At 39.3% G+C, this 124,024-nt stretch overlaps 1 protein-coding gene and 1 pseudogene across 4 annotated transcripts; one reads left to right on the forward strand and one right to left on the reverse strand.

The window, feature by feature from the left end:
- The first annotated feature begins 11,448 nt into the window (after positions 1-11,448).
- Positions 11,449-11,887, forward strand: LOC104671110 (annotated as a pseudogene).
- A 56,911-nt stretch (positions 11,888-68,798) lies between these two features.
- Positions 68,799-120,961, reverse strand: AKAP11 (A-kinase anchoring protein 11). Of its 4 annotated transcripts, none has more exons than XM_030922137.1 (13): positions 120,832-120,924; positions 106,813-107,263; positions 106,108-106,207; positions 99,636-99,752; positions 96,427-96,474; positions 94,364-94,498; positions 92,752-93,016; positions 87,229-91,726; positions 82,544-82,699; positions 78,774-78,857; positions 77,944-77,990; positions 74,236-74,396; positions 68,799-72,861 (listed from the first exon to the last, which is right to left on the reverse strand). In XM_030922137.1, exons 3-13 carry the CDS (start codon positions 106,156-106,158, stop codon positions 72,721-72,723), a joined length of 5,703 nt encoding a protein of 1,900 aa, XP_030777997.1. In that variant the 5' UTR covers positions 106,159-106,207; positions 106,813-107,263; positions 120,832-120,924; the 3' UTR covers positions 68,799-72,720. The 4 variants fall into 4 exon arrangements, with proteins under 4 accessions (XP_030777997.1, XP_030777998.1, XP_010372795.1 ...); XM_030922138.1 differs by having other exon boundaries at positions 106,813-106,965; positions 120,832-120,910; XM_010374493.2 differs by lacking the exon at positions 106,813-107,263 and having other exon boundaries at positions 120,832-120,961.
- Positions 120,962-124,024: the final 3,063 nt, after the last annotated feature.

Genomic DNA, 124,024 nt, shown 5'->3' on the forward strand with positions numbered 1-124,024 from the left:
TGTTGATTTTTACATTTTTACAGAGTGCTGATTGGAGCGTTTTACATTCCTAGCTACAGACTGCTGAGTGGTGCATTTTACAATCCTCTTGTAAGACAGAAAAGTTCTCCAAGTTCCACTCCACACAGGAATTCCCCTGGCTTCACCTCTCACGAGGGGGCGTGGACTCCAGTTGCCTGAGGCCATAAGCAGAATGGAGCTGCTTCCCCAGGGCAGCTGAATCAACTCGCTCTCTTTCTAGGGACCTTGTTCATCTCTCATCCCTGAAACAGAATGAGTAAATTGAGGTAGGACTGTCCGGCTCTGAGTTGGCCCAGTCATTTTGCTCTCTGCCCTCTCCCCTCCACGCACGCTGCGCTCATGGGCAGGTGAGTAGGAGCAAGTAGCACCTTCTCTAAAGCTGTGACCTTGCGCCCACAGTAGGCTCAGCCTCCGCTGTGAGCCTCAGCCTCCGCTGAGCAGAGAACCCCCGCCGGTTCTCAGGGCGATTTAAGATGACGCGAAGTTAGGTTAAAACCTAAACAGTACTAAAGTGAAAATCGTAAAGAGTGGGAAATGCCCTTAAAAATATCTTAAACTGTTCCTAGAATACTGCCTGGAATAAAAGGCTATACGTATACAATTCTGTGTCTGCTCTCCCAATTCTTTGTTGGTCATTGTTTCTCTATGACTTTCAATTAATTCTTCAGTTGATTCCTCCACTCTGCCACTAGCCTCGGCCAGGTCTCCTAAACAAAGTGCTTCTCTTCTCTGTTGGAGGCTGGAAAATCATTAAAATCATTTACAAGAGGGAGGAAGAGAAACCCGGGCTGGCAGTGAGTGGGACAAGGGAACCTCTGGCGTTATGATGAAGTTCTGTTTCTTGACCTTGGCTGTGGTTAATACAGGTGTGTTTACTGTGTCATAATTCATCAAGCTGAACACTGGTGACTGTGCACTTTTCTTTATGATCATAATACTTCAATTTTTTAAGGTTTATTTTAAACACATAATTCTTCCCCTAAATTTTCCAGCAAGGCTGGACTGTTTCAGGCTTAATGGTCCAGAACCCATGATATCTGCTCCCAGCCCTCTCTGTTTGTTTTCTTTTACCCAGTAGTTGAATTCCAGTAAATTAATTGAGGGTAGGATGAAAGTAAATTATAAAGTAACTCCATTACTAACTTGCTGTGACTTTTGCAGTCACCATGTTGTACAACAGATCTCTTAAGCATATTCCTTCTTTGGGTTTTAGAAAAATTTAAGTATTTCTCTTAGTGTGACAGCTCTTACATAACACTCTAAAATGAATTTCTGTGCTGCTTCTTATCTTTCTACCATTGGCTACCAAGTTATAACCCAAGAGTACTGTTCTGGGCTACATTGCATCTTCCCCAAATTTATATGTTGAAGTCCTAACCCCCAGTACCTTGGAATGTGATTGCATTTGGAGACAGGGTATTTAAAAAGGTCATTGCATTAAAATAAGGGCACATGGAGTGGGCCCTAATCCAAAATAACTGGTATCCTTATAAGAAGAGATAAGGGCACAGACAAAGACAGAAGGAAGACCATGTGAAATCACAGAGAGAAGACAGCCACCTACAAGCTAAGGAGGGAGGCCTCAACAGAAATAACTCAGCTGATACCTTGATCTTGGACTTATAGCCTCCAAAATTGAAAGAAAATAAATTTCTGTTATTTAACCCAACTTTATTATGGCAGCCCTAGCAAACCAATGTAAGTATCAATCTCCCTTGCAAGTGAACTAATGCTGTAATAAATAACACAAAGTTTCATTGTATATGTACCATCTCCAAGTAAACTGGAAACTTTTTGATGTTAGTGAATGTGACTTTTATTCCTTAGACCATCTGACAAAAAAATCACCATTTATATACATGATAGATGCTCAGTAAATATTTAAAACCCATTTCTTAAACTGCAGGATATATGAAGACCTCTTTGTCTTCATCTATTTCAGGGTTTCAGCCTTACTGACATTTTGGACTGAACAGTTCTTTGTTGTAGAGGACTGTCCTGCATGTTGTAAGACATTTAGCAGCTTCCGGGGACCCTTCCCACTAGACGCCAGTAGTACAAACCCCCTTCCCATTGTCTTGAAAACTAAAAATGTCTCCAGACAGTGTCAAACCTCCCCTGAGATTCAAGCTACTCCTGGTGGAGGGCTGGTCTATTGTAGCCATATCTTTTTCTCCTCTTCTTGGATATTTTGTTTCAAGTATTATACAAATCTGGAGATTCCTTAGAGATGTGTATGATGAATCCTGAGCATCATCAGGGTAACAAGAAATAAGGCCAAATGTATTGGTGGAGGCTGGCTGATGCATCTCTGAATATGATTTGGTTGGGCTATTTTGTCAAATTTGGTCTGTAGGAAGAACAGTCTCTGTAGTAGGACAAGACCAATGAAAAGACTAAAAATGTCAAGACGGTGGTTTCTGCTGAGTCAGAAGCCCAGGCCTCTCTTCCCAAGATTTCACCTCCTGGACACTGGTCACTGCTAGGATCAACACAGGCAATGAGTTATTTCTATCTCCAGTAGGATTGACTATTTTAAATGATTTGCGGATTCAGCCATTTCATAGCGAACAAATCCCACATCACAAAAACCACCAGGGAAATTGCCACTAATGAGTATGCTTGTTAACGACCTTCCTTAGTAAAGAAGGCAGTGGCTGAAACGGCTGGGCCCCAGAACTGTGGTCTCCCCTCTGAAGCTGGCCTCGCACCCTGAGGCTGAGGCTGGTGTGAGGAGGACAGTGTGACCTCTCACTTTCTACCCACCTCCCTCCTAGAGAACCATCTCAGGACCTCAGGATTGGCCTCTGGATCTCACCAACTAGTACCCACGACTTTCATGGGTGTAAAAATAAAATTATGGTGGTGAGGCTCATGGGGTCCTCCTATGTACTAAGAATCTGAAAGAGTGACGGGTCATGCTTTGTGGCCCAAAAACCACAATCTAGTCTGATGGTTCCAATGCCTCTACCATCTGATATGGTATCACACGGAGGGAATAGGCAGAGACTAGGAATAAGGCAGCCTGGAGCCAGATTATGGAGGGAGTCCATGCCAAAAATAATAAATATAGATTATTTCTGGATTCATAAACTTCCCATGCCAAGAAGTCGTTCTCTGATGTTTGTGGGGGAAGCATGGACATGGTATTGAAGACACCAGTGATTTAGTTAAATCACAGGAAACTCCTATAATCCATGTGCTACTAGAATTCCCAGCAACACATTTATGTAAGTAACTATAACATGAGATAATAAAGAGCTACCTAGAGAGAAGAGGAAGAAGCCTGATACTCTTCAAGTCTCTTGAGAAGCAAAGGAAGTACTTTTCTGAAGCAAAGCTTAGTAGCAGAGATAGTAACACTTTCCGTTTCCACTTTCTGAATTACTCATCGCACTATTTACCGTCCCAGAGGTACCAAGGGTAATACTGAGACAAAAATGTACTCCCACTGGGACTAAAAAGGAAGTCTGGGTTGTAGTTCACACCTGCTCCCTCTCCTTCAGCTCTGCATTGGGTGACAGATGCAAAACTCCTTTGGATTTGACTAAAGGTAACCCACACTCCCGGAGTTTGAGTGAATACCCACAAGCCACAGGCTAAATATGTCAGAGGGAGTTTTATAGGGGTTCCCACAGCTTCCCCATTTCCTTCCAGCTAAGCAACATGATGCACAGGGTTCTTTTGGTGCAGTGCAGCTTGGAGATTTGATATACACAAAGGGGTGCATCTCTTTCCAGAAGGGCATAGTTAGCTGCCATTGACCATCATGCTCAGCACAAACTACTCCATGTCCACATCATCACAATTTACTTTATCTTCTATATCATTTTCTGTGACACATTAAATTTCCCATGCAAAAGCCATTTTCCTATCTCTTTTCTTTGCTAGAAAAAGAAGTCAATAATGACCACACTGCTTAGTGGTTACAATAGTTTTATTGCTTTTGTACTAGGTTATGATAGCCACTGAATAGACATTTTAATTCCATTTAACAAAAATAAAACAGAAATAAAATTTCCTGGCTTGAGTACTGGCCGGGCACAGTGACTCTCGTGTGTAATCCCAACACTTTGGGAGGTCAAGAGCAGGGAGTTCAAAACCAGCTTGGGCAGCATAGTAAGACCCCATTCCTACAAAAATAGAAAATTAGCTTGGCATGGTGGCATGCACCTATAGTCCTAGCTATTCAGGAGACTGAGGCAGGAGGATTGATTGAGCACAGATGTTCAAGGCTGCAGTGAGCAAGGATGGACGTACTGTATTCCAGCCCGGGTAACAGAGCTAGACCCTGCCTCAAGAAAGAAAGACAAAGGAGGCGGGAGAAGGAAGGAGGGAAGGAAGAAAGGGAGGGAGGGAGGGAGGGAGAGAGGGAACCAAGTACCAGTGCTGAGGACATGTAATATACTAAAAGAGCCTATAATGTGAATTTGAGCTTTGTCTGCCACCTTGAAAAAGAGTAACAGAGAAGTCTTTTTTTTGTCTTTTTTTTTTTTTTTAAACATATGCTGGGTCTCACAAGCCCTTCACCCAATGGGAAAACAGCTAGTGTGGAAAATTTAGAGCACATCTAGTATTAGGGCATAGCCCAAGTTGCTATAGCAAAGTTACACAAAACACAGTGCCTCAAGCAGAATGGAAGCACATTTCTTTTTAACAGAGGAGCACATAGGTTGTGGGTAGGGCAGGGCCAAGAAGCTGACTCTGCTCCATGAGGTCCTCCAGGGACCCAGGATCATCTTCTTCTTTTTTTAAAAAAATTAAATCTAATTTCTATAGAGCCAAATACACACTTTTCCAAGTGTTTCCACTTGTTGCCCTAGCAACATTCCCTAGAACATTGCTCTCATCTGCAGCACCGCCTCTTTATTCTGCCCCAAAGGAAGGGTAAAAGAGAGTACAGAGCAATCAGTTTCTTTTTAAGGGGTGTTAGTAAGAAGTTGCAACTCACAGCCCATTGGCCAGAATTTAATCACATATCTAGCTTAAGTTACGACAGGAAATGGAGTTTGTATGCCCAACTAGAACCTGGAAGATTATAATACAAAAAGGATAAAGGGGGAAATGAATGTAATTACGATATTATGCCACAACATCAAAATCTTTACACAGCTTGGGGACTGGATTCTTTTCTAATATCTTTCAACAAATGAGAATATAGTACTAGAACACAATTTGCAAACAATCAACACAGCAAAAGTTTCATGCAATGATAGTCAATTTTGGCATCTTTGTTGTTAATTTTTGTCTATTACTTACTTCCACTTTTTTGCAAAGATTGGAATCAATTAAAAGCATGAAATTTTCTGTCAAATCTGAGACTGATGCTAGATAGTATCTTTGTTACTTCCGTTTAGCACAATCCAAAATTTATTTTCAATGACTCTGGCAATCATAAAATGAAGAAATCTGTGAAGCAAGAACTCTTCAGCCCAAAGCATTTCTGCAGTCTGGCAATGGTCTATAGTTCAGAGTTATCTGGTGACCACATCAAATACCTTGTGCTGTTTTTGAACCATGTATTTCCTATGCTATACGCTATGACTCTGATCTGATCTTAATTTCCCACGACAACTACAAAAATGCAAGAAGGACAAAGTTCTGTGGAATGTCAATACTCCTTTAGGTAGTCATTGCTTTTGATGAAAGCATGACTAATTGTTGGCAGAAAAAAAACCTCTGATTGAGTGAAGGAAAATAAAAGATGCTATCAGTGTGTCAATGAAGAGATTTTTATGGTGTGCCTACAAACAAACATATGATGATGTCAGTTCCAAATTATCAAAACAGCAGTTGATACAATGTTTTATCTGTTTAGAAAATGTCAATGCCTTAGAGCAATAACTGCTATAATCCATTGTCATGATGTATTGTACTGATGGCATAGCAGAAGTAGATATTCTTCCAGCCTCAGTAGTGATAATAATAGTAACAACAACATCAATAATAGTAGTAGTTATATTTTCCTTAATTCTACTCTTTGTTGGACACTATGCAAATTACTTTTATGCAAACTTTCTTATAATTTTCACAATAATATCACAAGCTAAATAAAATAGGCATCACTCTCAGGAAGGCTCAGTGAATAGGTTGACTAAGCTCATCTGGTAGTTGTGGCAGTGGTGATAGCGAAGATACATGAAGTGCATTCTCTGTTCCAGACCATGTACTAAGCACAGTGAAGCTGGGATTCAGAGCCATGGCATCTTTGCTATGGTGCCTCATAGACACAGGCAGAAGCCAGGTTTGTCACAAGCCACAAGATTCATCCTGCTGTAGGAAGCCACTCAAGTTGCCTCAGAAACATGAGTTCTGAGCATGCCAACAAGTCTTGAAGTCATGTGACATTCTATTAATCCAATCCATATGGATGGTTAATACCCATTCCATCACATGTGTAGGAAGCACCTACTTCCTCCTACAATGTATTACATCTGGTCTAAGGGGGATGGATGATGGCCAGGCTATAGCAAAGAAATGCTGGAATGGAATTTGGGGCTATCAATAGCTGTGCTTTAAGTCAAATCCTCCAAATTTGTCTGAAGCAGATAAATACAATGGTGATCAGAATACCATACTCCACTGCTATAGGTTGAACATGTCCCCTCCAAAATTTAAAGTAATATTAGAAGGTGGGGCCTTTAAGAAGTGATTAGGCCATGAGAGCACCTCTCAAGAATGGGATCAGGCACCCTTAGAAAATAACTTGACAACGGGAGTTTGTCCCTCTTTGCCTTCTGCCTTCCTCCACATGAGGACACGGTGTTCCTCCCTCTGAAGGATGCAGTATTCAAGGAGCTATCTTGGAAGCAGACAGCAGCCCTCAGATGCCCGAATCTGTAGTCACCTTGATCTTGAAACTCCCAACCTCCAGAACTGTGAGAAATAAACTTCTATTCTATATAAATTACCCAGTCTCAGGTATTTTCTTACAGCAACACGAAATGGACTAAGATACCTCAAATACTTTAAAGTGGAGAAAAAAAATTAAAGGAAGCATGAACCAAGTACTACAGGAAGGGATTCCATGTCATTTTATAATTCTTTCCAGTATCTAGCTCAGTGCCTTTCCAATTGTCAGTGCTCAATAAATAATTGTGATTGTATTTTAAGGGGGAAAAACTGAATTAACTATGCAGGTCACTTTATCTGTTTTCCGAATTTTAAATAATTGGGTTGATGACAAGTAAATTGAACAAAGAGATTTTGGTTAACTGATTAAATTGAGGTGATGCTACCTTGCATGATTAAATGGCAGATTTCTATTTTGATTTTCTTCCATTAAATGGATAGAAATAAGGACCCTCTTGTTGACAAATTGGGTTTTTTGTTTTTTGTTTTTTGTTTTTTTTGCAAGCACCTGCATCCACTCATCTAAAATGTAAACTTCCATTTGTAAAACATGTTTTAGTAGCTTTTAGAAAGTCATGACAAATGGCTGTAGGAAGGCATAATGGAAGTCACAAATTATTATTAATTACTTTGGATATAAGTGAGTTTAAAATAAACTTCCTGGGTTTTATTACTGTCATTATTACTATTAGCAGTTGTATTAGTATTTACTTGAATCTTATGTCTTCAATAAAACAATTTTTAAACCCTGAGAAGTTGTTAGTGTTGCAATGGCTATTAGAATTTTGTCTCCCTTCTACAAAAGCTCACAATGGCACGCTCACTCAAATAATAGAGATTCTAACAGTTTCTAACTCTAAGCCTGTATGTCTCAGCATATGTCTGTCATCATACTTGCCTGGCCACCCACTCGAGGGGACACAGGGTAGGGTCTGTCTTAGGATTCGCTATATTTAACCCACTTTACCACAGCCCCTGTAAATTCCCACAAGTTTTTCTAAAAAGAATAATCACCTTAATTTGTAAATTCCTTAGGGGGAAGGATTTTGTATCCTTTTTTCCTTAGTGACTATGAAGTTTCTTCTCTAGGTTTGAGGAGTGATCATTAACTTTGATGAAAAGAAACAGGGACCGAAGTGAACCTGTCAGTCATCACATCAGGTGATAAGCAAACTGAAGATGATTTAAAGTGATAAATACTGAGGTAAATAGGTAGATGCTTCACATTTTCAGTCACACACAGTTTCCAAATCACATCTAGAATTGGTGAGCAATGCCTATACACACAGGGTCCATTGTTGCCAAAAAAGCCACAACCGTAGTGATGAAGCTCATAACAACCGCAGTGATGAAGCTCATAAACTTGGTGAAGACATTCACATCAATTCTGTCTATATTTATTGAGTGCATACAAGGCCCAGCACTATCGTGGGCACTGTGAGAAATATTAAAAACTCAGCCAGGCGCAGTGGCTCATGCCTGTAATCCCAGCACTTTGAGAGGCCAAGGCTAGTGGATCACTGAGGTCAGGAGTTCAAGACCAGCCTGGCCAACATGGTGAAACCCTATCTCTACTAAAAATACAAAAGATTAGCCGGTGTGGTGGCATGTGCCTGTAATCCCAGCTACTCAGGAGGCTGAGGCAGAAGAATTACTTGAACCCAGGAGTCGGAGGTTGCAGTGAGCCGAGATCCCACCACTGCACTCCAGCCTGGGTGAGAGAGCAAGACTCCATCTCAAAAAAAAAAAAAAAAAAAAAAAAAAAAAAAAAATTCAATGAGACTCTATGAAGAAGACATTACTAACAATTTAAGAGAGTTAACCCAAAAGATAATGGTGTCTATGGACTTGTTTCTTGTGGTTTTCCAACTTTCTAGTCTTAGGACCATTTTAAACTCTTAAAGCTACTGAGAACTCCAAAGATCTCTATTTATGTGGTTACATCTATCAATATTTAGCAGTTAGAAATTAAAACTAAAAGATTCTTTAATATGTAGTAATTTATTTTAAAATAAGAATAGACCAGGTGTGGTGGCTCACACCTGCAATCCCAGCACTTTGGGAGGCCGAGGCAAGTGGATCACTTGAGGTCAGGAGTTTGAGACCAGCCTGGCCAACTTGGCGAAATGCCATGTCTACTAAAAACACACAAAAAATTAGCCAGGTATAATCGCAGCTACTCAGGAGGCTGAGGCAGGAGGATCGCTTGAACCCAGGAGTTGGAGGTTGCAGTGAGCCAAGATGGCACCACTGAACTCCAGCCTGGGCAACAGAGCAAGATTCCATCTCAAAAAAATAAAATAAAATAAGAATAAACCCATTGCATGTTAACATATATAACATATTCTTGTAAAAAAAGAACTATATCTTTCAAAACCAAAAAAAGTAGTGAGACTCATGTGGAAGTTCAGTAAGTTGCTCTCATAGAAGTAGAGGATAGAACAGAGGGATGGAGAAGTGGGGAGGAAGGAGGGAGAGATGAGAGATTGGTTAGCAGATACGGGATTACGGCTGGATAGGAGAAATAAACTCTAGTGTTCTTTAGCGCTGTAAGGTGACTAGTTAATAATAATTTATTCTATGTGTTCAAATAGCTAGAAGGTTTCAGCACAAAGAAATGATCAATGTTTGAGGCGATGGATATGCTAATTACTTTGATTTGATCATTACACATGGCATAAAGATATTGAAATATCACACTGTACCCCACAGAGATGTACAATTATTATGTGTCAATTAAAAATTAAAAAGAGATTAACATCAACTAATAATAAAATGGAACAATCATAAACAGAAAAAACAACATATCATAAAGAGAAGGATTGGGAGGAGGGAAGTGCATATGGCCATGAAAGGACAACAGGAAGGACCTTTGTAGAGAGGCAACTTCTCAACATCTTTACTGTGGCAGAAGAAACATGAAACAACACACGCATTAAAATTGCACAGAACTAAATATACACACGCATACAAAAAGATAGAGTCACTCTCTCCCCGGGCTAGAATGCAGTGGTGCAATCATAACTCACTACAGCCTCGAACTCCTGGGCTCAACTGATCTTCCTGCCACAGCCTCCTGAATAGCTGGAATTACAGGCATGAGCCACAGTGCTCAACACACTGCATTATTTTCTACAATTTTCTGCAAATCGACATGTGTCACAAATTTAAAATTTTAATTTAAAAAATCAGTGAGAAAAGTGGCATTGTTTTATATTTTTGCAAATTTCCTTAATATCTGGCTTAATAGATAGAGGACAGCTGAACTCTCAAATCCACTTGTGCATTCAATCTGTTACAAGGTATGCTTTTGGTTGAAGTATATGAAGAAAATTCAGCCTCACAGATATGCAACTGAAAGGAGGAGAAGTAGTAAAATAGCCATTTCAGATCATTGGGATATTCTTCTCTGATACTGCACCAAACCTGAACAAGTGGTAGTTTCTTAAAGATGGGATGCAACGTCAAATCTAAAACCATCACATTAAAATCCATTAGTCTTCCTTACATTTTGAATTTTGTTTGTGTATTAGCCCATTTTCATACTGCTGATAAAGACAGACCCGAGACTGGGCAATTTACAAAAGAAAGAAGTTTATTGAATTTACAGTTCAATGTGACTGAGGAGGCCTCACAATCATGGTGGAAGGTGAAAGGCATGTCTCACATGGTGGCAGACAAGAGAAGAAAGCTTATGCAGAGAAATTCCCATTTTTAAAACCATCAGATCTCGCGAGACTCATTTACTATCACAAGAACAGTGCAGGAAAGACCCGCCCCCACATGTAATTGAATCACCTCCCACTGGGTTCCTCCCACGGCACACGAGAATTGTGGGAGTTACAATTCAAGATGAGATGTGGGTGAGGACACAGCCAAACCATGTCACTTTGCAACATCATGCATTGGTCTTTGGGAAAATATCAGCAGATCCTTGAAAGAGTAACACTTGTAGTATAAATTTCAACACATTACATCCATTCATATCACCACTGTTCTCATCAGAAAAGCCTTTAAGTATTGCAAAGTTGCCAAGCTCATGGTGGCATATGCAAGTATCCCAAAATTCTAATTTTCACTTAAGAGCTCAAATTTTATCATTGGCTATAAATACTGTCATTTGTTTTCCTTATAAAGTCAGACTCAGATTTCTCGTTTTTGACAAAATGTCTGCCAAATATACAAGTGTGAATAGCCACAGCGTGTCTACCAGTTGGCCTTTCAAACAAATATGGTGTTCCATGGAAAAGCAGATAGTTGAGCTCATAGCTCAAACAATCACGAAGGTGCCTTTCCTCAGGAGCTTGCCTTTATTCATCTAAAATGTGAGTTACCACTTGTAAAACATGTTTTAATCACTGTGAGAAAATCAGGACAGATGGGTTGAGGCAAGACGATACTCACAAATTATATTGCCACTGTCTGGTAGGGAAAAATACAATGATCTTTAGTACAGTTTAGTGCCCCTGTCTCAACTGGTCGTAAGGTACCAAAAATTGCATCCAATATCAGCAGTCCAAGTCCTTGCACACCTATTCTCTCACAGCTTCTTTCTCAGTCTAGGCCAGCATCACCATGGTAGATGCCTTCCTGTGCACCTGGAAACTCTCAGATAGCAAGAATTTTGATGATTACATGAAGTTAATCGGTGTGAGTTTTGCTACCAGGCAGGTGGCTAGCATGACAAAGCCTACCACAATCATCAAGAAGAATGGGGACATTATCACCTTGAAAACACAGAGCACGTTCAAGAACACAGAGGTCAGCTTTAAGCTGGGGATGGAGTTTGATGAGACAACAGCAGATGACAAACAGGTCAAGTCCATTGTGACACTGAGTGGAGGCAAACTTGTTCACCTGCAGAAGTGGGCAAGAGAGGACACTGGTGCCAGAGCTAAGTGATGGGAAACTCATCCTGGCACTCACCCAGGGCACTGCGGTTTACACTCGCACTTACGAGAAAGAGGTATCACCTGCCTGTGCTGTCACTGACTGCTCCTCTGCTACCCTTTGACTCAGCACCACATTGCCTCATTTATTTCCTCTGCATTTTGTATAAATCCCCCTTGTTGAAGAATTCTGAGGTCACGTGCCTCAGAAGAACTCAGATGCAGTTCCAGTTCCTGTCGTGTACGTGGTTTTGTTGTTGTTGTTGTTGTTGTTTTAATGGCATTCAATGTGTGCTCTGAGGTCAACAAAGCAGAGCCAAGGTCAAAAAAAAAAGGAAAAATTGTCCAGTATCAGTGCAAAGTCAACCTCACGAAATGGGCAAATCATGTCTTTAAATTATTATGAAAACAGCAAAAGCTCTTTTCAGGTCCAACTGAAAAGGTTTCAGGATCCCACTTTGAAAACTGCTGAGGCAGAACCTACCGCACTAATTTAAGGATTTAATGTAATCATAATTTAAGGATTTAGGGTTCTTAGTGTCCCTTAACTTCATTAGCGGCACCAGTGACTATTAACTCAAGGATAGACTAATGTATTTAACGTCATCTGATTGTAGATTAATGCTTCTGTACCATTAAAATCACAGTAGTTTGCAATTGGCCACTGCAGATATTGTTAGGTACCAGAATAAAATAAAAACCTCATTCCCAATTCTCTCTTATTCTTAAAGGCAAAAGTATTTTCTGGCCTTCTTCTTATAAATTACCCCTAATGGATGACTAGCAAGACAAGTTAGCTTTTCAGATTTCAGCAAGCTCTGCAGTGGTGATCAAAAAAAGAGAAGAGGCTTAAATGTCCCCAACCCCACTTAATAAGGTCAGAAAGACCACAGCCCCAGCAGTCAGGACTCTTTTAAAGCCTTTTATCAAGTATGCCTGTGTGCTTGACTTAGACTAATTTAAAAGCAAGGGTGTCAGAAAGTGAATCAGCGATTTACACAAAAAATATCAGAAAGCGATTCTGACTTGGTTTTTAGCCCTATAGCCTTTTTTCTTATATTGCAAATATACCCAGTACAGTAAGTGTTTTTAGGCGTAGTGCATGGGGGAAAAAAGTGCAATCTACTGCTAAATGTTTTATTGCATAGGAACAAAAGAGCTTGAGTGTTTTCATTATAAAGACAAACTTCTGACAAATAAATATATATAGGCTAAGACGTTGATATGGTAGGTTGTGAAAGGGGCCAAGATCTCTTCAGGGTAAAGGAGTTCATTAGGCTTGGTGCTTATTCATTCCAGTTTGCATCTTCCTGCACCTTGTGAAAGCTATAGAAAAGCAACATTGCATCATAAAAGAGTGAGCCCCTTTAAAAAAATTAGTGCACTTCCTTTTTTAAAACAGTTTATGATTTAAGCAGATAGCTTAGAGAGTTTACACATACCCCCCGCCCCGCACATACCCATGCAGTTTCTCCTATTATGAACATCTTGCACTAATGTGGTACCTTTGTTACGATTAATGATTCAATATTGATATATTAACTAAAGTTCATGGTTTACATTAAGATTTACTCCTTATGTCATACAGTTCCATGGGTTTTGATAGATGCAGAATGTCCTGTGTCTACTCCTATAATATTGTATAAAACAGTTTCACCACTCTCAAAATCCCCTGTGTTTCACCTGCATTCATCCTTCTTCCCCCCACCCTCCCACCCTTGGCAACCACTAATCTTTTTACTGTCTCTTTAGCCTCTTGATGTGATGGATTACATTAACTGTATTTCAAATGCTAAACCAACCTCACATGCCTGGAATAAATTTCACTTGGTTGTGACATATACTAATTTTTATATATTGTTGGATTCAATGCTAATATTTTGTTGAGGATTTTTTATCTATTATCTATTTTCATGAGAGATATTGATCTATAGTTTCTTTTCTCGTTGTGTCTTTCTCTGGTTTTGGTATTAGGGTGATTTTGCACTCAAGAATAAGTCAGAAGGTGCTCCATTTGCTTCTATTATCTACAAGAGATTATAGAAAATTGCTATTATTTCTTTGTTAAATGTTTGGTAGATGTACCAGGACAACCATCTAGGGCTGGTGCTTTCTTTTTTTGGGAAGGTTATTAATTATTGACTTAATTTCTGTAATAGATACTGCCTATTCACAATATCTATTTCCCTTTGTGTGAGTTTCCCATATATTTTCCCTTGTACTGTGTGTCTTTCAAGAAATTGGTCCATTACATTTAAGTGTCAAATTTGGGGAGGGGCATAGAATTATCATATTCCTTTGTCACCATTTGAATGTCCATGGGATAGGTAGTAATGACACTTTTTTCATTTTTGATATAGGGACTTTGTATCTGCTCTCTTTTTCTTCACTTGTCTGACTAGAAATTTTATCAACTTTATTAACTCTTTCAAGAAACCACACAATTCCCTTGTGACAAATGTACCAAACCAACAAAAGATGTTGATCATAGTGCAAACTAGGTAAGGATACTAACAAGCTTTCTGTAAATCTAAAACTATTCTAAAGTAAAAGGATTGTTTAAATAAATAAAAATAGATATAAGCAAAATTCATATATGTGATGTATACAGTTCATAAGACACATGTGAAATATATCAACATTGACAAGAAAGTTTGAAATTGAGGTATACTTATACTTCAGGAAAAGGCATGGGTAGAAATACAAATATCAGTAGCATAAACAAGATATTGATAAAACATACATCAAACCAAATAATATACCTTATGTTCACAGTCCAGTGAGATACTTATTAATTTTCTGACCACAACACAATAAAACTAGAAACTGACAACAAAATAAAATGTAAAAAGTATCTTCCTGGAAATAAAAATTTGATCTATAAATAATTCTTTCATCAAAAATAAAGTAAAACTTGAATTATACTTTCTTTAAGAATTAATGGCCGGGCGCGGTGGCTCAAGCCTGTAATCCCAGCACTTTGGGAGGCCGAGGCAGGCGGATCACGAGGTCAGGAGATCGAGACCATCCTGGCTAATCTGCTGAACCCCCATCTCTACTAAAAAATACAAAAAACTAGCTGGGCGAGGTGGCGGGCGCCTGTAGTCCCAGCTACTCGGGAGGCTGGGGCAGGAGAATGGCATAAACCCGGGAGGCAGAGCTTGCAGTGAGCTGAGATCTGGCCACTGCACTCCAGCCTGGGCAACAGAGCGAGACTCCGTCTCAAAAAAAAAAAAAAAAAGAATTAATGGCAGTAAGAATGCTCCACAGAAAACTCCAAAAATATAGCCAATGTCACTTTCAATAGAAAATCCATGATTTTTAACATTGTTATTAAATAAGAAAAATTACAATTAAATCAAAAAAGCATTCAACTTAAGAAACTAAAAAAAATTAAAAAGGAGTAAAAATAATCAGAAATAAATTATTTAGAAAAAAAACAGCATCAGAATGAATAAGACGTATCATTGAATAGATGCTAAAATAAACTAACCTGTGAGAATAGAAAGCACAGCTGCATAATATTGGGAATTTTTTTAAGAGTTTATAACCCTACATAGAGATCAGATTTTTTTGTAAAGGAATGCTGTGTAAAAATACTTATGACTATAATAATTGTAGGAAATTAAAATTAATATAATTTATCCAAGAAGACATAGAAAAACTTTTTTTTTTTTTTTTTTTGAGACGGAGTTTCGCTCTGTCACCCAAGCTGGAGTGCACTGGCCAGATCTCAGCTCACTGCCAGCTCCGCCCCCCGGGTTCACGCCATTCTCCTGCCTCAGCCTCCTGAGTAGCTGGGACTACAGGCACCCGACACCTCGCCCAGCTAGTTTTTTGTATTTTTTAGTAGAGACGGGGTTTCACCGTGTTAGCCAGGATGGTCTCGATCTCCTGACCTTGTGATCCGCCCGCCTCGGCCTCCCAAAGTGCTGGGATTACAGGCTTGAGCCACCGCGCCCGGCCAGAAAAATTATTTTTTAATTGAAAACTTAGGTAAAGATTTACACCCTGAAAGTGGATAAGGCCTGATTAATTTTATAGAAAAGTTACAACAAACATTCAAGAAATAGATAATTCCTGTGATATTTATTGGTTTTAGAGACAAAGAAAAAATCTGAAACATTCCCTTTTTTTTTAAGACTTACATAACTCTGATCCCAAAATTTGACCATGACAACAAACAGAAATAACTGCCTTATAATTTTGTTCCTGAATATTTATCCAAGAGAAAAATTTAATATGGCAAATATTTTACTAGCCAAAAATAAAAAAGCAAATATTCGTGGTACAATAAAAGGATAATGCATATAATTGAAAGGGTTTATTTTAAGAATGCCAAGATGGTTCAAATTGAGAAAATCTATTTATAAAAGTTACCATGTAAATTGGTCAAGAGAAAAAAAAATTGGCATCTCTGTAAATTCCAAAAATACTTTTGATAAATATTCCTATTGATCAAAATATTCAGTAAAATAAGAATGGATGGATACCTCCTTATCAGATATGATACTTATTTCTTTCTCTCTCGATCTCTCTCTCTCTCTGTGTGTGTGTGTGTGTGTGTGTGTGTGCACACGTATGTGCCTGTAATCAAGAGTCAAACATGCTTCAAATTAATCAAGAACCAGAACGTTTTCCTCAATCACCATTTACATTTAACATTGAACAATCTAATCAATGCAATTGCACAGAAGCCCACAATGAGTCCATATTGGAAAGAAAATGGGAGAATTATATTTACAGTTGAAATATTCAGAACTTGGTAAAGTGGAAACTTACTAAACCAATATGTGGAAAATCAATTGCTTTCCTATAGACAAATAACAGTTAAAAATTTTAGTATGAGTTGCATATGCCTGTGTCCAATAGCAACAAAATCATGGAATAGCTATTTGGGAAGAAGAGCCAGTTAGCTCCTAGATGCCTTCAGCTGCCCTCCCTCAGGGAGTCAGCAACTCTGGCTCAGCAGAAAGCTCTAAGCCCCTATAGGCAACTTCCCAAGTAATTAGCGAGTGGCCACTAATCTCACACTATCAAAGCTGTGATTTCACTTTGCAAAACTTAGGTCCTGCTAACTTGATTTTGACTCTGCCCCTTCCAACTCCTCTGTACGCACAGAAGACAGTAGAATTATCAGGGTTCCTCTCCTGGATTCAAACACGGTGCATCCTGTTCTTGAGTGAATGATGCCGTGCCTCCTGCTGGCCCTGAGTCTGAAGCCTTCTTCACAGTTCTGCATCAGCCTGTCCTGTGTGTCACCTTCTCCACCCTTTGTGAATCAGTTAGAATTTGATCAGGGAAGCAGAACTACTATAGATATTAAGGAATGAGACATTTATTATCAGAAATGGGCCTTAGAAAATTGCGAGAGAAACTAGGAAAGTGAAGATCTGAAAGGGATCAGAGAAAAGTCACTCCCTATCCATGAGGTGGGTACATGAATCAGAGCTTGCAGGAAGTGAGGCACATGCAGCTGCTGCAGAGAAACCCAAGAGGGGACTGGTGTGGAAGCCCGTGGAAGGCTGGTACCTCCTCATGGCTGCCACTGTGTGAGCTTCAGGGAAGCATCTGTGGGTGAACCTGGAGTGGGTGCCAGTAGGGTGACCTGGAGGCACCTGGAGTCACTGCTTGTCAGTGGGGTCAGCAGAGGAAGGAGCTCTGCATCTGGCCTTCACCACCTCGGACTGACAACTACTGATTCATTTCTGACTCCCAAAGTTCATACAAGTTTCTCTTGTAGCCAACCCTAACCTGGATCAACAGGGGAAAAAAATCTGGAAAAAGTGGTTCCTGATTAGCTGTCTTGACATGGTACAAAACATTACACTTTACTGAATAACTAAAAATAAACATCAGCAATGCACGGGACTTATATGAAAAAAACATATACAACATAAAACATTACTGATAGACATAAAAAGAATATGAATAAAGAAGAAAGGTATTGATGGATAAAAAAATCAATATTTTGGAGATCTCAGTTCTTCTAATTAATCTATACATTTGGTATGATCCAAGAGTCAATCAGAAATGCTTCTGAAAGATTGCTGGCAGAAAACCATGAAAAAATATCCATCTTAGAAATAAGAAAAATTGGAGGTGGGGTTGGCAATAGGGAACTTACCATCATATATTTTAAAATACATAACAATAATAATTTTATAAATGAGTCACTAGTGCAGGAATGGGTCAAGTGATAAACTAAATAGAAACAATAAACAATCTCGTAATAAGTCCAAACATGTAGAAAATAAAGATCAATTTTAATATCGATGGGGAAAATATGATACATTTAATGAAAGATGGTGTTGGAAAATTAGGTAGCTATTTGGAGTGGGGTGAGAAATACAAAAAGATCCATACCCCTTTCTCTATATTAAAATAAATTCCAGATATCTCAAGGATTTGAAGACTTGAAAAATAAATTTAAGTAAGTACCATAAAATGATATGGTAGAATATTTCCATAGCTGAGGGAATAAAAGTAAGCATCTCTTTCTCTTTCTCTCTCTCTCTCTCTGTCTCTCTCTCTCTCTCTCTCTCTCTCACACACACACACACCACCACCACCACCACCAAACCAGAAATTAAGACTGATAAATTTAAGTTTAAATCATTACCACATCATTAGAAAGAATTGAAATAAAATTAACCTAAAGGAAAATATTTGCAGTATATACAAAAGACAAGGAATTTATAACCCCTATTAGGGTGTGAGGCACAGGCATTCATGTTACCACTTGTGGAAGTATAATTTATATAATATGTATCGAAGCATAAATTTATATAATGTATATCAAAATGTTAAATGACCCAACAAACTAACTTTTTAGAAACGTACCTAAAGTGATTATCACCCAAATGGAGAAGCACACGCCTAAGAATGCTCATTACAGCATTGCTTATCATAGCCAATCAAAGGACACTCGTTTAACAATAATGGGGCTATTAACAATAACGACAAAAACCTTTATCATCTGACCACAGAAATCTGTCTAAGATATGTTGTTGAGTAAAAATGCAAGTTGGATAATCCCATTTACATAAAATTATATACACCTATTTTAAATAAATGCACAGAAAGATGTCTGGAAGGACATTTATCAATTTGTTAAGAGTCGTTACTCCTAAAGGTTTGGATATCAAGTTCCCCTCTATCCTGAATTAAATTTTTACCTTAAGCAGTATAACATAAAAATTTTTAAGCTTGGAATTTTTTTTTTAAACAAAGCATTTCTTTAACCTCCACAATCGACCATCTCCAGGCCTGCCTCCTCAGTCTCTTGGAGATCCCTCTTAGCCATCGCACTCAAACTTGTTTCTCTCTAGAGGTGCAGGGTACTTCTCCTTTCAACTCCTTCTCAGATGAGGCCTTTGTTAGGATCACTTAAGAAAGTGTGATTCTGGCTGGGCGCGGTGGCTTATGTCTGTAATCCCAGCACTTTGGGAGGCCGAGGTGGGCAGATCATGAGGTCAGGAGTTCGAGACCAGCCTAGCCTACATAGTGAAACCCCATCTCTACTAAAAATACAAAAATTAACTAGGTGTGGTGGCATGTGCCTGTAGTCCCAACTACTCAGGTGGCTGAAGCGCGATAATCGCTTGAACCTAGGAGGTGGAGGATGCATTGAGCTGAAATTGCACCATTTGTACTCCAGCCTGGGTGACAGAGTGAGACTCTGTCTCAAAAAAAAAAAAAAAAAACAATGTGATTCTACTCCTAATACATGTTAATTGGAGAAAAAATTTAAATACAGAAAATCGCCAGAAATACAAGAATCACCTGAATTCAGTGACTTAACTCCTTATTGCCATGTTTCCACTTTCCATTCCCCATCATTTCTTGCCATGTTTTTTTTTTTTTTAATAGTATGTAATTTGAGGAATATATCCAGGAAGTCAGGGCGTGCAGTTGAGCAGCCCCTTTCTGAAAGGCTCTGGCTTTTGTTTATGCAGCAGGAGCCTCTGAACAGCTGCCTTGTCAGACAGACCAATGGCTGGAAAATCTACAGAAATAAATTAGTTGTTACATACTCTAACTTCCTTTTTCAGAACTCTATCTCGGGTCTAGATCTCATCTCATATGTAGGAGGTGGTGCCTATAGTCAAAGTGCTTCATTAGGGGCACACTCGTTCCACTCATACAATAGCCATCTTCTATTTGGAGGCTGCAACAACCTACCACTTACACGTTTCTTTCCATTCCTGTAACCATTTGCATTAAGAACAATGAGATGGGCCGGGCGCGGTAGCTCACGCCTGTAATCCCAGCACTTTGGGAGGCCGAGGCGGGCAGATCACGAGGTCAGGAGATCGAGACCATCCTGGCTAACACGGTGAAACCCCATCTCTAGTAAAAATACAAAAAAAAAAGCCGGGCCTGGTGGCGGGGGCCTGTAGTCCCAGCTACTCAGGAGGCTGGGCAGGAGAATGGCGTGAACCTGGGAGGCGGAGCTTGCAGGCCACTGCACTCTAACCTGGGTGACAGAGCGAGACTCCGTCTCAAAAAAAAAAAAAAAAAAAAAAAAAAGAAATGCAACTGAGGGAGAAGTGTTAATCAGGATTAAGCTACTTCCCTGGAAATTAAATAGTAACTCCCTAGATAATCTAAATGTCCAAGGCAAGGATAATTTGCTATCCTTGAAAGGAAGAAAGAAAGGTAAGGGAAAAGGTGAAATAGCAGTAGGGAGCAAAATATTTGGAGTGTTTGCTGTATGCTAGATGTTTTACTGGTGCATTCAGACACTCAGAAATACATATACATTTGGGAAGCTGAGATGGACGGATCACTAAAGGTTAGGAGTTCGAGACCAGCCTGGCCAACATGGTGAAACCCTGTCCCTACTAAAAATACAAAAATTAGCCAGCATGGTGGCTTGCATCTGTAGTCCCAGCTACTCAGGAGGCTGAGGTAGGAGAATCGCTTGAACCCGGGAAACAGAAGTTGCAGTGAGCTGAGATCACACCACTGCACTCCAGCCTGGGTGACAGAGCAAGACTCCATCTCAAAAAAAAAAAGAAAAAAGAAAAAAAAATACATATACAACCCTTTTGTGCTACCAATTTTGTTACCCTTGTTTCAAAGAGGAGAAATATGAGGCTTCCAGAGTTAAACAAACAAACAAACAAACAAACAAACACGGGCTAAGGTCACGCAGCTAGGGATGGCCTGGAAGTTTGCCAAAAACCGGAGAAAAGCAAAATGCACACCTACCCCCAGTTGTTTCATTAAATTTAATACTAATGAAATCAACTGACTTGTACAGATACATTTGAGTGAAAGGGACATTGAGAGAAACTATCTAGTTCTTTGATTTTTTTATGGGGCTGGATCACAGCTCTGCAGTGCAATTGAATTCAATTCAACATATCACTTATTGCCTGCTTCTATGTATGAGGCAATGTGCTTTATAATCTTGCAAAGAATACAGCTGAACACAGTTCATTAAAATATACATCAACATATTATGATGAACTAAATTACCACAATTGAGGGCATCTGGAAATACTGTTTCTGAAGTCCACTGTTTGTGAAGAATTTAAGCCTACTTACCAGGCTAGAGGGAAAAAAAAAAAGTCCTCTTGGCTTATGTCACTCTGAAGAGAATACCAGCCTTCCATGGTTTTGTGTTTGCATTCCCACACTCACGTGCTAATCTATGTATGTTTTCCTGATTCACTGACTTATACTTTCTACTAAACCGCTCTGTTCTCCTCTTCCCACATGATCGATTTGCATTCTGGTCAACACTAACCAACTCAAGGCAGCTGGGAGAGGGGCGATGTCATTGATCATAACCAGAGGAGGAGCAGGCCTGACAGAAGGGAATGTATTGGATTGTATAATAATCACAGTTCATTATGATGGCGGCAGCAGGCTGTGATGGGCCCAGCACTGACACGGGTCCTGATTTTGGCACAAGTGGTCCTGCAACTTTAGAGAAGCCACTTCAATTTTCCTTCATTTATAAATAAGGAAAAACAGAGATCTGAAGAGTCAAGATGTCTAAGACTGCATTCAGCACTAATGTGCAAGCTGATAAAATCATGTAATTTTTTAAAACCACTACTTAACATGAATATGTATTTATTCAGTGTTTCATTTACCAACCTATATATTTGGAAAAATACAAAAACTTTTCCAACAAATCTTCCAGAGGCTGCCCAGCTTCTCCTCCATATTTCTGCATCTTACCTAGCTGGAGCTATTTTCACTCTCTATCAGTCTGCTAATGCTCATCTCTGGACAAAAGTCAGATGGGCTACCAACTTTTATTGCACTAAGACCTTCTGATAAAGCAGGAAGTTACCGGCCTAAAATCACCCCCATCTTATCTTCCAATTTTCTTCCCACATTGATTATAATTTTTAATTCAGCTCCTCAGCCTTTTACTAAATGCCAGCCCATGAGCCAGGCAAGGTGCTAGGCCTTAGAATTCAAAGAATTAACAAGCCAGTTTCTGCTCTGAACACTTTTGGTAACAGCAAATAGTAGTTCATATGTATTGAATATTTACCAGGCATTGTTCTAAGGGATTTCCATGTATTACTAATTTAATCCTCACCACATTTAAGACATGTTATTATTCTCATTTTATAGACAATGTGAAAAAAACTAGAGATGACTCAGCAGCCAGATAGCAGAGCCAGAATTCAAATTCAAGCAGTCTTGCTCCAGAATCCTTGCTCTTCACCACTGTTGAAAGAAATCAACACATAGAAAAGAAATTCCATGTCAGAGGACTTTCTACTCCGCAAACCCCTGAACTTAATCCCTAGTGATAGGGTCCAGGGATCATTAAATGTTAAAAGCTGCACAGACGATGTTGATGCTTAGGTCTAGTTGAAAAGCACCATCATACAGAGACTATGACAGATGTGAGATTCAAGGCATGTGGAGGCACCCAGAATGGTTCAGTAAGGGGAGGTGCGAAAGACTGCCAGAGGAATGAATGTGAGCTGACTCCTGGTGAGTGAATAGGAATCTGCTGGGAGAACCAGAAGAAGCAGCACAAAGGGAGGCAGGTATACAAAGGGGCAGAGGTATACAGTGTTAAAAGATTATAGGTATACAGTGTTAAAAGGGGAGCTGAGTGAGGGCAGAGAGGTGATAGGATCCAGATCACAGGAGGCTTGGAGAGCCCTGGTAAAAGGGTTGACTTTATCCTATTAGGAAAGAGGATTTTAAGCAAGAACCAGTTAGGATCTGATTTGTATTTTTAGAAAAATGCCTTTGACTGCTGCAATTGAAGAAGGATTCAGTGAAGGGAGATAGGGGGCGGGGTGATCAGAGTCTATCAGAAGCCCAAGTGAGGCGATGAGGATGACCCCGGGGCAGGGCATTAGGTGGTTCTTGCATTGCTAAAAAGAAATACCTGACAGTGGGTAATTTACAAAGAAAAGAAATTTAATCATCTCATGGTTCTACAGGATGTACAAACATGGCACCAGCATCTGCTCAGCTTCTGGGGAGGCCTCAGGGAGCTTTTTACTCATGGTGGAGGGAGGGGGGAGTGGGAGCAGGCCTGTCACATGGCAAAGGCAGGAAAGAGAGTGTAGGGGGAGGGTCCACACACTTTCAAATGATCAGATCTCATGTGAACTCAGAGCAAGAGCTCACTTATCACCAAGGGGATGGCCCAAGCCATTCATGGGATCTGTCCCATGATCCAAACACCTTCTACCAGGCCCCACCTCCAATACTGGGGATTACAATTCACCATGCGATTTGGGCAGAAGCAATTATCCAAACCATATCAGGCAGTCACACTGAGGACTGGGGAGGAAGGGATGATTCAAAAGCAGCGTTAGGATCCATACAACTTAGAGATGGGTTGGAGGTGAGAGAGAAGGGGACTAGTCTAAGAGGACCCTACAGCTTCCAGCTTTGGTAAGCAGCTGGTTGGTGGTGCCATTACCCGGACAAGAAGAGAGAAGTGCTGGGGCTTGAGAGAGTCTCTGAAGAGCTCAGTTTTGTACACGTCAAATTTCAAGCAACTATGCAGTTAACCCGGCAGAAATACGCACTAGGCAGCTGGATATAAGCTGGACATAGAAGCTGGACACACAGGAAAGGAAAGGCTACATTCTCAGTGCCCATCATCTAATGTGATGGTGTGTGGATGATCTCTCCAGCAGACTCAGAGATATCTGAGGGATACCTGTGTCCAAATTTCAGCAAGCTTCCTCATCCGCTCACCATTTAGGAGGTTTCAGGCATGTTGCCTCCACATATTGGGAGAACTGATGCTAACAACGACCCTCAGTTCAAAGTGAAAAGCTAACCTTCAGTAACTCCCCATTGCTCATGGAATAAACTTGAACCTAATTTCCCAGCCTCAACTCCTTTTACTCAAAGGCCTTAAAGATTCTCTTTTTTTCTCCTTCCTCCAAACCAACCATGTTACTTCCTGCTTCTCTATCTTTGGACTTACTGCTCCTTCTGCCTAAAATGTTCTCTCCCTCTGATCTGAGAGCCAATTCAATGCCCAGATCACACAATAGTCCTTTCTGAGGTTCTGCTTGCCAGCAGCTTCCCTCCATGTGCGTGTTTTATAGCACTGGCCATCTGCTACCACAAGCGCACTTAGCTGTCTCTTCTAATAGGTGATGACTGCTTAGTGGCAGTAATAGCATCTCTGTATTCCTAGCACCTAAAACAGTCACAAAGCAGGGGCCCCCAAAATGTGTGATGAATGAATGAATGAGTCAGTGAATGAGTGAATGAATGAATGGCTAACCTTCCTGGAGAGGCACAGAAAGGAAAGCTCATTCCAGGGAAACCAAAAGGGAGAGGTTTGAACAAAGTTATGAAGAAGATTCCAGGGCTTTTGGATGCAATGTGGTCTGATAAATTATTGCATGCCGAGTTCAAGATACAGCAGGCAGAAACCTGTGCCCAACTCGGCAGCCAGAGTCATCCTGTTAGAACATAAATCAAATCTTACCATGCCTTTGCTAAAATCTTCCATTTGCTGTGTTTTGCTCAGTGTCAAAGCCAAGTCCTTAGGAGGCAGAAAGCCCTATAGTGTGGCTCCCTGTCCCTCTCTGACTTCATCTCCCTCCATTCCCTTCCTCTTCCTACTCTCCCCTTCATTTTCTCTACTCCCACCACACTGGACTCCTTGCTTTTCCTTTGAGTTCACTGCACATGCCCCCACCCCAGGGCCTTTGCACTGGCCGTTTCTTCTGCCTGGAACCCTCTTCCTCCAGACAGCCCCCAAAGTCACTCCTCTGCTCAAAACTCTCCAGCTATTCTTCCTTCTAACTGACATGTTCCCTTACTATCCTGTCCAAAATTACAACCTTCTCCCACCCTCCTCAACATCCCCATTCCCCTTCCATGCTTTATTTCTCTCCATAGCACTCATCGTCATATTTTGTATGTTTTAACTAGTCATCTCATTTATTGTCTCTCTCTCTCTCCCATGAGGTCAGGAATTCTTGCCTTTCGTGTTCACTGCTGTATTGCTAATGCCAATGAGTGCCTGCCTCGTCGGAGGTGCTCAATAACTCTTTATCGAGCAAGAGTTGGCAAGTCTGCATGCGACGCTTCATATCCCAACAGACACAGGGTTGTCCAACCTGACACAAGACAAGAGTGGAAGGAAGTAGTGAAGGAGGCTCAAGGGGTCTCCTCCCTCTGGGACATGGCAAACTGATTGGTTTTATTTTTTTTACAACAGGCTGGCTCTTGAAGTTGCTGTAGTGGATAGCAGCTGATACATTTGAGGTTCTCTGTGTATTCTAAAGTACTCAGCATTGCAAAGTAATCACAAGCCATTAAGAGATGACAGCATCCCTGACCAGCTGCATGCTTTGCACCAAAGCCTGTTTCCTTCACCCATGATACCTCCAAAGTTAATGGCACAGCTAAAACTACAACAGTCAGCTCCAGACTCTGAGTTCAGCACTCCAATGGCCTCTCTGCAAAGCTATCTATCTAATGCAGGAAGAAGGGATGTACATTTAAAATGTTTGCAATAATTATAAAGCAATATACATTCATGAATTCATAGAAATTTAGAAAGTTCTAGTCTATGCCAGTGATCTATGTACTTATTTTTTTGTTTGTTTGTTTGTTTTGTTTTGTTTTTGGAGATGGATGTTTGCTCTTTCATCCAAGCTGGAGCACAATGGCACAATCTCGGCTCACTGCAATCTCTGCCTCCCAGATTCAAGTGATTCTTCTGCCTCAGCCTCCCAAGTAGCTGGATTACAGGCGCCGCCACCACGTCTGGCTAATTTTTTGTATTTTTAGTAAAGACAGGGTTTTACCATGTTGGCCAGGCTGGTCTCAAACTCCTGACCTCAGGTGATCCACCCACCTCAGCCTCCCAAAGTACTGGGATTACAGGCGTGAGCCACTTGTCCCGCCACATTCTTAAACTTAGCAATTGTTCTGAAGGCTACCCTGAAATAGCCAGGATATAGCTCCTAGGAATTCACATGTGTACAGTCCTGCCTGAGGGCCAGTGGGACAGGACCCAAATGGGTCATTTGCTTGAGGGCCAGGGAACCTCCTGGGAATGACAAGGAGACCCAATGGGGATGAGGACTGCCTTCCCCTGAAGAAAGATCTCTATTGACTTCTCCAGCTTCCTGCATAATTACTTGCAGTTCCTCCACCAGTGCACACCACCTCAATTCTTTTTTACACACATACACACACACACATCACTTTTTACATAGCTAACTCCTACTCCTACTTCAAAATTTAACTAAAGTTTATCCCCTTTGTCTGGATTAGGTTTGCCTGCTGGGTACTCATTATACCACATCATAATTCCTCAACCACAGCATCTGAATCTTTGAGGGCTGGTACTTTATCTTTTCTCTCTGTATCTTCTGTTTTTAACACAATAAATGGGTACCTAATAAATGATAAATGGATGGATGGATGGACAGATCAAGGGAAAGAAATCATACATAAGGAATGAAAGTGAGAAGGTATTACTCTTATACCAAAGATAATGGCTAAGAATAGGAGGTAGTATAAGTCGCTTGGGCTGCGAAACGGACTGCTTCAATACTCAGTAACTTACAACAATTACTTATTTAGCCTGTGGCTCTACAGGTCACAATTTGAGCTGAACTGATTTGGGTCATTTTTTCTGGTCTAAGATGGATTCAGCTGACCTTAGCTGGGCTTATTTAGACATCTACTGAGAGCTGTGTGTGGACTAAGGCCAGCTGGTTTATGATAGCCTGGACAGGCCTGTGGGGACACAGAGGGCCTCTCTCCACATGGCTTTTCTTTAAAAAAAATAAAATTATTTTAGGTTCGGGTATATATGTGAAGGTTTGTTACATAGGTGAACTCGTGTCACAGGGGTCTGTTGTACAGCTCATTTTGTCACCTATGTATTAAACCCAGTACCCAATAGTTACCTTTTCTGCTCCTCTTCCTCCTCCCAGCCTTCACCTTCAAGTAGACCCAGGGTCTGTTGTTCCTTTCTTTGTATTCATGAGTTCTCATCATTTAACTCCCACTTATAAGTGAAAACATGCTGTATTTGGTTTTCTGTTCCTGTGTTAGTTTGCTAAGGATAATAGCCTCCAGCTCCATCAATGCTTCCACAGAAGACATGATCTCCTTTTTTATGTCTGCGTAGTATTCCATGGTGTATATGTACCACATTTGCTTTATCCAATCTGTCGTTGATGGGTATTTAGGTGGATTCCATGTCTTTGCTATTGCAGATAATGTTGCAATGAACATTCATGTGCATGTGTCTTTGTGGTAGAATGATTTGTATTCCTCTGGGTCTATACATTGCTGGGCCAAACGGTAGTTCTGCTTTTAGCTCTTTAAGGAATCACCATACTTCTTGCCACAGTGGTTGAACTATTTGACACTACCACCAACAGTGTACAAATGTTCCATTTTCTCCGCAACCTTGCCAGCATCTGTTTTTTTTTGACTTTTAAATTCTGAGTGGTGTGAGATTTGTGGTTGATTTGTATTTTCTCTAATGATCAGTGATAGTAAGGTTTTTATATATGTTTGTGGCTGCATGTGTATTCTTTTGAAAATTGTCTGTTCATGTCCTTTGGCCATGACTTTTTAATGGGGTTGGTTTTCTCTTGTAAATTTGTTTATGGCCCCTATAGATGCTGGATATTAGACCTTTGTCAGATGCAAATATTTTTTTCCTATTCTATAGATTTTCTGTTTCTCTGTTGATAGTTTATCTTGCTGTGCAGAAGCTCTTAAGTTTAATTAGATTCCATTTGTCAATTTTTTTTTTATTTATTTTTATTTTTATTTTTTTTTGCAATAGCTTTTGATGTCTTTGTGATGAAATATTTGCCTGCTCTTATGCCAGGGATCATATTGCCTAGGTTGTCTTCCAGGGTTTTTATAGTTTCAGGTCTTACATTTAAGTCTTTAATCCATCTTGAGTTAGTTTTTGTGTATGGCATAAAGGAGAGGTCCAGCTTCAATCTTCTGCATATGGCTAGCCAGTTATCCCAGCATCATTTATTGTTTAGGAAGTATTTTCTTCATTGCATCTTTTTGTCAGCTTTGTCAAAAAGCAGATGATCATAGGTGTATGGCCTTATTTCTGAGCTCTCTATTCTTTTCCATTGGTTTATGTGCCTGTTTTTGTGCCAGTGCCATGCTGTTTTGTTTACTGTAGCCCTGTAGTATAGTTTCAGGTCATGTAATGTGATGCCTCCAGCTTTGTTCTTTTTGCTTAGGATTGCCTTGTCTATTCAGGCTCTTTTTTGTTTCCATACAAAGTTCTAAATAGTTTTTTTAAGTTCTGTGAAGAATGTTGTTGGTAGTTTGATAGGAATAGAATGACATTGATTCTTCCTATCCATTAGCATGGGAATTTTTCCATTTGTTTGTGCCTCCTCTGATTTACATGAGCAGTGTTTTGTAATTCTGACTGTAGAGCTCTTTTGCCTCCCTGGTTATCTGGTTAGCTGTATTCCTAGGTATTTTAATCTTTTTGTGGCAATTGCAAATAAGACAGCCTTTCTGATTTGGCCCTCAACTTGGCTGTTGTTGAAGTCTAGAAATGCTAGTGATTTTAAGCATTCCTATACACCAAGAATAGACAAGCTGAGAGCCAGATCATGAATGAACTCCTCCTCACAATTGCTACAAAGAGAATAAAATACTTAGGAATACAGTTAACAAGGGATGTGAAGTAGCTCTTCAAGGGGAACTACAAATCAATGCTCAAGGAAATAGGAGAGGACACAAACAAATGAAAAACATTCCATGCTCATGGATAGAAAGAAGCAATATAATAAAAATGGCCATACTGCCTAAAGTAACTTATAGATTCCATGCTATTCCCATTAAACTACTATTGAAATTCTTCACAGAATTAGGAAAAACTATTTTAAAATTCCTATGGAAACAGAAAAGAGCCCTTATAGCCAAGACAATCCTAAGCAAAAAGAACAAAGCTGGAGGCACCATGCTATCCAACTTCAAACTATACTACAAAACTACAGTAACTAAAACAGCATGGTGCTGGTACCAAAACAGACACATAGACTAATGGGACAGCATAGAGATCTCAGAAATAAAACCACACATCTACAACCATCTGATCTTTGACAAACCAGACAAAAACAAGCAATAGGGAAATAATTCTCTATTTAATAAGTGGTGCTGGAAAAACAGGCTAGTCATATGCAGAAAACTGAAATTGGACCCCTTCCTTACACCTTATACAAAAATTAACTCAAGATAGATTAAAGACTTAAATGTAAGACCCAAAAACCATAAAAACCCTAGAAGAAAACCTAGGCAATACCATTCAAGATATAGGCATGGGCAAAGACTTTATGATGAAAATGTCAAAAGCAATTGCAACAAAAGTCAAAATTGATAGATGGGATCTAATTAAACTAAAGAGCTTCTGCACAGCAAAAGAAACTATCATCAGAGTGAACAGGCAACCTACAAAATGGGAGAAAATTTTTGCAATCTACCCATCTGACAAAGGTCTAATATCCAGAATCTGTAAGGAACTTAAACAAATGTACAAGAAAAAAAGAAACAACCCCATCAAAAAGTGGGCAAAGGATACGAATAGACACTTCTCAAAAGAAGACATTTACATGGCCAACAAAGATATGAAAAAAAGCTCAACATCACTGATCATTAGAGAAATGCAAATCAAACCCACAATGAGATACCATCTCACGCCAATCAAAATGGCAATTATTAAAAAGCCAAGAAACAATAATAGATGCTGGTGAGACTGTGGAGAAATAAGAATGCTTTTACACTGTTGATGGGAATGTAAATTAGTTCAACCATTGTGGAAGACAGTGTGGTGATTCCTCAAGGATCTAGAACCAGAAATACCATTTGACCCAGCAATCCCATTACTGCATATATACCCAAAGGAATATAAATCATTCTACTGTAAAGACACATGCACATGTATATTTATTGCAGCACTATTTACAATAGCAAAGATATGGAACCAACCCAAATGCCCATAAATGATAGCCTGAATAAAGAAAATGTGATATGTATATACCATGGAATACTATGCAGCCATAAAAAGGCATGATATCATGTCCTTTGCAGGAACATGCATGAAGCAGGAAGCTTTCATCCTCAGCAAACTAACACAGGAACAGAAAACCAAACACCACACATTCTCACTTATAAATGGGAGTTAACAATGAGAACACATGGACACAGGGAGGGGAAAAACATAAACCAGGGCCATTCGGGGGCTAGTGGGTGAGGAGAGGGAGCGCATTAGGGCAAATAGCTAATGTATGCAGGGCTTAAAACTTATATGACAGGTTGATAGGTGCAGCAAACAACCACAGCACACATATACCTATGTAACAAACCTATACGTTCTGCACTTGTATCCTGGAACTTAAAGTAAAATGTAAAAAATTAAAATTAAAAAAAAGAAATGCTAATGATTTTTTCAAATTGACTTTGTATCCTGCAACTTTGCTGGAGTTGTTTATCAGTTGAAGGAGCTTGTGGGCCAGGACTATGGGATTTTCTATGTATAGAATCATGTCATCTGCAAACAAGGATAGTTTGACTTCCTCTCTTCCTATTTGGATGCCCTTTATTTTTGTCTCGTGCCTGATCACTCTGGCTAGGACTTCCAGTACTATGTTGAATAGGAGTGGTGAGAGAGGGTATCCTTGTTTTGTGCCAGTTTTCAAGGGGAATGCTTCTAGCTTTTGCCCATTCAGTTGGTTGTGTGTTTGTCATAGACGGCTCTTACTATTTTGAGTTATGTTCCTTCAATACTTATTTTATTGAAAAGTTTTCAATATGAAGGGGTGCTGAATTTTATAGAAAGTCTTTTTTGCATCTTTTGAGGTAGTCATGTGGTTTTTGTCTTTAGTTCTGTTTATGTGATGGATCACATTTATTGATTTGCATATGTTGAACCCACCTTGCATCCCAGGGATGAAGCCTCCTTGATTGTGATAGATTAGCTTCTTGATATGCTGCTGGATTTGATTTGTTGAGGATTTTTCCATCAATGTTCATCAAGTATATTGGCCTGAAGTTTTCTTTTTTTGTTTTGACTCTGCCAAGTTTTGGTATCAGGATGATACAGGTCTCATAGAATAAGTTGAGGAGGAGTACCTCCTCCTCAATTTTTTGGAATAGCTTCTGTAGAAATGATACCAACTCTTCTTTGTACATCTGGTAGAAGTTGGCTGCAAATCCATCAAGTCCTGGGCTTTTTTTGGTTGGTAGGCTATTTATTACTAATTCAATTTCAGAGCTCATTAATGGTCTGTTCAAAGAACCAATTTCTTCCTGTTTCAGTCTTAGGAGTGTGTATATGTCCAGAAATTTATCCATTGTTTCTAGGTTTTCTAGTTTGTGTGCATAGAGATGTTCGTAGTAGTTTCTGATGGTTATTTTTATTTTTGTGGGGTCTGTGGTAACATTATCTTCATCATTTCTAAGTGTGTTTATTTAGATCTTCTTTCTTTTCTTCGTTAGTCTAACTAGCAGCCTATCTATCTTATTATTTTTTTCAAGAAGTCAACTGGATTTGTTGATCTTTTGAATGGTTCTTCGTGTCTCTATTTCCATCAGTTTGGCTCTGATTTTGGTTATTTCTTTTCTTCTGCTAGCTTTGGGGTTGATTTGCCCTTATTTCTCTAATTCTTTCAGTTATGACATTAGGGTGTTAATTTGAGATACTTCTAACTTTTTGATGTAGACATTTAATGCTATGAATTTCCCTCTTAATACTGCCTTAGCTGTGTCCCAGGGATTCTGGTATGTTGTATCTTTGTTCTCACTGGCTTCAAATAACTTCTTGATTTCTGCCTTAATTTCATTATTTACCCAAAAGTCATTCAGGAGTATGTTGTTTAATTCCCATGTAATTGCATGGTTTTGAGCGATTTTCTTATTCTTGACTCCTATTTTTATTGTGCTGTGGTCTCAGAGTGTGTTTGGTATAATGTCAGTTCTGTTGCATTTGCTGGGAATTGTTTCATGTATGATCATCCACATAGTTATTCAACATCTAAAAGGCTGCTCAAGCATGATTATCTGATGGCTTCAGAGTTCCCAGCAGTAATAGCAGAAGCCATGTGGCCTCTTGAGACTTAGTATCAGAACTTCCACAAGGAAAACTGATCAAAGACAGTCACAGGGTGAAATATAAAAAAATCGGAAAGTAGACCCCATCTCTTAAAAAGAGGAATTGCAAAGTACCGTGGCCATGTAGGAAATGTATCTTAGGAGAGGATAGGAGGAATAACTGAGTTTCAATATTCCATGCTGCACTCAGATTGTCCTTTCAATCTTTTTCATATCCTTTTATCCCCAGTCCCTACTTCTATTTCTATCATCCTATGCCTAGGCAACCATTCTGACTTGTTCATTGTGCATCTTTTTGTTTCTATAAGTTCCTGCAAAAGTTATATTGATGTTTCGTGTGCATGTGCTTTTGACTTATGTAAAATGTATTTTGTGAATATCTCACCTATTTATTACTTTATCCAGTTTTATACCTTTAAAATCTGTTCTTAATGCTATGATCCATTTAATGTTGTTATGCATTTATCAATCTACTCCTATGTGACCATGATGGGTTTATAAAAACATTGTTGGATTTAGTTAGCTAAGGTTTTAAGGGTTATGCATCTACATCCAACAGTGAAGTAGGCCTATATTATTTTATAGTTGTAAAACATAGTCTATACTATGTTCTACATACTCATCCTTTGGTCTTTATGGTGACTTCCTTTATGGCTTAATAAACAGTCTATTGTCTTTATCTTTGATGTTCTCATAATCCACTGTAATCTATCTAGGTTTCTCATTATCTTGCTATGCATCTTTTAATATGTTTTTCCACCTGTAATTGCATCTGTTAATCTCCATTATTTAATCTCCATTATTTCTCCAAATATTTCTTCTTTTCTTTTTTTATATTTTTCTTTCTGGGACTCCTATTAGATGAATAATAGATATTTCCACTACTTCTATCTGTGTCCTTAATTTTGGCTTTTCTTCTCAATTTTCTATCTCTTAATCCTTTCCTGCAGACTTTTAGGAGAGTCCCTCAATCTGATATTCTTTTCTTTTCTTTCTTTCTTTCTTTCTGCATTTTTTTAGACATAGTTTTACTCGGTCACTTAGGTATGAACATGGCTCACTGTAGCCTCACCCTTCTGGGCTCAATGATCCTCCCAACTTAGCCTCCCCAGTTGCTGGGACCACAGGCTCACACCAGCACACCTAATTTTTTAATGTTTTTGTAAGGCCAAGGTCTCACTATATTGCCCAGGATGGTCTCTAACTCCTGGGCTCAAGCGATCCTGCCACCTTGCCCTCCCAAAGTGCCAGGATTACAGGCATAAGCCACCATGCCTTGCCTCAATCTGATATTCTAACTCACAAGCTTAGTTTCAGCTGTATTCTTCTAAGCATTAATCACTTCACTGCACTATTTATTTCAACTATTAAATTTCTCATACATATTTCCATTTTGTTTTTTTTTTGTTGTTTTTTGTTTTTTTTTGCTTCTCAACTTGTTTCACATCACTAATATTGTCCCTTATCCCTCTGGGGATATTAATCGCGCTGTAACGTTCAGTGACTGTTTTGAAGACTAAAGGTGTCCAGTTTATTGTTTTTAAGGTAGTTATGATCTGGAAGTTCATTTTCCCAAGGAGTATTAGTTCCTGTTTTCTGGAAATATGTTTTGGGGAAGAACCAAAAGCTAGACCCTGATCTATGTCACAGCGGGCAATTTTAAGGAAGAGGGGGATGAGCCCCAAGGTAGGGAGCCCCAGGCACCAGGAAGTATTGTTGGCTACTCCCAGCAACTGCATCTCACCAAGGAACTACTCCAGCCAGAGTGGTTCATTTAAGTCCTAGAGAGGCACAAAGCTGGAAGGCCACAGTATCCCTCGTCCTAAGAGCTAGAAGAAGGCTGCAAGTCAGCAGATCCATCTGTACCTGTTTCCTTCATTCCTCAGTTCAGCATGACTTTCATACCACCCTGAAGTTGCCCTAGAGCACTGGTATGACTTCCTATTGCTGCTGTAACAAATTAACCACAAACTTTGTGGCTTAAAACATTTATTCTCTTACAGGTCTGGAGGTCAGAAATCCAAAATCAGTCTCACTGGGCTCAAGTCAATTTGTTGGCAGGGCCAGTTCCTTCTGGGCTCCAGAGGAGAATCTATTTGCTTGCCTTTTTCAGCTACTAGGGGCCACCTATATTCTTTGGCTTGTGGCCTCTTCCTCCATATTCATCACTCCAACCTAGGTGTCTATGGTCACGTCACCTTCCCCTCTGACTCACTCCTCTTATAAGAACTGTTGGGATTACCTCAGGCCCACTCAGATCATCCAAGATAATCTCCCCATCTCAAGATCCTTAGAAAGATGATGTTTACAGGAAGTGAACATATCTGGGAGCCATTATTCAGCCTATCACAGCCACACCAGCTCATGTAGGCTGAGAAAACTTCGATTATACAGACATGTTAGATGCACCTACTATGTGCAGAGTATTGGGCTGTGGGAGAGGAGTGGATGTCAGGAAGCACAAATGGAGCTTGTGAATATAAATGAGACTGTAGCTTCACCTATAAAGAGATGTATAGTACAGAAGCTGTACAAAAGACAGACATGGAGATGAAGAGGATGTGGGATAAAGATAAAATTGACCAGATTCACAGTTGTCATGTTCCAACTCTGCCCTGCAGCATGGCTATGCTAGGAGGACCTTCCATTTCTGGAGCATAGGTGCTCTCTTGGGCTTGACATGGGGGTGTTCCTCTTGCACCATCAATCTCCCTTCTTAGGCAGATTCTGTGCTTGGCACTTGGGACTCAGAATTGGCGGAGGTGGTGTAAAGATGGATAAATCCCAGCTCTCTCCTATCCTTAGAGAGTTCAGCCTAGTGGGATAGTCAGACACACAACGAATGGTGCAGGATGGCACTGTGTGCTACAGTGGGGTACTCACCAAGGCCAAGATGCCTGACTCCCCACCAGGCCGATACCAGTGAGAGCTTTGCCAGTCCCCAGGTGAAGAAGGAGACAAGGGCAGCCCTCACTCAGAGGACCACAACTGCGCAAGGGCTTGAAGGAGCATTAGACATCCTGGAAGCAGCCAGCATTTGGCAGCTTTAACGCCTCTCTCCTCAGGAGGAGATGTCATCAAAGTCCTCCCCTTCTCTCCCCCTCAAACCTTTCTTCTTTCTCTCCTTTCTTCTTTCCCATTTCCCCAGTGGGGGAATGAGGAAGGAGACCTTATAGGCCATTACAGCACCACGTTCCCCCCTCAACTTAAGTCCTTATCTGGCAACAAACCGAAAGCCAAGGGCTTGGTGAGAGAGAGGGGAAAATCAGCGGCGGTGATGGCGGCCCTCCAGAGGCCTCCTGATCACTGTTTCATCTCCGGAAACTTTTATCTCACACTCTTACAGCACCTGCCTTCAAAGGCCTAAAAGCCTCACAGATACTCTCCCACCCCTTGAACGTAGGCAGGGCTCAGCTCTCAGATCTTCACTTCACAGATAAGAAAGGGAAGCCAGCAGGATCTCAGCACTCCTGTGCAGGTCCCTCGGAGAGCTGCAGAGTGCCCAGGCTCAGAAACACCCCTAACTCTGGACACTGGGTCCTTGGGGAAGACAGAGCACACAAAGCCACAGCTCTGTTGTTACAAGACAGACTTTGAAAACAATGATTCTCCAAATTGCCTTGGTCCACGACCTTTTTTACACCCTCATCCTGTTGCTAGAAAGGAAAAAAGACTAAAAAAGCACCACCTCTTGAATCTTCCTCTATAGTATTTATTTCCACTGCCTTACAGAGGAGAATGCGTTAAAATACCACAGCAATGGAAAATGAAAAATGACTATTGTTTGATACAAATTGGACCAGATATCTTAGACCATGACTAGTGTGTCTCCTTCGTAAACACTGAGTCAGGAAATCCACAAAGACCAGACTGACATCATAGTTCCTTTCTGGCTAATAGTGACTCCTTAACTAGACAGAAGTGAACAGCACCCAACTGTGGTGCTAAGCCTGTGTGGGTATTTCTCCGTAGGAGGAAACTGGGAGACTGCCCACGTGGGCTCATCTATAGAGCCTCGGTCCTGCGATTGCTACTATGTGTACTGCAGAAGGTTGGAGCAAACATCTGCTGCTCCCTGCACTGATCTTACGAGCAGTACTCACTGCAGAGGGTGTGCTGATGCTGAGAAGGCTGCCCTCGGTCTGTGCATGCATGTAGTGCATCAGACAACCAGGTTTCAGGGTCCACGTGGATTACCATAAACAACGCAGTCAAGTTAGAGCAGTGGCAGTAGGTTGGCTTTGATTCAAGCCCAGTTCAGAAGCACAGATAGAAAGGAGAGGCCTCTGGCAGATGAGTCTCCCAAGGCGGACTGACTGGTGGCCTTCAGAAAACCATCATCACCAAGTCATTATGGTAATTGTATTCACAATTTCCATGGCTTGCTTGAATGAGTTACATTTGCTCCATGAGTAACACAGAATACACTGCCATGTTTTCACCCCAGATGTGTAATTAAATCATCCTATTCTCTCAGTCATGTACTTCCTATGCTTAAAAACAAAAAGGTGGTTGTACTTTATAACATCAACTTGGGGCTTTCCAAGGAGTCTATAATTTTAAAGCATTTGGTCTTTACAAATTCGCAATATCCAAGGAAATCCCTGAACCAGATAATGTGAGAATCTCTAAGAACACCAATGCTCTTGGAAGCATTTTTCCAAATATGAAAGAACAAATTCAATGATTTTCAGTCTATCAGTCTTTAATAGATTTAAAAATAAAGGATTTGAATAAAAACTAATCCGTACTTTGAGGACCCAGGAACCATTCCTAGCTTCTTCAATTCCCTTGCATGTGTTAACATACTTAACACAACAGGTGCAAATAAGTGTTGCTGCTATGCATTAATTCTTTCATTCAAAAATGTTTTTTGAGAGCTTATTATAAGCCAAGCACTTTTAGGCACTAGAGACATAACAGGGAGCAAAACAGATAAAAAAAGAATCCCCACCTTATAGGTTTCCTATTTTAAAACTTTCCAAATGATCATCAGCAGGACAAAGATAAAAAACAATAAAGTCACTGAGATCCGTGAATAGACTTTTCTCAAAAGAAGACATACAAGTGGCCAAAAGGTATATGAAAAAATGCTCAATATTACTACTTACAAGGGAAATCCAATGGCTAGTACTCAAAAGACAAAACATAACAGAGGCTGGCAAGAATGTGGAGAAAACAGAATCCTTACACACTGTTGGTGGGAGTGTAAATTAGGACAGCCACTGTGAAAAACAATGTGGAGATCCCTTTAAAAATTGAAAATAGAACTACCATATTATCCAGCAATCCCCTTTCTGGGTATATTGCCAAAAGAAATAAAATCAGTGTGTCAAAGAGTTATCTATACTCCCAAGTTCACTGCAGCATTATTCACAATAGCCAAGACATGGAATCAACCTTCATCAATGAATAAATAGATAAAGAAAACATGCTATATACAAAAGTCTAAACGCATAGACCTTGAACTCTGAAAGAAGCTTAGAAGCCTTGGGGAAAGGGGTTATTTTTACTTTTCACTTTATTTCCTCCTATGTTGTTTGGGTATTTTTTTTTCAATGAGTATATTTTACTATTGTAATATAAAAAGATATTTTAAATGTATATACCTCAAAAAAAGGAAATGTGCTATATATACACAACAAAATACTATGCAGCTTAAAGAAAGAAGGAAATCCTGTCGTCCACAACAACATGGCTGAACCTGGAGGACACTATGTTAAGTGAAATAAGCCAGGTACAGGAAGACAAATACTATATGAGTTCACTTATGTGTGAAATTTAAAAAGGTTGAACCCATAGAAGTAGAGAGTAGAACGCTAGTTACCAGAGACTGGAGAGGTTGGGGTAGGGGTAGATGGTGGTCAAAGGATACAACATGTAAGTAGACAAGAGGGATAAGTTCAATAGTCTATTGTACAACACGGAGACTATAGTTAAAGTATTGTATTTTAGAAAATTGCTAAGAGTAGATTTTAAGTATTCTCATCACAAAATTAAGTATGTGAGATAATGTTTATATTAATTACCTGGATTGAGCCATTCCACAATGTATACATATTTCAAAACATCATGTTGTGGCTGGGCGCGGTGGCTCACACCTGTAATCCCAACAGTTTGGGAGGCCAAGGTGGGCGGATCACCTGAGGTCAGGAGTTCAAGATCAGCCTGGCCAACATGGTGAAACTCCGTCTTTACTAAAAATACAAAAAAATTAGCCAGACATGGTGGCAGGGGCCTGTAATCCCAGCTACTCAGGAGGGTGAGGCAGGAGAACAGCTTGAAGCTGGGAGGCAGAGGCTGCAGTGAGCTGAGATTTTACCACTGCACCGCAGCCTGGGCGACAAGAGCAAGACGCCATCTAAAAAAAAAAAAAAAAAATCTGTGTTCACAATACAATTTTTATTTGTCAATTAAATAATAATGGAGAAAAAGTCACTGAGATCACAGACCCTGTGCCTTCTTTGTCACCACAACTGAACCCTAGGAATGGGAGGGTGGGGAGGACGGATGAAATGGAACTTAACAGGAGGCAATTGATTTTCTGGGGCCTGGATTTATTGCAGCAATTAACAGGGCTTCTGCAAAATAGGTTATTTATCCTACTGCCTAATCAAGAATCTCTGAATAATTTCTTTTTCTCTTCCTAGTGCAAATGTAAATTTTTAAAAATCTTATTTCAAATAATGCACAGTAGCTTTGCTAGTTGTATGAATAAAATTCAACTGATCCAGTGAAAAAGCCAAACTCAAAATATGTAAGAAAAAAGGGAGACCTTATTTGCTCACATGATTGGGACAGCAAAGAGGTCAGGCTAGCCTCAGGCACATTGGATCCTGGAATTTTGAAAGCCGCCTTCAGGATGTCAGCTCTTTCTCCCAGTCTCCCAGCCTCACCTTACTCTGCATGCTCCATTCCCAGCAAGCTCATTCCACGTGGTGGCTAAAGTGGCTCCTACAACTCCAGGTCTTGTGATCCTTTACCCTTGTGATCTTGGAGGTAAATCTGGCCTTAGGGACACCAGCAACTCCCAAAATGTAATCAGGGCAGTGTCTCCCCCTATACCCATGCCTGCCAGTCTCAGTCTTATCGCTGTGTGTCAGCCTTACTCTCCCTGCTGTAGCACACATCCCCTATGCAGAGGGAAAGGGAGCACAAGGTCACAGAGGGTTCCAGTCTTTCTAATCCCCAGCTCAGCAACTCTGGGGGAAAGAGTGGTAGCCCGCCATCCCAGCGGTCATATCAAATCTCTGGAGAGGACCCTGATTGGTCTGGCTCAGGACTAGACCATCAGGCCAATTGCTGTGGCCCTAAGGATAGGATAACATGATTGGCCAGACTTGGATCATGCATCCATGACTGAAGCTGGGGCAAGGGAGGGCCCACCAAATGCAAATGCATTGCTCTCCCCTAGCCCCAATGGATTTACATGATTCATTTCTAAATCACCCAAATTTCTTACAGCTTCACCCCAGTTGCCCTAGTTAAAGTGCAGCTTTCAAGTGCTCAGCACTCCCCTGTGGCCAATGGCCAAGGGCAGTACTGTTCTAGACCCTTGGCTGGGGCTCTCCTCTTTTACTCTGGGGAGTGCAAAGCATTTGCTCAAACGTGAAGTCACGGTATTAGCTTCCTCTGGGGGCAATAACAAATTACCACAAACTTTGTGGGTTAAAACAACAGAAACCTGCTCTCTTACTGGAGGCCAGAAGTCCAAAATGGGTTTCACTGGGCAGAAACCAAGACATAGGCAGGGCGACATCCATTCAGAAGTTCCTGAGGGAAATTTGTTCCTTTACCTTTTCCAGCTTCTAGAGAGCATTCCTTGCCCACAGCCCCTTCCTCCGTCTTCAAAGCCAATGTCATGGCATTCTCAAGTCTCTCTGCTTCCACTGTCACATTTCCTTCTGCCTTCCGCCTTCTGAGTCAGACCCCCTCTGCTTCCCTCTTATAAGGTGATTACACTCAGGGCCTACCCAGATAATCCAGCACAGTCTCCCCATTTCAGGAGAGTCCCTTGATCCATATCTGCAAAATCCCTTTAAGGTATCATTTAAGGTAACATTCATAGGTCTCAGAGATTAGGACCTGGATATCTTTGGGGACCATAATTCGGCCTACCACAGAGGCGTTGGGGTGGAATGAGCATTCCAAACAGACGGAACAGCCTGTTACAGCTCAACTGCCTGTTGGAGAAGGCACACCTGAGAGCTGCAAGGCCACTGAGACTGAAGCATAGAGACCTCAGAGGGGCAGATGAGACGGGGCCAGAGGAATGAATGAGAACCCGAGCATTCGGCCAACGCCATGTGAGAGATTTGGATCTTTTCCTGAAGAGAAATGCAAATCTATTGGGAAGGGGAAAAGGGATGCGTTTGCATTTTTAAAAGGTCGCTCTGCAGAGTGAAAAAGAAACAGAAGGAGGAGAGCCACTGAGGATAGAGGAAGACCAGATTAGGCTGCTAATGCAGGCATCTCAGTGAGAGGTTGTGGTGGCTTGAACTATAGTGGTGGCAGTGGAAATAGAAGGAGACAGATATGAGAACTCATTATTGGTAGCACTGATAGGGGTTGGTAATGAATTTGCTTCTGGAGAAAAGTGAAGGAGAAGGCAGTCCAAAGGATAGCTCCTGGGTTCTGGCTTACATAAATGATGGGGCATTTAGAAAAACTGGAAGAAAACCAGAAGCGGGCATTGGAAAGAGGATGGACAGCAAGAATTTAGTTGGACCTCACTTTTCAGTGCCCTAGAGACATTCAAGTGGAGATGTCTAGCAGGCATACTCGTCTGGAGCTCAGAGACATGACTAAGGAATCATCAGTACAGAGGCAGTCACCAAAGCCCTTGCCTCAGATGTTGACACTTGGGAGGGAGAAGGAATGAACACAGCAGAGAGTCTAGGGCCAGGCTTTAAGAAACATCAATATTTAATGGCTTTGAAGGAAGAATCTTCAAAAGAGACTAAAAAGGAGTAGCCACAAAAAGAAGGATGTGACACAAAAGCCAAGATAAAAATGTGTTTCAAGGAGGAAGTGGCCAATAGGATCAAACAGTGGAAACAGATTAAATAGCATAAGGGCTAAAAACTACACATTGGGTACGAATGTAGCATCTAAGTATTGTTTTTTACAACTTCCTCTCTACCACCAAGCACATACACTGCACACTGTACATATTATGAATTCATTAAGTACTGACATATCAATCTAGTGATATACACTGCGTAATAGGAGGCAGTGTGGTGTAGTAAGAAGAGCATAAGCTTTGAATGCCAGCCCATCCACTTGTTAACCGGCATGCCTTGAACAAGTCATCTAATACTCTCTGGGACTTGATTTCCTCATCAGTGGTAATGGGGATGGTAATGATAGGCTTAATGTGGGTTCAAGAAATTGTGACAATTAATGACTCTATTCTTCAAAGTGATTTTGGCAAACTACAGGTTAAGTGAGCTCTCCAATGGCCCATCAGGTGCCAAACCAGTGTCTCTTGCCTGCCAGTCCAGTGCTCTGATAAGGAAAAAGTCCCTTTCAGGATCTCAGGTTGTTGCTTTTTACCTCTACTGTTCTAGTTTTATTGTTCAACAGTCATTCTTGGATAACTGTGATGTGAGAGGTCCTGGGTGTGGGACTGGAGATGGGAAGAGGAGTGAGATACAGTTCCTGCCTTCTAGCAGGTCTTAGTCCCATAAAGGAACAGATAATATAAACAGATAATTATAATATCACATGATAAACTCTTGGACCGAGTCTTCAAGGGCAAACCACAGTGGGAATCCAGTGGAAGGAATGATGAACCCCAGAGCATGGGGGAGGGAAAAGAGAGAAAGTCTTGGTAAGTGAGAACAATACCTCCTGATTTAAGCTGTAGCTAGGAACGTGTGATTGCTTTTTCTTTTCCTTTCGTTAGAATCAAGAATTTCAGATCCAGAAATGACTTTCTAAAATTTTCACACTCCTATATCAAAGATGGTGGAATTGAAGACCAGAGAGGTGAAGTATTTCCTAAGGTCAAGAGTTGGCAAAAAATCCAGGAGTCCCAGCCTCCAGTCTATGGCTCATTAAGCTCAGCTGTGTCTCAGTGAGGAACGTAGTCATCCAGCACAGAGGGCTCAACTGGCTGCTCAGCTGGGCTGGCCCATCAACTCAGGCAAGAATCACCTGCCCTGATGTCAGGCAAGAATCACCTGACCTGGAAGGGATCACTTGAATCACAAGAATCAGAGCCTCAAGGAGTTGTTTGGCATTCACTGGCAGATTGTAAGAAATGTATTTCTATGAGAGACAACAGTGGTTTTCTTTCCTTGAGTAGCTTATGTATCTGGTTTTAGGAAAATGGGGACAAATGGTAGGGCAGGGGAAGGCTAATAGAACCTTCATTAAGACTGGGGATAAAAACAAATTGGGAACAAGGAGAAAAAGATAACATTCTCCTTTTAGATCAAAGTAGAAATCATTGTGACAAAATCTCCACATTAAAAAAAAGTCCAGCCACTGCGGACAGCAGTTGGGAGACTTCTCAAAGAACCAGGAGTTGAGCTCCCATTTGACCCAGCAATCTCATTACTGGGTATGCACCCAGTTGAAAATACATTGTTCCACCAAAAGACACATGTACCCATATCTTCATCATAGTGCTACTCACAACAGCAACAACATGGAATCAATCAAGGTGCCCATCAACTGTAGAATGGAAAAAGAAAATGTAGTACCTGTATACCATGGAATACTACACAGCCCTCAAAAAGAATGAAATCTTGTCATTTGCTGCAACATGGCTGCAGCTGGAGGCCATTATCCTAAGCAAACCAACACAGAAACGAAACAAAATACCACATGTTCTCACTTATAAGTGTGAGCTAAACATTAGGTACTCATGGACATAAAGATGGGAACAGTAGATACTGGAGACTACTAGATGAGGGGAGAGGAAGAAGGGCAAGGGCTGAAAAGCTACCTTTGGGGTACATGCTCACCAGCTGGGTAATGGATTCACTTGTACTTCAAATCTCAGCATGATGCAATATGTCCATGGAACAAATTTATACAGGTTCCCCCTAATTCTAAAATAAAAGTTGAAAAAAATGGAAATTCAAGGCCCATCATTTCAAGAATATTCAATACAATAAATTTACAAAATAGGTTAGTAAAATGAGATATTAACCTCATAATTCAAAGCCATTTAAGGAATGACAGAGGGCTAGGGAGGGAAATCTGACTCAAAAAAACCCAAAATGAAACGTATCATTGTTACAAGTAGATTCATAGATTGCTGTCGAGTAAATCTCTTGGAAGTTAAATTTTAAAATGAGGTTGATCAGGAATGTCATATACCACACACCATTTGTTTGTGAACAGACATCTGCAACAAAACCTGATGATACTTAAAGAGTTTGTTTCCTGAAAGTTAAACATGTTAGCTGCTTTGTAAACCCTGTCTTTAGAGACGGTTGAAGTATAAGCTTCTATCAGCTCCTTTCTGAACTGCAAATTCCATGTAGACTCCAAATGAATGTATCTGGAAAGTCCCTTGAATTCTTTGGAATGGAATTAGACCTGTGGGTCATTTTTCCGAGTCATGCCACGGCCACTTTCAATATTTTATAGTGACACTTTCTTAAACAACTTGAACAAGGAGGGACTAGTATAATCAAAGATAGCTAACCAAATAATCGGCAAACAGATTTGTCTGAAGATAACATTTTTAAAAGTAACAGTCTACTTTTAAGAAAACGAAATACGGTAAAGGCCTCATTTATCCAGCGTTGTTAAGCAATGAGGTTGTCCGTATAAGTGCATTGTCCAGATAGCAGGTGATTTACCCTTTAAATGACGACACTTCAAAATTATCTTGATGGAGATTAAGATGTATTACACACATCTTATGTATATATTATATATATCTTATATATCTGCACACATACATTATACATGTACATGTATAGTTTCATACCTCGTATTTTCCTATCTTTACATATCATAGTGATTATTTCATATCTGCAATATAGATCTATATAATTCTTTGAACACACAGATTGACATACACACATTTCAGATTCAGAGACAGGAAGGCATACACATATATACACACCCCGGAAACTCAAAGTGATTCTGGCAGGATACTCAAGAAACCTTACACTCAGCCTGAGGAGGCCTTGGGAGGCCATGGGTGGGAGTTTCATTTGCGATTCACCCTTAGCTATACACATCTATACATATATATGTATATGTGTGTAATATGTAAGTAGCTATTGGCTAGCTTACTTGAGCCAATATGTTTTTGCTAAGCCTTTATTTCAATGACTCAAGATCCCCAAATATTAATATCTATCATGGTAGCTGTAGTACAGTTTTATCCAAGAGTTGCCTGGAGTCCCTAGGATTTTAGCTGTAGACCCCACTATCAGGGTTTCTTGATTCTTATATGTCCCTTTCCACTTTTTGTCCCTTTTTCTTAGAATTGTCCCCAGGTCTTCCTCCAGCACTCATTTCCCTCTTTTAATTTGATATTCTTAAAAGTGTCTTCTTCCTTTTTATTTTCAATTATGAAAACAACACATGCCCATTCCCTAAGACTTGAAAAATATGGAAAGTTTAAGAATATTCACCTACTCATACACAGATATTCCACCTTTGTCTTTTTTTAACTTATGAATTTTAAAAAATATACTGAGGAAAGCAATAGCTGCAGTAATAAATAGTGATGTGTATTCTGCTTTTTGTGCCTAAGGTGGTAAATGTTTTTTTTCTTCAAAAGAGACATCTTAAGGGCAATGTAGTATTCCCACAGAGGAATTTTCTTCACTTAAATAGTTCTTATTATAACTCACATGTAAGTAACCTCTGATTTTTTGATACCATCTTGAAGCAGCATACACATCTTATAGTAAATCCACTTCATAAAGCATGAGGGAAAAATGTAGATTGCACTGATTTTATGGAAAGACAGGGAAGAATTCACTTCATAATTTACAACTGAGTAATACCCATCGAAATGAAAATGTACTGAAAGGATCATTGTGACATCGTTTGTAAGGCAAAGGCTAGAAGCATCTTAATAGCCCGTTTATAAGGGACTGGTTTTACATATCTATGAAATGAGATACTATGCTGCCATTTAAAAGAATTATATAGATCTATATTGCAGATATGAAATAATCACTATGATATGTTAAGATAGGAAAATACGAGGTGTGAATCTATACATATACATGTATATATGTATATGTGTGCAGATATATACATATACACACACACAGATTGACACACAATTTCAGATTCAGAGACAGGAAGGCATACACATATATACACCCTAGAAACTCAAAGTGATTCTGGCAGGATACTCAAGAAATCTAACAGTGACTACCTCAGCCTGAGGAGGCCTTGGGAGGCTACGGGTGGGAGTTTCATTTACGATTCACCCTTGGCTATTAATAGAGGGCTGTAACTGTGATTGTCACATCTCCATGTGCACGTATCACCCTCTTTCAACACTGACATGAATTCATTTAATTTTTAAAAGCATAATAACAATAGTGAACACTCACTGTTTACTCCATGCGAGGCAGTGAGAGCTTGTAACATATAATTCCACTTCATCCTCACAGATTATTTTCTGTGAAAGTTACATACAAATAGGCCGGGCGCGGTGGCTCAAGCCTGTAATCCCAGCACTTTGGGAGGCCGAGACGGGCGGATCACGAGGTCAGGAGATCGAGACCATCCTGGCTAACACGGCGAAACCCCGTCTCTACTAAAAATACAAAAAATTAGCCGGGCGAGGTGGCGGGCGCCTGTGGTCCCAGCTACTCAGGAGGCTGAGGCAGGAGAATGGCATGAACCCGGGAGGCGGAGGTTGCAGTGAGCTGAGATCCGGCCACTGCACTCCAGCCTGGGCGACAGAGCAAGACTCCGTCTCAAAAAAAAAAAAAAAAGAAAGTTACATACAAATATTATCTCCATTCTATGGATAAAGAAACTGAAAAACAGGCGAGTTAAGTAATTTCCCCAAATTGCACTTCTGGGAAGCGACAGAGCTGAGATTTAAACCTAGGTGGATTGGCCCCAGAGTTTGTTTTTAAAGTTCCAAAACATATAAGCTACAAGCACAAAACAAAAATAAAGGGCATAAAGCCATTTACAAAGGCAAAGTTGACTTTAAAAATGAAAGAAATTACTGATTTTAGGAAGGAACAAAAAATCCACACAGGTACTAGGATACTATTTTTTTCTCACATCATCTTTAAAGCTTAAAATTGAAAGAGCAGTATAGTGGTGAGTGACCGCTGTACTGGAAAAAGAACTATGCTGGGTATGTTTAATGTATATAGACGAAGTAATTTTTATATAGTTAACACTGTAATAACTGGAAAAACACTTCCCTACTGCAGAAGCCTCCAACAGCATCACCCCTAGGTCCCTTCCCATTCCTATTTCCACACCTCCCCACGGGTGCCACAGCTCTCCAGTGGAACTACTCAGGGACCCCGAGGTCTGGCCCTGACAGGTCCCACTCCTGTGCTCTGTTGTGTTAGAACTGTTCTTTCCAGCGTGCATTCCTGCCAATCGCCATCTTAGATGTCCTTCAAGGTCATGACCAAATTCCACCTTCCACAAGAACAATCTCCTGGTCATCTACGTCAAACCTCTTCTCTCCCTCCTCCTGGGCTTCTTTAACAGTCCACTCGATAGAAAGGTAAACACAAATAAAGAATGCGAAGAAAATGAAGATTGTGAAAATGCCGACCTAATCTCTCCCTCAAAATGTAGGTCCCAGGGGAACAAGAACAATATCTCTCCATTATTTGCCCCACCACCTTCACACTGTCTAGCACAATATTTGAATAACTGATCAAAAAAGATTGCAAGAAATGGAATATAGGGAATGGTGTGAGTTCTGAAGAAAACTGGGGCAGATGGAAGAGCAGGAAGAAGTGCGAGCAGGAAGAAGTGCGAGCAGGAAGAAGAAGTGCGAGCAGGAAGAAGAAGTGCGAGCAGGAAGAAGAAGTGCGAGCAGGAAGAAGTGCGAGCAGGAAGAAGTGCGAGCAGGAAGAAGTGAGAGCAGCCACCGCTCTGCTCTGGGATGGGAGTCACCTTTGCTCGCTCCAAGGTGTGAGATGAAGATGCCTCTCACACAAGAAGCAGGAGTTTGCTGCCAAAGGAAGCATGTGTTTTGCAAGAAGCAAAGACAGTTGGGTAAAATATTTCCTTCCATGGTGGGAACTGCGTGATGCAGCCAGCCTCCAAAACTCAATGGACCTGGGAGCTCCCAGGGCTACTAGAGAATTGGTAATGGCAAAAGATGAGCTTGTCTTCACCTTATCCTCCCAACCTTGCCCCTGGTCTGTGTTGTGTGTGTGTGTGTTTAGGGTGGGAAGGTTTGGCATATTAGACATTGAAGTTTTATATTAGCAAGAGAGTTTTTTTGTTTTGTTTCATTTTATTTTGTTGGACAGGGTTTGATCTTGCGGGTCATGGCTCTGAAGAACATGAAGGATCCAGAGTTAACAGAGTTGGTCCACACTTCAACAGGAAGAAAAACTGTCCTTGCTGAATTAAGTGGAACCCTGAAGGAGAGAGAAAAGGAAAGCAGGAGAAAGACCAAACGGGGAGTCTGGGCGCCTGTGCCAGGTAGGTGTCCTGTCCAGAGGAAACACTAGAGGATTCCCCCCTCCCAGAAAAAAATACCTGCACCACACTCTGGCCTCTGGGTGTGTTCCAACTGGAATAAGGAAGAAGGGGCCTTTTGATGATGGACCAAGCCAGCCAATTGGGCCTCTGCAGCGATTACAGGGCAGGACCCAAGAGCCAGTTTGCAGCATTTGAACGCTCAAAGCCAGGCTTCTCCCAAAACCGGAGTGTGCTTTCATCATTGGGTAGCGTTCTAGATGCTCTCTGACAGTTTGGAAGGAAGAAATGGGTGAGGGGTTAGGTTGGAATCCCACTGAGACCTTCCAAAGGAAGAAAATGAAGGAGGTGACTGCAAGGTCAGAGCTGGGTGGCTTGAAGCCCAGAGGAGCATCCTTGGGGAAGGCAGAGGAAAGTACCCCTCAGTGTGAGGCAGCCCTGGAGAGGAAGTGGCCAGGGAAAACACAGCAGTGTAGCCAGAGAGAGGACCCAGGGGTGACAAGCAGGGAGGCAGACACTGGGCAGAAACCCTGGGTCACCATCCTACAAGGCCACCAGCTCCGCCTAGCGCTTTGTTCATATCTGCGAAGATGCACAAAGCTCTTTCTTCCTTGTGTCTCCATCCATTTTACACTAACTCTCTTGTAAGTCAGTTGCTTGGTTCTATTTACCTAGCTTTTCCAGTCAAATGATCAATCTATACCTCTAGGAGCTTTGGGAATATGAAGAAGAAAAAAATGCTTTGAGTGGAAACTCAAAAGGGTTACTTGGAAGTCTTCCCATTGAGAGATCCTGAACAGACATAGATAATGACACAAATTGCTGGAATTACTCTCCCACAGTTGTTGGAGTTGTTTAGCATAGACTTGTGTTAGATTATATCAGATGTGTTTCTTTTTCGTCTTTAGGAATGAAATGACAAATTCTTCCCAGGTGGCAGCAAGAAAATTAAAAGCACAGCCCATCTGCACTTTTGCCTCAAATGGAAAAAAAAAAAAAAAAGACAAAAAATCTCATTTCAAATGAATCTCTGCCATAAACTTAAGCACAGCAACAGATGTGAGAAAGTCCTGGGAGACAAAACACAACACACTCAATCCCCAATAAAAAATAATCAATACTGGCTAAAGTGCTAAAAAACACAAGTGCTTCCAGAATGCTTCAGGGTATGCCACGAATCCTACCTGGAGGACAGCTGCTGTTGACAATGCAGCCTGCCAGGGGAAGATTACCTGGAGGAAGTTCTTACATTTCCTCTGCAGAACCGTGGGAGAATATCTGAGGACGGCAGGGGGAATGGCACAGCATGTGGTAGAGAGGAGGAAAAACAATCAAAATGGATGCATGAGCATATACATCATAATCACTGACGAATGATTCCTGGCATGCATGAGACCAGACACTCAGCAGGGTTTTTTGGGGTTTTCTGTTTTTGTCTTATTTTGTTTTGTTTTCTTTGTGAGACAGTGTCTTGCTCAGTCACCCAGGCTGGAGTGCAGTGGCGCGATCTCGGCTCACTGCAACCTCTGTCTCCCAGGTTCAAGTGATTCTCCTGCCTCAGCCTCCCGAGTAGCTGGGATTACAGGTGCCCATCACCACACCTGGCTAATTTTTGTATTTTTAGTAGAAACAGCGTTTCACCATGTTGGCCAGGCTGGTCTCAAACTCCTGACCTCAAGTTACCTGCCTGCCTTGGCCTCCCGAAGTGCTGGGATTATAGGCGTGAGCTGCTACACTCAGCTACATTCACCAGTTTTTAAATGTCCTAATGCCAAGGATTATATGTAATTCGCTGGTATTACTTAATAGAAACACCACCAGACGTATTCTGGAAAGGTGAGCTGATGTTCCGTGATGGCAGAAAAGCCAAGACAAATGTGGAAGCCAAGGAAGAGCCAAGAAAAGAAAAAGCCAGTTGCCTTCATGCTGGGATGGTTTTGTGTACTGTGACTGTATTGTCATCATCACCGTAGAGCGTTCAACAAGGATCTGAAATGGGTCCCAAGGCATCTCCGTGATTTGTTGTGTCAACATAGCACTCATACCCTGCTGCAGCTGACTCTCAATCAAATCCAATTACAAAAGGTAGATGGTAGTTATCAAGGTGGGTTAAATGAATTTTTACCCATGTGCAAGTCTGCGTGGATGCACATGCAGAGACACGCACTCAGTACCCTATGCCAAACAGAGTTCCATCCCTGCAGCACAGGCTCACCCAAGCCCTGGCCTTCCCCTCAATGACCTCATCCCCACTCCAGAGCCAGCCCTCGGTGTTACTGCCCGTGGGTCTTTCTGACTCTGCCTCTCTGGGAAGTCACCAGAAAATCCTAAGTGGTTGATATGGCTTTAGATCCTCTTTGATAGGGGCTGGGCTAACTCAACAATTGTTATCCACACCCAGTGAGGTGCCTATGGCCCAAAAGCCTTGTGGTTTCCAGGAAAATGTTTCTTGGATGATTCTCCTCAATGTTTAGTCTCTTTTTAAAAAACAAATCACTAGTTTTTTAAATTGACAAAAAGTATATGTATCTATGGTGTATAACCTGATGTTTTAAAATATATATACATGTGAATGGCTAGATCGGACTAATTAACTTATGTATTACCTCACATACTTCTCATTATCATTTTTGTGACGAGAACACCTAAAATCTGCTCTTTTAACAATTTTCAAGTATACAATACATTGTTATTAATGATAGCTACCAGTTATACGATAGATCTCTTGAATTTCTTAGTCTCTTGATTGGATTTAAATAGCCTCTCTGTACATGCCTCAGCTATAGATGTAACCAAATAAACAGAGAGGTTTTGAAGATACATACACATTCTTTGGTGGGATTTTTCTTTTTACAGCTTTGTTCCACATCCAACAATAAGTGGGACATTTAAAATTTCTGGTTTTGATGGCTGAAAATGATCAATCTTGGGTTTTTTCAGTATGATAAAGCTTGTCAAAAATGTTAATTCCTGGAGCATCTTGTAGTGACAGAAAGTGCCAGAAGGGCTCCCAAAAACACCACAAGAAAGGGGATACATCAAAGAGACATGGGATCCCACTGAAAGATTTCCCAGTGGACAAAGCTGAAACAATTTGATTAACAGAGTAGTATTGGAGTATAACTTGATATTCTTGAGTCCATACTGACATAAATAAATGATCAAATAAATAAACAAGTGGGGGAGAACAGACAAATCTCTAGACAAAAGAATTCCATCATCTATGCAGCTACTCCCCCTCAGGGAGGTGGAGTACAACTCCCACTCCTTAAGTGCGGGCTACCCACAGTGACTCCCTTCCAAAAAGTAAAGTATGAAAAGGTGGAAAAAAGAATCACTTTACAGTAGAAAAACCTGTCAAGACTATCTCAGCCAGGTCATCCAGGTGAACATCAACTGTGAGTTGTGTTGATGGTACCACTGATGTAACATGACGAGAAGGGAACTTTACCTCTGTGATCTTTCTTCCAGAAACCCATAACCTCAGCTGAACCCTGAGAAAAATATCAAACAATTCAACTAAGGAACATTCTACAACATACTCTCCAGGACCCTTCAAAACTATCAAAGGTCACTGAAAAAAAAGAAAGGCTGAGAAACTGTCTCAGCCAAAAGGAGCCTATGGAGACATAACAATTAAATGTAACGTGGCATCCCGGATGGAATCTTGCAGAAAAAGGACATCAGGTCATAGAGTATGGACTTTAGTTAATCATGAGATTGTGACAAATGCACCTAATGTACATTCGTACATTCAGATTTGCAAAAAAAATTTTTAAATGAGTACAAAGCATTCCCATATACCTCACACCCAGTTTTCCTTATTAATATCTTACATTGGGATACAGATAGTGTACATTTGCAATGTGGTGCTGAAGTATTACTTGGTATTCATGAGTCCATACTGACATAAATAAATGACCAAATAAAGAAACAAGTGGGGGAGATGTAGATTATCTGTATCCTAATGTAAGATATTATTTGTACATTACAAAGGTACATTATCTGTATCCTTCATTAGGATTTACATTGTACATTACATTAGGATACAGATAATGTATGTTGTACAAATGTACATTGTATATTACTTACAGTGCACATTTGTACAAATGTACATTATCTGTATCCTAATGTAAGATACTAATAAGGAAAACTGGGTATGAGGTATATGGGAACTCTTGGTACTATTTTTACTTTTTTGCAAATCTGAAACTATTCTAAAATGTAAAGTTTATTTGAAGAAATTTGGATTCCTGAGTGCCCCATCCCCAGAGGCTGTGCTTCAGCATCTCTGATCTAAGACTCGTCAGCTGGTAGGGGAGTAAGCTAACCAGGTGATTCTGTTGCAGGTTGCGTCTGCAGTCTTCTAAAAAGCTACAATCCAGGATCTATTTGTTTAAATACAAAAGCAACTGGCCACTGAAATGTCTACCTCCTCTACGCTTGAGTGCCAGCACCTCCAGAGACGAAAATGACTGCCTGCTACTTGCCTGGCCCAAGGGTACCATTCCCAGTGTTGGACTGCTCCAGAAACATTGTCATATTATGCCATGGCCAGTCACCAAAGGCCACATTTCCACAGGTTTTGACAACCCTCAAGTACAATCACATTCACAAAAATAAGCTTTTAAAGCAGTGATGATGTAACAAACAGTCCTATGGCCTCTAGCTCTGTGAGCTAGTGAAGTAAAGAAAATGAAAAGAGGATAAAAGATAGTGCTTCTAGCAGCCCTGAAACTGAACAGATTAGTGCAGAGACCAAAGCTACTCATTCACCATGAAGAGCACAGGCGGGAGGCACCATGCACGTCTTCAAGGTTCCATCCAACTGTGCTTGGTTGTGCATGGTCTAATGGTATTCTCCAAAACCCTCAGATATTTATATATGGTCAATTAAAGCATAATTTTAGCTAAGGAAATGCTCTTCAATATTAAACAGGAGACTTGTGGGATTATTAAAATAGTTTGGTTGGAGAAGGTAAACCTATATGGCCATTACAAATCTTAATCATATCATTAGAATAGGTTGCTATCAACTAGTATAAAACAGTTGGATTGTGTCTCTGTTATTTTCTCCATGGGTATTTAATCCCTTGATCCCTTCACTTAGGCGACCTGATTTTTGGCAGGCATGTTATTCATTTCCCATGAATATGACGTTTTTATAGTGACAAGATGGTCAGTTACTCCCAGATAGTATCATTTGTCTTAATTTGCAGACTTCCCTGAGGCATCAGGAAAAACATAACTGATGGTGTGTGTGTGCGTGTGCGTGTGCGTGTGTGTTTTCACATTGGCCACCCATACCATGGCGCAGCATGGGAGCCAGACAAATGAGTTCAGGCTGTGTACCAGGCAACAGTCTCCACCAACAATGTTTTCATTACTAATTCTTTCTTGCTTCCAGGATGAAATTGTAACACTCTCTGTTTTTAACCAAAATACAATGAATTCTCAGCTTGACCAACCTCAGAGGGAGACTTACTGCAATTTTCGACAGGCTTGCACTCTTTCAGAGAGCTCATGAGCAGGTTTGCTTTTGGAAAACAGCCTAGGGTTGGAGATTTTTGGTCTGAAGTAGGGAAACGTAGAAAAAAATTCATTGAAGAACTTTAGCCCAAATCCATGTTGCCAACCTCAAATGATTAGTTTCCATATAGAAAACAAAAATAAAGATGAGGACAAGATAAAGTTTATTCCTCAGACTGCTCTGCTACATGAATCATCCAAACCCAGTAACCAGGATATTTCCGTCCGCAATACCTCAAAACAGACTCAAATGGCATTGAAATAAATTGTTTCCCCGTTTTTAATGGCACGAAGTTCATTTGAGTTAAGCAAATGACATCATACAGGGGGAAAACTGTAACCTTTAGTTACCTACAACCATAGTGGACACTCTGAAATATGATACTTGAACTTATAATACCTGTTAAACCACAACAGATTCTGCAAATGTCAGTGTTGGGTTGTTAGTGAAGCAACTGATCAGAATCCCAAATCCTGTCCCAGAATCCCAAGCCAGAATAATTTGTTACGGAAGCAAATTATTCCTGATATTTTTAAAATAATTCTAAGTAGGGTCACTAATTAATCCTCACCATGCAGTGCTCAGTCCTGATAAATATAAACATTTGCCTCTTAGCAGGCATGATGAAGGGGACTCCAGGAAAGCTAACTTGCTTGTGGAGCAAATCAGAGGAGAACCCGCATTTCAAATGGAAAGTTCATCTCCTAATTCTGAGCTCAAGTCATTTTTCTCTGCATTGCTGAGAAACTGGCACCGAGATAAGAAAGAGGCAAACTGAAATCATTACATGAATACTTCTTGGTATTTGGGCTCTGATACCCAAGGCTGCCTTTTGGTTTCTAATTCTTTTTGAGATCTTTCTTTCCTGGAAATGGTAAATGCCCGTGTCCAGGAGGTATAAGGTGGGGCAACAAATACTGGGCCAACGGGAAAAGACCCAGTTGCTGCATCCTGTTTTCTGTTAGACCACAGTTTCAAGTTCCTTCAGGGTAATTGTTCAAGACTAATTTTCCACCCTTTGGTGTCTTGTCAAAGAACTTGTTAGGGTCAGCAACATCAAATGGATGTTCTGCAAACAATTTCAGAGTATGTGCCAGGCCCTGAGGATATAAAGACACATACAATACCTTCTCTTAGGGTCCAGTACAGGAAGATGTAAGAAAGCCTGACCTCTCCTCCTGGAATTCTGTGCCTGGACTTTTTCATCACTCACCACTTGGTTGGAGAACTGCCTACTGTTGAAATGACCACCTCCTACCTTTAGGGATTCTCTAGAGCAGCCCTGCCCAATAGAAGTATAACACAGACCACAAATGATTTAAATTTTCTAGTAGTCACATTAAAAACAAAAGTTCAAAAAACATGTGAAATAAATGTTAATAGTATATTTCACTTAAACCAACATATCCAAAGTAATGTCATTTCCACATGTAATCAACACGAATCAATTATTAAATTAATGAGATATTTTCCTTTTCACACTAAATCTTTGTGAAATCTGGTGGCCACATGCAGCCGGCAGCTACCAAATTGAAGGGCACAACTCTAGACCCTAGACTGGCTTCTTTTTACACTGGTGAGCTCAAAGCCTCTGCTCAAATAAGAAGGTAACGTATTCCTATTGCTGCTGTAACAAATTCCACAAACTTAGTGCCTTACCATACACATTTTATTATCGTACAGTTCTGGAGTTCTATCTGACATAGGTCTCACTGGGCTAAAATGAAAGTGTCATCAGGACAATCTTTCCTTCTGGAGGCTCTGAGGAAGAATCTATGTCCTGCCTTTTCCAGCTTCTAGAAGCCATCTGTACTCATTGGCCCTTGACCCCCTTCCTCCTTCTTCAAAGTCAGCAACGATGCATCTCAGACTCTCCCTCTGATCGCATTGTCCTCTGACCATAGCTGGGAAAAGTTTGCTCAGTTTAAGGAGATTAGATTGGATCCACCTGGATAATCCAAGATAATCTCCCCATCTCAAGATCCCTCCTTTTATCCCATTTGCAAAGTCCCTTTTGCCATGTAAAGCAACACATGCGCAGTTTCCAGGGAAAGGGACCTGCACATATTTGGGAGATCATGAGTATGCCCACTACAAGTTTGGTTTTGTTTTCATTATAAAGACAAAATAATAAATATTTGAACTTGAGGACTTGGAGAATCTATCAGGTTACACTGGAAAAACATTGATTGCCTTTTTCCCTCAAGCTCATTCAGAAAGAACAAAAATTTCTTCCCTTGGATAAGAAAGACAATCACTTTCATGAAGTTCTACCCATATCCCAGGATACGAATTTTTTCCTCCCACGTGCCACTGACTCTTCATTAAAAATATTTTAATATCTTCTTGATGCCAGACATATACCAATCCTAAAAATTAACCACAACCAAATAGCAAGAGGAAGATTATGGCATAAGGTGATGGTTCTTTTCAAAGGTAAGAGGGTTTTTTTAAATTGCTATTGTTTTATTTTGAAATATTTTTTCATGTTGGATGCACACTAAGAGCATGACATCTTTCCCCAAATAATGTTACTAATGAGAGGAAATAACCTAGGAAGAACCCAAATAAGCAATAGCAATTTTTAAAACCTTTTATTTGTCAGAAAAATATCAGAGTCATTAACACATGGAGCCAGAGATCAAAACAGAAGCATAAGGCCAATAGATTAGAGACTTTCTTAGGGACATAATTTTTAAAGACTTAGAGATTGTGAAGTATGTTTATCTACATATATCAATGCATCTTTTGATGCTAGCTTATTACAAGTGTCCTGCCGATAATGCAAATTGTCTGTCACCTGGCTTATGGCTTTAGCCCCTTTTGGAGGATAATCATAAAACCAAAAACCGTTGGGGAAGGAAGGAATCGTAGACTATGCAGTCCAGTCCACTCATTGTGCAGGTTTGGAAATGGGCCATCGGGGACGCCAAGTGACTTGCTCAAAGTCTTATAAGTAACCAGTGGCTCAGCCAAAGCCAGACCCTAGACTACAAACTGTCAGGACATTGCTTTTGAACTGTTGGGAAGGGGTGAAATTCTCCCTAGTTACTCATCCATCCATTCATCCATCCATCCAACCAGCATTTGCTGAGTGCCCACCACATGCAGACGCTGTTCCAGGGCTAGGGATGCAGCAGAGAACAAAACTGGGAGCCTTCTGCCCTTGGGGGTGAAGAGATAACAATTATATACTTATGCCAGGTGGTGAAAGGGCTAAGAAGGAACATAAAGCAACATAAGGGGTTCACCAGTGATGGAAGGTCGCTGCTGTTCACAGGTGGTCAGGGAATACCGTATGGATAAGGTGACATTTGAGCAGAGAGTAAATTTGGAGTAAAATTTAGAGTATGCTTAGAATAGAAGCTAATTCTAAACAGCACGGATATCATGAAATGTTAATAGAAAATTCCAAAAAGGATAGTGAGGATGTATATGAAGGGGAGGCCAGTGGGAATCAGTGAAATAAGGAAGGAGGTGATTTAAGCAGAGAAGGGACGCTGATGGTGGCAGTCCGCAGTCTGCTCACCTGAGCCTCCATGCACCTAAGCAGGTGTGACCTCCGAGGAACCCCCTGGAACTCACCTCTGCTGTCTGCCTGGCACAGGTCCAGGTGGCGTCTATGAGGACAGGCCCCAAGACCACAGGGGAGCAGTTTCAGCCTGAATCTGAGGACGCAACCTGGGCAGAAAAGGATTTCCTTTTCAGTAACCAAAGAACTAAGAAAAGCCTCCCGATTCTGAGTGAGGATGGAGGTGGATGAGCCAGCAAGAAAGGACCTCAAAGGTCAGACCAGATTAGGAGCCAGCCTATTTGAAACAAGGAATGCAAGCAGCTGAGAAACAGTTCAAATCGTCAAGCTATTGTGCCCAAGGAAGCTTTAGACAAAATGTAATTCAGGCTTTTTGTAAGCCATAGACTGTGCTGCTGTACCACCTTGAGGCTCCAAGTAACACTGCAGCTTTAAGAAAGCAGTTGGTCATCAATGCTGCTGGACTTCTGTGGTCTCTGCCAAAGCCTCCTTCTCACTGTGATAAAATTCTATGTACCCCTGGATTGGTGGCAAACACTGCCCTGTAGTGAACCCCACGGGAGAGGCTGCAGAGCTGTTTTCAGGACAGCAGTGCACTCAACGGCTGCCACTCAGCCCTGTGACGCTAAGACCAGCCCAGCCTGGCTGGGAGGTGCATGGGCACCACTGTCTAGGGCAAACTGCCAAGATGGCCATCTTAGCCTACCCCGAGCTCAAGCACCTCAGATCCTGTCCCTTCACACTCAATCACAAGGCAGCTTCTGAGGCCGCCAGACGTCCCTACTCATGGCTGAGGACCACAGTGGCCATTCGGCAGCTTTGCTTTCCTCTGCGTACCCTGGCCAATGGTGTCCTTCCCTGTGCCGGTATTTGCTCCTGCTAGAAACTCTGGCTTAAAGCCCCCTCCTCCATCTCTTCCCTCATCCCACCCCTGCACTCTCCTCCTCCAATCCAGTCCCTTGGCAGGACAACAGGCACTTCCTAGTTACAGCCTCGCGTTGGGATTTGGATAGCCAAGCCTCTGTGTCAGGAGACGGGGCAGGGTTCCAGACGTGGGAATAGGGGTGCAAGACCGAGGCAGAGATAAGACAGGCAACTGCAGCTTCTCTCTGCCTGCCTTGGTGGAGAGCAGTCTTCCCCTCACCCCAACCCACCCCAATTTTAAGAGGCGAAAAATAAAACCCAAGTAATGTGTGCTTTTCAGGAGGCATTTCGGGACACAGAAAAGTTTTCTGGCTTTTTTTTTTCTTTTTAATAAACTACTTTCACTTGTGCCTAAACATATTAACATACGTACTTTTTTTTTTTTGAGACAGTCTCTCTGTTGCTCAGGCTGGAGTGCAGTGGCATGATCTCGGCTCACTGCAACCTCTGCCTCCCGGGTTCAAGTGATTCTCATGCCTCTCAGCCTCCCGAATAGCTGGAACTACAGGCATGTGCCACCAAGCCCAGATAATTTTTATATATTTTTTTTTAGTACAGACAAGGTTTCACCATGTTGACCAGGCTGGTCTTGAACTCCTGGTCTCAAGTGATCCATCCATCTTTGGACCACTCAGCCTCCCAAAGTGCTGGGATTATAGGTGAGCCACCACACCCAGCCTAAACATTATTTATCTTCAAAGTTTTCTCTCATTTTTGCAAAAATTCCAGAAGCCGCCTTATTAATACACCCACAACGTCTTTGACCAAATCTTGTTGAATAATATATTTTAAATTAATTTTCCACCATGAAATACAATATACATTTAAAATAGTATATAAAGGATGTGTGCAATCAGAAGAAAGGTCATAAATTTAAAATCCAGGGGCACAGAACTCATAAATAGAATATTACTAGTACCTTAGAAGCCTGTGTCACAGCCTCCTCTCTTCCTCCACCTTTCAAGGTCACTGTCACTATCCGAAAATCACTATCCTGAATTTTATATACAATTTATTTCTACTCTTTTACCATAGAATTTTAGCTTGTTTATTGAATAGTCCAGAAAAATAGACAAATACATGTATAGCCCTCCCTAAAAAATTAAATATGTATTCTGTTTTTGCTTGGAAATTGTTAGGTATATTTGAATCTGTGGATTATCATCTTTCATTTCTGGAAATTTTCCAGCCATTGTCTTTTCAAATATTAGTTCTGCCCTGATTTCCTCCTTCTTCTCCTTCTATACTTTTTTTCTTTTTTCTTTTTTTTTTTTTTTTTTTGAGGCGGAGTCTTGCTCTGTCGCCCAGGCTGGAGTGCAGTGGCCGGATCTCAGCTCACTGCAAGCTCCGCCTCCCGGGTTCCCGCCATTCTCCTGCCTCAGCCTCCCAAGTAGCTGGGACTACAGGTGCTCGCCACCTCGCCCGGCTAGTTTTTTGTATTTTTAGTAGAGATGGGGTTTCACTGTGTTTGCCAGGATGGTCTCGATCTCCTGACCTTGTGATCCGCCCGTCTCGGCCTCCCAAAGTGTTGGGATTACAGGCTTGAGCCACCGCGCCCGGCCTCTCCTTCTATACTTTTTAGGTATGAGTTAAATCTCCTTTCCCTCAAGGTCACTTAAACGTTTTTTTCATATATTGCATTTTTGTCTTTCTGTGCCGCATTCTGGGTAAGTTTTTCTAATTCACTAATTCTCTCTCAGCTATGTCTAATCTGCTGGTAAACCCAATTGTTGAGTGTTTTATTTCAATTATCTTAGTTTTGATTTTTGAAAGTTTGGGCCAGGTGCAGTGGCTCACGCCTATAATCCCAGCACTTTGGGAGGTCAAGGCGGGGGGGATCACTTGAGGTCAGGAGTTCGAGACCAGCCTGACCAACATGTTGCAACCCCATCTCTACTAAAAATACAAAAATTAGCCGGGCATGATGGTGCACATCTGTAATCCCAGTTACTAGGGAGGCTGAGGCAGGAGAATCACTTGAACCCCAAGGCGGAGGTTGCAGTGAGACAAGATCAGGCTATTGCACTCCAGCCTGTATGACAAGAAGGAAAATCCATCTCAAAAAAAAAAAAAAAAAAAAAAAGGAGAGAGAGAGAGAGGTTATTGTTTAAATCAGTACACCTTCAGTAAGTAGATGACCCTCCATGATGTGGGTGAGCCTCATTCAATCAGTTGAAGGCTTTAAGGAAAACAGACTGAGGTCCTGCAAGGAAGATGAAATTCTACCTCCAGACTGTCTTCAGACTCAAGGTGCAACATCAGCTCTTCTCTGGGTCTCCAACTTTCCTGCCTGCCCTGCGGATTTTGAACTTGCCAGCCTTTGCAATTGCATGAGCTAATTCCTTAAATAAGTCAATCTCTCCCTCTCTCTATATACATATATCTATAAATCTATAGACAAAGATACACACACACACACACACAAAATATCCTATTGTTTCTTTTTCTCTGGAGAACCTGACTAATACATGCAGCTTCTCTCGCCCATGCCGTATCAGTCAACCAAACCTGAAGCTCAAGTTCATTGGACTCAGCAAATGTCTTCAAAGCCAAAGTTGGTTTTACCGCCTGCTTACAGTTGCATATTTCTACCTTCATTGGGTTTTTGGCCTGCATAAATCTTGCCTTCATGCCAGCCCAACAATACATTTAGGAATATTTTTTATATTTTATCCAAAATGTTTAATTGTTTCCCATGAGCGGGTTGGTCAGAGTGGCTCTTTCTGCCATATGAGTACAGATGAAGTCAGTAAACAAGCTGGTTTATTGCGCTTTTCCTTAACTTACCTTGCAAACCATTTAATCATGAAATGTGGCTCATCCCTTGGTGACTTCTATCATCTGGACATTGCTGAGCCATCTTCTTTTTGCAATATTCAACTTACTGCATCAAATAAATAATAATAGTAATGATTATAACTATATAAATCTGATTCAAAATCACCAAGAAGCAAGGTAAATCCTTGCTAAAGTCCTCTGATGGCTATGGAGTACGGCGTTACATCACATCACAGTAACGAACATCTTCTAACATTTCACATTCTCTCCCATCACCCCTGGATGGAGGACTGTTTGCTCCCCAACACCTGCCATCTCTCCTTCCTCTCATGTTATCACCCTGCTTTCTCTCGTCTCTTGGAGAGAGGAGGCGAGATGGAGAAGAAGAGATAGGTAATACTCAGAGATCACTGGAAGGTGTTACACCTGAAGGCCAGGATAATGTAGGTAGAACACCTGGAAGAGGTGCTGGGGCAAGATGAGCTTGATTTTAGACACACTGGACTCTAAAGACAGAAGGCAAAGGGAAAATACTACCCAACAACTGAAAAAAGGGACCAAGAGCTTGAAAAGGACATTTGCTCTTTCTGTAACTTTTTCTTCAGGCCATGTTTTGAGAGACATGGAAACCATGCATGAAATGGCCTCTATTGATTTCAGCTCTGACAGGCAGCAAACGAATTAAGGCAAAGAAAGAAGAAAACCACATAGTTAAGCTGAGATAATAAAAACTTGTGCCTGGTTTCTGGCAGACACCCAGAGATCCTTTTTACATGTTGTCCTTCTCAAAATTTATCTACTTAAAATCCTTACTTTGTAAAGATTGTCAGCTGTATCAATCTGAAGCTCAAAGCAACACCACATAAGAAGACAAACAGAATCCAACTATGTAACAGTCAGAACAAAGAGCCCCAGCCAAGATATTTCCAGCCATGACAATGGCCAGATTCATCAATTGCCAAACTTGAAAAGGCCAAAGGTCAGTGTGGGGGTCTTAAAATGTTTTTGACAAATATTTATGAAATAAGAGAAATTTCACTTGTTTAAAATACATATGTGGGAGTAAAAACCAGGAAAGAAATATACTATTACATAAAAATTATTTATCTTTGTGATATGGTTTGGCTGTGTCCCCACCTAAATCTCATCTTGAATTCTAGTTCCCATAATCCCCACGTGTCATGGGAGGGACCTGGGGGGAGGTAATTGAATCATGGGGGTGGTTGCCCTCATGCTGTTCTCGTGATAGTGAGTTCCCACAGGATCTGATGGTTTTATAAGGGGCTTTTCCTCTACTTCGCTCTGCACGTCTCCTTGAGGCCACCATGAGAAGAAGGACGTATTTGCTTCCCCTCCCACCATGATTTTAAGTTTCCTGAGGCCTCCCCAGCCATGCTGAGCTGTGAGTCAATTAAACGTCTTTCCTTCATAAATTACCCAGTCTCGGGTATGTCTTTATTAGCAGTGTTAGAACAGACTAGTACACTGTGTGTTATTACAAGTGATTTTAATTGTCATCTTTTTCTATTTCTGTTTCTAAACATGGTGATAGCCTGTAGTGCAATGGACAGAACTTGGGCATTGGAACCTGTCAGGCCTGGGCATTCATCACCACTATGCCCATTGGGTAAGAAATGTAACCCCTCTGAGTCTGAGCTTCTCACACGAAAAACAGAAATAATAATGACAGGGTTGATACTGGATTCAATGATAGGAAATGCTTGCCATAGAGAGTAAACAGGAATTATTATATGAACCTGCATTGCATTTAGGTGCTCACTCTTTCTCTTTCATTTTCTATTTTAATTATTTTAAACAGTGCTTCTTCACTATTTCCTTATGAGCTCAATTTCCTTCTTACAAAACTAATATGTCCTTCAGCAGTTTTTTTCGGCACAGTTCATTGTAAACTCTTTCAACCTATTAGAAATTACTTTAAATTTACATTCACTCTTGAAAAATAGTTTTGAAGGATATGAAATTCTAGATTGACTTTTTAAAAATCAGCACTTTGAAGACATTATTTCCTTTTGGCTTCTATCGTAATATTTGAGCACACCACTGGGAATCAGTTTTGTTTTGCAGGTAACCCATTCGTTCTCTCTGGTTGTCTTTAAGACGATCAGTGTTGCAGATTTTTTTTGCACACACATGCATGATGTGAAATATATTCACAGAATTGCTTAGAATCTATATGGGCAGTTTAACCACCACCCGAAGTCAAGAAAACAGAATATTGTTGGCAACATGGGAGGCTCCTGTACCTCCTTCTCCCCTAGAAGTAACCACTATCCTTACTAAATGATTTGGTCATTTCCTGTTTTTTGAAACTTTCAGATTTGTATCCATCTACAAGTTACAAAATCCAATCTAAGTTTTGAAAGGTCACCTATAGAACAGTGTTGATGGAACAGAAACTGGTAACAGTGGTTATCTCTGGGGGTGGTGGGGGTGCTCGGTGGCTAGAGAGTGGTGAGAGGGATACTTGTCACTACATTCTTATACCTTTTGGAATTTAATACCATATGCACATATAACCCTTTCAAGAAGATAAATTAAAAATGTAAAAGAAAACTAAAAGGATATTAACAGTTAATCACATGGAGCTAAGCAAAAAAATTAAAAGTCCTTCATGTAAATTAAAATAGTAAAAGTAATTAAGTTGGATAAAATATGAAACATCTGGAGGCGCAGTGGCTCACACCTGTAATCCCAGCACTTTGGGAGGCCAAGGCGGGTGGATCACCTGAGGTCAGGAGTTTGAGACCAGCATGGCCAAGATGGTGAAACCCCGTCTCTACTAAAAATACAAAAAATTAGCCGGGCGTAGTGAATGGGCACCCGTAATCCCAATTACTCTGGGGGCTGAGGCAGGAGAATTGCTTGAACCTGGGAGGCGGAGGGTGCAGTGAACGCAGGTCGCACCACTGCACTCCAGCCTGGGTGATGGGGAAAAAAAAAAAAAAAGAACTCCTTGAAAGCATTTAAACAGCTAGTAAGCTGTTTGGATAAAGCCTAAACATTATTTATCTTCAAAGTTTTCTCTCGTTTTTGCAAAAACTCCAGAAGCCGCCTTATTAATACACCCACAACCTCTTGAGGTGTATTATTCAGGATGCAATGGGTCAAATATCTAGCAAAAGCAAAGCACCCCAAAAAGTAAACCACTGAGCATTCAAAGCCCCTGTTTCACCCTAAGAATATCTGTCAAATCTGAAGGAAAAAAAAAAAAAAAAAGCTGTGATACAGGATAGTATTTTGGCAGACTCACAAGGCCAGAAAGGCAAAAAGTCAGTTCTCCCCACCCGCTCCGACAAAGGGATTCTCATAAACTATCCCCTCTCTACTGGTAACCCCAGTTACCAGTTACACCTTCCAGACACAGGCCCTGGCCTGGACATGCAGCACATCAAGCCACCAGAGGGATCCAAAACCCTCAAAGCTTGAATTTAAATTAAGGAGCTCCAAGACTAGGTGTGCCCCCAGGCACCTGCCAGAAGCAAATGAAAATCCTCCAAGATACCATCATCCTTGGTTTTTGCTCTGGGATTTTAAATCAAGTTCTTTTGACCCCAGAGCCCAGGTTCTTACAGCTTTACTAAATGACTGGAAAAAATTAAGTAGTGTGTGGGAAAGGACGTGTTGGAACACAAAGGTCACATAATCCAAAGTTATAAGCTGTTTGGATTTCTTATCAAAACTTGCAGGAGTGATCAGCCAGCACTGCGGAAACCTCTCCAAGAGCCAGAAACGCTCCTTTTCACTAAGGGGGTCTCGCCCATATTGCAAAGCTCCAATTTTTAGAGCACGAGCTGAAATCCACTGCTAATTTCTCCCCATGGGATCTTATCCCCTCCACTAGGGTCACAAGTTTCAATCTGTCTCCACTAAAAGCTCTTCATATATTTAAAGGCAGTTTTGAGGTTACTCCTACATCTCTCCTTCTTTAGGCCAAATAGCCTTTTTTTCTTTCACTGAAAACTCATTTAACACATTTTTAGCTCCTTAGTCTCATTAGACAGTCATGGATGTGGATGGTTCCATGTATCTCTGTCCTTTGTAAAATGGTATCTGGAACTAAACACAATACTCTAGGCATGGTCTGGAAAGCAGTGTCAAGCGAAGATGACCATCAGCCATGTCTTGGACTTAAAACCAATGACTGTGGTGTAACAAACTACAAACACATTCTTGGACCACCTGGCTGACAGCCAGCTAGATGTGTGTTTCTCAAGATGTGTCACTTCTCTCCATGTTCCAGCCAAACTGGTCTTTGGTTTCCAAAGAAGTCCCATACTCCCAGGCATTTGTGCATGGCTTTTATCTAGTGGAAACCTCTTCTCCCCACCTGCCCTTCTCACCTCCACCCTCCCACTCCCCTTGTCTGGTTGGTTCCTACTCAGCTCAAACCTAGCTTAAGCCTCAGAATGGCTTTAGGGAAGCATTGACTAGATGCCTCTGTCTTTAGCTTCCAACACCTTTAAACAACACTAATTAAGTATTTACCTCACTTCATTATAAGGTTGATGAGAAAATAATGATTTCATTATATGGCATTTTGCTTAAAGTTGCAGTTTCTAAGATTCTCTCAATGACATAAGCGAGGACTTAACTGTACACAATCACTCATTTAATGACTCTGCCTCACTAAACAAGAAGCTCCATAAAGGCAGGGACTATTTTCATCTCCAACCACTCTGTACTTATGCAAGACCTAGTATCTACCCCACCTTATTAGAGCACTTAGCCATTTGGGTCTATGAAGGCCTAATTGGATCTGTCTTCCCACATACTACATCTCACCAGTTCTGTATCACTGCAGACTTTGTCACTCAACCAAGGGCCCCATCCTTCTGGAAGCCATGGCTTCTTAGGGTTCAAGGACACTGAAGTCCATTGAGTTTCAGATTAAGCAGCTTAATTGACCTCCCAGCGTTTGTCACAAGCCATCTAAAATTGACTCAAAGAAGATTTATAGGTTGGAAAAGCTATTGTAACATCACGATCTCCTGGAATCCACATTCACCTGCCACAGCCACCTACATCCCATTATAAACAGAAAAGAGGTTGAGGTTAATTGTAGATATTAGTGGTTCTGATGGCCTTTTTTTTTTCCTGATAGCCTTGTGACCCTTCAAAGTCCACAGCATTTTAAGCTCTTACTGGATTTAAGCTTACAGGATTCCTTAGCATCAGTTCCCATATATTTAGAAGTCCTGGGTTCATATAATTTACTAAGTAACAGGGAAATAACTAAGTTTATATCAAGAGAGCCATAAAAATATAGTATTTGGAGGAAAATATTTAAGCCCTAGTTATAAAAAGGCAATATGTAAACACAGAACCTCCCCACCTTTGGAGGAGAATGTCAAATCCATCGTTTGGTCAAAGGACAAAAGGAAGAAATAGACTCAAAAGTCTCTTATCTGCTCTCTCAGTTTATTTCAACTGTTTGAATATTATCCCTCAGTATGGTTACTATATAATACTCGAATGCTTTTTGACATCCTTGATGAGCTTACTCCAACCAAATCTTCACAGCTGGATAAAAAGGCCATACATGAAATGGCCTTTGACACTGATATGATCTGGATGTGTCCTCACCCAAATCTCATGTTGAATTGTAATCCTCAATGTTGAAGGTAGGGCCTGGTAGGAGTTGATTGGATCGTAGGGACAGTTTCTCATGGTTTAGTATCATCCTCTTGGTATTGTCCTCACAGTAGTGAGTTCTCACAAGATCTGATCATTTAAAGGTGTGTAGCACCTCTCCCATCCTTCTCTCTTGCTCCTGCTCCCACCATGTGATGTGCCAGTTCCCCCTTTGCCTTCTACCATTACTGGAAGCTTCCTGAGGCCTCCCCAGAAGCAGATGCTACCATGCTTCCTGTAGAGCCTGCAGAACCGTGAGCCAATTAGATTTCTTTTCTTATAAACCACTCAGTCTCACGTATTTACAGCAATGCAAGAACTAATCCAGACACACAGCACTGACCTCCAGGTAGACAATGATCTATTAACCACAAGCCTTTGGGAACACATTTCTCAAAACGTTAGGAAGCCACAGTTATTCATTCCTTCTCTCCATATAAAAATGCCTCATTAAAATCTAGATACTGTATCTCTGATCCTCTAATATGTCAAAATAACCCTACTGAAAATGAAATGTAAATCTGACAGACTCTGCTCTTGGTAAACCTATGCTGGCTCTCCCTTATCCACATACTTAAAAAAAAAAAAACAAAAAACAAAAAAACTATGCTTTTAACAATTACTATTTGTTTTCTACTCAGGAGCAATAGACTCAGCAAGTTTGTAATTTCTAGAATGTTCCTCCCCTTTGAGCAACCCTAGAGAATGAGTCACTAGAATGTTGTTCAAATTTTCTAAGCACATTATCTTATCTGCTTTAAGTCAGTGGGTGCATCTCAACTGTCTATAAGGCCCCAGCAGGCAACAGAAATGAGGGAATTGGAGTAAGTCATGCCAGAGGCAAAAAGAGAACTTACTCTGGGATTAAAGGGGCAATCACTATTCAGCTCCTGCTAAATTGTTGCCAACATAAGAGCCCAATCACTGCTTCAGGGCTTTCAATTGTTTCAAGATGAAAATACAAAACTTATTTAAATGTTAAATCTTATTTTTAAGTTTGGTAACTATTTTTGAAAGATTCTACACCAAACCAAAACATACAGATGGGCAGAATTCAGTACACAGAAGTCTGGGTTTAATCCCTTGCTTTAACAAATTCATTTATGTTTAGAAGGGGGTAGGGGTGCAGAGGAATGAGTTAAAAGTCAAAATTGGGGCTTCAACCCCCTCTTGAAACTGTTTTTCACTCTCTCCAGTCTAAAATATTAACCCCCTTGACCAAAAGTTAGAGGCGATTATAAAATTACAAAGGATAAAGAAGTGCAAAATATACTCTTTATTGTTCTTGCTGTAAACTCGATGCAAAAACACTGATTTTTATCAACTTTTTGTATTATAGGAACAACAGTACATTCATCCTTAGATAAATGACCTCTCCATCACACTTGACAAATCTGAGGTAATTCAAGCCCTGTCCCTCACCTTCCTCTGTCCTAAGATACAAATCACATATGATCCCTCTGCGTAAACTGTCAAAAGTCCTTTGCCACATTTCCCATTCCTTTTGAGCCATATTTCCTTTTTGGCATTATAATCTACGGAATCTTGCTTACTTCTTGTCAGCACTTTTGGTTTTCTTAGTGACCGGGTGCACTTACACCCAAACATTCTTATTGTTTGCTATTATTTCCTAGCATTTTAAAACATTCGTGAAAAACATTTTAAAACGATTTCCTAATTTCTGGGCTTAAATTACATTAAGATAGGGCACAGTAAAACTATTTGTATGATATTACAGTGTTAGGTACATATAATTATGCATTTGTCCAAACCCACAAATGCTTAACAGTGAACTCTAATGTCAACTATGGACTCTGGATGATAATGGTGTGTGTGTCAACGTAGGTCCACAGATTGTAACAAATGTCCCACTCTGTTGCGGGGTGCTGACACTGAAGGAGGCTGGGGAAAGAGGGTATATGGGAGCTCTGTATTTTCTGCTCAATTTTGCTGTGCCTAAAAGTGCTCTAAAAATAGTCTATTTAAAAGGAAAAAAAAATTCTTAGGACAAAGTCAAATCCATTAGTAATTAAAAAAAAAAAAAAAAAAACCGGCAGCTAACTTTTAAGTATCCTGTGTACACGGTTTAACAGAGGTATGGTCTTACTATGGAAAGAGTGTTCAAACCAGGCTAGAAGAATTTCATAGCCATGTTCATATTCAAGGCAACCATAATATTCTACTTTGCATTAAATCCAAGCAGGTTGGGCAACCAGCCTTTTAAGTCACTGTGTCCGCATTCAGGGCATCTATAAGTAGGTAGAATCTAGTGTCCAGTTGAAAATATTTCTAACTTCTCTTGTTCTCAAAACCATGATCTAGCACTTCGGTCCTCTTGTGTAGTCTTCTGTCACAGTGGTCCCACTCATTACAGAGCAGTTAATGAGATACTATAGAATGAAAACCAAGACCAAGTATTTCTTAAATTTATTGAAGAACTCTTAGTTGGGAGAAGAAAGATCACAGGCTTAAACAATTGTAAGATAAAAGAACAATTAATTGCAAATAATTACAAAAGTAATTTCTGAAATTTTTTGAGCCACTGCTAAAACAAAATTTTAGTGCATCTCAAAGTTCATGTTTTGTTAAGTGAACATATTAAATTACTGAAGAGCAAAAGAGAGTTACTGTTACACAGTACAAGATCTTAATGTAGTAACTGAGCACAGCCAAATAAACAGCTATAATTATTCCAAGCTGCTTTTGCTATGTATCTGGTATATTAAACAAGAAAGTGGATTACTTTTAACACTGCACAAGTAACCAAAGGTAGCAAATCCAGCAATATTAAAACCGGATATTAAATAGTATTCAAACATTACAACAAAAACAAAATAAGAACCTCTAGAACTACAACTCTACCCTATGAAAGGAACGTACACAGATGGTTAAAAAAAAAACGATAAATAAATAAAGTGACAAGAGTGACTAATTCTGTATCCACATCTTCAGAGCAGGAATACAGTAAATGAGTAAATGCTTAGAGGAGTTTTGCTGAAAATGAGAAAAATTCATCTCACTTTAGTATAATTTTTCTAAATTCTCACTGAAGCTCTAATTCTCTTGTGCTGGTGACAGGTGGACAGGGTATTTAAATGCCAAATATTCTCCCTACACCCTGAGTATGGATGCATCAGTTGTTTAAAATTCTGTGGAAAGTTTCCTTAGAAAAACATAAAATTTAAAGTGATATACTGATGGGAAATTGAATATAGTAATTGTGGAAGAATATCAGCTAAATAATTAAGTAGACATTGAAATGAAGAATCGCGGTTAAACTCTGCATTTGGGAAATGTGCACTAATGTCAGCCTTCTAATATCAAAGTCAGGTAAGTAAACTATCTTTCACTTTATACATAGTGCATTTAGTAAGTAAATTCTCTTACCAGCAACATAAAGCCGTTGTTGGAGCAAAATTAAAGTATTAAGATGTGAATTAACTTATAACAAATATCTGAAGGGTAAGTGGAACATTTTTCAAAGTATAAAGATGTTATCACATATATTCACCATGAATCCTCTTAAAGGTTTTATAATGCCATTAAATTATATCAAACATCCAACAGATATTGTTATTTTCTTCTGTGATTTATAAAGGAAACCTTCCTTTTGTATAAATCAGAAATATTTTAAATATCAACCTTAACACCAAAATATACATGTAATTTTAACTTGGTTTAGGAAAACATGAAAGAACTGTCACATTTTGGTGTGAACAAGGTTCTGAAAACCCCCTATCAGAGGTCTCATTCACTTTTTTCCACATACCATTTGAAGGTTATGAAACTGGTAAACAGAGAATTCAGCTCAATGTACATCAAAACTTTAACAGTTCTGAAAAAGATTTCATAAGGGCCAAAATGTACAGCACAGCAATATTACAATGTTACAGTAGAAATACGTCAAGCCAATTTGTAATAAAATAAGAGAGTTGTCTTCAAAAGAGCGGTTTGACTACAGAACAACCAAATAGATCTAGAACATCTTTGGAAAAACCACGAAGTGCCTTTAAAGAAAGTTAAGTTTAGACTATACTTAATTAAAAGATACTGCTCTAAACTCAAAATTCTTTTCTCTATATAAGGAAGTTTGACACTTCTTTTCGCACTTGCCAATATTTAATATTTTTAACTCACACTTCTTTTCACGTCTGCCAATATTTGATATTTTACTCTATGCCCCTGCACTGAATTGATGTAAGTGTGAAGTTCCACTATTATTATTACCACACATGCTAATACCTAATAACTGGTCTGTCATTATGTAGTGGTTAAATAAGCAAATGCTGAACTCGGCACAGCTCTAGCAAAATGCAAAGGAAATAAGAATAAGAAAAGTCTCACCTCAGAATGATTACACCATAAACAGAAGTAAACATTTTCAAACACAAAGTTTTACAAAATAATGTATTGTCACTTTGAAAGAAATTCAGAACTCTATTTTGCTGTTGATCAAACCTGTGCATACACTCAAGTTACTAAACACAATTTGATAGATACTTGTAAAAATGCATTCTAAACTTAATAATCAATTAATTCATAATTAACAAGAGCAAACATTCCTAGTCCTAACATTTAAAAACCCAGTCCAGTGCAGCCACATCTCAAGTTCTGAAAAGCTAAAGGCAGAAACAATTCTGGTTATACAATTACTGCATTTCTCCACCTTAAAAAACACTTGAAAAAACTTCAGGAAACTTTATATTAAGGCTTGCTGTATTTCTGTATCTTAAATTGAGAAAAATCAAAACCTACAATGTTACCTTAAGTTATTTAAATAGCTTTTGGCATTTTTCTTAAAAAGCAAATTTGAATCTTTCACTATAAAACATTTCTACATTCACAATTACTAATTCACATTAATGTAAGTGCCCTTATTCCCTATTCCTTGGCAGGTGCTATGTCTTCTACATTATGTGCAGCTTTCAGGTCAGTGCTCAGAAAAAAATGAAAATGTAATGGAGCAAAATCAAAGTCCCCACAAAAAGTGATTTATCCTAGATTACAAAATCCAGTAGTGGAAGAACCAACATTTACACACCCAAATACACACACATCCACACATACACAGGACACAGCGGGAGGTGAGAGAGTGGGGGTGGGAGGGGGAGAGAGGTGGGGGAGGTGAGAGTTGGGGGAGAGGGCAGAGAGTGGGGGAGAGGGCAGAGAGTGGGAGGAGGGGAGAGACAGACAAAAGCAAAACACAACCTTGGTCCTCTATTCATGCCAACTTGCAGTTTCTGGACACAAACTAGTAGGAAATGTAGAGCCCAGAAAGATCATGTCAGAGAACTTGACAAGACAGTGTAGATATGGTGGGGGGTAGGGGGATCCCAATTTTTCAACCATATTTTTGGTAGAGAGTTTTTTTTCAAAAATCCAACAATAAAAACTACTGGCTTCTCTAAATGCATTTCCATATTAATATTAATTTTTAAAATTTCAACAATTTTATAATTTTTCACTTGTAAGATAAGCTGGGAACCCAAAATTGTCAAAAAGAGGAATAAAAAATCTTACTGCACAATCTTTATAGGCGTTTTATTTTAAAGCACCTTTTAAAATCTTAACAGTGGGTTTCTAAAAAGAAAACAGTAAAATAAAAGAGGGAACAAACTGGCAAGGTTAAAGTACTCCTTTACACACACACACACACACACACATCACTTTCATGCCAGGATGACTGGCAGCATTGGCAAATAATGTCATCTGATGAAAGGATGGGTGAAACTATCACTTATAGTGTTTATAGAAACCTAAAATACTAATGTTTCTGCTAAGAAATTAGTTTGGGGAAATCAAAAAGCTACCAATAGCTGAACTATGAAAATGAAACTGATTTTAAAAACAGGAAAGACCAAAACTCTACTAGAAATTTAAAAAAATCAGCCTCAATTTTATTTTCTGATGTCAGACTAGTTATTAATTAGATACCATTTGTTTGCAAAGAAGCAAAATTATAACTATCACTGGAACCTATCCTCAGCCACTTCAGTGCAGTTTCTAGCAGCACTATTTGGATACAAAAAGAATGTGGTCAGACAATGCCCCTGAAAACCCCATGGTTAGACCTTCCTTCAAATACATGTTCTTAGGGTCTTGACACACTACACATATGTACAGAAGAATAAATGAAGCTAGTATTTTGACAGAGATTACAAAAGTATGAACTATATACAACGAGTGATAACCCAAAGCACTTAGAAAGCTATATTTACTTGCCTCCCAACTGACTGACAATGTTAATATTCACTATTCAAATTTTATCCTAAACACCTTTATTGGCTTGTTCCCCTCCCCAAATACTAAAATATACTAGTTTGGGGTTTGCTCTATGCATTTTCCAAGAGCCAATCAAACAGCGACTTGCATCTCTCCTCACTGGAAGCTTTTTCCATCACTTCATAGTACTGAAGCACAGCCTGCAGGAGGTCTCCCACTTTCCATCCTTTCTCTTGTAATTGTTTTGAAAGCTAAGAACGAAGGAAAGATGTGTCAAACATTAACCAAAAACAATTTTATAACAAAGCTTTTATTTTTAGCTGAAACTAAGAATCCTGCTGTTTACAATTAAATAGTTTCCTAATTATAACAACAAGGTCTTCCCCTCTAAACCGCTACCCCTTTACCCAAATGAAACATTTTCCCTTCTTCCGCTATATAAACACATCTCCTCCAGAGAATGACACTTTGGGATCGCTGGAGACAAAGCTCTACAAACCTCACCAAGCAAATAGCGTGGGAGTGCAGAGGCTGAGTTTCTACAGGAAATTCTTCACCTAACTAAATACAACTGCCACACCCTCAATTAGAACATAAAATAAAGACAATGTCAAGCTCAAAAAACAGATGTGGATTTTCCTTCCACAACATATAGTGTGGTATTTTTCTGGAATACACACTCTAGCCTCAATGGAAACATGGCTTTGTAAGTTAAAAAATGTTAAATGTTTCAACATACATACATATATACATAAATACAGGTTTAAATAAATCCTGTTGTCCCACTCATGACATGCCTTTGTTCATTTCTTTTTCTACTAAGTTCTGTAAAAGCTCTTAAGTTTTGAAAGATCTGTAAGTTAAATTCTGAAAAACTAATTTTGTGTTAACATATATATGCTTAACCTTTTTAAAAACAGCTTTATTGAGATAAAACTCACATAACATACAATTCACCCAAAGTGTCTTAGTCAATGGTTTTCAGTATGTTCTCCAAGTTGAATGCAACCATCACCACAATGAGAATATTTCTACCACACCAAAAGGCAACTTCCAATAAAGAAAGTTATGCAACAAAAACCTTAAGACTGTAAACTGAAAATCTTGACTAATAAGGTACTTGGCACATAGTAAGCATCTTGTTTAAACTTTTATCGACTTTTAATTATGACAGTTTCTCATATGAATGAAACTGGATTATCAGAGAAAGAGATATATTATTAGGTACAAGTATTAATCAATTAAATACAGAGAACAATTCAACTTTTTCATAGGAACACACACAATGCTTATTAATAGCATCTATCTTTGAGAGCTTAGTGTTATGCCAGGCATTAGACTAAGCATTTTTTTAACATTATATTTAATCCTCATAAACCCCTGTAAGGTAGATTCTATATTCATTTGCATAGTACAGTTAGGGGCAATGAGACAGACTGGTGAACCTGCCTCTGGTTACCCTGCTAGAAAGAGGCAGAGCTGATGTCTGAACCCAAACTGTTGGATACTACAGTCTAAGCATTTAACCACTCTGCCATCACCAGGCATCTTGTTAGACCAACCACATGACAAGAACATCATCTACTGTTAAATGTATACTAACTCTCTATAAGGTAGGTACTTACTAGCATAAACTCCTTATTTGCAGAGTCATGAAAATAAAGTTCTGCAACTTCAGCCTCAGAGGCAATGAGCCATTGAAGAATAATCCTTAGCTGGGGGTCTACCGTGCGTGGCTCCATGTCAATATTCGTAATTAGCAGTGTCTTTCCATCTTGCCCCAAACCTAATATTTAAATGTAAACAATATAAAGTAAAACTCATCAATTTAACTCTCAATACTCTGGTTGTCAAGTAGATACAAATATTTTCCCTTTCTTAGGATTCTAATGAATGGTGAAAAAACACCCATCTTTTTCTAACCACACCATAACCTCAACTAAAACTTTTAAAGGGCAAAATAATGTAAAACAAAGGAACAACTTTGATCATTTATTGATTGCAAAAATATAAAACACCATTTTAACGTAATGAATTCAAGTTCTATAAATACCATAATTTGATATAAATTATGACCAACGGGTTACAGAGAAAATAAAACTATAAAGCTATCATTACAATTAAAATGAGGCTGGGTATGGTGGCTCAGGCCTATAATCCCAGCACTCTGGGAGGCCGAGGTGGGCAGATCACTTGAGGCCAAGAGTTCAAGACCAGCCTGCCCAACATGGTGAAACCCCATCACTACTAAATATACAAAATCCAGCCAGGCGTGGTGGCACATGCCTGTAGTCCCAGGTACTCAGGAGGCTGTGGCACAAGAATCACCGGAACCCAGGAGGCAGGGGTTGCAGTGATCCGAGATTGTACCACTGAACTCCAGCCTGGGCAATGGAGCAAGACTGTCTCAAAAAACAAAACCCCACAAAAAAAATCTCAAAGAAGAGCAGCAACATTTGTGCAGCACATATTCCATCCTAAGTATTGTTCTAAGCTCTTTATATGTACAAACTCCTTTAATCCTCACAACCACTCTATGACGTAGAAACTATTATCGTATCCATCCTACAGGTGAGAGATCTGAGGCAAAGAGAGCCCCAGAGTCCTCCAGTGGGGAAGTGGCTGAGCCAGGACATTTACACAGGCAGTCTAGCTCCATGCTCTTAATCACTCATTCTTCAGACAAAACTGGGGGGAAATGCCATATGCAACCACTTACACCCAAAGCCGGATCAGGGAATTTTCTGGTATACTCTTAAGTATCAAGATTATCTCTAATTTATTTTCTTTTTTTATGGTACTTTTGTTTTCATCACAAAGAGGGATCCATCTCTGTTGATGGAAATAATGACTTGTGGGCCAGTATCATGCATTTAACATTCCTGCTGCTTAATGATACCTGAGCAATACGGAGTGCTGAGACCAGGACCCCTCCACCCCTTAACACACACAAGAGGTGAGCACCAGGGCATGCTGGCAGACATCATGCCAATATGTACCAGTAATGGAAAGACTGTTGACAGATGTCTCTGATTCTCTGCTACAGTTTGCAGGCCATTCTAGACCACTATTAATTATTTTCAGGATTTGTGTTGGTCCCTAATTTTTAATTTAAAAGATTCGGTCCACATTACTCTCTAAAACTAAATGTATTGTCTTTTCCCTCCCCTCTCTCAAACACTCTCAATCAAAAATAGGTTTGGTACACCATGGTACAAGGCATGGTCTCTGGGCCTTTTTGCAATCCTGCGGAGTTCAGGGGGCTGGAAGCTAAATCACCCCACTGCTTCTTTACACTGCTGGTGTTTTCTCAGTTCAGGACTCCTGGTTGCCTGGCCTACAAGAACCTTCAAACGGCTCTCTCTTTAGAGAAGCCACTAACAATTAATGAAAAGGGGAGGGACTGACATCCTGCAACTACAAAATTTTTTTTTTTTTTTTTAAAGAAGTTTGTTGCCTTAGGATTTCCATAATTTTGAGTCTTTCTATAAATCCAGACCAATCTATCTCCTAATTTACCAATCTCTAACAAATTTAAAGTTGGCTGTAACTTTCTATATAATGAGAAATACCTATAATCTCAAAAGCTCAGTAATGACATATCAACATATAATTTATCTCCTGTTTCTACCTACTCACAAAAGAAATCCTTAACAGCCTGATTAGTGCCAAAAGTAATATTTTTCAAAATAAATTTCATATTTACATTAACTTGTATCTTTTTTCTTAATCATTCCTCAGTAAAGCTAGTTAAGCAATCGCTAGTTCATTAGAGAATACTTACCACATGCATTTATACCATGTATAGCCTTTAGAATAACTGTTCACAGGTGTTACTTGAGAAAAGGCACAGAACTTTTATAAACAAAGTCAACACTTTTTTATTGAACAAGAATGAAACAAATATTGCAGTGGGGAATATCAATATCAAATATCAATAACACTAAAAATATTGCCCCATCTCAACTTTGTATCTGATGAGAAAAATTGACTTCTAGAAGCCCTATATAAAGAATGTCTACTTACAGAGACATTAAAACTAAAAAAAATAATAATCTTAAGTCTGAAGATTGCAGCTTAAAAATTGGGATGTGACTTCCCTAAACAAGGTTAAAACTAATTGAAAATTCAGGTGTCATAAAGTAAATTTTGAGAAATTCTTTTTAGCTATTTTCTGTTTGCCTGCTTCTAGAGAAGCAATTTTTAAAACATCACTAGTTCAAAAACAAGTATCTCAAAGAGTACAAATACTTTTATAAGTGCCACTTTATAGAAGACATTATTGGTATTTTCAAAATTAAGAAAAAATTAGACTTTTAGAAAAAAATTCAACAACCATCTGAATATAATGAAAACTCAGCTTCAAAGTAAAGTTTCTAAATTCACTCAGATGAATAAACTCAGATATTTTAACATATGAATTAAGGATTACAAACCATGGTCCAAAACTCTGTGGCCAATGATATCTAGTACTGACATACTTGGAACTATGTTCATTAAGGAAGAATCTGAATATTTTCTTCAAATATGTGTATGTGTGAGTGAAGCACTGGAACTGGGGGAGGGAAGAAGAATTAACTTAGAAATATCTTTTAAACAAGATAAGTAAAAATATTACTGACTCACGTAAGTTTGACATGAAACCCTAGTTCTACAAGTTACCAGTTTGGAAGGAAAATAATATGCCATAGTTATAATAACTTATGAGTAAGAATTTTAGCTTTTATATTTTGAAAATAATTATGTGGAGAGATTGTAATTAATTTATCTCAAATAATCAAATAATTCTCATCAAGTATTCCTTTTTTTTTTTTTTTTTTTTTTTTTGAGTCAGAGTCTCTGGCTCTGTCACCCAGGCTGGAGTGCAGTGGCATGCTCTCGGTTCACTGGAACCTCTGCCTCCCAGGTTCAAGCGAATCCTGTGCCTCAGCCTCTCGAATAGCTGGGATGACAGGCGCCCACCACCATGCCCAGCTAATTTTTGTTTTTTCAGTAGAGATGGGGTTTCACCATGTTGGCCAGGCTGGTCTCGAACTCCTGGCCTCAAGTGATCCACCCACCTCAGTCATCCAAAATGCTGGGAATATAGGCGTGAGCCACCGTGCCTGCCCAGTATTTCTTTATACCAATGACAATTTCATTAGTGTAGCAATCAAATAAAACTACTCAGCGAAGGATCTAAAAGTGGACCAACAAAATTAGTTCAAAAATACCCTGATTTATAATGTTTTACACAAATAACCCAGAGCCTATCTGACAAAAATGCATAAAGACTCTTCTAGGAAACCTTATACAAAAGACATGCCAACAATTTGAAAAACAAATCAAATTACCTTCTACTTCATCCTCATGCTCTTCATCTTTATCATCTGGTCCATCACTTATGAATAAAATAGCAGAAGCAGTTACAAAAAAAACTTTAATTAATAATGGTATCAAAACACATTTTTAAAAATGTGGTAATGAATGTTACAATATGACATATGACATTTAGAAACGGGAGAAATGACAATTAAAAAAGGAAGCTTTGCTTCTCACATCATTTCATGTTAAAATCTGAATTGCAAATGATCCCTAAAGTTATCAAAACCAAGAAATCCTACCTTACCATGATATATATAAGTGCTATGTAATTTCATAATATTATTCAATTTAAAATCATTTAAAGTTGAAATAGTTTACTAATTTAATGTAGCATTTGAATCTCACAAAATGCCAGGAATAATTTGTTAATGGTTTAGCTGATGCAATTTATGTATTTTTTTAATACAGTAAAAACACTTTTTACCTATACTTTTCTTATACATAAAATAAAATCACATACAAAAATAAAACATAACAAAAAACCCAACAGAAATCCTGTAGGAAGCAAGCTCTTTTGAATGAAATAATTGGTTGAATGAAATAATTGGTAGAATGAAAAATAGCAAGCAGAGCAACACATGCATAACAGTGACACATTTTGCAATTAGATGTCAGTCATATCTTAGCATAGTTGAATTTTTTCATTAGATGTGAATTCATCAAGCAGAATCATGTCAAAATACAGGAGAAAAGCAGGTTGATATATACTGGCACTGTAACCCACATTCTTTGAAGAAAATGACATCATGCATTAGTGGTGACAGACTCATCAGTTTTTAAGTTTCTAGACTGGACCAACCTGTCTGATGTTGGAAAGGATAAATTGTCCTCATACAAATCTCCTTCTAAACCAAGACTGCTCCAGCTACTGCTGTTACCATTACTGCCAGAGGAAGAAAAGAACAGAGCTGAACTAGAAAATGAATAGTAGAAAAGACCTTTGTTTTCCTTGGAACAGCTTCTGTCCTTGATAACTGCAGATGTTCCGAAGCTGTCACAATGAAAGGGAACATCCAGAGTGGAGAGAGACCATCACTGCTACTCTAAACGGGGCCTGACAAGTTCAGAGATTCGGGAGTTTTTTCTTCTTCTCAATAGATCATGAAAATTATCTAAACTTGTATTTTACAGATTAACAGAATGGCTTTTAGGACAGCAAATGAATGCATGAATTAATAAGTTTCACAGGAAAGTTAATGTCTTAAGACCAATCTTGAACTCTAATTTGTGAAATACCAATACCTTTCAATTTGGATAAAGTTAAAAAAAAAAAAAACAGGTTAACATTCTCTCAGGTCTTTAGATAGTGCAAAGCAGTGACAGGTTTGGGTGAGGGGATGTCGGGGGAGATGGGACGGAAGGCTCTAAGACATAGTCCCAAACAGACCTTTTCTAACTATTTGGGCAAAACATGTTTCAGATTTTAAAATACTATTATGTCAATGATCTTCATTTCATATATTATGTATAATTCAGTATGTATAATTCACCTCCAAGTAGGTGGCAAATAACAAACATTTTCTTCAGAATACAGCTAGAATAGCCAAGACTTAATCAAGCATTACACTTGTCTAGTTGGTCAGTCACAAATACCACATACAGATAACGTCTTATACTACCTAATCAACTGAAGAAGAAAGCAACTATTTTTTAAAACTGCAGCAAAGCAATTTTTAAAAAAAGCAACCATGTTCAGAAATAAAATAAAATTCAAATTTTCAGATTAAAACCCTCAGCATGCAATTTAAAAATTCTAATCATTTCTAATTATTAAACATTAGTAAGCACATTAGTTGGCAGTGATAAGCAGCTATTTTTCCCAATATTAGGCTAGGCAATTATAAAAAGTAATATTTATACAAACCAAAATTTTGGTTCTAAAAAAGTAAACATAAAATCATTTCATGTACATCAGTAAATGCTGATATGGTTACCAAAGAAAGGTGATTACTTCAAGTTCTAAAAAACTTCCAAGCAATCTCAAATAATTTGCATAGTTATATTCACTCTAACATCATCAAACTGTCACAAATCATATGTATTAGAGAGTAAAAATGAAAACTGAGCAGGGTCTTTTTAACATATGTTCAAACAAATATAGCTCTATTATAAAACTGTTCAAACCCATGTAGTTCATTGTCAGATAAACTAAAAATAAGAAAATATACAAATAAAGAATGGACAGACAGCTGTGAGCCAAGGAGAAAAAGAAAATTAGTCATCTCAAACACTCTATTTATTTCTATTAATAGAAAGATTATAGCAAAGAAAAAATATATAAAATTTTACCCATCATAATGATTCTTCCACTTAATAATAAAAATCCATCACCTACCTATTACATAAATATTAAAACAAAAACAGCTAAACGAAGTAAAGACCAAAAATTCAAATTCTCTCTAACCTTATCCCTCCTCCCTCTTTGTGCCTCCAAATGGGTATTTGAAGTCATTCTTCATAAAATGCCACTTCTAACTAGATGACTGTATACATTTTTCATCTAACCAGGACACTTTTTTAAATGAAAGGCCTCACCATTAATAATTACAACAGAACAGAAGTAAGCCAAACTATCCTAAGTGGGAAGTATGATCACCCTATATTAACCCAACATTAAAAAAACTTAATTTCTTCACTAAAGAGTTTTCCTGCTTCACTCTTGAAACACTACCCTGCTTCCATCATTTTCTTTTATGTCTTTTCATATTTCCTATGTCTAGCACAGGAGCACTCCAGCCAGTGGTATAAGTACTGCAGTGGTCCAGTACCTGCTTATCAAGCATGCAGATTCTCAGGACCCTCCACTGACTTCATACATCTTCATCTCTGGAGGTGAGACCCTGGAAACTGTATATGCAACAAGCATACCACCAATCCTGGATGAGCCCTGTGATCTTTTTCTCTGTGCCAGAACCTTAATGCCATGCGGCATTACATTAAGTCACATTACAACTGTGGTCAGTGGAAACACAGGTCTTTTTCTGACAAAATGCCATTAAGCCAGGTTTGCTCCCCATTTAAGTTCAAATATTAATCATTAATTTTCTGAGCCTAAATGCATTTATCCATGTTAAACATAATTATTTTAACCTCAGCCTGATTTGGTCTTTTTAACCTTTGTTCTGTTCATGGGATTCTTTTTTCAGCCTGTGTTGAATCACCCACAAATAGGTATTCCACATCATTAATAAATAATGCAAAGGAGGACAGAACTAAGGACAGAAACTGGTAAGATGATTCCTTTTTTCTCATCAAATTAGATAACATTCAGCACAGAGTTGTTCAACTGACTACAAGTCCTCTTAATGCTGCTAGCCTCTACCCACACCTCAGTCTCCCATTTTAACGCCAGGACTTCCTAGACAACACTGTCAATCCCACTGAAATCCTAGAAGCCTGTGTTTCTCAAAATGAGAGAAGAAACTAAATGTTAGTCGCCTTTTCTAGATAAAGTTATGGAAAATGGCCAAATCGTGATTTGTGACATTGCCCCCACTTGCTTCTACTAGTTTTAAACACTATCTTTTTGGACTTAGATTTTAAGAAATATTGGTGGTGTATATAGTACCATAATAAACTATGAAATATATTTTACAAAATATTAATATTTCCAGGTTAATCCAAGCATCAAACAAAATTCTCCAAGATTAAGTGTTCTATCAGGTGAAAAGCCATTTCCTTTCCTTATGCTACCTCATTCCCTCTTCCAAGAGTCGCCTTCCCTCCCGCACCTAGTTTGCCATTTCCAGGGGCTAAGTTCAACTGATGGTTCACAGGTCCTTTCCACACATGCCTGAAACTAGCAGTATGCTGAAAACCCTTTCCTCCCTCAAGACTCCGCTACAAATGGTATCTATTATTTCCAGTTATCAGTTAATGTGGATAAAGTTATAGAATTGTATAGGTCAGAAAGGCCTTTAGGTAGAGGTTAAGACTATAAGAAACAACTGTCTCATAATTAACAAAACATTTCAAACACCCCTGTTATGAACAAAGTTAACTAAGAAAAGTTATATATGAGGTAAGTGCCTTGTGCTACACAAAATCATATTTTTATAATGGCTTTGACTTATGTATTTTCAATCATTCAAGTATAAGTGTTCCAGGTCATTTTGTTCCTAACAGCAGGACAAGTAAGGACTCTCGCCCCACCAAAAAGATACTATTTCAACTAATATCAGGAAAATTACAGGGTTATTTTGATGCCTTTTACAGATAACTGTCCTTTTTCTTGTTCTTTAAAAAAAAAAAAGGACGCTTTTTAAAGTGAAAAAAATATTTTCCTCAGAAGTTCATAAAAAGTTCGGGAGAAGCTTAAAAGGAATAAATTAAATGTATGCAATATTTTTCAAATCAACTATTGGCACACCCAAATAAAATTAGCTGGGCTACTTACTGTATTAAATAAGTATTAAAAACAATTAGAAATACATTGTGAATAATAAAATACATGTTGAAAGTAATAGCATATTTTCAAATTTAGAATTTTAAAATAATAATGTAAATTTATAGCTCACTTCTGAGATCTGAGGACCTAAATTACACAATTATATGCAAAAGTGTACTTACCTTTCACTGAGATGATGAAAACTGCTGCTTTCATCTTGGTGTTCATCTTCAAAACTTAAATTAGACCAGCTACCAGTGCTGTCATCACCAATACTGAGGTTCATCTGCTGGCTACCGACAGACTCAGCTGACTGAAAGTCTTCTATTTCTTTTGAACTAAAAAGAAGAAAAAAAGAAAAAAAAATCAAATTGAAAGCATCCCAGATTCTGAACTTACAAGACTATCAATTTGATGATAAAGATGATAAAAACAAGAAATGGTATTCAGAGTCAGACCAGTGGCTCATGTAATCCTTTATTTGAGTGCCAATAAAGAGACTGTAGGATAGAGTATTAATTTCAAAGTTAACTGAGGTACCCACCAACAGCCATAACTTAGTTAATCTCCAGTGGATTTATCCCTAGGGCATTACTTCTCTAAATTCTATTTAAAGCAGTTCATTTTTCAACTGAGATACTACGGGGAGTACAAGTTCCTAAGTTTATCATCTGCTTTGTAAAACAATACTTTTATTTATATTAAAGGAGTCTCTTTCTAGCTTTAAGAACAAAAAAGTAGTTCAAGAAATTCTAGTATTGTCAATCAAACCTGTATTCAAACTAATCAAATCTCTCCAAGATTTTGAGCACAGATCATAACCCCTTTCATTTTTCTCAGTAAGAGGCATTTATACTTTTATTCCATCACCACAAGAAAGTCCATTCACTGCTCAACTATTTTAATTGCCCCACTACATTTTATGTTCAACAAAGTAGTCCAAAGTGATGTTTTCATAAAAAGAAAAAACGTCACTCTTCTGATCAAAGCCTTCCGATGGCTTCCCACCAATCCAAGTAAGAGCCCAAATCCTTAAAACATACTGCCTGTCCCCTCTTATAACATCCATCTGAACTCCTACTATTCTCCCTGGTCCACTCCTCCCACTTCAGCAACACAAGCCTCTCTGTTGTTTCCCAAACATTCACAGTCCCACCCCTATGCCTGGAAATCTGTTCTCTGTGACTCCATGACTTATTCTCACTTCACCTTTGGTTTTTGGCTCAAATATTACTTTGCCGGTATTGCTTCCCCTGCTACCTATTCAAAACTGTACACCAGCCCTAACGGCCACTGCCACTGTCACCACCAGCACTCTCTAACTCCCTACCTTGCTTTATTTTTCCCCCAAAGCACTTACCACTATGTGTCATACTATATATTTTACTTACCTATTATCTTATTCCACTATAACATAAGCACCAAGAGGATGTAGATTTTTGCCTGTTTTACTTACTTTCGTATCGCAGTGCTATCCCCAGAATAGCCCCTGAATTGCCCCCCATTTTTTCAGCTATTCTAATTTTGTAAGATACAGAATGATACCGAGCATTCCAAGCATAGGCACATTATAGTTCTGAACCGTAATAGATTACTACTTTGGTTTTTTTGAATACTATTCCTAGTATGTGCCACATTCTCATGGTTTTTGGCTGAAATGACCCAAAGGATGAGTTCCAGAGCAGAGTTTTTAATGACCGTGAGGTTATTCTGGCTTGGAATGATAGCTCAGAATATAATTGTTTTGTTGGCTAAAAATGCACTACCAGCCAGGTACGTGGCTCATACTTGTAAACTCAGCACTTTGGGAAGCTAGGGCGGGATGACTCTTGAGCTCAGGAGTTCAAGATCAGCCTGAGCAACAGTGAGATCTCATCTCTACAAACAACAAACAAAAATAAAAAAGTACTATCACATAATTTCTCACTTGCATTCACATGCCACTTCTCCATTAGAGTTTGTGAAATATTTATGGTCATGTTCATGAATCAAACAAAAAAGGGACATCAAGTGAAAAAACCCAAATAATATCCTTAAAGAATAATCCATCTGAATGAATCTCTTTTCAAGCTTGAAAGACAGATTTAACTTTATAAATAAAAAATGTTAAACAGTAAACTCTACACACTAGAGTCAACTTCCCTTAGTCAGTACTTGCAAAACCCTAGCACAATTATGAAGGAGAGAAGCAGGAGAAGAATTACTCCAGCCTTAATAAAAAGCTGAAAGTGGGCAGCACTAGCTTACAAGGAAGAACTTTAGGGGCTATCTACTCACCCAATTCTAAGAAGGAAAAGTGGAAATTACTGAGAAAACCAATGAGAAAGGCATTTGCTAGCCCCTGAGAGTGATGTCTGAAAAACTTCAGAGGACAGTCTCTTTTCCTCCCGTGAGGCTGGGAGGAAAGGGGGATGGGGCCATAGGGCAGACAGGACTGGACTGAGGAGTAAAAAGTAAAATAGCCTGAAGCAACCTGTAAGAGGAAAATTATTTCAATTGTTAAAAGGCCTTATTACCTACTCATGAGAATATTTATTAACCATTTATTATGTTTATCATCATACTAGGAACTGGTATGTAGTGAACAAGAAAATGTGGATCTAGGACAGAGGTTCACAATTGTTTTCTATAAGGGGCATGATATGGTTTGGCTCTGTGTCCCCACCCAAATCACATCTCAAATTGTAACCCCCAGGGAGGGACCTGGTGGGAGGTGACTGGATCATGAGGGCAGCCTCCTCCATGCTGTTGTCATGACAGTGAGGGAATGCTCATGAGAGCTGATGGTTTTATGTGTCTGGCAGCTCCCCCCTCTCTCTCCTGCTGCCTTGTGAAGAAGGTACTTGCTTCCCCTTTGCCTTGTGCCATGACTGTAAGTCTCCCGACGTTTTCCCAGTCATGCAGAACTGTGAGTCAATTAAACCTCCTTTGTTTATAAATTACTCAGTCTCAGGTAGTATCTTTATAGCAGTGTGAAAATGAACTAATACAGGCCAGATAGGAAATACATAGGTACTGCTGGTCATACAGCCTCTGTCCCAACTACTCAACTCTGCCATTATAGCCCAAAGGCAGCCACAGAAATATGTAATTGAATGAGCATGGTTGTGTCCCAATAAAACTTTATTTATAAATACTGAAATTTGAATTTCATATAATTTCCAGGTCACAAAATATCATTTGATTTTTTTTCAACCATTAAAAAAAAAACCATGAAATCTGTTCGTAGCTTGCAATCCATACAAAAACCACCAGTAGGCCACATTTGGCCCACAGACTGTAGTTTGCCAACCCCTGGTCTAGTAGAAAGAACGCTGCCTGATCAGGGCAAACAGAGACCTCTCCTAGTTCACCAGAAACCTACAGCATCTCTCATCTCAAGTAGATGCTATGAAGCAACTGGATTCAAGAATCCTGACCAAGCTGTATCTCCCTGTTTTAAGATGGATAAGAAAAGAGGCAGACCATGTCATGGCTTTGACAGAAGCTACTCAAAAATCTGGAATATCATGTGACTCAATTAAATTCCACCTCAACTTAAAGCATTTTCTCTTTCCAGCAGGACTTACAAATATCATCCTATCAACTAATAACACAAGTTGGTCCTGATATCTTCTCTAGGACAAAGAATGTTTAAAGTGAAAAATTGTAAGTTGTTATTAAAGAATCACTGAGCATGGCTGGAAACAGTGGCTCATGCCTGTGATCCCAGCACTTTGGGAAGCTGAAGTGGGCAGATCACCTGAAGTCAGGAGTTTGAGACCAGCCTGTCCAACTTGGTGAAACCCTGTCTCTACTAAAAATACAAAAATGAGCTGGGCGTGGTGGTGGGTGACTGTAATCTCAGCTACTAGGGAGGCTGAGGCACAAGAATCGCTTGAACCTGGGAGGCAAAGGTTGCAGTGAGCTGAGATTGTGCCACTGTACTCCAGCCTAGGCAACAAGTGTGAGACTCCATCTCAAAAAAAAAAAAAAAAAAGAATCACTGAGCACAAGAGATAACTACTGAAAAACAGGACACCGTAGGACTACCAGAAAGAACTGTCCCCTTAGATTGTGAACTAATCAAGAGAAATGGTGTAAGTATGTAAACAATTTTCGCTTTCTTCCTCAGAGCAGTTTGATTAAACCATGGTCTTTATAAGAAAACTTACCCTTGTGAATGAAGAAAGGTGTAAAAAATTTAATCTCACAATAGTAAATTAATATGGTAATATTCTACATTTACTATAGGATAGTCCCCCCTTATCCCTGGGGGATATGATCTAAGATACCCAGTGGATGTCTGAAACTGCAGATAGCATCAAACCCTGTACATACCAGGTTTGTGGATCTGATAACTGAGATACCTTCTAAGTGACTAACAGGTGAACAGCACATGCAGTGTGGATAAACTGGACAAAGGGGTCATTCACATCCCGAGACGGCGTGAGATTTCATCATGCTACTCAGAACATGCAACTTAAAACTTATGAATCGTTTACTTCTGGAATTTTCCATTTAATATTTTCAGATTGAGGAAAGCAAAATTGAGAATAAGGGGGGACTACTATATAAAATTCTCTAGCTATTTAATTCAACTTTACCTACTTCATAGCTCTATGAACTTGGATAAGGTGATTATTTTCTCCAACTCTCATTTTCCAGCCCTGTAAACGGGTAACACCTTCCCTCAAAAGGGATCAGGGGACCAAAATATATAAAAGTCATGTGTAGAATATGAAACAATACATAAATGCAATAGGAAAAATTTTTGTTTATGTAGGGTTAAAAATAATCATTCCTTTATGAACAGGACCTAAGACATATAGGATCACATTTAACTTGTTCATTTATCGTTAACAAGCAAAAGAAATGTGAAACTTACCTGCTAACAGCATGCCCAACATTTGTGACAGCTGCTGTCATGATTTCTGTGGCAAGGCTTTCAGCAAAGCTGGCACCCTCCTGTCCGATCCCACTGTCGGCTGCCATGCTGACACTGCTCACCTCTCGCTCAGCTTTTTCAATGGCTTCAGCAACTATCTTCTCAGCAAGCACTGCCTTCTTATCAAGATTAACATGAATCTGAGGGACATTGAGATGAAAAATCCTAGATTTCTGATAGTGGCTGCTAAATTTTGGATTAGAAGCTGGCTTACTACTGGCGAGAGAACCCTGTCTGAAAAAGTTCTGAGATGAATTTCCAGTGCAATTGTGGAGTTCTTTAAGGTCACAATATCTGCAAGCTTGACCTGTAAGAGGCGACAACTTTTCTGCATAAGTGACCCTGTCTGCTGATTTTGTGGTCTCAGACACTCGTAACACTGCAGATCCTAGAGTTAGCTCTAGAGTGTCATCCACTACTTTTTTGGCATACTGTTCTACAGCTTGAACAATATTGTCTCCACAACCATATCCATTTAAACTGCCAGTGCTGTGGTAAAACCTGTGACTTTGTGAGGAAGGCTGAAGAGACTTAGGCAATTCTGGTTTAACATGACTCTCTTTATCTCCTTCACATCCAGATTTTTCAAACAAGCAAGAATCTGTTAAGGATTTTGGTAGGCCAACTAGAGAGGCTGTCAGCTCTTCTTTAGCATCTTTTGTTATGCTGTGAACGAAAGAGGCTGAAAAACTATACAGTTCAGAACACTCATTTCTATACAGATCCAGGGTCCTTTCGCAAGTTTGATTTTTACAAAAGTAATCTTCATTTCTTTTACTTTGTCTTTTTTTGTCTGCTTCTTGGTGGTGCTCTTTATTTGAAAACATTAACAGTTCATTTGTTTTCACTTGTGAACTTGGCACAGGGAACATTCTTGAATTGCACTGCACTTTGGTTGTCTTAGCTGCTTCCTGTAATCCTGATTTAACAGATCGATAGGCAAGTCTATTAGCATACTGATCCATTATCAACTCAGTATTACCACCTTCTTGTTTTAGTATCTGAATAATATGACCTGCATATTCGTCTGTCACACTTTCACAGCTGGGATACTTATACGTCAGACCTGACATACAAGAACTTGGTGGTAATGAAAGAATAAACGGATCCACTTCTCTTGGGTGCGCTACAGCCTCTATATCCAACTTGTCTTCTACTTTATAATCTTGGTCACCATCAGCATAACAACTGTTCTTCTTTTGCTTGAAAAGCATACAACTTCGAACTTTTGCTATTTTCTCAGCTTCTGTAATGACTTCTGCTGCCAGATCACCTGCAAAACTGCACAATGTTTTCAAATTTTCATCTGAGGGGTTTAAGAAAGTAGGTGACACACTTCTTTGACTTTGCATATTTAAGCAAGGGTTTTTAACCTTGGGTTCTTGAATTATTTTATTATCTAAATGGGAAGCTGCCATCTCAGTTGCAAGAGAAAGGATGTGTGTAGCTAATGCTTCTGCAAACTGAACCTTCTTCCCTGAGTGCTCTGACTTCACATCCACTTCAGGGAGCTCTCCATTTTCACTACTCTCAACTTCTTCAGAAAGAGATCGCATGAGTTTCAACATGAACTCTTCTTTTTCTATAGTATTTTGTTCATTCTCAGACAAACTACCAACAGATGAGTTGTGTGGAGTAGAAGGAGGTGTAGCAGGTGCAAACTCTTTGGCTAATTCTCCTTTGAGCTTTTTTGTTAATTTCTTGATATCCCATTCAGAACTGGCCTGGGATGGTACTAGAGGAGTTGATGGAGGAGTATCAGGTATTACATTTCTGTCTCTGACTTTCTGTTTATCTTCCACATGCAAGCCATCTACACAGGTAAGTGCTGTAGATGAGAAAGTATGTGAATGAGGAAAGGGGTTTTCCTGTCCAAAAGACAAGGACTCAAGTGATGTATTATTCAAGTTACGCTTTTTCAGTGGTTGATCCTTAGCAGGTTCCTTCAAGTCAGATCTCTGACCTGTCACAGCTGGACAAGATGGCAGTGTCTCTAGGGAGGATCCATGAACCATAGAAACTTTACATTCTGGAACACAATCCTTTCCAGCTGAAAGTGAGCAGTGAGTTAAGTGATTGTGAGAGCCAGTAAATTTGGGTGACTTTTCTGGTGTCAACTGTGATTCTTCTCCAGAAACAGGCAAGCTTTCCTTGTATACTGCATTTTTATCTATATTTAGGATCACTGATTTGCTCTTATCTATGGAATGTTTAATAATAGATTTAGATAACTGGTCAGCAAACATGTCCTTATTGCTACTAGCTTCACTGCACTGCAGCATTGCCTGACCACAGTGGGAAAATGGAGGGGTTTTCCCCTTTATTGATTTAGTTAAATAATCTGTACGTTCATCAACCATTTTTGTAACTTCCAATGATGTCATTGACTCTAAAGTTTCATTTACTATCGTATGCACCATTGCTGCAGAAAAGTTGCTAATAATTGCAGGATCACTTGGTAATTTTGAGGAACTCTGCATTTCAAGATCATCATTAGTTGGTTTAAAATCATTCTGGTTACCTGGATTGTGTTCTGAAGGTAAACAAATATTTCTGAGACAAGCTGCTTTTTCTTCTCTGTTTTTTGTGGCAATATGCACTTGGGTAGAATTACCACTCGAATTACTATCATCAGATGACAGATGAGCCTTTGCCTGACATGCAGTAGATGAAATATGATATGGGAGAAGGGCACTTCCTGCCAAGGGCACTGGTATAGAAGTAACAATTCCAGAAGTACAAAACAAGGCCTGCTGCACTGTGTATTCCTTTTTATATTCCTGCACTGGTTTTGTCACCATAATTGCTTGATTGTGAAAAGAAGGGGAAAACGTGACAGCCTGTGTCGATGGCACTACACTTTCTGCACTCACATACTTGATATTATCCGTAGAGACACTAACTGCTGCCTTTGTTGTAAAGGTCACATCAACTTGTGATAGCTCAATGAACGCTTCCTGTATCACAGATTCAGACAAATCTTTTGCATATGACTTCACTACTTTGTCTTCAAAGTCAAACGATCCACACTGTGGAGATGCAGGCGTTTGAGGATACGAAAACTGACACACTTCCATGATGCCTTCAAAAACAAGCTCTTCAGCAAGATCTGCAGCAAACCTAGCAACCGTGTTTGTGAATATCTGCTTCTTTACATACTGTAAATCTTTTAAGGCATTTGATAAAGCTTCACTCACCAAAAAGTTAGCCAGGCCACTAATGGCACGTTCTTTTAGTGAAAATGCACGCTGCCTTCTCAGCTCATTAAATGCCATCTGAAAAACAGATGATGTCAATTTGACGGCTAAGTGGCACAACGCATTGGTACATGAAGAGACTCCTTTCTGTAAGTCTTTAAACGCACTGCCAAAACTTTTTTCCACAAGATCTGCTGCAAATTTTTGAATGCTATCTTTAATCATTAAGGATTTATTTTTAGATTTATTTTTTTGATCGAGGTTTCCATGCTTAAAAGTTATAGTTTTATTTTCTCCATGTTTAATACTGATAATATTTGATAGGGCATCAGTGTGCTGGGTATGAAGAACTGAGCCTAGTACTTCACATGATACGTTATTTGCATAATCTTCATAGGTGTAATAAATAGAATCAAGATTTTCATGAATCCTATCTCCACCAATATCTGTTTGGCAAAAACATTCAGCTGGAGTACAGCCTCCAAGAGGACTAAAAGCAGAGGATCGAATAGGACTAAATAAACCACTATCTTCCCCCGAGGCCTTCACTGGGCGAGGAGAATCCGGAGCATCACACAGGTTACCATATGGAGATTCCGGTTTACGAGGAGTTGGCTTTCTAACATTAGCTGGGAGAGCTGGACGATCAAACTTGAATTTTTGAGGATTCATACATGATTTTCCATGTTTGTGCCCTTTCTTCTGTGATGACTTCCCTATGACAGGATCTTTGTTAAACAGGCAAGTCTCTAAAGTTTGTTCTAGTTCATCAAACTGATCAAAACTATCAAAAAATTCACTTACTTCTGAGTCTGAATCCTCTACATCATCTTTCATTACAGGAATTTTAGGCAGCTCAAGTTTTGCTTTTAAGCTTTTTTGATATCCCTCTTCATCCAAGAAAATAACAGGACTTGGACTTGAACATTCTGATTCAGATGAGTAGGCAGGAGAAGACGAAAAAAATGTTTTCTGTAAATCGCTATCTTTATCTGAAGCATTAGATGACCTATAGAAACTCCTTTGGGTCCAAGGCTCTGAAATGGATGTTGTGACTGACGTTTTCACAGAAGGTAGTTCTTTAGGTCCCAGGACATTCACTGAGGAAGTTGAGGGTTTGGCCAATGACTTCTGCTGTCCAGAGCTAATGAGAATCTTTAAATCATGGGTTTCTAAATGATGACCAGTAACTGTCTGGGAAGCAGCATCACACTGGTTCCTTAGTGCAGTAATGTTCATTCCTATAGGAAAAGAATGAAATGGTGCCATTATTCTTGAAAAAACTTTTTGGAAATTAATTTAAATCCATGGAATAAACTGACTTTATTTATTTATTTATTTTTTGAGACGGAGTCTTGCTCTGTCGCCCAGGCTGGAGTGCAGTGGCCGGATCTCAGCTCACTGCAAGCTCTGCCTCCCGGGTTCACGTCATTCTCCTGCCTCAGCCTCCGGAGTAGCTGGGACTACAGGCGCCCGCCACCTCGCCCGGCTAGTTTTTTGTATTTTTTAGTAGAGACGGGGTTTCACGGTGTTAGCCAGGATGGTCTCGATCTCCGACCTCGTGATCCGCCCGTCTCGGCCTCCCAAAGTGCTGGGATTACAGGCTTGAGCCACCGCGCCCGGCCAACTGACTTTAAACATATAATATTTATGTGTTTCTAAACTATATTGTTTAACAGAAAGATTCACCCAAGTAACATTTGAAAGTAAATATACAGTCCCAGCTACTCGGGAGGCTGAGGCAGGAGAATGGCGTAAACCCGGGAGGCGGAGTTTGCAGTGAGCTGAGATCTGGCCACTGCACTCCAGCCTGGGTGACAGAGCGAGACTCCTTCTCAAAAAAAAAAAAAAAAAAAAAAAAGAAAGTAAATATACTTTTTATACACTAATTTCAGTTTACTCTATGTCTAGGGATACCTGGTCTGTGGGATGTTCTGCATGCTGTCACGCATGTTAGAAAAATTACTGTGGAGACTCCCAGCTAACTCTTCCAAAATTTGAACCTACGAATGTTCCAGACACTTGATGTAATCAGTGCGTGAACAGCACCAACTAAATAAAACCTGAAATAAGCAAAACTGAAAACCAGATTACAGTGAACTTAAAAATCATAAGGAATTTCCTCAGGTAATCAGAAAAAAAGTTAAAAGGTTTAAATTGAATCAAATCTCAACATAAATTTCAATTGAACAAGTCTGCCTTAAAATTTTCAGAACTGAAAAACTTTAATTCCCTATTTTAGGAAAAAGTCTAATGAAAAACAAACCATCATTATATGGCTTTGAAGTCTCTTCCTCTTCTAAGTGCTCAAAAGCAGTGACAAAGTCATCCTCTATGGATGACACGGACTGGTTAGTATCATCATCATCTTCATCAGTGGTCTCAAGTTGGTGCTTCTGATGCAAGAATGTATCCAAGGTGTACCTTATACCAGTAGCATATTTACTTAGGAGACTAAAGATAAAATCAATCCTAAGTTTTGGTGATGTAGGTGACACTCTCATGACACAAAGCATTCCAGAAGGATGACTCTTGGGAAAGATAAAAGATAATAAAAACAATTTTAATTTCAAATACAAAACATCATGAAGTAAAGCATAGATGTAAGACAATCTCAGAGGAAAAACAAACAAGAAATTCATGCATCCTGAAAAGCTCCTTGGTTTTATAATGTTTATTTCTTTGTTCTTTTTCTACATTTTTCACTTTCCAGTCTTTTCTCCCATCTTCTTTTATCCAGGTATTCAAATTCTACCTAGTCTCCTGAAATGTTATACAACTTACTATCTATCCATTCCTTTGAGCAATTATGTTTTCCTGTATTACTGTACATTCCTATGATTTTCCTTAATCGTTCACCTATCTCACTAACTGTATTATAAATTTGGGGGCAGCAACCAAGTTCTATTTTCTTTTATTTTTAATCCCATTTTCCTGTAGTTTCAAGTATGATGCCATCTTCCTTCCTATCACAATTGTTAAAAGTCCACTCCTTTTATTTAAATTTCCCTAGTATTACAACTTACAATGTTTATAGCTTTAAAAATACAAGTCACCAGCTTTTCCCCCTCATACTATTTTTTTCAAGTAAATACTGATGAAATGATTTATTCAAAAAAACTAGAAATCAAATATAATAGCTTATCACTTCTTATATCCTAGCAAATAAAGCAAAGTAAATATGAATAAAGAACATAATTAAGGAAATGAGGCAAGCAGTTCTAGTTTTATTGGCAGACCTTATAAAGAACACAGCAATTTTTTTAAAACTAAAGTAAGTAATCCAAATTGTAAACCTTCTGGTTCAATTGTATATGTCTTATCTCTTAGAATGCAAAGCATTTTCTCTGATGCATTATCAACAAAATCATACTTGGTAAAGAACTAAATGCTGAATATTATAAAACTAACCACCTATAAGAAATGGTAACATTTTTATTTATAAAGAACACATCAGATGTCCACTTTACATGGAATTTTTTAAACCAGAAAATGAACTTAAGTACATTCTCTAAAGCATATAGCATAACATTTGTATAAATTTGAAATTGGCCATAATAGGGAAAAGTCACTATAGCTTATACAAAGGTACAAGTAATTCAAGAAATCCGGAAATAATAAATTTTCAGAAAAAAATAACATGTACTTGCATACCATCTACGGAACTTCGCAGTTGAAAAATGTAAGATATGATCAAAATTATTGTATCCTTCAGGGATGTCAATGCTTCATAAGTTAGATTTCTTATGAATCGTATTTCCTTGAGATACCATTTTAAAAAAAAAAAGTCATCCAAGCATTTAAAAGTTTAATCATCTTTATCAAATATAGTAAAATTTGCCCTAAAAATCTCATTAGAAATTATCTACAAAAGTTACCTGATTTAGAGGATCACTGCTTATATCTGATGGTTTATTTATATTCTTCATACAAATAATTTCATTTTCATTTAGACTGCAGAAGTGAAGTGAATTCAGAAGATCTGGAAGTTCCAAAGAAACTGCAGCTAAATCCTAATTTAAAATAATAACAATAAATAACACTGTACAGTTGTTAAGATTCCTATAAGGTGGACCCTATCCAAAAACTGTAAGGTCTACTGGCTAGGAAATTTCCTGGTTCATAACAGTTAACATCTATAGTTTATTATTCACAGATAATTTTTCAAAAATTCAAAAATAAAACATACTAAAATTATTATTATATATATATATATTTTGAGACAGAGTCTCGCTCTGTTTCCCAGGCTGGAGTGCAGTGGCGTGATCTCGGCTCACTGCAACCTCCACCTCCCAGGTTCACGCCATTCACCTGCCTCAGCCTCCCAACTAGCTGGGGCTACAGGGCGCCTGCCACCACACCCGGCTAACTTTTTGTATTTTTAGTAGAGATGGGGTTTCACTGTGTTAGCCAGGATGGTCTCGATCTCCTGACCTTGTGACCCGCCCACCTCGGCCTCCCAAAGTGCTGGGATTACAGGCATGAGCCATCGCACCCGGCCAAAATATACTAAAATTATTAAATACTGGCTATCCCTGTAGCCTTTAAAATGTATTGATATCAAGCTATAAAAAATTTTACAGGGTACCTAACACATCCATGGCAATTAAGCATTTAATAGTTTTTAGTAATGTCAACGTATAGGTCTTACTTAACTTTATGAAATTTTTTTCATACAAAATTTTTGGCTAGAGAATGTACATCCTAAAAACTTGTTTTTAACCCTGTACAATATAATCCGTTTTTCTGTCTTTCCTCTCCAAGGTATTGTATTAGACTTTAACTGATAATTGTAATGAAGATTAAAGGAAAAGAAAATTGCTTTTATTTCTTCTTCTTGTTTGCCCTTTATACACAAATATTTTACCCAGCTAAAGAATTATTAGTCTTGGCCGGGCGCGGTGGCTCCAGCCTGTAATCCCAGCACTTTGGGAGGCCGAGACGGGCGGATCACGAGGTCAGGAGATTGAGACCATCCTGGCTAACACGGTGAAACCCCGTCTCTACTAAAAAAATATACAAAAAACTAGCCGGGCGAGGTGGCGGGTGCCTGTAGTCCCAGCTACTCGGGAGGCTGAGGCAGGAGAATGGCGTGAACCCGGGGGGCGGAGCTTGCAGTGAGCTGAGATCCGGCCACTGCACTCCAGCCTGGGCCACAGAGCTAGACTCCGTCTCAAAAAAAAAAAAAAAAAAAAAAAAGAATTATTAGTCTTTGACCCTTTGTAGAGTACTTTCCTTTATAAACATGGTTTTACCAATAACTCTTACAGGAGAAGAAGAACATTAAAGAAGTATCTTGGAATATTTCTCTTTCCAGCTATATATGTTCTCAGGAATATATCCTCTCTTGTTCCTTCTGTCCAAGTTATTTCCTTCAAGCAAGGCCACAATCAAAATATACAGCAGTTTTTGTCCATAATCACCTGATATGCATTATTCAGAAAGAACTAAAACATGTTGTTTCCTCCTCTAGGAGGAGACACTTTATTGCCACAAAAGGAAATATGTAGAAATCACAAATTTTTAAGAAGTAGCATGAGGGAAAAAGAAAAACATGCCTATCACATCTACAGGAACTTCAACCACTGTTTACGTAACTGGGAAGCTTTCCTTTGCTGATCCCAATCTCAAACATCAGTCCCTCTGTTAATAACTGCCTAAATCAAACAGGCTAAATTTTTGCATTGGCTAATTTTTACAAATCTTACCTTTTAAATTTAACTCAATCTTAACAAAAATGTTTACTGTTAAGGTCAAAATTATGAAAGCCATCAAAATAAACAAGTCATACATTCTATATTATACACAGAATGGAGAAAAAGTCAACCTGCGGTTTGCAGTCTTCTCAGATAAATGACTTTTGTGGTCAAACCTAAAGCTGATTTCCATGACAAGAACACTCAGTAAAAACGCTCAGTGAAAATGCTAAAATTGACCATACCTGTACAACAGTGGCATCTGTCTCTTCATTAAAACCCAGAAATGTGACCTGAGTAAAGAACAAATAAACCTTCATTAATTTGAATTTTTAAATCTGGTGACAGAGCTGAGAAACAGGAAAAAACCGACAAAGCATTAAAATGCTGTTTGCCTTGAAAAGGATTTTTTTCAAAGATGACCCAAAAATATTTTTCACCAAAGATTGGGCTCCAAAATGCAGTTCTTGAATTTCATCCATATCTCCCTCAGTAGCAAGTTCAGTCAATTCTAACCCCAAAACATATTTCAAATACATCCACTTCTCTCCATTCCCCGGCCACTCTTCTCACCTACATTATACCATCCTCTCCTACCTGGTCCTATTACCAAGCCACTTCCCTATCCAAACTCTTCCATGCTTCCCAGGGCAAAATCCTAAGTGGGGTTACCTAATGCCTTCAATCTTCTACCATTTTCACTAACACACGAGCCCCCTTTCTAGGTCTGGAACACGCCCTGTACATTCCTGAGGACTTCACAGTTGTGCCCTCAATCTGGATCTCTCTTCCTTGGATGGTTACGTGCCTGGCTTCTCCTCATTCTTCAAGTTTCGATGCAAGTGTCACCTCCTCAGAGAGGCCTTCCCTGGGTAGACCCCTGAGGCTACTTCTTCATTGACTCTGTGATACCACCATTAATTTCCTTCAATATCCTTACGTAGAGATTACTCTGCAGAAGTTTATATAAACAGACTTTCTAAAGAATATCTAATGCACAAAGAACTGTCACATTATTAAAAAAGGACAAGTCACAGAAAAATGACTTACAGCATGCATACAATTTCAACCTTGTTTTTAAACACATATGCATGGAAAATAATACTGGAAGGCAATACACCAGAGTATAAGCAGTGATTAACTCTGGATGATGGAGCTATTTTTTTCCCACTCTTTTCCCCTCTGCATTTTTTCCCTAAGTCATAAGATCAATGATAGTCATTTTCTTTGTCCTACTTTGAGTATTTCTTATTTTTCTACAAAGAATACATACTGGCCAGGTGCAGTGGCTCATGTCTGTAATCCCAGCACTTTGGGAGGCTGAGGTGGATGAATCACTTGAGGCCAGGAGTTCAAGACTAGCCTGGCCAACATGGTGAAACCTCGTCTCCACTAAAAATACAAAAAATTAGCCAGGCATGGTGGTGCATGCCTATAGTCCCAGCTAATCGGGAGGCTGAGACAGGACAATCACTTGAACCCTGGAGGTGGAGGCTGCAATGAGCCAAAATCACGCCACTGCACTCCAACCTGGGCAACAGAGCAAGACTACATCTCAAAGAAAAGAAAAGGAAAAAAATACTACTTTTAGAACCTGAAAAAGTGTTAGTTTTTACATTTATACTATCTATGTATTTGGGATTATAGTAAGACATTTTTTCCATTTGAAGACAGTGTAGTACACTATCCACTAAGCAACCACTGTGGCTAAAAAATATACAATACTTAAATGACAGCAATATTAATAATCGATTCTCAAGAATGTGGGGAAAATAGTATAGTCAGAATATATAGCAACACTGAATACATTTTCGATCTATTTCTGATGATTCAGAAGCAAGTCAGAATCTTAAATTACTCTGAGATCTTTATTCTGATTAATTATGGCTCTTACTTCACGTAAGAGTTACAGTTAATTTCTAGGCATCTAGGTAAACTGTTAACCTCTAGGAGCCTGTCTCCTTATCTATAAAACGTAAGGCAATATAACTTCCCTCTCATAGTTGTAAGGTTAACTAGATAATGTAGAGGAAAGTGCCTAGCACATTTCAGGCACTCAGTAACAGATAGGCAAGTAACTAATTGCCTTCCTTTATTTGAAAAGATACTCAGAGATTTGCACACCCTAAAGTGGCACAGAAATTCCACCTATTCTTTCAAATTTCCTTTACTGAATACAAAACAGAAAATAAGCTGGCATAGGGTTTTGAAGATGCCAGGGGAGTTTTATATTTCCCATTGGTCTAGAAAGGCCTCACCAGGGAATGTGGGCTTGGAAAAGCACTGCTACCTATCTGAGCTGGAAAACTGCCGGAGAGCAGGACACAGGACATCATTTCATAGAAGATGAGCGTACGTATTAGGCCTGTTATGTTCTGTCACTGTTTATTTGGAAACAACCAAGTAGGCTTGGTTTTGCTAAAGTAAAATGAAAAAGGTTAGCAAAGACAGTAATAGTGAAATTAAGCTGACACAAAAAGAAGAGGATGAGGCAGGAGAACACTACAGGCCTAAAACATATGCTCATCTTCCTATGAAATGACATCAAATAGAGAATTTCTCAAGGAGTATTAAAGAAAATCACCCACCCAAAACAGAATATATACAGTCCCCAACTTATGATGGTTGGACTTGTGATTTTTCAACTTTACAATGGATTTATGAGGTCTTAAATGCATTTTCAACTTAGAATATTTTTGATGAACAGTGGATTTATCAGGATGTAACTCGATCATAAGTCCAGGAGCATCTATCTGTAACCACAATTTTATTAGAACCCTCATTTCAAAATAAAATGTTTTAACTTCAAATATTCATCAGCTGTGAGCTGCAATGACCTAATATATCTCATATTTGGTAACAAATGTGATGATGAAGTATGGATATATAATAGAAAAGGATCTTACTCCTTTTATAGTAAAAAATTCAAACAGAGATTTGAAACACTGTAGCAGAGAAATAGGCGAGCAAGGTATATTATCTTATCCACAAGTAATACAATAAATGTCTTAATTTCAAAGATAAATTTATCACTACTTTTTCATTTTTAATCAAAGCACTGAATTTAAACAGTCAAGAAAATACCCCGAAAAATCAACATAAGAAACATGCATTTGTTTTATATTTCAGAGTAGAAAAATTCATATTAAAGTACCAGTTACTGAATATAGTAGGCATCATCTAATACAATGTTATACATCCAATTAGTACTTTGCATAGAATTAAATGTGCTTATTTGTTTGAGTTCATTGTCAATTAATAAAATTATTTTAGCCAGTATTTAAAACAGGTACTTTTTTTTCCCCCTTTCCCACCCATATAACAGGTACTTCTGATACATGTTAACAACATATAGAGATATTAGGCATTTTAAAAATAGATTAGAGTCCTACAGAGATGCATGAAAATACGCTGTGCATTATTAGGAAAGGGTTTAGAAAGTAATATGTTAAACCTCAGTTAAATTGGCATGTTCATCCTGCTGTAAACAGTCCTCTGCTGTTACACTGCATAGTTCCTTCTCACTCTGCAATAAAGACTTTACAGACTGGAACACATCTTCACTGAAGCTCTGCAGGGGAAAGAAAACAAAGATACTTTAAATTTATTTAATTCTAAGACAAGGGTAAGAGATCCTGGAGATGTTTTAGATAGTCACTCATTCTCTAACTAATATTCACTGGCACCTTTTGATACTGGATGCAGAACTCAATTCCACTGAGAAGCTCCATTCAGCTGAAAAGGCAGAGTTTCACATGCCCAAAACACATACATATACTAGAGCCTGGGCATTCAACTCACTAGAAGATCACGTGAATCTCACACCAGGTTCACTTACTCTTATCTTACACTAAAACTTAACAAACTGCATATCTGATTTCCAAGTCACTGGTAGAATAGCAGCAACAATTTATATGATTGAATGAGATGACGTGGGAGCTGTGTAAGCTGCACAACACTGATTACTACTCCCTTAACAATAGTGATTACTCCATTAACAAAGCTGGAGACAGAAAAATAAGAAAGTAACACAAAATAAGGTTTTCCATGGATCTTAAGGAAGCTGTCTGATGAAAATCAGAGGCGATTCCAGATTTCAGGGTGAGATGTTTGTCGTAAGTACAAGGAACAGAGGGAGGAAAAAGTTACATGAAAAAAATAATGAGTACTATAGTCAGGCATAAATAGGACACTTATTTCCTTTCCTTCTACCTTATGCCCCCTTTCACTGACTTGTCAATCTGCTCTTCTATCAGAAATGTCCTTACTTCCCAGTCGACCCATGTAGAAATCCTACCCATCCCAAGACCTGCGAAGATTTTCCCATTGTTTAGTCCTAATAAATCTCTCTCAAAGTTCCTGCTGTATGTTGCGCATTAAAATCATTTAATCCACACCAAAACATATAATTATTGGCCGGGCGCAGTGGCTCATGTGTGTAATCCCAGCACTTTGGGAAGCCGAGGCGGGTGGATTACTTGAGGTCAGGAGTTCGAGACCAGCCTGGCCAACATAGTGAAAGCCCGTCTCTTCTAAAAATACACAAATTAGCCTGGCATGGTGCCACGTGCTTGTAATCCCAGCTACTCGGAAGGCTGAGGCAGGAGAATTGCTTGAACCTGGGAGGTAGCGGTTGCAGTTAGGTGAGATTGCGCCACTGCGCTCCAGCCTGCGCGAAAAGAGGGAGATTACGCCTCAAAAACAAAAAATATAATTACCATACTCAGATTCTTTCCTACCATTAAAACAAATTATGGAAGTCAAAGACTGTGTTTCACTCACTTTGTTTCCCCATATTTCAGAACCTCACACTAGATGAACTCAAACAGCTGCTAATCTTAACAAATTAAAATAAATGGAAATCTTTAGTCTAAGAGAAGAGGTAAAAATATGAACTCAAAAAATTTATGATAAAAAGCTGGGCTGTTATATTTGAATCTGACCTGTCATTACAAATTAATAATTCTTTGAATACATGTACTACCTTTTTCCATTGAAAAGTCTTACAAACAACGACCTTCAGTAGCAATGAGCATACTTAGCACCCAGCTTTTTGTCTCTAAATATCTATCACCAACAAAAAGAACTAGAGTTCCCTGGGGAAATAGCTGGTTCCAGGTCTGAGGCTGAGAACGTATGAAGCAAGCCTGAAACATCTAACTGAGCCAGAATGCAAGGAAATGCTCAAAGACTAATAGGATCATTTCAAAAAAATACAGAAGCCAGCTTGAAAGAATTCCCACTGGCCAAATATGGGACAACTTGGGATCAAGAAGAATGAAAATGATAATGAATTATGACTATTGGATTAAAAAAAATCTGTCAGTCCATTAAAAGAGAAAAAGTCAGAGGAGCTCTTCTTTACCTAAAAATGCTGGCTAGTATAGACAGAATGACAAATTTAGAAAACCCCATTTGTAAATTCCCAACGCAATTACTGATTTAGGAAAGGATTATCCACATATTCTAAATCTACTGGATTAAAAGCTGGGGAAAAGGACACTCAGACTGTCTCAGAGGATCACCTTATAGTTTATTAAGTGTATTAATCATAAAGAGATTACGTGCATTTATATTGGAGATATCTGGTGGTTATTATCTTAACCACCTAGTGAAGCCTAACATCAACAATAAGGACTTCAGATCTGATAGACAGGAATGAACACAACATCACCTTTCAGGTGTTCTGTTGAACCTAATTATGGGGAAAAACATATGAACCCAAATATGAAAATATTCTACAACACAACTGGTCTAGACTCTTTGGAAGATTTGCTGCATGAAAAAAGAATTTAGACTATTGGAATGGTCTAGAATGGGGAAAACCCAATACAATACCCAAATACAGTGTGTGAACCTTCACTGCATCCTAGAAGAGAAGCAAGGAGAAAATTACAAGGATACCTGAGACACAGGGAAATCTGTGTTTGGAATGCATGCTAGATGATGTTACTGAATTAACGATTTTCGAAGAGATGAAGTAAAATAATGTCTGCAGTCCACTCTCATACAATTGCAAAAGGGAAAGTGTGTGTGTGTGTGTGTGTGTGTGTGTGTGTGTGTGTGTGTGTGTGTACACAGGCGGGGGGGTATGGCAAAATGTTAACTGTGAGTGAATCTGAGTGAAGAATACATGAGGTGTTCATTCTACTAGGTTTTTTTTTTTTTACCAACTTTTCTGTAGGCTTGAAAATATTCAATATTTTAAACAATTTTGTTTTCCTTAATGAATGGGGATTTTCACACTAATTTAGAAACAGGAAATCAAAACAGGAAAAAATATGTGAAATCTGAACGTGAACTGCCAATATAAACTCATGACACTGTAACTGCAAAGGCAACTCTGAGTATCCAGATCTTGGTTTTTAAGTACTATTCAGGGTTCTTTAAAAAAAAAAAAAAAAAAAAAAAAAGCCAATTTCAGGTCTGAGGAAGGTAAGGTAGGTGAAATTGGGTCGTCCTGTACCAAAAGGACACAACCAGAAAGTGAAAAAGCAATCAAAGTTATGAGCCTGAGACAAAAGGATACAGGCACCTACTCGGAGGGGCTCTCAGGTATCAATTTTGGAACAATTTAAGCAACTTAAATAGATGAATGAATGAATGACTATAAAGAAATAAAAGGTTATAAAATATAGAACTGCAAAAATCCATGAGTTCAGAGCATTACAAATAAATTAGTGAATGAATGTGGGAAAATAAACTCACTTGCTACCATTGGTGCTAACTACGATGCCTTGTCATTAATCTGAAAATTGGTATTTAAAGGACATCTGACCTGTCTCTATAGGAGATATTATATAGTTCATCTAAGGTGAATGAGGGAAGCTTTTCTTTAAGAATACCAGCTGATAAACGTGAAAGGAATGGTAGAATTAGGAAAATCACCATTTTGCAACTCCCATGAAATAATGAATTCAGGAAAGGGTAATCAAGGGATGCCAAAAACATCAACTCAATATTTGTTGGGGAAAAAAAGGATATTTGCACACAGCCAAGTATCATCATAGATTATCCGCTAACCAAAAAACAGAAAATGTACTTTTACAATGGACAATTCTAGCAGGGTTATCACCTTAGTCAACTGATCAATCACAGCATCACTGATCATGGGAAAACCTGAAATTCTGTCCTCACATTACCCTATAAAGTATTCTTGCCATAAATGCTTAATCTGATCCAATTAAACCTTTAAACATAACTTCTACTTTACACGAAATATACAACAGAGAGGATCAAATTAAATAGCAATATGAGAAAACAACCAGACAAATCCAGATGTGGAACATGGTACAAGAAAACTAGCCTGGCCTATTCAAGATGTCAGAATTGAATATAACGAGGAAAAAAAAAAAAGGAAAAGTCTTTCAAACCAAAAGAAATGCTAAGAGACTAAGAGGCTAAAGAGACTAAGAAACAAAAAGACAAAGAGTCTAAGAGACAAAGAGACTAAGAGGCTAGACTGGATCCAAACAGGGGCGGAGTGAACTATAAAAGATATTTTGGGTGTAACACAGGAAATCTGAGTATGGCTGGGTATTAGATATATGGGAATTTATTTTTCTTGATGTGTTCATGGTATTAGTGTTATGTGGGAAGATGTTGTTATTCCTGGGAGAAGCATGCTGAAGTGTTCAGGGTGAAGAAACATTACGATCATAACTTGCAAATGGTTCTGCCTGAAAGTAAATACACACATACACAGACACAAAGCAAACAAGACAAATTATTAACTACTATTGGATATGGGTGGTAGGTATGTGGGTTTGTGTGTGTATTATGCTTTTAACTTTCCCAATAAATATTTAATGTATCTCTATATTTAATGCAAATTAAAGTGAAATCTAAAGAATTCAAGTACATCTTTCAATTTCCACAGTAGCCAACAGGGAAGTGTCTGTCATTAAGATGAATCAAGACGTAGAAGGTGGTGTATATGTGTGCATAACTGTTTATATAAACAGTATGCAATATTTGGATTCACATACTTTTATCTAAAAGGGATTCCAATAATTCAAGTTGGATTCAAATTAAATCTTTACTGAGTGCCTAATATGGACAATACGCTGAATAACAAAAGACACTAACCTGGTAATAATATGAAATTTCAGTTGTTGCCTACTCCCTGAATCTCTGGCAATGTATAGGGTAAATATTCAAGTCAGGTACTATCATTCTTGAAGACCATGGTATCAGTTTGCTATTCCATTTTGTATATATTATTAGTTATAATTATTAGTTTAAAGCCAGCAGTATAATCAATTTAAAGTTATGGGTCTAGCTGCCAATCTGAAAAAAGTATAATAAATACACTATAGTTTACAAAGAGTAGAAACAGAAAATAATTTTTATTGTACTTTTTTCAAATGAAAAAGTGGACCTATTAAATTTAAAGGTAATTTACCTCAAAACATATGGAGCATATTACTTAAAAATGTAATTGGCCGGATGCAATGGCTCACGCCTGTAATCCCAGCACTTTGGGAGGCTGAGGCAGGCAGGTCACGAGGTCAGGAGATTGAGACCGTTCTGGCTATCACGGTGAAACCCTGTCTCTACTAAAAATACAAAAAACGTAGCCGGGCGTGGTGGCAGGTGCCTGTAGTCCCAGCTACTAGGGAGACTGAGGCAGGAGAATGGCGTGAACCCAGGAGTCGGAGCTTGCAGTTGGCCGAGACCGTGCCACTGCACTCCAGCCTGGGCGACAAAGCGAGACTCCATCTCAAAAAAAAAAGGAAAAAAAAAAAAGCCGGGCGTGGTGGCTCACACCTGTAATCCCAGCACTTTGGGAGGCCAAGGTGGGCGGATCATGAAGTCAGGAGTTCAAGACCACCCTAGCCAATATGGTGAAACCCCGTCTCTACTAAAACTACAAAAAAAATTAGCCGGGCATGGTGGCGGGCACCTGTAGTCCCAGCTACTTGGGAGGCTGAGGCAGAAGAATCACTTGATCCCGGGAGGTGGAGGTTGCAGCGAGCCAAGATCGCGCCACTGCACTCCAGCCTGGGCAACACAGTGAGACTCCATCTCAAAAAAAAAAGTAATTAACATACTGTTTAAGGATAAGTTTACTTTCTATTTTGCAGGCATCCTGTAGATTCAGAAGCCATCCTCTTAGAGTTAGTAGTCAAACTTACACATCTTTTAGCTCTCTACATAAACGAATGACAGGCCCAGAAGCTCATAGCAACACTGATAATTAGAACTTGGAAAGATCAGCAAAGGAGACAAGAGTTACCACAAAAGAGAAGGAAAGAAAGAAAAATACTATAATGAAAGTCAAATATTGTCTTAATGTGTAAGGATTGGTCAATGGTGTCATATAATGCAGAAGATGAAGTCCAGAAAAAGAAATAACAAAGACTGTTAATTATCCTCCAGGCTCCATTCTTCCTTGTTTATGGGTAGTGCCTCCAAAGTTTTAGCAAAGACAAAAATGTAAAGAAATGGAAGGTTAACCAAATTGTTTTAAGAGAGGAAGCAAGGGGGTTCCTTCTTAGACTAGAAGGAAGGAAGGATTAAGAATCATATTTTGTTTGCTTGCTACTGATTACCCAACATCTAACATATGGTCTGGCATAAAAGAACTCAAGTGTATATTTGCTGAAGGAATGAATGAATGAATGGTAAAGCTAAAGGTATATAAGAAAGCTTACACCTGACAGCCTATATTGCAAAAAAGCAGATGGATATCTGTGTGTAGAGAAAAAATAGGGAGAAAGCACTGTGATCTTTAGGAAATAAAATCACTGTAATCATGATTTTGTATCGCTATTTTCATACATGCCAATCTTTGCAGTAGTTGAATGTTACTAATTCAAATAATAAGATCCATTTAAACAAAACATCATAGCTGTAGGACATAACAAAAAATCAACATTTTAATTAAAACTTTCACTAAAAGAAACCTAATAGAGTGAACTTACTTTTCTGATAGATGCTTTAGTCTTCATGTGATTGTTTCTGAAAGTCGCCATAACTATTTTTTGTTGTATATAATCAATGAAGAGTTAATCCACAAAACACCTAAAGAAAACATGTTAAAACAACTTATTTATTGATCTTAACAACTCAGGCAAGTATTTTGTGCTAAATTAATTTCTTTTAACTCAGTCATTAAAAGAAAAATAAAAATGAAAACAAAAATAATCTGACCCCCCCCAATTTACTTGTAATCCAGCAAGAATATTTGAAAAATATATGAATATTGCTATCTTAATGAGATAGAAAATCATTTTTAAAATCTTTTATTTTGGTTCAAAATTATAAAATAGTCTACACCCTTATCTATTCAATCTCATTGCCCTTTTTTATTGCAAAGCATCAAAGAGAAAGATTTGAAAAACAAGTTTTTTAAAAACCATTTTAAAAATAAAAGCTTAAGTAGAGAATATCACAAAAAGAATTAAAACTTCCCTGCCTCCCAAAAGTCACTCTTATCTCTATGGCAACAGTGAATGCTCTTGACATTCTTATTTCTTGAGCAGAAAGGTTTGATAATACACAAATGAGAAATCTGCACATACCAAATTAGATAAACAAATTCTTTATATAGGAAGCTTAAGAGCATACCACTGACAAAATTTCAGACATCCAAGTCAAATGATTAATAGTACTTGACACACACACACCTGCCACATGAAACACTCAAAATGAAGTCTCAACTTTTTAAAGACGCTTTAATATCTTTGAGAACTTAAATCCACTCCAGGCATTAACCACTCGGTATCTGCATTTGGCCACAGTATCTTGTCCATTCATTTAAAATCTACTTGTGCTAGATGCTATGGATACAAGAGAAACAAGATAGATATGGCCCTCCTGCATTCAAATCCTTCAAAGTAAAGAGTAGAAGAGGAGGACTAAATACTTTTTTAAAAAAATAAAATAAATAAAGATTTAAGAAATTCTTAGTTTCAAGTATTTTCAGAAAATCAATCTGGTCTTATCAAGAACTGCCCAGCTGAAGGTGGGCACAGTGACGCATGCCTGTAGTCTCAGGTACTCGAGAGGCTGATGTGGGAGGACTGCTTGAGCCCAGGAATTCAAGGCCAGTCTAGGCAATATAGTAAGACCCAGTTTCTGAAAAAAATAAAAAACAAAAAAATGAATTGCTTAGCTGAGGTTTCCAAGACATTTGGTTAACATAAATTTATACTATGAGGAGATTTATATGCAAAAACAAACTTCAATGTAGCCCCCACCGTCAGAACTTTTAAAAAACTAAATTTTAGTCAAGTTCAAATTGCATATTCTTTTGCTATGCAGATAAGACTATAGTATAGCGTGAGTGCACAAACACGCACACTTTAGAGATTTCTACATTTTAATTTTTAGACAAAGAAATACAATGGTATTCTACTATGAACTAAGATTAAGCCCTAGTGGTCTCTATAACAATAAAATCTGATTACTGAAATTGAAGTAGCATCATGAGAAAGGCTCAGCCTAACACAAGGCGTTCCCATCAGCACAAGGTAAAGAAAGGGTGATACCCCAGAATCCAGAAGAGGATCATGCATGTTCCTGTGCTGCCTCTTATTAGTTTTGTTTCCTCCGGGTAAACTGCAATGTCTCTGGAACTTTTTCCTCAATGTATATGATACCATATTTACCAGACAAGTTTACTGTGAGAACTAAATGAAAAATAATTTATGGGAGGTACTTTGAAAACTACAAAACACAGGCAAAAGAAGACTTAAATATTTACCTATGGAGCAAAATGATCAAGTGGACCAAAAATTATCAAAACAAGTCTTAAGTATAAAAATGTATAGTAGCCAAAGCAAAAAGATAATCCTTTTATTTGTCCCAGTCCACTTCACTCTCATTTCTTCTCTACAGTGTTCTCCTCAACTGCCAGAAAACCTCAGAGGCAAATGGGCTTTTCTCAAATGTAACATAAAAACATAGAAGCCAGCATAAGGGTTCCAAGAAACCAGAGACTGTCAAAGTCAGCTCCTAAGTAAAGTGGCACCTGCAGGGAGGTTTTGTAATGCGTGTCAAAACCCTGGAAATACTTCTTTGACTCAGCATTTCTGCTTTTGGGAATGCATCAAAGCAAATAATGATTCTAGAGCATCCAGCTTATTAACAAGGGCTCATAAGGAACCAAGTGCTCTGTTTTGCTAGGAGGTTTATGTAAACATCTCATGTCGTCCTTAAGACTACAGAATAGGACCCCAGTTTGACAATGAGAAACACTGAGGCAAGAGGAAGCTTATCAATTTGCCCAGGCCCACACAGTAAATAAATGGCAGAGGTGGGATTCAAGTTCAAATTTTCTAACTCCGGCACTGGGGCTCTTCACCACTCCTCTCCAGTGCATAAAGGTTTTATAGTCTGGTTCATTACAACTCACAATAGAAATAAGAAGCAATCCAGATGTCAGAAACAAAAGAGTAATTAAACGATCTTAAGTTCATTCCCACAATGACGCCATGGCAGCCATTAAAAACAATTCTGCAGGACAAAGGAATGGCACGCCTTACATCACTTTTTCTGAGTCTGCTCCTAACCTTGCCTGAAAGGGAAGTAGGGAAAAGAGACAGGAAACAACAATTACCTTGGCAGCTGCTGACTAAAGTCAACTGAGCAAAGATAAACATTAACTCCCAGGAGACTTCACCATCAAATAAATGGAACCAACTATCTAAATGAGCTGCTCACCCTCAGGTGCAACAAGCACCTAAGGTAGAAGAAGCAGTTTCAAAGTGGGGCAGGGAGAGGGGGGAACGCTCTGAAACAACACCTGGGATTCGATAGGGCTGGCTACCCCAGTTCACTTTACCCACAATTTTCCTGCATGGCAGATTCAGATAAAACACCCTTACTCAAGACTGAATAATAAAGCAAATGGAGTTCAGTATGGGATCTGTGAAGGAACATTGAAATACAAACAACACATAATATACACAAAAAGAAAAAATCCAGAGAAATATAATCATGCCCCTGCAACTCACATTATCTCAGAATTCAAATCATTGTTTGAAATTAATGAAAGAAACAGTTCAATTCTCTATTTACACTCTGTTTCACTCATGGAAGAAAAACAACTTACTGCCCTACTCCACCACTTTTTCACTGAAACATAAGTAAAATATTGTCTCAGGAAGAAAGAAATCTATTAGAGAATATCTGTGCAACATAAAAGTGAATCCAATATGAGATGATATGACATACTTTTGTAAAGCAAAGAAAAAAACCATCTTTGGAAATGATGCTAAGATTGATGGGGGAAGAAAGGATAACAGCTGCAGCAGGATTTCTCCAGCATCTTGTATAATTAGCACATCGTTTTTGACAGATTTCACATGAAAAACAAAAATACAGTATTTTCCCCTAAAATACATTTGTATTATGTTAAACTTTTCATTTAATGCTTTACTGCTTTTTGCCCTATTCTGGATAAAGAAACAAGAGTCCTAAGCAAAGAATAACTAAATGTGTTATTTATAGTCAAAGAAATTAAACTGAACCTACATGGCTTGGAAAAAAGAAGATGAGAGACAAGAAACAGGCAGACAAGGCAAACAACTACAAAGGGAGACACTACAGCTCAGGAAACACACAGAAAACTACCACTAAGCAAATGAAATTCCCTTAGAAATAACAAAAAAGGGCCGGGCGCGGTGGCTCAAGCCTGTAATCCCAGCACTTTGGGAGGCCGAGACGGGCAGATCACGAGGTCAGGAGATCGGCTAATACGGTGAAACCCCGTCTCTACTAAAAAATACAAAAAACTAGCCGGGCGAGGTGGCGGGCGCCTGTAGTCCCAGCTACTTGGGAGGCTGAGGCAGGAGAATGGCGTGAACCCGGGAGGCGGAGTCTGCAGTGAGCTGAGATCGGCCACTGCACTCCAGCCTGGGCAACAGAGCAAGACTCCGTCTCAAAAAAAAAAAAAAAAAAAAAAAAAGAAATAACAAAAAAGCAGAACAGACATTGCTAAAAACAATGGAAAACCAAGAAGATTTTAAGAAAAATCACAGAAAGCAAAAGTAAACAAATGAAAGCAATTAGAGAAACAATTATAAAGAGTACAGAGAACACAGATATAGGGCACTTTAAATAAATACACCTATCCTTTGGTCCTACTATTTCACTTCTTAAAATTTATCCTACACATATACTTGCACGAAATTCACTAAGATATGTGAAAGTCTACTCACTGAAATAAAATGAAAAAACTGAAAATAACCTAGAAGTTCATCAACTCAAATAAATTCACATGACTATTACTCAGCTATTGGAAATAATGAGTTAGAGTGAACCATACTGGTGTGAAAGAGCGAGTTGCAGAATGGTGTAAATAGTATGCTCTCACTTGTAATTAAAAAAAAAAAAAAAAAAAAAAAGCTGGCCTAGCACAGTGGCTAACAGCACTTTGGGAGGCCAAGGCAGGAAGATCACTTGAGGCCGGGAGTTCAAGACCAGCCTGGGCAACATGGCAAAACCCCAACTCTACTAAAAATACAAAAATTAGTTGGGTGTGGTGGTATATGTCTATAATCCCCGCCACTTGGGAGGCTGAGGCACAAGAATTGCTTGAACCCAGGAGGCGAAGGTTGCAGTGAGCCAAGATTGTGCCACTGCACTCCAGCCTGGGCCACAGAGCAAGACTCTGTCTCAAAAAAAAAAAAAGAAAGAAAAAGGAAAGAAAAAATTATATACAGACACAACTCTGACACACATATGTATTTGTGCATCCATAGGAAATGACTTGAAGGAGGTACACTAAACGGATGCCAGTGGTCACCCATGACAAGTGGGACTTAAATTTTATAAAATGTCATCTATCTACAGTATGAGAAGACAGTAGATCATTAAGTAAAACAAGACAGGTTCCATCATATTAGCATTATCCCATTTTGTGAAAAATCTGCGTAACTACATGTGTGTATCTATATGTGTAACATAAAAGAAGACATACACCAGACGGGTACAGACATTGGTTTTATCTGGGTAGATACAATCGTGGGTATTTCATTTTGTGTCTATGTATATTGAGTTTTATACGTCTCTGAATGAACATAAATTCTTTTATAATTAAAAAATATATATTCTCCAAGTCTTTCCTTATCTCCTCTGACCCAAGAAATGTTCAAGTTGACATCACCTATTACTTGACCTTTTTTGTATAAGGAGAGTTAACCATGCCAGAGTCTGTGAAACACCTATCAACAATATTGCCATATCTTGACTCTCCTCCTACTGCACTAGTTCTCAAACCTCAGTACATATACACATCAGCTTATTTCTAACACACACAACTCCCCCACCGGAAGATCCAAATTCAATAGGTCTACATGCAACACAGGAATCTGTAATTTTAACAAGTGCCACATGTAATTTCTGGTTGAGGAAAACTTGTCTCTTTCTACATAAATTTCCTTTCCTAAATTATTTTATAACTTGTTACTCAAATACTAGTATTTCCTAGTCTTCATCCGTATCCTCTTGTCTTATTTTATTTAGTTTTTCAAGGACAGTCTATCCTCACCTCTGGTTTTAACTATGCAAATAACCCCCTAATTTATTCTTCAGTTCTGTATGTCTAATTTCCTATTAGATACTTCCAACTAAATATCCCAGTTACTCCAAAATTTGTATGTTCAAAAGGTAAATAACACTTTCTCTCTAAACAATCTCCTCCTGTATTCTCTATGTCAGTAAGAGTCATTAAACCAAACCCAACCAGTAGGCCAAGCTGGAAACTGGTCTTCCCCTCTATTCCTACAGACTACCGCATCTAGTAAATTGCCAAATCCTGACCTGTCATTCTCCTAAACTTCTCTCAAACCTAGCCTCTCTCTTCCATCAGCTGAACTACTACTTACTACTCACGCATCAGTTCAGGAACTTCCCTCCCTAAAATAGGCTTGGCTCATATCTCTCCTTTATCCCTCCTTGCCCAAATAGTAGCCATCTCCTTAGTGCTGCCTAAGTGGTTTACAGTTTAATCCTCTGGTGCCTCTGATTGCATACTTCCCTCCTGTTGCAAGTTCCCTGAGGACAAAAGTGTTTTATGTATTTGTATTTTTACATAGTAGGCATTCAAACATCTGCTGAACTAATAAATAAAAACTAACATATTTAAAGAACAAAGTTCAAAGCATGACGTAGGCCGAAAAACATAAAACAGAATAAAGAGTAAAGTATGCCTTTAAATATTTAAATGAATATGTCTACATTTAATGAGTTTGTGAAAACACATTTGTGTTTCCAATAATTCCTACTTTATAGTATCTGAGATCATATTTTGAGTAAGTGCTCCAAATACACATTTTGACCAAAGGCCAGGTGTTAAAAATTAACATTCTGTTGAATATAGCTACAAGAAAACAGGATAAAATATATATGAAATATTGGTTTTAAACATCAGACAACAGGCAACACAGGACTGTGATCCCTGAGAGAAGGGAAACACTGGGAGGTGGCTTCCCGGTCACAATACAGGGACAGGAAAGCCAAGCAGTTCGGTGGTTTTGCTGAGTTTTAAACAGAGATCAGTTTGGGGAGACCAAGATGGCTAGAATTTACAGGGTGTTATGCTGGAGGGAGAGCTGAAAGTAAGTGAGAGCCCTAGAGAGAAACCATAATGTATTCCACCAGAATAGAAAAACCTTGTAATATATCAGGCAATGATAGACTCCTCAGAAGAAGTAGTAGCCTTAGCAGAGGTAGCCTTAGTAGAGGCAATAATTCAGCACTACATTAAAAACTATTCTGGACCCACACTAATAAATTCTAAAAGCAAGCCTTGAAACAATCCAACAGATTCCAAATAACTGTGCACCCCAACTAAATCCAACACACTTAAGTAATATAATAAATCAAGCAAGCAACAGTATAAACTCAATGGCTGGTATACATAAAAATTACCAAGCATGCAAAGGAAGAGAAAAATATGAACCATAACCAGGAGAAAAAAAGTCAATAAATGAAGACCTAGAAACGACAGCGATGATGGCAGGAACAGAGAAGGATTGTAAAACTATAGTACAAAGACGTTCCATATACTCAAGAAGTGAGAGGAAAACATCATCATGATAAGGAGAGAAGGAGAAGATACAAAAGACACCAAAATTGAACTTTTAGAGATGAAAATTAAATATACCATACTGAAAGGAAAACCATACTGGATACAATTAACAGATTAAAGAAGAAAAGCTCAGTGAACTTGTAGACAATGTAATAGAAACTATCCAAAATGAAACATGGAGAGAGGAAACTTAAAAACAAACCTAGAGTGTGACTTTTTAAGCACCATAAAAGGTGAACAACTGGAGTTCCACGAAGACAGAGACAGAGGGAGCGAGAGCGCGAGTTGGGGACGCAGATGCAGAAAAAAAAATTTGAAGGCAAAATAGCAGAGAAGTTCCCAAATTTGATGAAAACCATAAACTGACAGTACCAAGGAAGTTCAACAAACCCTAAGAATAAACATAAAGAAAGCCAAGGCAAATCATAACCAAATGGCTGAAAACCAGTGATAAAGAAAAAATATTAATTGACCAGAGAAAAAGTACACATATATATATGTGTACATTATATACAGAGGAACCAAGGACAATAGACTTCACATTTATATGAACCAGAAAACAAGACAATGGAGCACTATCTTCAAAGTACTAAGAAGGAAAAAAAAAAAAAGCATCAACCCAGATATACTCAATGAAAATATATTTCAAAAATTAAGGCAAAATAAATTTATTCAGATGAATAAGGGCCGTGAAAATTCACCACCAGTTGACCACCACTAGAGTAACTGTGGAAAGAAATTTTTCAGGCAAAGAAAAATAATACCAGATGGAAATCTGAATCTTACACAAAGCAATAAAGAACATCTGAAATGGTAAATATAAGGTTAATATAAGTCATTCTTCATTTTTCAATCCCTTTTGAACAGTTAAAATATAACTGCTTAAACTAAAAATAGTAACAATGAATTAGAGGGTTTAAAACAGACATATTGATAAAATGTATGACAAAATAGGATAAAAAATGTGGCGGGGGAGATGGAGATGAAAAAACACTGTCAGATTTCTAACATTAAACATGAAGTGATATTATTTGAAGAAAAACTGTAATAAGTTATCTTGTAAACCCTAACGCATACACTAGAAAACCAAAACAGAATAATACCTAACAGGTGAACAGCAGAATAAAAGGGATGTTATCCCCCTCTTTGCAAATAAGGAAGCTAAGTTCCTTTCTTGGGCACAGACCTGTTATTAGACTTACAAAATCTAAAAATACTACAGCTATCAGATACTATTTTGTTTTTCAAAACAACAGTCAATTGTATAAAGTGATTTTAGTATGTCTTAATATCTATTAAGATATTTGCTTCTTTATAGTTTCTGCCTTTTTCCTTTTTAATCCTCAATCAACTTCATTCCTGCATTCACAATATACATGTTGTTCTTACTGCTACAGGGTTTCTCAACCTCAGCATCATCAGCATTTTGGGTCAGATAAGTCTTTGTTGTAGGAGGCTGTGTATGCGTGGTAGGTAGCAGCTTCGCTGGCCTCTACCCACTAGATACCAGTAGCACTCACTCACTTGCAGTAACAAAACTGGCTCCAAATATTACCAAGCATTTCCTTGGGGGGCAAAATCACCACTTGCTCTATTTTAGGACTTTAGACTACAGTGCTTTATGTAACAGTTAAATGTCTACATGTCTATGCCCTGCATTGGACTATAAGTACTAACAACATGTAGCGTCTAAGTAACACTGATCGGGATACGACAGTGAATTTCATTCCATCGCCATGCCTTACTCATCTCTGCATTCCCCAAAGGCCTTACTCATAATAAGCAACCATACATTTACTGAAGTGAAGTAAGGTGAAGAGAAATTTCATCAATGACGTGAAGCAGACAGGCATTTGGTGGCAAAAGCAACATCACCAAATAGAAAATAGTTAGGGCCACTTAACGACTTTTTGCAAAATTAATCCAAGGATATTTGTTCTGTCACTTTTGTTTTCTCAAACAGTCATAGAAAAAAATTACGGATTTTTCAACTGCATTCCAGATTGAGATCTACTTCTAAGGTATGTTTGAGCCCAACTAGCCATTGGTATTGAAAGGAATAACACGGGTCTAGCTGACAAAGTACTAGGTGTGAATGGCTATTGACTTCAAAACTACCTATTCAGCAACAATAAACACGACTTTTAAAAACAACATGCAATGGTCCATTGTTAGAATTAGAATAATCAGATGAATGCAGGAGGATAAAACAGTTAACATTTTCATAACAAAAAACTCATTAGACCTAGACTTGAATAGTTCTAAGAAATCACTGTAGAGGATATATGCCTTCAATTGATTATCTTAGTTTCACTATTGAGGGTGCAGTTGTAATATATTTGACTTTCAAAAATATTTTCAACAACTGATTTATAATAAAACTTTGTATGTATAATAAAACAATATTATAAGGATGATATGCTATAATTAAAATGCTATGCAACTGAATACCTACAAAAAAAAATGCAACGACAAAAAACTAAAATATTGACATTGTGCTTTCAACATGAATATGCTCCCTAGAAAATGAAGTAACGTTCTTAATCTTGTATGTAGCCCTATCCACAAGATTATTTCTAACAGAAAATATGTTCAGAATTTTAACCCAGGGACACATTTCTTTTTTATCAGTGACATCTATGACACCATGACTATAAGAGTATATTGCTGAAAGCCGGGCGCGGTGGCTCAAGCCTGTAATCCCAGCACTTTGGGAGGCCGAGACGGGCGGATCACGAGGTCAGGAGATCGAGACCATCCTGGTTAACACAGTGAAACCCCGTCTCTACTAAAAAATACAAAAATCTAGCCGGGCGAGGTGGCGGGCGCCTGTAGTCCCAGCTACTCCGGAGGCTGAGGCAGGAGAATGGCCTAAACCCGGGAGGCGGAGCTTGCAGTGAGCTGAGATCCGGCCACTGCACTCACAGCCCGGGCTACAGAGCGAGACTCGGTCTCAAAAAAAAAAAAAAAAAGAGTGTATTGCTGAAAAGGCATTTAAGTAGCTCTTACAAATATAAGGATCTATCCTAAGCTGCCAGTAGCTGAAATAAGTGAACAGTTCTACTTTGCAGATGGGCCAGTCATAGGAAGCACCCAAAGGCCTACACAGAACCTATTAACAGCGTGTATTACAGCATAAAAAAAGAATGAGAAAAACAACTTTAAGGTTTCAAGCCTGGAGAACTGAAAGAAAATTTTTTTCTTTGCAAATTAGAAGGTAACTGGAAGACAGTATTTTGTATCAACATAATAATAACCAAGAGGCTGGGTACAGTGGGCTCACACCTGTAATCCTAGCACACTGGGAGGCCAAGGGGGGTGGACGGCTTGAGCCCAGGAGTTTGAGACTAGTCTGGCCAACATGGTGAAACTCCCTCTACAAAAGATATAAAAATTAGCCAGGTGTGGTGGCACACACCTGTGGTTCCAGCTACTCAGGCAGCTAAGATGGGAGAATCGCTTGAGCCCTGGGAGGGGCAGGTGCACTGAGTCAAGACTGTGCCACTGCACTCTAGCCTGGGTGACAGAGCAAGACCATGTCTCAAAATATATAAATTATGTAAGTGACAGAGCAAGACCATGTCTCAAAACATATAAATTATATAAATAATACTACCCAAAAAACAACCAAAAATTAAGAGATTTACTTGGAGTCATAGCTGGAGATGTTACTCTAAGAATAATCCACATGTAGAGAGCTTGAAAGGTGATCTCAGAGACTGGGAAAGAACAGAAATTCAAGAGAGCATCTATGGAGACAACCATGATAAAGGGTTCCAGAGAGTGATAAAATGAACCACAAATAAATGGCAGTCAGAAAGGTAGGTAAGATAGACATTTAGAAGAATTTAGTGTCACTGAAGTCAAGAAATGGTTTTAAGCATGAGTGGTCAGCATGAGACTTTCAAACCTCTTGAGGGCAGAAATTCTTGCCTCTCTGAACATGACCAGAAGCCCCTATCACAGTACCTGCCACACGGTATGCTCTCGCCCAATACTAATACTGTACCTTTGCACTGTGCCTGCCATATGCCAGACACTGTTTAATTGCTTTACATACATGAATTCATAATTCTCACCACAGAAGGTGCTATCATGCCCATTCTACACATAAAGAAACTGAGTCATCAAGCATTTAAGTAATTTGCCTGAACTCCCACACCTAGGAGAATCTGTCCTGTAAAGAGACTACTCATTAGATCTGGTTAGAACATTACCAAGCTGAGAGCAAGTTCAATGCAGTGCTAGAGGAAGAACTCAAATTGCAGGATGTTAAAGCACACCTGAGGTATCCATCACTTCCTCTCTGTCCACTCTCCTTTTGTTAAAGATGCTGGCATGGCCAGTTTCAAACGTGCAGCCCTACGAACTGTGAGACAAACCTAAGTCTCTTCCTCATCCATTTTTTCCCATTCTCATCTTTCCCCACTCCCCAGCCAACTGCACTAGAAGCAGAAACCTGACCAATTGGATTCTCTCTCTAGAAACAGACCTGAGACTTGGAGATGTTTGTTGAGAACCACGTTGCACAGTGAGTGAGTCTGGTGTTGGCATCATGGCAAACCAAAGTCTCATGCAAACCAAAGTTTTGGGGAAGTGGAAACCAAGAGCTTTAAAGAGAAGGCCAATCTGAAAGAAACTGGAACAGATCTGCGGTGTGTAGCAGAGACATAACACCATGTGCTTCCAGAGAAAAACTGGAGGAATGACTGCCTGAAGACTTCCTGATTCCCAGAACGCTGGATTGGAACCATGCAATGGACTTCAGCAGCACTGTATAACAAATGCTTTTTTTAAAGTAGGCTAATTAAATTGGCTTTTTGTTCCTTGCAATCAAAGAATCCTCAAACCATTATAGGAGGTTAAAAAAAAAAAAAAAAACACTGAGTAAGCAACTACTATGTGCTTCGCTCTAACTTTTTAGGTGGGTATGAAGAAAATGAGGCTCATTTAATTAACAGACATGACTCCCAAACCCAAACTCTTTACAATACACCTCATTTTCACTCAAGTAACATCCTCTCTGTTCCAGGCCTCTACCCCATTTATTTTCTTTCCCAAAAAACATTCTTAGACTATTCTAAAAATGATAACTTTTCTCCTCTTACCATGTCCAGTCTCTAATCTACAAATTTCAAATGCCTTTACTCCAGCAGTTTTTTGTTGTTTGTTTTTTGAGGCAGAGTCTTGCTCAGTTGCCCAGGGTGGAGTGCAGTGGCAAGATCTTGGCTCACTGCAATCTCCATCTCCCAGGCTCAAGCGATTCTTGTGCCTCATCCTCTTGAGTAGCTGGGATTACAGGCGTGTGCCATCACACGTGACTAATTTTTGTATTTTTTAGCAAAGACAGGGTTTCTCTATGTTGGCCAGGCTGGTCTTGAACTCCTGGTCTCAAGTGATCCACCCGCCTCAGCCTCCTAAATAAAGTCCTGAGATTACAAGCGTAAGGCACCAGGCCTGGCCCAGAAGTATTTTTTAAGTCAACTTTTATATGTAAGGATGACTGGGAGAATCAAGACATTTGAATCTTTCCAGTCTGTTTTAAACTGATGAAGCATTTTTCTCTCTCTTACCCATATTACCAGCTTATTGACCCGTAACTCACACCCAGGCTTAACTTAGATCTTCTCTTGACCAGTTCTCACCCTTCAGTCCTTCCAGGTAGTTGATTAATAAAATGCAGACAAGATAGAAAAAAAAAAATCAGTTACCCTATCCAAAGTTACTTCAATTACTTTTGAAAAACCAAACACCACACACCCTACAAGTTTGAAACCCTTGCCAAAAGGTTATGAAGACCAGCCAAAAAATTTATTTTTCTATTTCTGAAAATTAGTTTGCTAAGATGGAGTAAGAAGGAATTTTTTCTAATCAACACTGGTCTCCTATGCCCATTCACAAAGAGATATTTTCTAAGTTACATTTTTGTCAAGTATAGAGAGAATTCCTCTACCTATTTATAACTGACAATTTCTCTTAAAATGGCCTTTAATATATTGTCCAAATTGGTTTGAGTTCCTTTTCCAGAAAGTTCCTAAAATTAAAAAATAAAAAAAATTAAAAGTACCATATTTTTTCCAGCCTCTAAAGGCAAAAGAGGACTTCCTCAGCTTCTAGACTTATCCTTGGAGTTCAGGGGGCTAGAGAAGGCTAGAGACTTTCTCACTATGGTTCCATGTCTTAGGCAACTTCCCATATCCTCAACAACTGCAAAATATCACTGGCCTAGGAGTCCACTGCTAGACCCATATCAATCTCGTCGATAGTGCAGTTATGTGGGTACATACACTAGTCACTAGCTCAGGGAACTAGCTTGGGAACCCACTTCTTACCTGATTCCCTTACATTCTTTGACCTTTCATAAATTACTGTTACAGCTACAACTAATAGTGACATTCACTGTTCACCCCGGGTCGGTTTTGTCAGGAGGAACAACAGCAGCAGCAAAATGAATAATCAGGGTACCATTTGAAAAAGTAAACGTTTAAAAAAAATCATTCAGTTGCACTATTTTAACTGACACCAATCATGTCAGGCACTGGGCTGCCATCCTAATATCATGACGTTAAAAAAAGTTATCTTTGCATTACTGATACCCCATTTTTTCTTAGTACTCCACATTTTGAGTATTTTCAGACATAACGAAATCACAATCAACATGACATTTCTAAAACAGTGGGAAGCAGCTAAGCAAAACGAGCATTTTGCAAGCGATTGAAAAGCTGAAAAGAGAACAGGAATTAACTCCAGTTTGTACTAAAGCTATTAGATATGTGTCTCAGCAGTCTTTCTCACCATGAAACTCCTTAACATCTAAAGCTAAATCACAACCAACTTTATATGGTTTTAGAAGACAGCGAAAGCAGAGAAAAAAATGAAAGCTGGTAATATGGGGAAGAGAAAAAAATGTTAGCTTTTACTGTCATTGTCATTTACTTTTTTTTTTAATACTTCGGTTACATCTACATATTTTTTATAAAGCAGCTTAGATGCCTGGATTAATAGCAGTATACTCAATCCATTCGGAGTACTTTATGGCCAGCCTTAAGCCATTAACAGCCTAGGAGGGTATTTGACAGCAAATCCAAATATTAATACTACGAAGAGCCGCCTGACGCCTTCCGTTTCTGTCATAAGATCTGAGCAGCGCCTGCTTCCAGGGCTCCAGGGTTCTGACAGTGAAGGATGCTGTTCGCGGACAAAGTGCAACGTCCTCCTTCTGCTGCAAATGTTCCTGTGCGCACACCACGGACCCGGGGGACCATCTCTAAAGACCACCCCGTGGATTTAAACAGCCTGTCATTAAAAGGGGCGGCAGCTCCACCGCCACACTCGGGACCCCAGGAAGACCCGTCTCGAAACCGAGCACCTCCCTCTACTCTGGGCCCGGTGCCTTGGGTTTCCTCCCTCGGCCGCGCTCCTCCCGCCCTCCTCCCTTCGCCATGCGAAGGCGCAGCTCTCGGGCGGCCCCGAAGTGAGTAGAGGGACCACCGGCAGGCGGAGGGGCTGGGGCGCCGGAGCCGGGCCGCTCCATCCATGCCGGCCGCATACCCGCCGCCACCCCATCTAACCGCAGCCTCCGCGGCGAACGCGTCGGCGCCCGGCTCACCTGGGGGCCGCAGCCTCCGCAGCTCACGGACATGTCACCGGCCGCAACGACCCGTGAGCGAGCCGGGCGAGCAGGCTGGCCCCCTCCCGCGTCGGCCCCCAGCCCTCCCCCCTCCCAGCCCCGCGGCCCGCCCCCGCCCTGCCCACCCCTCGGCTTCCGCCGCCGCCGCCGCCGCCGCCGCCGCAGCTCCGGCCCGCAACACCGCCTACTCTCCACGCCTCCCACTCACTCTCGCGAGAGGACAGCGCGCCTCTCGCGAGAACTCCGCGGCCAAGCCCGCGCAAAAGTGAGTGGGCGTTTAAAAAGGGAAAGAAGGAACAGGAAAAAAAGCCTTCCCACGTGCTCCGCAGCAGCTAGCGGAGCAGCCCCGCTGATCACATGATTTAAAGGGGGCCTCTCCATTGGCTGGGACCCGCTCAGCCTTGGGAGCTTTAAATTCGAGGGCGACCTACGAACCTGCGGCGGACGTCTTGCGTGCTTCCTGGTCCGTTGCCTTGGAAACGGCTTAACCCTTTCCTCTGGCAAGTCCCCAGGCCTTGGCTTGCTCCGCAGATTTGATTTCAGGCTCTGCCTCTTTTCCGTCGACTCCTTAGTCTTACAGCCTGGGGCCAGCTGGGCTCCTTCTTCGCCACAAGGCTAGTTTTGCTTTCTTCCGAAGCCCCGGGCCCTTCCCAAAGTGGCAGCCCCACCAGATCTGCAGGCCCAAGGAAGGCTCATCCTTTCTGATGACTCCACCCCTTTTCCCAGCATCTCCAGGGAGGACCACTCACGGCGCACGGGGCAACCGGCCCTATCCCAGCCAAGAAGTGGCACCCAGGGTTCTCAGGGCCCTAGTGCTCACCCTGATGTCTTTACATGGTATGGAAATCGGAAACTAAAGCTTTCGTCACTGGGAATCCTAACCAGAGATGAAAAGCTGTTGTGCTGATTATTTTCACCTAAAATCAGAAGGGCCAGGCCAGTCAAATTGCCCTGTCTCCTTAAGGGCATCGGTTCCTCAAGAGTGGAAACACCTGGCAATAAGAAAGACATTTTTGAGTGTATGCTCATTATGAGTTAAGTTTTGCCCTGTTGAGAGAAGAGGGTCAGGGAAGAAAGGGTGCAATTCATTTGTTCATTTCTTCATTCAACAAACACTACTCCAGGCTGTCAATTGAACAATGATGAAGATAAGTAGTGTAGATTCTAGGGAACTTATCTGAGGATGAAAAGAAAACAAAATATCTGTTGGTTTTAAGCTGTATGCAAAGAAGTTACAATAAGTGACGTGATGGTGATTGAGTGGCTAGTAAAGGGGCTGCCCTTTTAAGGAGGAGACATTTTAGCAGCAATTTGAATAACAGTCATGCAAAAATCAGAGCGTACAGCATTCCAGGAAAAGGATAACACTAATTCAAAGGCCCTAAGTAAGGACCTGTTCTAGTGCATTTGAGGGAAGAAGAAATGAGAAAGTAAACTTTATTGAGCCTAGAGATGGAAACTGTAAGAGTTAAGGAAAGAAATAGAAAAGTCAGCTTAACAGAGACAGGTTTATTTTGGAGAATAAACCTGAGAGGGTCTTCTGGCCGATTTCAGTCAGTAGTGTTCTCTTTTACAGACCAAAGGTATTTGGCGGTTTAGGGAGGGAGAGCATATTGCAGGCTTGGAATGTTTCTGGGTGGAGGAGAGTTTTATTGCCGGGGGATTAATGTCTCTGGTTGGAGGGGAGGCATATTTCTGATCAGAGGAGGGTTTATCTCAGGGTTGGAATATTTCTCGTCAGAGGTGTCATTTGTGGTTTATGGTCATGCTGACATTAGCCATTAGGCTGGTGTTTCTGGGGCTGGATTTAGGCAGTTTTTAATCAAGGGGAACTTAAAATGGTGGTGCTTGTCCAAGATGGAGATGCTCTTGCTGAGTCAGAAACTAGCATGGGCCAGATCCTGTAAGGCTTTGTTAGCCAAGAAAGGAATTGAAAGTTTATTCTAAATGCAATAGAAGATATTAGAGAGTTTTTCATAGGGGAGAGACACCCAGAGTTTACTTTAAAAAAAAAAAAAAAGTCTCTTCCTTGAAAATAATGGGTCTTAAAGAGGCCAAAGCAGAAGCAAAGGAGATTAGATTTATAGGCCAGGTGAGAGACAGTCATGAAATTTAATTTCCAATGATCTTAACATTTCTAAAATTCATTAGGTCAGAGTCCTGATGCTGTTTCTGCCTTTGTTGAAACACGTGGATTGCTCCTAATTACTAGGAAAAATAAAATAGAGAATTTTCTTTTGTTACCTGGGGGAAAACAAATGGCAGAAAAGGAAGGGCCCATCTTTAATTTTTTTCCCTCCATTACGCTACACTGACAACCACCTCTTCTGTCTGTTCTTAAAGTCAATTCTAAGAAGAGAACAGAAAATGAAATTCTATGCAGATACTTATTCTTTAGTGTAAGACTTGAAAAGATAGAGGTTGAAAGCTCGGAAATGAAGAGGATGTTTCACCAAAAGAAATGAATCAGGAGACGAGTTCCAACACGAAGCTCTGTTATTAGTGATACAGCCAAATCAAGGTTCCTTATCACCACTGAGTCTCAGCTTCCTCATACATAAAACAAAGCAATTTAACTAGCCTACACCTAAAGTGGTTAAGCCTGAATTACACTTTTACATGCACACACCAGTAGGACGGAAGCTGGAAAGGGAAATGAAATGATTTTTTATGAAAACCTAACAGAGTCAGCGGCTCAACCCAAATGAAATTAGACACACACGCACACCAGCTGAGGAACTCTGAACTGGTTGATACGGATACCAGGAATGCTTCCCTAAGAAACCTTGGCCTTCTCAGAGTGTGAAAACGGAAACACTGCCACCTGCTCAACCTTGAGTTCCATTTCTCTTAAGCTATTTTGAACCTGTGTAGTATTAAATAAATAATGATTCATATGTTCCTAATCAGAGTTTAAGAACTAGCTAGCAAATAAATTTTTTAAAAGGTCTGAAGCAGTATCCTAAAGTTAAGCTAACACCTTAGTTTTAACGAAAGCAAGATTTCAAGATACATAGGGCTACTTTTTAAAAGGAAAAACGCCAAAAAGAGAAAAAGTACTATTTAACAAGGTAGGATCATTCTTTTAAAATGCTAATGGAGTACTTTTTGAGTGTTTACAGCCCTCATAATGATTAACTGAAACAGCTGCTTGGTGCTGCTAATTTAGATG

The sequence above is a fragment of the Rhinopithecus roxellana genome, chromosome 18, assembly GCF_007565055.1.
Source record: "Rhinopithecus roxellana isolate Shanxi Qingling chromosome 18, ASM756505v1, whole genome shotgun sequence".
Lineage (NCBI taxonomy): Eukaryota > Metazoa > Chordata > Mammalia > Primates > Cercopithecidae > Rhinopithecus > Rhinopithecus roxellana.

Bases quoted from the DNA above. Each gene is read 5' to 3' on its own strand.
- AKAP11 (XM_010374493.2), bottom strand. From the start codon at position 106,158: ATGGCGACTTTCAGAAACAATCACATGAAGACTAAAGCATCTATCAGA. The intron at 94,499-96,426 runs GTATGGTCAATT...ATTTTAAATTAG, and splicing joins CAGATGCCACTGTTGTACAG to GATTTAGCTGCAGTTTCTTT. The intron at 82,700-87,228 runs GTAAGTTTCACA...TCTTCTTTTTAG, and splicing joins GTTGGGCATGCTGTTAGCAG to TTCAAAAGAAATAGAAGACT.